The sequence below is a fragment of the Pristiophorus japonicus genome, chromosome 19, assembly GCF_044704955.1.
Source record: "Pristiophorus japonicus isolate sPriJap1 chromosome 19, sPriJap1.hap1, whole genome shotgun sequence".
Taxonomy (NCBI): Eukaryota; Metazoa; Chordata; class Chondrichthyes; family Pristiophoridae; genus Pristiophorus; species Pristiophorus japonicus.
Window position 1 is genome coordinate 18,045,932 of NC_091995.1, and position 144,179 is coordinate 18,190,110.

General features: G+C 49.0%; 2 protein-coding genes across 5 annotated transcripts; both read right to left on the reverse strand.

The window, feature by feature from the left end:
* Positions 1-15,937: 15,937 nt before the first annotated feature.
* LOC139229761 (flotillin-1-like) lies at positions 15,938-71,867 on the reverse strand. 4 transcript variants are annotated; one of them, XM_070861335.1, is made up of 13 exons: positions 71,726-71,867; positions 58,190-58,259; positions 47,322-47,397; positions 45,190-45,280; positions 40,610-40,753; positions 40,218-40,337; positions 36,736-36,831; positions 35,221-35,373; positions 29,439-29,620; positions 27,316-27,361; positions 22,898-23,035; positions 20,451-20,615; positions 15,938-17,774 (listed from the first exon to the last, which is right to left on the reverse strand). In XM_070861335.1, exons 2-13 carry the CDS (start codon positions 58,233-58,235, stop codon positions 17,745-17,747), a joined length of 1,287 nt encoding a protein of 428 aa, XP_070717436.1. In that variant the 5' UTR covers positions 58,236-58,259; positions 71,726-71,867; the 3' UTR covers positions 15,938-17,744. The 4 variants fall into 4 exon arrangements, with proteins under 4 accessions (XP_070717436.1, XP_070717433.1, XP_070717435.1 ...); XM_070861332.1 differs by lacking the exon at positions 71,726-71,867 and adding an exon at positions 70,484-70,626; XM_070861334.1 differs by lacking the exon at positions 71,726-71,867 and adding an exon at positions 70,266-70,476.
* A 30,253-nt stretch (positions 71,868-102,120) lies between these two features.
* On the reverse strand, positions 102,121-104,537 carry LOC139230379 (radiation-inducible immediate-early gene IEX-1-like). Its single transcript, XM_070862208.1, has 2 exons — positions 104,323-104,537; positions 102,121-103,609 (listed from the first exon to the last, which is right to left on the reverse strand). Exons 1-2 carry the CDS (start codon positions 104,530-104,532, stop codon positions 103,256-103,258), a joined length of 564 nt encoding a protein of 187 aa, XP_070718309.1. The 5' UTR covers positions 104,533-104,537; the 3' UTR covers positions 102,121-103,255.
* Positions 104,538-144,179: the final 39,642 nt, after the last annotated feature.

Consider the following 144,179-nt stretch of genomic DNA (forward strand, 5'->3'; position numbering starts at 1 on the left):
ATTCCAGGTGAGGCCTCACTAAGGTCCTGTACAACTGCAGTAAGATCTCCCTGCTCCTATACTCAAATCCCCTAGCTATGAAGGCAACATACCATTTGCCTTCTTCACCGCCTGCTGTACCTGCATGCCAACTTTCAATGACTGATGTACCATGACATCCAGATCTCGTTGCACCTCCCCTTTTCCTAATCTGTCGCCATTCAGATATATTCTGCCTTTGTGTTTTTGCCACCAAAGTGGATAACACATTTATCCACATTATACTGCATCTGCCACACGTTTGCCCACTCACCTAACCTGTCCAAGTCACCCTGCAGCCTTTTAGCATCCTCCTCACAGCTCACACCGCCACCCAGCTTAGTGTCATCTGCAAACTTGGAGATATTACACTCAATTCCCTCATCCAAATCATTAATGTATATTGTAAATAGCTGGGCTCCCAGCACTGAGCCCTGCGGCACCCCACTAGTTGTGGGAGAGAGAGAGAGAGAGAGCTTGGGGGCAGGCAGAAGAGAGAGCTGGGAGGGGAGGGTGGGGTTGGGGGGAGAGAGTGAAAGAGAGCCTGACGAGAGGGAGAAAGAGAGAGCGAGCTTGTGGAGGCGGTGGTGGGGGAGAAAAAGAGAAAGCTTGTGGGAGGGGGAGAAAGACAGAGAGCCTGGGGGTGGGGGGAGAGAGAGAGAGAGAGAGAGAAAGAGACCTTGGGGGGGTGAGAGAGAGAGAGATCTTGGGGGGTAGAGAGAGCTTGAGGGGGGGAGAGATTGCTTGCGGGGGGGGACATAGAAGCATAGAAAATAGGTGCAGGAGTAGGTCATTTGGCCCTTTGAGCCTGCACCACCATTCAATAAGATCATGGCTGATCATTCACCTCAGTACTCCTTTCCTGTTCTGGAAACTAGGAGAGGGAGCTTGGGTGGAGGGGAAGAGAGAGAGAGAGCTTGGGGGCGGGGAGAGAGAGATTGCAGTCGCGGGGTTAGGGGGAGAGAGCTTGGGGGTAGGGAGAGAGAAAGAGAGAGCTTTAGGGGGGGAGAAAGAGAGAGAAAGCTGGGGGGGGAGGAGAGCAAGAGAGAGAAAACTTGCAGGGGGGGGAGAGTGAGAGAGAGTGGTGGGGAGAGAGAGAGCTTGGCGGGGGGGTGAGAGCTTGGGGTGGGGGGAGAGAGAGAGAGCATGGGGGAGAGAGATTGCTTAGTGGGGGAGAGAGAGAGAGAGCTGGGGGGGAAGAGAGAGAGAGCTTGGGGGGGAGAGAGATTGCAGTCGTGGGGATAAGGGGAGAGAGCTTGAGGGTAGGGAGAGAGAAAGACAGAGCTTTAGGAGCGAAGAGAGAAAGAGAGAGCTGGGGGGAAGGACAGCGAGAGAGAGAAAGCTAGCAGGGGGGGAGAGAGAGAGAGAGCTTGGTGGCGATAGAGAGAGCTTGGCAGGGGGTGAGAGCTTTGGGGGGAGAGAGAGCGTGAAGGGAAGAGATTGCTTGGGGGGAGGGAGAGAGAGAGAGAGCATGGGGGTCAGAGAGAGAGAGAGAGAGCATGGGGGGCAGAGAGAGAGGTTGCGGGGCGAGAGAGAGAGAGAGCTTGGGGGGGAGAGAGAGAGCGAGAGCTTGGTGGGGGGGCAGGGAGCGAGCCTGGCGTGTGGGGAGAGAGAGAGAGAGAGAGAGAGAGAGAGCTTGTGGGAGGAGAGAGACAGAGAGCTTGTGGGGCGGGGGGAGAGAGAGAGAGAGAGAGAACTTGGTGGGGGGGGGAGAGAGAGAGCTTGGGTGGTGAGAGAGCTTGGGTGGTGAGAGAGCTTGGCGGGGGGAGAGATTGCTTGGAGGGGGGAGAGAGAGAGCTTCGGTGGGAAGAGAGAGAGCTTGGGGGTGAGAGAGTGAGCTTTGAGGGGGGGCGAGAGAGATTGGGGGCGGGAGGGAAAGAGAGAACGGTGGGGGGGGAAGAGGGAGCTTCAGTGGGGGGGAAGTGAGAGCTTGTGGGGGAGAGAGGGAGAGCTTGTGGGGGGAAAGAGAGAGAAGCAGAGAGCCTGAGGAGAGAGAAAGTGCTTGCGGGAGTGAGGGCGTAGAGAGAGAGCCTGCGAGGTACGGGGAGAAAGGGATAGAGCATGGGGCAGAGAGAGAAAGATATCTGGGGGGGAGAGAGAACTTGGGGTGGAGAGAGAGAGAGAGCTTATGGTGGGAATCAGGGAGAGCTTTGGCGGGGGGAGTGATAGAGCGCTTGGAGGGAGAGAGTGCTTGGGGGGGTTAGTGGACAGATCTTGCGGTGGGGGAGTAGCAAGATCGCTTCGGGGGTAGAGAGAGAGCGAGTGAGAGCTTGCGGGGGGGAGAGAGAGCTTGGGGAGGGGGAAGTGTTAGAGAGAGAGAGGGCTTGGCGGAGGCAGAACTTGAGGGGAGAGAGAGAGCTGGGGGCTGGGGAGAGAGAGAGAGAGAGGATGTTGTGGGGGAGAGAGAGAGAGAGAGAGAGAGAGAGAGCCTGTTTGGAGGGGCGGCATGGGGGGGGGGGGAGAGAGAGAGAGAGAGCCTGGTGGGGGTGCGGCATGGGGGGGAGAGAGAGAGAGAGCTTGGTGTGGGGTGGGGGAAAGAGTGAGAGCTTGGGGTTGGAGCGGTGGGGGAGAGAGAGAGGGAGAGAGCTTGGGTTGGAGAGAGATCGAGAGAGCTTGGGGCGGAGGGAGAGAGACACAGGCGGGGATGGGTGGATCGATAGGGAGAGAGGAAACTCAGAGAAGATGGATCATGTTCTTGGTGCGTGCAAACTCGGTGTGTTACAAGGGATATGATTGGGGTGGATGAAATCCAGAAATCACGACACTGTCACTATTCACTTCATACCGAATAAACATAAGAACATAAGAATTAGGAGCAGGAGTAGGCCATACATCCCCTCAAGCCTGCTCTGCCATTCAATAAGATCATGGCTGATCTGAACATGTTAACAATCTGCACACAGTGCCCCATCTATGGGTGGGTGGGGGTAAGATCTTGGGTAAGGGTCTTCAGTTGGCGGAACGATGCACTTATGCTGGAGTAATAGACTTTGGCTGGAACTTGCTGGTTTTTGGGGCGATCAATCCTCTGAAGTCAAAATGGATCGAATTACAAATCGGAAAGTCTCTCAGAAGGTTGGGCGGTTCCAGTTACACATTCCAGAGGAACTTCAAGGTGTGGCTTATGCTTCAAGTGGACCAATCAGCAATAGGTCTGGAGAGCCAATCAGAGATCAGTGAGTACAAATAGATGCATCCATAAATATTGGCCCAGGGCACCAGGGATAACTCCACTGCTCTTCTTCAAAATATTGCCATGGGATCTTTTATATTCATCTGATGGGGCAGGAAACAGCATCGACCTGAAAGACTTCCACGGGATTTGGATCAGCAAGCACCAGATCCAGGTTACCTTGAAAGCGTACGCCAGCGGAACCATCCTGCACCCCGCCTCCAGCTTCGCCATCGGAGGAAGTCGGGGCTACATGGTGTATGCCGGCCAACCCAACGTGTGCCAGACTTGCGGGAAGGCAGGATACGTGGCGGCAAGATGCAAAACAGTACTCTGCCGCAACTGCAAGAACGAAGGCCATCAGACAAAGGACTGTAAAGAGAACAAGTGCTGCAACCTTTGTGGTCATGCTGGGCATCTTTACAAAAACTGCCCCAAACGCAACTTCAGCTATGCGCAGGCGGCAAAGAGCATTGTACGAGAGGAGGAGGAAGCTGAGGAATGCAACGCTCCAGAGCAGACCTACACCCTCCCCCCCACCAACACGCTGTGCAAAGAAGCAACCGCCCTCGTGGACACTGAACAAGTCAGGGAGGAAGAGAAGCCTGTTACATCGAGCTGCGAGACACCAGCACCCAGCAGTGAAGCTCTCCCCCAGCACACCGAGTCCATGAACGAGGAGGCAGCAGATGATGGAGAGGGATGGCAGACCATCATAAAAAAGGCCCACAAGCCTAAGAAAAAGATGCAAGCAAGAGCCCCTGCTGAAACGAAGGGGAAGAGGCGGCTAACACCCACGAAGGACAGCAGCGACAGCAGCGACAGCAGCTTGTCTGATAACGGAAGGCGAGACAAAGCCCCTCACTACCGCCACCAGAACAAGAGGCACAATGCCAACCCACAGCCCCGGGCGACCGGGAGCAGTGAAGCGACCAGCGCAGCCCCGCTCCGGGAACCCGGGAGCAGCGAAGTGCCCAGCGCACATGAGCTCTGGAATACCGGGAGCGAAGAAACGACCAGCGCAGCCCAGCTCCGGGACAACGGGAGCAGCGAACTGCCCAGCACACCCCACCTCCGGAATACCGGGAGCGACGCAGCGACCGAAGCACCCCAGCTCGAGAACGTTGTGAGTAATGAAAAGAGGGAGCTACCAACACCAGGCGAGGACAGGGCAGAGGACATATCCGACTTTCTGTCAATACTGCAGCAGTCCCCTGGTCGAAGCAGCCCCATGGCAGAGGGCGACTCGTAACCCAGCCCATGTGAAGTAGACTTTTTTAGTGTTGAGTTATGTATGCAGGTCTGCGACATTAATGACTGTTCAATTGTAATGTAATGATTGAACTGTTACTACTAACTTTAAAATGGATTTATAAATTGCATCTATTAACGTGCATGGTGTAAAATCCACTACGCGATGTGTTTCCACCTTGGGGTACCTCGCCAAGGTCAAAGCGGACCTGCTGTTCTTGCAGGAGTGCGGTCTGCCGCACTTCAGCAGTTACCGGCAGTGGTCACGATGGTGGTCCCATGGACCATCCATCTAGTCAGGAGGCAATGACTGCCGGTCCTCCGGCCTGGGCATTCTTCTGCGGGGAGGCTGCTTTACCATCACCGAAGTTAAGGAGGTGGTGGGCGGCTGCCTCCTCGTAGCAGATGTAATGTACAAAAATTCCCCTCTCAGGCAAATTAATGTTTATGTCCCAGCTCTCAAGAACAAGCGGCTGGCCCTTAACAGCAGCTCCCACTGCTGCTGGCAACAACCAGGCCGGTCATTCTGGGCGGTGACTTATACTGCATCATCGATGCGCCTGGACGATCCAGCAGAGCCGACAGCAAACTGGACGCCACGTCCAGACTCCTGATGGATGCGGTAAAAGATGTCAAGCTGTGCGACATCTTCAGTAACCCTGCAGACGGAGCACAGCACAGATACACCTGGTCGAGACCAGACGGGTCCGTCCGTTCTAGAATAGACTTCCTGCTTGTGTCCCACACGCTCAAGGTCAGATCCACCGACGTCACGCCGGTGTTCTTCTCTGACCACTGCCTACTACTGGCCAACTGTCACCAGAAAGTTGGCAGAGAGATATGGAAGCTGAACGTGAAACGGTTGACTCCGGAAAACGTTGAGGAACTCAAGAGGGATTACAAAGGTTGGAGAACCATAAAACCCCTCTGTGATTCCCCGACGCACTGGTGGGAAACAATCAAGACGAACATCAAGAGGTTCTTCATCCTCAAAGGTATTCAGGAGGCGAGAGGGAGACAGAGGGAATTGTCCCAACTCCAGAAGAGTATGCAAAACCTGCTCCTGTTGCAGTCGATGGGGGTCGATGTCGCGGAGGAACTCTAAGAGGTGAAGGGCCAGCAAGCCTCGCTCTTTGTCTCAGAGTCCTCCAAAATCATCTTCCGCTCCAGAGTCCGCTCCATCAAGCAGGATGAGACGTGTTCAGGTTTCTTCTTCCAAAAGGAATACAGGGGGAGCTCTGTGATCAACAGCCTAAAGGAAGAAGACGGTTCTGTGACGTCTTCGCAGCTTGACATACTGAGGATCAGCAAATCCTTCTATGCCGGGCTGTACGACGTCAAGCCCACAGACCGCGCGGCCTCCCAGTCTTTCCGGTCGTCTATCTCAGAGGTCTTAGACGACAGCGTGCAGGGGAGTCTGGACCACCCGCTAACTCTGGACGAACTGATAAAGGCCGTCCAGTCCTTCGAGACGAGTAAAACTACCAGAAGGGATGGCTTACCAGTCGAGTTGTATTCGGTTCTGTGGGACTGGATAGGCCCAGACCTGCTGGAAGTGTACGGAAGTATGCTTCTGGCCGGCAGCATGTCAGAATCGATGAGGAAAGGCATCATCACCCTCATCTACAAGCAGAAGGGGGAGAGGGAAGAAATCAAAAACTGGCGGCCCATCTCGCTGCTCAATGTGGACTATAAGATCCTGTCAAAGGTCATCGCCAACAGGGTCAAGTCTGCCCTTGAGCTGGTGATTCACCCGGACCAGACCTGCGCTGTCCCCGGCAGGAAGATCTCTGATAGCCTGGCACTACTCAGGGATACGATCGCCTACGTGAAGGACAGGAGGGTGGACACCTGCTTAATCAGCTTAGACCAGGAGAAGGCCTTTGACAGGATATTGCACACGTACCTGATGGATGTGCTCTCCAAAATGGGGTTTGGGGAGGGTATCCGCAATTGGATCCAACTGCTCTACAGAGACATCAGTAGCACAGTTCTAATCAACGGGTGGGAAACTGAAAGCTTTCCGATCAGATCTGGAGTCAGGCAAGGCAGTCCCCTCGCCTCTGTCTTGTTTGTGTGCTGTATCAAGCCCTTTGCCGAGTCCATCAGGAAGGATGCGGGCATTAGGGCATTAGAGGGGTGATGATCCCAGGCAGCAGATGCGCTCAGGTCAAGACCTGCCTGTACATGGACGACGTCACCGTCTTTTGCTCGGATCCGCAGTCAGTCCGCAGATTGCTCACAATCTGCAACCAGTTTGAACTGGCCTCGGGAGCAAAGGTCAATCGCATCAAAAGCCAGGCCATGTTCTTTGGCAACTGGGCCGACCGATCCTTTATTCCCTTCACCGTTAAGCCAGATTACCTGAAGGTGTTGGGAATATGGTTCGGAGCGGACGGGACATGCGCTAAAAACTGGGAAAAGCGTATCGCCAAAGTCAAACATAAACTGGGATTGTGGGAGCAGCACTCCCTCTCCATTGCAGGAAAGAACCTGATCATCAGGAGTGAGGTGCTCTCGGGTTTGCTGCACGTGGCACAGGTCTGGCCCATCCCTCGCTCCTGTGCCGCGGCAGTCACCCGGGCCGTCTTCCACTTTGTCTGGAGGTCCAAAATGGATCGTGTCCGCAGAGATACTATGTACAAATCTCTGGACAGTGGAGGAAAGGATGTTCCGAACGTGGCCCTCATCCTGATGGCCACCTTTATGTGCGGCTGCATCAAGCTGTGCACCGACTCCCGGTACGCAAACACCAAGTGTCACTACGTGCTGAGGTTCTACCTGTCCCCGGTGTTGCGAAGGATGAGTCTGGCCACGCTGCCGCAAAACACCACCAGTTGCACCATGCCTGTCCACCTGTCCTTCGTGGAAAAGTTTTTCACAAAAAAAACCTTTGACCACAAGGCCATAAAACAGTGGTCAGCACGTAAGGTCCTGGACGCCCTATAAAAGAAGGAGAGGGTGGACCCTGTCGGGTGGTTCCCCGAGCAGACTGTCGAACTCGTTTGACAGAACGTCTCATCGCCAGAGCTTTCACACAAGCACCAAGACGTAGCTTGGTTGGCGGTGAGGAGGGCCCTACCCGTCAGAACCTTCATGCACAGCCGGGGTTTCAGAGACACGGCACGGTGCCCCCGAGTCGGCTGTGGTGCGGATGAGACTGTCACCCATCTCCTTCAGGATTGCCCCTTTGCAAGGCAGGTCTGGAAAGAGATGCAGTGGTTGCTGTTGAGGTTCATCCCAAGCAGCTCTGTAACACAGGACTCTGTGCTCTACGGGGTGTTCCCAGGGACACACACCGAGACAGACATCACCTGCTGCTGGAGGGCCATCAACTCAGTGAAAGACGCACTTTGATCTTGCCGAAACTTGCTGGTCTTCCAGAGCAAGGAGATATCCACGTCTGCGTGTTGCAGACTGGCGCAATCCAAGATCCAGGAGTACGTGCTGAGGGACGCACTTAAAATTGGTGCAGCCGCCGCAAAGGCACGGTGGGGAAGGGCCACAGTTTAAAGCCCTTCCGCCACGATAAACCCAGGGTCTGGTATCAGTATAAAACTCCCCTCGGGCTGTACTTGTAAACCTTTTGTATACATAGAGCACCATGATCTGCAAACACCTATGTAGTGTCATGTATAATGCAAGTTCTGCAACTGTTTAGTAATGTAGGTTGTAAAGAAATGTAACTGTATTCTCATCCATTCCGTGTACCATATAGTGCCACATGTAACATAATTTGATGACTGTGTTACAATGTATCCTGGATTGTACTGAATTTTACCTTGAAATGGAAAGCAAGCAAATGTATTGAACGTAACTGCCGTCAGCTTCCAAATGTATTGTATGGAATTGCTGACAGCATCCAATGTACTGAACTGCTTTCCAATGTATCGTGCAAATTTTTAGATGAATAAAGTATATATTTTGAAATAATTAAAAATAACATCCACCTAAGAGAGGGGGCTTCCGTTTAGCTTCTCATCCATTTCCAACAGTGCAACACTCCACTGGGAGTGTCAGTCTTGATTTTTGCGCTCTGGAGTGGGACTTGAACCCACAACCTTCTGACTCAGAGATGGGAGTGCTACCCCACTGAGCCACGATTGAAAACTTAAGGAAGTCTGTTCCTTAATTTTACTCCACACGCACATAATCAAAAGTTCCCTTTTCAGTTTACCTCAGAAGGCGTTGAGTTTTGCTTTTCCAAATGCCGCTTTCTTTGAAGAATTTCTCCTATTGCGTATACATACATATATAACTAACTGCAACAACGGTGCATCGGGTTGACTGGTTGTATAGGCGAGCGTACGTGCGTGAGATAAAGATCTGTGCAGAGTACGTGTGAATCAGGAGAGTTAAGGGATTTCTGCAGAGTATTTGACAGCGTGTCATGGTCTGCAGCGACCTGCGAGCTATTTTGTCAGCGCCGAGTGCTTCGCTGTCCAGCCGAACCCGTTAACCTCATTTTGAAAACTTGCAGCTGAAGTCCGATAAATATTCTGACGAGAGCGATGAATAACGGAAATGTGTTCAGTACTGAACGCAACAAGTGGGGAACTACAAGAACAGCTTGTGACGTCTGAACGGTGGATGGGTCATGGCAGCGAATCATCCAGCAAATACTGACCCTGGCCTAGTGTTGGGCCCATTTGGCTTTGAAGCACAACTAGAGGCCATCAATACAAGATATCAAATGGGGAATTCAGAAGCAACTTCTTGTAGAATCATAGAATGTTTGCAGCACAGAAGGAGGCCATTCGGCCCATCGAGCCCGTGCCGGCTCTCCTTGCAAGAGCACTTCAGCTAGTCCCACTCACCCGCCCTTACCGCGCAGCCCTTGCAATTTTTTTCCCTTCAAGTACTTATCTAATTCTCTTTTGAAAGCCACGATTGAATCTGCCTCCACCACCCTCTCAGGCAGTGCATTCCAGATCCTAATCACTCGCTGTGTAAAAACGTTTTTCTTCATGTCGCCTTTGCCAACCACCTTAAATCTGTGACCTCTGGTTCTCGATCCTTCCACCAATGAGAACAGTTTCTCTCTATCTACTCTGTCTCGACCCCGCATGATTTTGAACACCTCTGTCAAATTTCCTTTCAAACTTCTCTGCTCCAAGGAGAACAACTCCAGCTTCTCCAGTCCATCCACACAGCATAAGTCCCTCATTCCTGGAACAATTCTGATGACTATTTTCTGCACCTTCTCTAACGCCTTAACATCCTTCCTAAAGTGCAGTGCCCAGAATTGGACACAATATTCCAGTTGTGGCCGAACTAATGTTTTATGCAGGTTCATCATAACTTCCTTGCTTTTGTACACTATGCCTCTATAAAGCCCAGAATCCCGTAAGTTTTTTTAACTGCTTTCTCAACCTGCCCTGCCACCTTCAACGATTTGTGAACATATACTCCGAGGTCTTCTCTGTTCCTGCAACCCCTTTAGAATTATACATTTCAGTTTATAAAGGGTACAATTTGCCCAGAGAGTGTAAAATATGTTGATAGAGTTCGATGAGGAAGGATGAGAGGAGTCTCAAAGCGAGCATAAATGCCAGCATGGACTAGTTGGGCTGAATCGCCTGTGTCTGTGCTGTATATCCGATGTAATTCTATCTAATATATGGCTGGACCATATTAAGGCTCCAATGTTTAAGGATGAGTCTCAAATTACATTTGTTTTATATTAAACCATGTACTCTAGCAGGAAAATTCATTTATCACAAATTCCGTAAAATTTGGTGGGTTGGAATGGCACTGTGTGATTTCTAAGCTGTGCTTCCTTAGAAATTTTGATCAATGGTGGTACACAAATATTTTTTAATTAAGCACTTTTCAACCTTATGGACTCAGCATTGCATTCAACAATTTCAGATCATAATCACTGCTCCCATTTTCATGGACAGCAGCTCCTGTTACCATTTCATCATCATCATAGGCAGTCCCTCGAAACGAGGATGACTTGCTTCCATTCCAAAAAGGATAGGTTCACAGGTGTTTCAATGAAGGACCTAATAGTACAGATCCCGAACTACAACGTGAAGGGGGGAAGATGCCTGTGCTTGGATTTTTTTAACGTGTGGTGGCCGTTGCACACACGGGCTTGACAGAGCTAGATCTTGGTCCAGTGGCAAGGATTACACAAGGATGACTGGAGACCAGCTCTACTGCACAGACCGAGCGCGCACACATATCACAGTGTAGGCTGGTCCATGCTGCCCCTGGGCCCTCGCCTCTTCTGGGCCCCAGATTCACGCCTCTCCTGGGCCCCTGTCATTTCCCTCTATGGACTCTTGCTGCTCCTTCACCCCTCCTGCTGTGCCTGCTCGCACTGCAATCAGCGACCAGGCTTAGCAGCCGTCGCCCTCCTGCAGCAGCACGCACTGCTCCCTGCAGTGGTATGCCACAGCATGCTGCTCCCTCCAATGGCCCGGGCCTGCTGATGGTCTTGCAGGCCTGGACCGAGCCGATTTCCGGGCCGGGCCTCCGCACATTGCTCCCTCCAATGGCCCTGGCCTGCTGATCACTTCTGCCACCTCCCTTTTTGTTCTTTCCTTCTCACCCACCTTTCGCTGCCTAGATACTTGTTTAAAACCTGTGACACTTCTAACTTTTTCCAGCTCTAACAAAAGGTCATCGACCTGAAACGTTAACTCTCTTTCTCGCTCCACAGATACTGCCTGACCTGCTGAGTATTTCTGTTTTTATTACACATATATCGCCCCGAGGTGCGTGAGATTACCCCTCCCCTGCTGTTCCTTACCTCACACACTGCACTGTCCACACCTGTATATTCCCCAAATCCAAGCCCTCCCTGTAGCACCATGTGACAGAAGGACACTTGGAGACATGGACATGGATCGTGAAGACATGGATAGAGAGGGAGAGCGACATCAGGGAGACACAGGGAGGAGAGGGATCTGGGACAAAGCAACTCTGAATTTGAAGGAGAGTGAGTCAGAGGGAGTCCGAGATATGGAGGAGAGGGATCGAGGAGAGAAATCTGTAGGGCATGGACATGGATTGGGAAGACATTGAAGTAGATACGGAAGAGGTGGAAAAGGATTAAGAAGGCTCTAAGATTGGGAATAGCAGGGAGTAAATCTGCGAGATATAGGGCGGAAAAGAAAATTGGGAGAGGTGTATAGCAGGCGCTGATCCAATATTGGCTATTTTACCTCATGGGCCACCCTGACCTGCGAGAAGACACCACCGCAGGTCGGGAGCTTAAGGGTTGGAGCATGCCACTGCAGCTTCCAGTGCGAGTTGACACAATTCTGCGATGGCTTCGAGGTGGGCAACTGGGTGACATCATCAGGACCCAGGTCGCCGTTTGGAGTGTGGGCTGAAGCATCGGCGGGGCCCTGGTACAGCGGGGGAGCGGGAAGGTCGTGGTGGACTTGCGACGAGTGATCTGGGCGAGGAGTGACGAGGGATCATGGCTGAGATTTGGTGGATGATCGTGGCGGAGCGGCGGCGAAGTTTTGTGGCGGAGGGGCGATGGAGTTTTGTAGCAGAGGAGCAGTGAGAGTTCATGGCAGAGGTACAGCGAGAGTTCGTGGCGGAGGTGTGGTGAATGTTTGCGGTGGAGGAGCGTCGAGAGTTCGTGGCGGAGGTGCGGCGAGAGTTCGTGGCGGAGGTGCAGAAAATGTTTGCGGCGGAGGAGTGGTGAGAGATCGTGGCGGAGATGCAGCGAATGAGGGTACAGGGACTAGAAGAGCCGTGGGCCCAGGGGAGGCACGGACCAACTCACACTGCGATATTTGTGCGCACTAGGTCCATGCAGCACAGCAGGTCTCCAGTTTACCCTTGCCACTGGATAAAGGCTGAGCTCTGTCAAGCCCGTGTGGTGGCTAATGTGCAACGGTCACCACACGTTAAAAAATTCCACGCACAGGCATCTTCCACCCTTCAATTGGAGTTCAGGACTTGAGCATTAGGTCCTTCACTGAAACATCTGTAAACCCCTGTGGAAAGAAGTCATCCTCTTGTTCGAGGGACCGCCTATGATGATGATTTTACCTCAAAGGTTCACGTCCCCCAATCACCTTTCGCTGAAAATCTATCATTAAAATCTATTTAAATTGTTCGCACCAATATTAAAATATTTTCTTTATTTCCACAGCTATCATTCCATAACCCGCAAGATTTCTTTTCCTATTTCCCCGCCCTCAGTTTACTATTAATCCCGGTGACCAGGGCTGGGAAGTGGAGTTGACGTAAAAGATTAGCCATGATCTTAGTGAATGGCAGAGCATGCTTGAGGGGTGTTAAGGATTCCTCCTATTGCTTCTATTTCTTATGTTCTTATGACCAGGGAGCCAGTAAGCATTTAGTTCTCTGTCTGATGGATCTTGGGACAGTGACCCTTTTAAACCGATGAAATTCCACCTGTGTCTTTGCCAGCTCAAAGTTTTCCATCCATTAAGATGAATGGGACAGGATGCAGAGTGCAGAAGCGGAATTTTGCTCCCATTATCCGTAGATTATGTTTAGTACTAATGGAGTGTTCTCTTTAAGCTATCAATAGATGGGCTTTATCCTAGATGAAGAAAAAGCTCTTTGATGTTATTAGCGAAGGATTCCGCCAGACATAATTGTTTATAGTGCTCTGGCATGATTTGAAAAGAATCTACCACACACAAATGCCTCACAATAAGACCGCACCATTCACAAGAAAGGTTCTAACTGAAGCCTGCCCCCACTAGCAATGAAAAATAGCAGTTACAGTGACTCGCTGATTTATTTCCTATGTTTTAGTATAAGGGGTGTCACAGTTGTGGTGAGGTGGATTGGTTGGGCTGGGTGCTCTTTGCCTTTCCGTCATTGTTCATAGGTTTATATGTAACCTTTAGGGCTGCTGACCAAGGGCCGTGTGGCTTTGTCGGCCGCCACTGACACGATGGGCCAAAACAGGCCTCCTTCTGTGCTGTAGATTTCTCTGTTTCTATGTAACCTGAGCTTTTCCCCTGTCCATTCATGTGCGCACTTTGGTTGCTGCTCCAGACCCGAGCTATTCAATACTTTTCCTCCTCTTTATCTCTCCCTGACCATTCTCTCCTGTCATCATGCCTCCTTTCATCTCTTCTCCCTCGGATACTCTGCCCTCCCAAATCCCTACCCCAATCCTTCATTACTCTTCAACCTTCCTACTCTCCCGCTGCCCTCCGAGGCTTGACTCCCTTAGACAGCTTCACTCTGTGCCTCTCTTGGCATTCTACGAAGGGCCCATCGAGGCACTCGTCACTCTCTGTTTTGGTTATGCTGATTGAGAGATAAGAGAGTATCTGGTCATTATCACATTGTTGTTTGTGGGAGCTTGCTGTGCGCAAATTGGCTGCTGCGATTTCCGACATTACAACAGTGACTGCATTCCTAAAGTACTTAATTGGTTGCAAAGCGCTTTGAGATATCTGGTATTTGTGAAAGGCGCTGCAGAAATCCAAGCTTGCCTTTCTTCTATAACTCCAGTACTGTATCCAGGCTGGCGTTCAGGCAGAAAGCGAGCGAGTGGTGCACCGGCAAAGATGCACTCCTTTCATTGAGAAATTAAACCCAGTACCGCCCTTCTGACAGTCCAGCATGCAAAAGTGTAGAGACTCCCACCATGGTCAGTTGTGGAACTGAATTCAATTTGCCTCTCCACCTCTCTTTCAAGACGCTCCTTAAAACCTACCTCTTTGACCAAGCTTTTAGTCATCTGACTTAATTTCTTCTTTTGTGGCTCGGTGTCAAATTTAATCAGTTTTGTCTTATAACACTGCTGTGAAGCGCCTTGGGACATTTTACTAAGTTAAAGGCGCTATACAAATCAAAGTTGTTGCAGTAATCTGGTAATTTATCTGCCCACATCAGAAAAAGACCATAAAGTCTGCTGCATTGTTGTAGCAGCCCAGTTGGTTCACAAATGTTTCTTCAGGGAAGTGATTCGAGTCTGCCAACCCTGTGTACATGAGCTAATGAAATAATGAAACAGGTGGATAGGGGGAGTGTCTTAGGTTAGGGCAGTCGAGAGGAAGAGCGCCCACTGGAAATTCACTCCCAGTGTGCTCAAAGAGCAGTTTGAGATGTGATGCTGCGCTCAATTATTGCAAGTCTTGTGTCTTTGTGTGGCATTTAATCAGCAGAAAAATTAATGCCCCCCACCACCATTTGCAGAATTTACACTGTAGTTTACATGACTTCTAACTCATTAGGAAAAAAACCAAACATGATTAAGAAAGCAGGTCCAAGTAATTTCACATTTGTTTTTTTTTGTGAATGGAAACTGGAATCGGTGAGTTTCGCTTATTCGGTAAACAGCTGAGCCATTCATCCTAGGACAGCTCGGGTTCCAGTGCTGCTCTATGCCCGCCCCATTAAGTGATCACAGCCAGGTGAAATTGGTGAGGTTTCAACATCCCTGGGTAAATGACAGCGGAGGGGGGGGGGCGGAGAAACACCATCAAATTCATCAGAATCCCCGATCCCCTGGCCAGCTGGGAAGTGCACACGTGTGTGAATATCAGAGGAGCACTAAGAATCAGTAATTGGCTGTTATGGGAACATAACATAAGAATTAGGAGTGGGCCATTCGGCTCCTCGAGCCTGCTCCGCCATTCAATGAGATCACAGCTGATATTCTACCGCAGCTCCACTTTCCTGCCCTTTCCCCATAATCCCTTGATTCCCTTAATATCCATAAATCTGTCAGTCTGTCTTGAATATGCTCAAAGGCTCAGCCTCCACATCCCTCTGGGGTAGAGAATTCCAAAGATTCACTATCCTGAGTGAAGAAATTTTTCATCTCCGTTCTAAATGGCCGACTCCCTTATTCTGAGACTGTTGACCCCTGGTTCTAGACACCCCACAGCCAGAGGAAACATCCTCCCTGCATCTACCCTGTCAAGCCCTGTAAGAATGTTGTATGTTTCAATGAGATCACCTGTCCTGAAGATCCTGCCCAACACACACACGATAATGGAACATAGGAACAGGAGGCCATTCAGCCCCTCAAACCTGCTCTGCTATTCAATGAGATCATGGCTGATCTGTATCTTAATGTCATCCACCCACCTTGGTTCCATATCTCTCAATTTCCTTATCTAGCAAAAATAAATCCATCTCAGATTTAAAATTAACTGAGCTAGCATCGACTGCTTTTTTGAGAAAGTATTCCACCCTTTGCGTGAAGAGGTGTCCTAAACTTCTCTCCTGAAAGGCCTGGCTCTGATTTTAAGGTTATGTACCCTTGTCCTAGACTCCTCCCACCAGCAGAAAAAAAGTCTCTCTCTGTCTACCCTGTCAATTCCTTTCAAAAATCCTTAAAACCTCAATCAAATTGCTCCTCAACCTTCTATATATTCCAGGGAATGCAAGCCTAGTTTATGTAATCTCGCCTCATAATCTAACTACAAGCCAGTGTGATTTAAGAGAGGAAGGGGAAGATGTTGAGAACTCAAGGGAGAGCTATTATTCCACATGGCCACTGCCCCCAAGTAAATACACACCAGAAACAGACACGAGGCAGCCAAGTTATTTTATTTCATTTTGTAAGAGTAGCTGGACATTTTTCAAATTTTGTCAGTAACCTCCAGTGTCTCAAAATGCTCCATCAAAAAGGATTAGGCAACAAGGTGATTATATATAATATATACACACAACATATCTCAAAAGACAGCGGGGCTGAATGTCCTCCAATAGTGTAGTGAATGATGTGTTGACATAAATTCTTTATGAGCTGTTTAAACGCAGTCATTAATCAAGCCTTAAATATATATAATATATATAATATATATATCCATTTTAAAACTAGATTAATGACTGCGTTTAAACCAGCTCACAAAATAACTTTTCAGGACAGTGTTAACATGACGACAAACGGATATTAAATCCTAAAATGAATGACACAGCTGTAAAAAGTTTTGGTCTTGACTGATTCAAAATGTCCTTATTTTAGTTGTGGATTTAAATGTGGAGCTGCCCAGACGCTACAAAAAAATATAAACTGGCTAGTCAGAGAGACACTTAGGGAAAAAAAAGTCTTGGATTGTTTTAATCTCCGATAGAGATGTTTGTAGTTAGTCCACACTCTAGGCTTGGGTGTGTTGAAGAGAATGATGTGTGTGACACGGGAGGGGGAGCAGGAGGAGGAGGAACAGGAGCATGAGGAAAAGCGGAAGAGGAGGAGGAGGAGAAAGAAAAGGAGAAGAAGGAGCAAGGAGATGGAGGAAAATGTACATGGCCACTCGAGATCTACAAAGCAGAGATTCAAAAGGGCACATCCTGCAGTAACATCAAATTCCTTCTGTTCTTGTCATGCCGACATTACTCGCAACTGTCGGGACCTTTGGGACAATTCATCCGCCGCTTTTACCTTGTGGTGAAGCGGTTTCAAGTAACACACTGACACAAAGGTAGTGCCAGACCTGGGGGGAGGGGGAATTGAGGGCATCAGGGCTCTCCCACCTACAGTGATGCCAAGTGATGCAAGGTCACCTCCAGTCGGTAATCTCAGGCGACCTGCAGGAAAGCTTCCCGTGAATGCTTTCAGTGATGAGAAAGATGGTATTCCCGACACGGTCTCTCTCCCACCATTAACATTGAAGCAGTTCACAAGTGGACTTCCTTTTGTGGGTGCACAGTGGCAGCATCTCTCAGGTCTGGCAGATGCATTCTGTACAGGCTCTCTTACCCGAGCACTCTAACTGTGGCAATAACAACACCCCTTTCTTTTGTTGAAAAAAAAAACAACTGCTGAGAACAGAGTTTAACAAACATGTATTCAACAAGGCACTGCCCCTTTAAAAAAAAAATCTTAAAGCATAATTTTTTTTTGCCCCACCCGCAACGAGCATTCACCAGAATGAATCTACTTTGGCAGTGAGCTGTGATTCAAACCATGAACATGGATCGCTCCCTGACTTACTGTCAGATTCGATACGGATAGATTCCGGTTATAAAGTGTAGGAACGCGCGACTTCATTGCGGCTCAAACAGATTTAGAAAACAATAGAGTGCACGAATCAGCACAGCTTTGACTTTTAAAAATAGGTTCAAGGTTCAGGAAAATAACAACTGGATTATGATTACCTACAGGAGTACTGTCCAGATGTGTCTCTTTTCCGTCTATTGAGACTAACCAAAGCGACAACGGCGATCAGGCGTATTAAGGTTACGCGAGAAAGACATGCAGACTAAACAGTGGCACAAGGGCTAATACACATGCAAAGGCAGATATCCCACCCCTCCCAAAGCCTCGCTTGCTTCGGATGCTGTCCAGTCTCAGGGCGTGGAGCTTCCATCCAGCCTCGCGCTCTCCGCCAATTTACGACATGCGGCCAGGTTTCATGGATGTCTGCACACAGACGGGGGGAGGTGGAGGGGAGCGGTAGAAGGAAGGACAGAGAATTTGGAGTTTAAACAACACTTACTTGTTTCCGCAAAACTGGGCGATCCAAAGCAGTTCACATAGGACAGTTAATCCACCAGGCAAGACTCGGGCAGGAGAATGAATGACATTGGTGCGAGTGCTAAACTCGGCAGCCCGTGTCCTAACTCGCACCAAGTCCCGCTCACCCATCACCCCCGGTGCCCGCCACTGGCTCCCGGTTAAACATGCCTCAATTTCAAAATTCTCATCCTCGTTTACAAATCCCCTTCCATGGCCTCAGCTCTCCCTATCTCTGTAATCTCCTCCAGCCTAACAACCCTCCCACCCCCAGAGATGTCTGCACTCCTCTAATTCTGCCCTCTTGAGCTTCCCTGATTATAATCGCTCAGCCATCGGTGGCCATGCCTTCAGCTGCCTGGACCCTAAAAGCTCTGGAACTCCCTGCCTAAACCTCTCCGCCTCTCTATCCTCCTTCAAGACGCTCCTTAAAACCAACCTCTTTGATCAAGCTTTTGATTGTTTTAGAAGAAGGTTTTTCGCTTTCCGTGTCCTGGAGGCTGCTATCACGTGCATCAGAGAGGGACTGCAGTCTCGCATAATCGGTAGTCTTCTAGCTGACATTAGCTGACACGACCCCGATGAGCTAGCACGCACAGAGAGGCCATGTGTTGGTTGTTAGCGACTGGTATCGACCCACAATGCAGGCGGGCGGAATCCAGGCGGGACTTGTGTAGTATAAAGAACCGACACCACCTTGTTGCTGAACCAACAGCAGAGGTCTCCTGGCTTCGACCTCCCTCGAAGCGAATGCACAACATTCAGCCCAATCCGCACAGGGCAGCATGAGTGCAAGACGAGAGATGGCCGGAAAGGCGGAGTGGGGCCATGAATCCCACACCACTGAGCACGTCACGTCAACCATGCCCACTCAGATCTGCTGCGGGAGGCACCACATTTCTCCTCTCGGCGTCTCGGGAGGCCGTCGAATGGATATAGCCAAGATAGACATCCCCATTATCAGCTTCTCCCCGTCATCCCAAACAACAACAGGTGGATGCATGGTACTGAATCACACTGGCCCAGGAACGCCCGCGGATCGAGCCTGGCTCTGGGTCGAGTTGGTTCGTCTTGTCGGTGGCTGCAATTCGCTTCGACAGCCTTGAGGTAGGTGGCGGGGAGCAATTGTAAGCTCACTCGCCGGGCGGGTTACCCTCGGGATCGGGCAGAACAAAATGGACGGGGGTTTGAAACAAGCGTTGCAAGTGATCCTGTCCATTTCCCCGACAGGCTGGTTAGGTCAAAATTGCTCCCCGTGTGAGGGTGGGGGAGAAATGGAGGGGACGGCAATTGATTTATCCGGTAACCTACACTGGCCCTCTCTGCTGTCACCACGATCAGATCGATTGCCAACACTGGCCGTCTAAGCCCAGTGCCGAGGAGGTTGATTTGGCCTGTGTACCACAGGTTAGTCTGGAGACTGTGTAATCACACCCAAGAGTCAGTGCATCCAGCAAAGGCCATTAGAAAAGGGGGAGCAAAAATAAATCAGTGGGAAAATTGGGCAGAGGGCGGCAGGGGGAGAAGGTTTTAGTGTTTGGAATTGGTAATGGCTTGCACCATTATTACCAAAACACACCATCCAAACTTTAGCTTCTCAGACCCACATCGACATGTTGCTGTGAACTGATTCCTTAAGAGCAGAGACAGACTGAATCCACTCATTACAGGTCCGAGTGACTCTGTACCTGTTCCCTGCCATATACTGTCCGCTTAGAACATTACACTGGGCTGAGCACCGGCAACAGAGCAAATGCTATACTGGGCACATCTGCCCTCTGGTGTTGAAAGACATAAGATAAACGGAGAGTGCCTGACACACTGCACCACCCAGTCCCAGAGGGGGAAAGGACAGTGTCTGACCCATTGCACCACCCAGTCCCAGAGGGGGAAAGGACAGTGTGTGACCCACTGCACAACCCAGTCCCAGAGGGGGAAAGGGCAGTGTCTGACCCACTGCACCACCCAGTCCCAGAGGGGGAAAGGACAGTGTCTGACCCACTGCACCACCCAGTCCCAGAGGGGGAAAGGACAGTGTCTGACCCACTGTACCACCCAGTCCCAGAGGGGGAAAGGACAGTGTCTGACCCACTGCACAACCCAGTCCCAGAGGGGGAAAGGGCAGTGTCTGACCCACTGTACCACCCAGTCCCAGAGGGGGAAAGGACAGTGTGTGACCCACTGCACCACCCAGTCCCAGAGGGGGAAAGGACAGTGTGTGACCCACTGTACAACCCAGTCCCAGAGGGGGAAAGGGCAGTGTCTGACCCACTGTACCACCCAGTCCCAGAGGGGGAAAGGACAGTGTGTGACCCACTGCACCACCCAGTCCCAGAGGAGGAAAGGACAGTGTGTGACCCACTGCACCACCCAGTCCCAGAGGGGGAAAGGACAGTGTCTGACCCACTGCACCACCCAGTCCCAGAGGAAGAAAGGACAGTGTCTGACCCACTGTATCACCCAGTCCCAGAGGGGGAAAAGGAGTGTCTGACCCACTGCACCACACAGTCCCAGAGGGGGAAAAGGACAGGGTCTGACCCTGGGAATTTCCGATCACATTCCCAATCTTCCCACGCTGCTCACCTGGACAATGCTGACTCCGGTGAGTCTCTCCACAGTCTCGGGGAGCCTGGTCATGATGTCCAGCACCTCGCCGCTCAGTTTAGCCGCACCCACATCCCCATTGCCGCTGCTGACCATGGTGATCTTCTTGACCTTGGTGAAAGGCTCGCTGATCGAGGCCGCGACCTGATAAAACAACAGGCAAGTGAAGTAGACGCATTGGAAAATGTGCAACCTCATCCAAGTACAAAGGCTTCGCAAGATTCACTGCGCTGATCGCACCTGCCGCCCAAATATATTCTTCAATCGCTAATGTACCAGCCGTGGCTCAGTGGGTAAGCTCGCTGGCCTCAGAGTCCGACGGTTGTGGATTCAAGTCCCCACTCCAGAGACCGGAGCTCGAAACCCAGGCCGACACTCCCAGTGCAGTGCTGAGGGAGTGCTGCATTGTCTGAGGTGCCATCTTTTGGATGAGACGTTAAAACGCGGCTCCGCCTGCTTGCTAAGGTGGACGTTAAGGATGCCAAGATTACTATTTCGAAAAAGAGCAGGGGAGTTCTCCCTGGTGTCCTGGGCCAATATTTATCCCTCAACCAGTATCACTAAAGAAAAAAAAAAACAGAATATCGGGTCATCATCACATTTGCTGTTTGCGGGAGCTTGCCGAGTGCAAATTTGACTGCCGCATTTCCTACATTATACTTCAACAAAAAAACTTAATTGGCTGTAAAGCGCTTTGGGATGCCGAGGTTGTGAATGGTGCTATATAAATGCAAGTTCTTTTTCCCTTTTTTGATTCCTTGCTCCCTTGCTAATTATTGAACCCTTTATCTGCGTTAGCCGCTTGCTGGCAGAGGTACCGAAAATTGCTTCCAAATCTGCTCTTCCTTGCTGCTCGCCCTCTAATTACAATCATCACCTGCAATGCAGAAGATTTTCTTTTTGCAGATCATACCCAGTGGTATAATATTTTTTAAACGGCCAAAGTTCCCGACAATGGCCGGTTCACATTTGGTGGCAGGAGGCAACTTGTGTTCTCCCAGGACTGGATTATGAAGCCGTCCCAATGAGCTCGTTAATGCTGGGTCTGCGAAGCAGACACACGCTGTGGAAGGAAGCACAGCGCGAGGGAGCTTTGAGGTCACCAGGAAAGAAGGAGTTAGAGCAGAGAGCTGTAATGGGAATCTTGATCTTGGGCTGGTGATCACAGAATCATAGAAATTCACGGCACTGAAGGAGGCCATTTCGGCCCTTTGTATCCACACCGGCCGACAAAGAGCTATCCAGCCTAATCCCACTTTACAGCTCTTGGTCTGTAGCCCTGTCGGTTATGGCGCTTCAAGTGCGCATCCAAGTACGTTTCAAATGGGTTTCTGCATCTACCACCCTTTCAGGCAGTGAGTTCCAGACCCCCACCACCCCTCTGGGTGATGACGAAGGGGGGGGGGGGGGGGGGAAGAGGAGGGAGTGTATTGAGCAAGAGAGGGAGAGAGAGGGAGAGAGATGGTGTTAGATCTCTTAATTTCCAATGAAATACGAACTCCGATTGTAGTTTTAATGTAACTTTATTCTGGCAGCAGCAACAAGCTTCTGGCTTTAAGCCAGGCCTTTGTCCTTCTGAGACCACATTGCCAAAATGGCTGTACTTATATCTGGCTCAGTTTACAGAAAAGAACGCGCCTTCTTTGACCTTATTGGCTCAATTGATAGTCTGTTAACCTTTAATTGGCTCGCTACCAAAGGTCCTAAAATGTCAAGTTGATTGATGACTTAATGCAATGTGGTCTGTGTTTTCTCAGATAATTCAAACTCTGCAGCCTGGCTGCAGTTCTATCAGATGGATTATGTTGGGGAGAGAGATATCTTGCTGTGGGGTGCAACTCAGAACTCCTGCATGGTAGGCGACCCCCAGGTGCACAGAGGAAGCGTTTCAAAGACACCCTCTAAGCCTCCTTGATAAAGTGCAACATCCCCACCGACACCGGAGAGTCCCTGGCTCAAGACCGCCCTAAGTGGAGGACGAGCATCCCAGGAGGGCGTTGAGCACCTCGAGTCTCGTCGCCGAGAGCATGCAGAAATCAAGCGCAGACAGCGGAAGGAGCGTGCGGCAAACCAGACTCCCCCCACCCACCCTTTCCTTCAACAACTGTCTATCCCACCTGTGACAGCGACTGTAATTCCCGTATTGGACTGTACAGCCACCTGAGAACTCACTTTTAGGAGTGGAAGCAAGTCTTCCTCGATTTCGAGGGACTGCCTATGATGATGATGCTGGGGTGTAACTAAGGGGTCGCCAACCCTCCGGGATTGCCCTGGAGTCTCCGGGAATTGGAGATTGATCTCCTGGACACTGCTGCGAGCAACACCCGGGAGAATAACCATCTGATACATTCCAGACAAGTCCCCCCGGGACGTGAGTGTCAGGCTCGGAGCCGGTCCGAAGACAAGGTTGGTGTCGGGGCACTCACCTCAGGCAGCTTGTTCAGCAGCATGTCGACCATGGCCGCTTCCTTGTACTCATTGAAAGCCTCCGCCTTCTTGGTCATTTGCTCAGCCTCGGCCACGGCTTTGGCCTGAGTAGCAAAGGCCTCCGCCTCTCCCTTCACCTGCAGAGGAAACAAGAGCGCGGGACAGGGATTCAGGAACAAAACATCCGCCAACGCATCGCTAACAAACACAGCAGCTGCACCGCGAGCGGGCGTCCGAGAGGAGGTATCGCAGCGCCAGCACGCACGCACGGCTGCCCCTGAACTACCGCCGTGCCTCCGTCTCCGTGTTCTCACCGACCTGGCGGGGGCAAAGTTTCCTGTTCCTCCAGAGTTAAACCCCCCCCCCCCCCCCGTAAACCTCCTTCGGCCTACAAGCCCACCCCCCCACCCCTCCCCCCGAGATCTCTGCGCTCCTCCAATTCTGGCCACTTGTGCGTCCCCCGGTTCCCTTCGCCTCTCCAATGGCGGCCGTGCCTTCAGCTGCCTGGAATTTCCTCCGTCACTACTTACATACCTCTTCCGCTTCACCCCTCTCGCTCTCTCCTCTTTTAAGACGCTCCTTAATATCTACCTGATTCACTGCGCTTGCGGTCATCTGCCCTACATCTCCTTATACGGCTCGGTGTCAAATTTCGTTTGATGACAATCCTGTGAAGCGCTTTAACTACTTTGAAGGTTCTATGTCAATGAAAGTGGTGGTTGTTGCTATGACATTGCTCTCTGCATATTTTAAATCGGATTTTAATAAATTAACAAGCAGGGTAATGCCCGCTTTAGAAGTAGAGGACAGGAATGTGGGGACGATTGATCCTGAAGTAGCCAACAGTAATTTTGGGGCTGTTATGTTAAATAAAAGATCACATTCTTCAGGCTACTTGTCCCAATAGCTCCTTGTGTGGCTCGGTGTCAAATTTCTGTCCAGTTACGCTCCTGTGAAGCGCTTTGGGATGTTTTTACTGCATTAAAGGCGCTATATAAATGCACATTGCTGCTGTTCATGGCCTGGAGATACTGGGCACAGTGAATGCAGGAAATTCCACTGGGGGAAAGAATGCATATTCCCAGTTAGAGCCTGCCCGATCTTTCATTTCGATTGGGCAGGCTCCCTTGCACCCTCCTCACCACCGCCCCCTCCCACAACTCCCTTTAATTAATACAGCTTCATGGCTCTTGAACCACCAACCTCGCCCTCCCCAAGCACCCACCCCCCCTGCCCCCACCCCCCCCCCCCACCCTGCCCCCAGTATTTCTTACGTGTCTATTGTTCACGCTTTATACAAGTCTCCATTCTTCACGCGAGATGCTGCAAGCTATTGGACCATGGGGTACCTCATCGTTGAGCCCCAGCTGTCCTCAGCCAGCGCCCGTGGACATGTGGACTTTGGGGTCACAAGTTACCCACAAGCGAAGAGGAGCAGGGGACCCTGCTGGACTTCCCTTTACCCTAAGCCAAGGTGCCGAGAGCCATTGGAGGAGGCCACAGTGCCGACACCAGGGGAAGCTGCGAAACGATAATTCATCAATCATAGACAACTCGGAAGGAGACCATTCGGCCCATCGAGTCTGAGCCGGCTCTTTCGAAGAGCAATCCAGTTAGTCCCACTCGCCCGGGTCTTTTCCCATAGCCCTGCAAATGTTTTTTTTCCTCCTTCAATTATTTATGCAGTTCCCTTTTGAAAGCCAATATTAAATCTGTTTCCACCACCCTATCAAGCAGTGCATTGCAAATCCTAACTACTCGCTGCATAAAAAAAATTTCCTCCTGTCACCTCTGGTTCGTGCCCCAACCACCTTAAATCTGTGCCCTCTGGTTATCGACCCTTCAGCCTCTATCAAATCACCTCTTAGCCTTCTCTGCTCAATGGAGGACGACCCCAGTTTCTCCAGTCTCTCTTCGTTAACTGCACTCCCTCGTCCCTGGAACCATTCTAGCAATCTCTTCTGCACCCTCTCCAGAGTCTTCATTTCCTTTCTAAAGTGTGGCGCCCAGAATTGGGCACAGTGCTCCAGCTAAGTATTTGCTTACATCTCAACAAAATGAAACAACACGAATATCGGAAACCTGGCTGCTTAACCTGGTGGTGAAGCAATGCCTCGATTTCAAAATTCCCCATCCTTATTTTCAAATCCCTCCATGGCCTCGACCCTCCCCATCTCCGTAATCTCCTCCAGCCCCACAACCCCGAGATGCCTGCGCTCCACAAATTCTGCTGTCTTGAGCATCCCCGATTATAATCGCTCATGCATCGGTGGCCGTGCCTTCAGCTGCCCAGTCCCCAAGCTCCAGAACCACCCTCCCTAAACCTCTCCGCCTCTCTACCGCTCTTTCCTCCTTCAAGACGCTCCTTAAAACCCAACTCTTTGACCAAGCTTTTGGTCACCTGCCCTAATTTCTTATCTGGCTCGGTGTCCAATTTATTTTTTGTCTTATAACGTTCTTGTGAAGCGCCTTGGAACGCTTTGCTGCGGTAACGGCACTATATAAATACAAGTTGTTGTTGCTCTATAAGAGCAAATGCTGCAAATCCTCGAGGGAGTCAGTAATCTTTCTCCTCTTGTTGAGCTTGCTGTGGTGTGTGAACCGCACAAACAAAACCAATGGTAAGCTTCTGTGGCTCCTGCACAACATTAAAACCTGGGAATTTCTGGGAAGCTGAAATAACAGCTCTCCTCAATCTCTGCTCGTAACAAGACCAGAGACGATCTTAGCGTGCACTCTCCTTGTTCCGCAGTCTGTTGATCTGAAACATTGGAACAGGGAGTAGGCGGTTCAACCCCTCGGGCATGTTCCTCCCTCCCTCCCATTCAATTAGATCATGGCTTATCTGTATCTCAGAATGGTCGTGGGTTCAAGTCCCATTCCCGAGACTTGAGCACAAAAATCTAGGCTGACACGCCCAGTGCAGTGCTGAGAGAGTGCTGCACTGTCGGAGGTGCCGTCTTTCAGATGAGACATTAAACCGAGGCTCCGTCTGCTCTCTCAGGTGGATGTAAAAGATCCCACGCGCTATTTCGAAGAAAAGCAGGGGAGTTATCCCTGGTATCTTGGCCAATATTTATGCCCCAAACAACATAACAAAAACAGATTATCTGGCCATTATTACATTGCTGTTTGGGGGAACCTTGCTATGCGCAATTTGGCTGCCACATTACGATAGTGACTACACTCCAAAAAAAAGTACTTCATTGGCTGTAAAACGCATTGGGATGTCCGATGGCCGTGGAAGGCGCTATATAAATGCAAGCCTTTCTTTCTTCTTCAGCTCCATTTTCCAACCTTTGACCTTATTCCTTGATACTCTTACCTGACAAAAATCAGTCGATTTCAACCTTGAAAATTTCAATTGTCCCCCTGCATCCACAGCATTTTGGGGCAGAGTGTTTCAGGCTTCCACTACCCTTTGTGTGAAAAAACACTTCGATTCCCAAATGACCTGGCTCTAATTTTAAGACTGCGTCCCCTTAATCCCTTCTGGGTTCTCGCAACAGAGGAAGTAGGTTTTTTTGGTACCTACCTTATCAAATCCCAATTATTTTAAAGAGAGACTCAAACAGCACAGAAGGAGGCCATTCGGCCCATCGTGCCTGTGCCTGTGCCTCTTTGAAAGAGCATTCCAATTCGTCCCACTCCCCCCTGATCATTCCCCAGATTCTTCCCTAAAGTGAATGCAAGTCTAGTCTATGAAATTGATCCCCAATAATTCAACCCTTTCATTCACGCCTTTGTTACCTCTAGACTGGACTATTCCAACGCACTCCTGGCTGGCCTCCCACATTCTACCTTACGTAAACTAGAGGTGATCCAAATTTCGGCTGCCCATGTCCTAACTCGCACCAAGTCCCAATCACCCATCGCGCCCCTGTGCCCGCCGACCTACATTGGCTTCCGGTTAAGCAACGCCCCGATTTCAAAAATCTCATTCTTATTTTCAAATCCCTCCATGGCCTCGCCCCTCCCTATCTCTATAATCTCCTCCAGCCCCACAACCCCCCCGCCACCCCCGAGATGTCTGCGCTCCTGTGCATCCCTGATTATAATCGCTCAACCATTCATGGCCGTGCCTTCGGCTGCCTAGGTCCCAAGCTCTGGAACTCCCCTGCTGACACTTTACCTCTCTTTCATCCTTCAAGGCACTTCTTGAAACATATCTCTTTGACCAAGCTTTTGGTCAGCTGCGCTAATTTCTACTAATGCGGCTTGGTGTCAAATTTTTATCGCATAATACTCCTCTGAAACGCCTTGGGATGTTTCACTACCGTTAAAGGCGCTATATGTATACTTCTTGTTGTTGTTATTGATATACCCTCCCCGAGGACCATTGCCCAGAACTGAAGGCAGTGCTCTCGATGGGGATCTGACCAAGGCTCTGTATGATGTAAGGGTGGACGGTACTCACTCGTATGGACTCAGCCTCTGCCTCCGCCTCCATGATGAGCTTCAATCTAGAAAAAAAAATGAAAAAACAGAAGGATGGAAACTGGAGTTCCTTGAGAGAGAGACACACAGACAGGGCAGGTAAAACAGGACCAAGAACACGACTCTGCGCGAAAGCACCATTTCTTTCGATTAAGCTGGTGGGTTCAAGTCTCACTCCAGAAACACGAGCACGTAATCCTGGCTAACGCTCGGGTGTGCAGTGCTGAGGGAGTGCTGCGCTGTCGGAAGTGCCGTCTTCCAGGCGAGATATTAAACTGAGGCCCTGTCTACCTTCTCAGGTGGACGCAAGAGATCCCATGGCATTATTCTGAAGAAGTTGCAGGGGAGTTTGCCCTGGTGTCAATATTTAATCCCTCAATCAACATCATTACCTCTTTGTTGATTGTGGGATCTTGCTGTGCGCAAATTGGCTGCTGCATTTCCTATATTACCACAGTGACTACACTTTAGAAAGTCCTTCCCTGGCTGCCAAGTGCTTTGGGACGCCCCGAGGTCATTAAAGGCGCTGTAGAAATGCAATCATACTTTTCCTTGTGATTTTGTTCAAATATGCCACTCAAAAGACAAACATCACCTTTGACCCCTAGGGGAGAGTCCCCAACTCACTCGCTCTCTCCCTTATCCACTATCTGTGCCAGGCCTCCCTGCACTGTGCACCGTCTGTGGGCACGGGATTGCTGGGGCTGGGGGAGAGGGGGAAAATAGGAGAGGGAGACCTCTTGCTCCAAATATACACTCCGCTTTAGAATGTGTGGGGCCTGCGCTTGCCTTCCCCTCCCCCTAATGACACAGCTGGGCAGCGACAGCTGCACCACTTCATTCAGCTAGTCCAGTTCACCCACTCCATTGCGTACACCAGGTACCTGGCCACCCAGACCTTCCCGCTCCCACCGTCGCTGGATCTTCAGGCCCCGCTGCCAAGGGCACCCGGGTTTCTCGGCCTGTGCCAATCACCCGAGGCCCTGTCATGGTATTGGGGATAATGTATTGATATGGATAGAGAACTGGTTGGCAGACAGGAAACAAAGAGTAAGAATAAACGGGTCCTTTTCAGAATGGCAGGCAGTGACTAGTGGGGTACCCCAAGGTTCAGTGCTGGGACCCCAGCTATTTATAATAGACATTAATGATTTGGACGAAGGAATTGAATGTAATATCTCCAAGTTTGCAGATGACACTAAGCTGTGAGCTGTGAGGAGGAAGCTGAGAGGCTGCAGGGTGACTTGGATAGGTTAGGTGAGTGGGCAAATGCATGGCAAATGCATGGCAGATGCAGTATAATATGGATAAATGTGAGGTTATCCACTTTGGTGGCAAAAACAGGGAGGCAGAATATTATCTGAATGGTGACAGATTAGGAAAGGGGTAGGTGCAACGAGACCTGGGTGTCATGGTACATCAGTCATTGAAAGTTGGCATGCAGGTGGTGAAGGCGGCAAATGGTATGTTGGCCTTCAGAGCAAGAGGATTTGAGTATAGGAGCAGGGAGGTCTTGATGCAGTTGTACTGGGCCTTGGTGAGGCCACACCTTGAATATTGTGTTCAGTTTTGGTTTCCTAATCTGAGGAAGGACATTCTTGCTATTGACGGAGTGCAGCGAAGGTTCACCAGACTGATTCCCGGGATGGCAGGACTGACATATGAAGAAAGACTGGATTGACTAGGCTTATATTCACTGGAATTTAGAAGAATGAGAGGGGATCTCATAAAAACATAGAAAATTCTGACAGGATTGATGCAGGAAGAATGTTCCCAGTGTTGGGGAAGTCCAGAACCAGGGGTCACAGTCTCAGGATAAGCCATTTAGGACCGAGATGAGGAGAAACTTCTTCACTCAAGAGTTGTTAACCTGTTGAATTCTCTACCACAGAAAGTTGTTGATACCAGTTCATTGGATATATTCAAAAGGGAGTTAGATGTGGCCCTTACGGCTAAAGGGATCAAGGGATAGGGAGAGAAAGCAGGAAAGGGATACTGAGGGAATGATCATATTGAATAGTGGTGCAGACTCGAAGGGCCGAATGGCCTACTCCTGCACCTATTGTCTATGTTTCTATGTCCCCTCCGGCCGCCGGCATTTACCTCTCGGCTTCGGCCAGTTTCTCCAGCCGGTAGCGCTCGGCGTCGGCGGGCTTCTTGACCTTGGCCTCCAGCTCCTTCTCGCGACGGAGGATCTCCTGCTCCTGCAGCTGGATCTGCTGCGTGCGCTCCACCACCTGCACCTGCATCTTCTCCTCTTCAATCTGCTGCTTGGTCTTGGCAACCTGTGGCACACGGCGTTGGGGGTGGGGGGGGGGGGGGGTGGTGGGGGCGGAGGATAAACAGTGTTAAAGTCAGTCTGTGCTGGGAGGGATAAACAGTGTTAAAGTCGGTCTGTGCTGGGAGGGATAAACAGTGTTAAAGTCTGTCTGTGCTGGGAGGGATAAACAGTGTTAAAGTCAGTCTGTGCTGGGAGGGATAAACAGTGTTAAAGTCTGTCAGTGCTGGGAGGGATAAACAGTGTTAAAGTCTGTCTGTGCTGGGAGGGATAAACAGTGTTAAAGTCAGTCTGTGCTGGGAGGGATAAACAGTGTTAAAGTCTGTCAGTGCTGGGAGGGATAAACAGTGTTAAAGTCTGTCAGTGCTGGGAGGAATAAACAGTGTTAAAGTCAGTCTGTGCTGGGAGGGATAAACAGTGTTAAAGTCTGTCAGTGCTGGGAGGGATAAACAGTGTTAAAGTCAGTCTGTGCTGGGAGGGATAAACAGTGTTAAAGTCAGTCTGTGCTGGGAGGGATAAACAGTGTTAAAGTCTGTCAGTGCTGGGAGGGATAAACAGTGTTAAAGTCGGTCTGTGCTGGGAGGGATAAACAGTGTTAAAGTCTGTCAGTGCTGGGAGGAATAAACAGTGTTAAAGTCAGTCTGTGCTGGGAGGGATAAACAGTGTTAAAGTCTGTCTGTGCTGGGAGGGATAAACAGTGTTAAAGTCAGTCAGTGCTGGGAGGGATAAACAGTGTTAAAGTCAGTCAGTGCTGGGAGGGATAAACAGTGTTAAAGTCAGTCTGTGCTGGGAGGGATAAACAGTGTTAAAGTCAGTCTGTGCTGGGAGGGATAAACAGTGTTAAAGTCAGTCAGTGCTGGGAGGGATAAACAGTGTTAACGTGTGCCTCCTGCACCAGTGCTGCTGTCACCCATCTCCGCCCTTGCCTCAGCTCATCCGCTGCTGAAGCCCTCATCCATGCCTTTGTTAACTCTAGACTTGACTATTCCAACGCACTCCTGGCCAGCCTCCTACGTTCTATCCTACGTAAACTTGAAGTGATCCAAAACGCGTCTGCCCGCGTCCTAACTCGCACCAAGTCCTGCTCACCCAGCCCCTTGTGCTCGCTGACCTACATTGGCTTCCAACTCGGGGGCATAGTTTCAGAATAAGGGGTCGCACATTTAAAATGGAAATGAGGAATTTCTTCTCAGAGGGTCGTAAATCGTTGGAATTCTCTGCCCCAGAGAGCTGTGGAGGCTGGGTCATTGAATATATTTAAGGTGGAGATAGACAGATTTTTGAACGATGGGGGAAGTCAAGGGTTATGGGGAGCGGGCGGGGAAGTGGAGTTGAGGCCAAGATCAGATAAGCCATGATCTTATTGGATGGCAGAGCAGGCTCGAGGGCCAAATGTCCGACTCCTGCTCCTATTTCTTATGTTGATACCGCCAGACTTGGCTATTCCAACGCACTCCATCTGGTCTCCCACCTTCCACCCTCTGTAAACTTCAGCTAATTCAAAACTCTGCTACCCCCTTTACTAACTCACACAAAGTCCTATTCACTCACCACCCCGTGCTCGCTGACCTATATTGGCTCCCAGTCCTGCAACGCCTCAATTAAAAAATTTGCATTTGCATCTGGTTTTCAAATCTCTCCATGGCCTCACACCCTCCCTATCGCTGCAATCTCCTCCAGCCCCACAACCCTCCGAGATCTCTGCGCTCCTCTAATTCTGGCCTCGTGTCCATCCCCCACTTCTTTCGCTCCACCATGGACAGCCTTGCCTTCAACTTTCTGGGCCTCGAGCACTGGAATTCCCTCCGTAAACCTCGCTGCCTCTCGCTCCTCCTTTAAGATGCTCCTTAAAACCTACCTCCTGTCCCAATATCTCCTTATGCGGCTCGGCGTCAAATTTTGTTTGATAATCGCCCCTATGAAGCACCTTGGGATGTTTTACAATATTAAAGGTGCTTCACAAAAGCAAGTTAATGTTGTGTTCACACTCATTTTTGTTCCTGTAGTACCACGTTCCTGGCACATGATGGTGCTGTTGTTCCATGCGAGTCTAATCCATTTTTTTCATTGCTTTATACAGCATACGTTGAAGGTCTGGTAACAGGTTGGTTCATTCGGGTGGTATTACCAGGGCCATAGTTGTTTCTTCGTGGATGGAATTGCCTGGGTGGAGTATGACAAGGTAATGAACTGTGAGCAGTTCTGGGCACCATACTTTAGGAAGGATATATTGGCCTTGGAGGGAGTGCAGCGCAGATTGACCCGGTACCTGGGCTCCAAGGTTTAAATTACGAGGAGGGTTTACACAAACTAGGCTTGTATTTCCTGGATCTTCAATGGCGATTTGATCGCAGTTGACAAGATATTAAGGAGAATGGACAGGGTAGATAGACAGAAACTATTTCCGCTGGCTAGTGACTAGTGGGGTACTGCACGGTTCTGTGCTGGGGCCCCAGCTGTTTACACTGTACATTAATGATTTAGACGAGGGGATTAAATGTAGTATCTCCAAATTTGCAGATGACACTAAGTTGGGTGGCAATGTGAGCTGCGAGGAGGATGCTATGAGGCTGCAGAGTGACTTGGATAGGTTAGGTGAGTGGGCAAATGCATGGCAGATGAAGTATAATGTGGATAAATGTAAGGTTATCCACTTTGGTGGTAAAAAGAGAGAGACAGACTATTATCTGAATGGTGACAGATTAGGAAAAGGGGAGGTGCAACGAGACCTGGGTGTCATTGTACATCAGTCATTGAAGGTTGGCATGCACGTATAGCAGGCGGTTAAGAAAGCAAATGGCATGTTGGCCTTCATAGCGAGGGGATTTGAGTGCAGGGGCAGGGAGGTATTACTACAGTTGTACAGGGCCTTGGTGAGGCCACACCTGGAGTATTGTGTACAGTTTTGATCTCCTAACTTGAGGAAGGACATTCTTGCTGTTGAGGGAGTGCAGCGAAGGTTCACCAGACTGATTCCCGGGATGGCGGGACTGACATATCAAGAAAGACTGGATCAACTGGGCTTGTATTCACTGGAGTTCAGAAGAATGAGAGGGGATCTCAGAGAAACGTTTAAAATTCTGACGGGTTTAGACAGGTTAGATGCAGGAAGAATGTTCCCAATGTTGGGGAAGTCCAGAACCAGGGGTCACAGTCTGAGGATAAGGGGTAAGCCATTTAGGACCGAGATGAGGAGAAACTTCTTCACCCAGAGAGTGGTGAACCTGTGGAATTCCCTACCACAGAAAGTTGTTGAGGCCAATTCACTAAATATATTCAAAAAGGAGTTAGATGTAGTCCTTACTACTCGGGGGATCAAGGGGTATGGCGAGAAAGCAGGAATGGGGTACTGAAGTTGCATGTTCAGCCATGAACTCATTGAATGGCGGTGCAGGCTCAAAGGGCCGAATGGCCTACTCCTGCACCTATTTTCTATGTTTCTATGGTTGGGGAGTCCAGGACTAGGCGGCATAATCTGAAAATTAGAGCCAGACCTTTCAGTAGTGAAGTTAGGAAACACAGAGTGGTAGAAGTTTGGAACTCTCTTCCAAAAATGGCAATTGATGCTGGGTCAATTATTGATTTTAAATCCGAGATGGATAGCTTTTTGTTAACCAAAGGTATTAAGAGATATGGGCCAAAGGTGGGTATATGGAGTTAGGTCACAGATCAGCCATGGTCTCATTGCATGGTGGAACAGGCTCAAAGGGCTGAATGGCCTCCTCCTGCTCCTATGTACTAGCAGCCACCTAGCAGCTGTTACACTAGGGAGAAGGTGGCAGGGGTAGTAGAGGGGTGCGTTCAATGGAGTGTGGCCACGGGAAGGATAAATCTCGCGGCCATACAGGCCAAGAAAAGTCGTTGATTTGATCCGTGGTCTTTGCGTAGCTATGGGTTATCGCAGTCAGGGCGATAGCAGATGCACGGCAATAGGCCTCAGCACTTGAGAGAGAGGGAAGGTTTCTACTCGACTGCTACTGGAAAGTACGTGGGCAGGGGTGTTGCATGATTAACAGTTGGCTTCGACGATGCTTCCCGTAGTTGAATAACTATCTAAACTCGCCTGCGAAGAGTGAATATGATTCTTAACGGTGGTCTGGATCACTGGGTCTGGAAGGGCATACAGTTCTGTTAGCTGGTTTCACCTCCCCCAACAAGTGTCGACTCTGAACCCACACAGAGTTCGAAAGCAGTCAGCAATAGAGGGACAATGGTTACAGATTGGCATCCAGTTAGATAGTTAGCAATTACAAACCTGCCCTCGCGCTGTTTGTATTTCACATAGTTAGTTATTGGAAATATCAAAATACTAAACTCCAGCCTAGTAGAAGGGTTATCGTCAGCAGAAACAAACTCCAACTAACTGAATGAACCGGTTCAGTACGATGTGAACAACAGCAGAATGCAAACCCTGCAATCACTTGTGAACTCGCTGGTGTGTCAGCAGGTTGGGTGACCGAGTGAATCCCTTCCCACACATGGAGCAGGGGTTCGGGGCCCAGGAGAGGCGAGGGTTCGGGGCCCAGGAGAGGCGAGGGTTCGGGGCCCAGGAGAGGCGAGGGTTCGGGGCCCAGCCCACACTGCGATCTCTGGATAGTAGGAGCCTGTGTGCGCACTAGGTCTGTGCAGCAGAACTGGTCTCCAGTCACCTTGGTTACCCCTGCCACTGAATCAAGACCTAGCTCTGTCAAGCCCGTGTGGTGGCTGGTGTGCAACGGCTACTCCACGCTAAAAAAATCCACGCACAGGCATCTTCCACCCTTCAACATGTAGTTCGGGATCTGGAATATTAGGTCCCTCATTGACATACCAACAGCAAATTCACCCCGCCCATTTTTAACATGATTGATTATCTTCTCCTCCCTACTCGGAAAATGACTATTCATGCTGGAGTACAGTTCACCAAGCCCATCACTATCCCATTCCGTGCAAATCTAGAGAGTCAGCATCCGAGGGCTCAACTGCGGAGGGCATCACATCGGAGTCCAATTGTGTTCTGGCCTGACATTCGCCCGCATGTATTTCAGCAGGGATCACTGGATGGGGAACAGGAGCTGGGGAAGCCGAGCCGATGGTTCCTCATTCCGAGCCAGCAGGAGACAAAGCCAATTGTAGCACCTCTCCCCGATGGCCTGGCTTAGGTGCAGCTGACATAAACACAGAGACAGGAGGTCAAAACCTGGGACCTCGCTAGTCTGAGCGGTTCAGTGCTACGCCTGGCGGCCCCCTTTCGCTCACCTGGTGCACTCTGGCTGGAGAAGAGGGAAGAACCTGCATCTCACACCACGGCCGGCAGAAGGCCTGCGTTTCACGCTGCGCAGGAGACCGGCCAAGTCCGGCCACTCGATTTCAGACGTGGGTCAGGTCTGCCCCCCCACCCCCGCTCCAATGCCTGGCCTCTGACATGTAGCTGGTAGGCCAGGTGCAGCCCGACCCTCGACCCCGTTTCCTGACCCCACTAACCTGTAGTTGGGAGGTCAGGTCTGCCCCGACCCTCGACCCCTGATGTCACTAACCTGCAGCTGATATGCCAAGTCCGCCTCGACCCTCGACCCCACTAACCTGCAGCTGGTATGCCAATCCAGCCCGACCCCTGACCCCACTAACCTGTAGCTGGTAGGCCAGGTCCGACTGAGCCTTCTTCGTGTTCACCTCTGTGTCGTAGATGGCCTTCTTTAGCTCGTAATCGCGCTGTGCTTTGGCCACCTCAATCTCATTCACGTATTGCGCTGAGACCTTCATCTGCTGGGCACTGGCTTCCTGTTGGAGGAAAGAGAGGAGAGGAGGGATTCAAAGGAGTGAGGTCAGTGGTGATCAGCGAAATTTCAAGCAGCGACGACACACAGGGTTCAATACTGCGTTTTACATAATGCGTTATACCCCGCGGACGGCCTTGCAGGGTACCTGCCTGACGGAGCAGCTCCCTTTCCGCTGCACGCCATTCCCCAGCTGCCTCCCCATGTCCATTTGGCTGCTCCAGAAAAACTGCAATTGTGGGATCTTGCCGTGTAGAAATTGGCGGCTGCGCTTCCGTTCATTACAACCCGTGGCCACACTTCAACGTGCACTGCAGTGGCCGCAAAGTGCTTTGGAACTTCCGGAGGTCGCGGAAGGCATTATGTAAAATGTAAACCGTATCTTTATCGCAGCTCTAGATAGCGTCACCAAGCAGCAGGGTCATCCTCATCTGTCCTGCTCACTGGAACTGTTCTGTCACCAAAATTAGCACATGGCTGGGGCTGGGAATGGGAAATATCGCGTGGATGCAATAATGAATGACACTCTTGTGTTCGGGATGAAAGTGCAGTGTTAAAGAACAATGAAGGATGCTTCACTCTGTATCTAACCCATGCTGTACCTGCCCTGGGAATGTTTGATGGGACAGTGTCGAGGGAGCTTTACTCTGTATCTAACCCGTGCTATACCCGCCCTGGGAATGTTTGATGGGACAGTGTCAAGGGAGCTTTACTCTGTATCTAACCCGTGCTGTACCTGACCTGGGAGTGTTTGATGGGACATTGTAGAAGGAGTTTTACTCTGTATCTAACCTGTGCTATACCTGACCTGGGAATGTTTGATGGAACAGTGTAGAAGGAGCTTTACTCTGTATCTAACCCATGCTGTACCTGCCCTGGGAATGTTTGATGGGACAGTGTCGAGGGAGCTTTACTCTGTATCTAACCCGTGCTATACCTGCCCTGGGAATGTTTGATGGGACAGTGTCGAGGGAGCTTTACTCTGTATCTAACCTGTGCTATACCCGCCCTGGGAATGTTTGATGGGACAGTGTCAAGGGAGCTTTACCCTGTATCTAACCCGTGCTGTACCTGACCTGGGAATGTTTGATGGGACAGTGACGAGGGAGCTTTACTTTGTATCTAACCCGTGCTGTACCTGCCCTGGTAGCGCTCAGCTCGGACACGGAATACCCGCATAGTGCAAAGAAAAATATTTCATTCCCCAGCCTCAAAGGGCAGAACACGTCCCAAAATAGTTGAACAGAAATACCGCTGATAATGGGCATTCTTCAATCGTACCGGACCTGCATCTACCTCAACTGTAAAATTAAATCAGCAGTCGAGCCCCCGTCCCTCCCTTTCCAAAGCCACGCAAACCAGTTACCTTGATGCCAGAGTCCCGCTTGGCCTCGGCCTCTCCAATCCGGGCATCCCGCTGCACCTGCGCCGTGCGGGATTTCCCCAGCGAGTGCAGGTAACCCTGTGGAGATATGAAACGTCATCAGAACAGCAAGCCGTGAGAAGGTAAAGACAAGGGAGGCGCAGTACGCTGAAAGGTATAATACACAACATCCCACCACGGCAGCTGCTGGAATTTAAATTAAAAAAAGAGACTACTGGGTTGTCATAGAAACCCATCTGGTTCACTGGTGTCCCTTTGGGAAGGAAATCTGCCGTCCTTACCCGGTCTGGCCTATATGGGACTCCAGACCCACAACAGCAATGTGGGTGACCCTCGACCACGGCCGAGCGAGCCACTCAGTTGTAGCGAAACCGCTACGCACCACCGATTGCAGCGGTTCAAGGCGGCGGCTCACCACCACCTTCTCGAGGACCATTCGGGATGGGCAATAAATGCAGGCCTTGCCAGCGACACCCACATCCTGTGAATTAATGTTTTTTTTAAAAATCAGGTCGAGAGAGGGGCAATCCTGCCGCATACTCCTCAATCAAGTTACTGCAGCGTTGTTACCGGGCTTAAAATATTGGTCCCAGTCTGGCTGGGGGGGGTGGGAGAGAGAGGGGAAATCCCATTAGACCCAATACCGCACACACTGCTACGATACATTTCTGATGTGATAAATCCCCTTAATATATTCCCTCATATTAATCCCATCAGTGACCGACCTGTAAACCAACCATACTTCAACCTTCCTGCTGCACAGCTCCAAGAGCTCGCTCTCTCTCTCTGTCGACACCACTGTTGCCAACTCTGGTCAGACATATTCCTGGAGATGTCATCACATGATTGCCCGCCTCCAACCACTCCACCAATCAGTTAAACAGCCCTTTTCCCCCCCCCCCCCCTCCCCAATACCCCCATCGCCAATATTTTTATAATCAATAAATGGAAGAGTTTTTTTTTTTAAATGTCCTCTCGATTTTTCTCCCTGGGGTTTGCTCACGGCAAGAGTCAGTGAAATTAATCTGTAATTCCTGGAGACTCCAGGGCAATCCTGGAGGGTTGGCAAGTGTGGAAGGACAGAATCGATAACTTGTGCTATAGTGACAAGATGGTTCACACAAAGCTGTTAGCAAGGTCTTAGAAAGGGTTCTAGAATGGGAGCAGGGATGTGGGAATACAGTTATGTGGAGAAGCTGGGGTTGGTTTCCTTCGAGCAGAGAAAGGTAAGGGGACATTTATTAGAGATTTTCAAAATTATGAAGGGTTTTGATTGAGTAAATGAGGAGAATCTATTTCCAACAGCAGGAGGGTCAGTAACCAGAGGACACAGATTTAAGGAGATTGGCAAAAGAACCAGAGGGAAGAAACTTCTTCACTCAGAGGCTGGTGAATCTTTGGAATTCTCTACCCCAGAGAGCTGTGGAGGCTCAATCTTTGAGTATATTTCAAGACAGAGATCGATAGATTTTTGGAGACCAAGGAAATCAAAGGATATGGGGATAGGATGGGAAAGTGGAGTTGAGGTCGAAGATCAGCCATGAACTTAGTGAATGGCAGGAGCAGGCTCGAGGGGCCGAATGGCCTACTCCTGCTCCTAATTCTAGTGTTCTTATGAGACGGAGACAAATTATTTTAACTCAGCGAGTTGTTGTGATCTGGAATGCGCTGCCTGAAAGGGTGATAGAAGCAGATTAAATAGTAACTTTCAAAAGCGAATTGGATAAGTGCCTGAAGGGGAAAAATTTGCAGGGCTACAGGAGAAAGTGCAGAGGAATGGGACAGCACTTTGAAAGAGCCGACTCAAGCACGATGGGCCGAATGGCCTCCTTATGTGCTTTGCATCATTCTACGATTTGACGATTCTTCACCACAGGATGGCGCTGTGTGTCACATGTACCACAGCTTGGCTGCTGTCAAAGGTCAAGGCTCCCTCTGGGGAAAATGGATTACAAAAATAGATAGCCAGATTCTTCAGGGACTTGCGATTAATCGTAATAACTACGCTGACAACTTCAGTTGGGGTTGGTGGGGGTGGGTGCATGGCGGACATTAGAGTGTGTTGCCGAAAGGAGTGTGCCGTATCCTAGAGATGATGGACACAAGGGGTGCGTTGCGTTACCAGTAAGATGAATTAATGCAATGGTCATATTGCAAAGGGCAGCGCAGCACATCACTGGTTATGGATACTAAATTACGTTGCAGCACGGGTGACGTTATATTAGAGATTACACGGATTGGGGAAAATTAAAAGGGGTGCGTTGCGGTGAATATACAATGCAGAGTGTTGAGGGCGAGGGGTACATCATAGTGAACATACACTGGGATCTGAAAGGAGTAAAGTGCACGAGCACAGAATCCTCTGCTCAATCCTAGTGTTAGCTGTAGCTCAATGGGTAGCACTTTCGCCTGAGTCAGAAGGTTGTGGGTTCCAGTCCCACTCCAGAGACTTGAGCACAAAAAAAAATAGGCTGGCACTCCCACTGCAGTACTGAGGGAGCGCTGCACTGTCGAAGCCGCTTTTGGGTGGGACGGCTGCCCTCTCAGGTGGACGTAAAAGATCCCACGACACTATCTCAAGGAAGAGCAGAGGCGTTCTCCCCAGTGTCCTGGCCAATATTTATCCCCCAACATCACCAAAACAAGCGATCTGATCATTATCACGTTACTGTTGGTGAGATCTGGCTGTACCACAAATTGGCTGCCACGTTTCCTGCGTTACAACAGTCACCACACTTCAAAAGTACTTCATTGGCTGTAAAGCGCTTTGGTCGTGAAAGATGCTATAGAAATGCAAGTTCTTTGTTTTTTTTTCAACTTATTCATTCACGGGACGTGGGCGTCGCTGGCAAGGCCGGCATTTATTACCCATCCCTAATTGCCCTCGAGAAGATGCCGGCTTGAACCACTGCAGTCCGTGTGGTGAAGGTGCTCCCACAGTGCGGTTAGGGAGGGAGTTCCAGGATTGTGACTCAGCGACGACGGAGGAACGGCCGATATATTTCCCAGTCGGGATGGTGTGTGTGACTTGGACGTGGTGGTGTTCCCATGCGCCCGCTGCCTTTGTCCTTCTAGATGGTAGAGGTCATGAGCTTGGGAGGTGCTGCCGATCCTTTTAAAGAAGTGCAGCTACCCATCGCCTCTGGTGCCAACACCCACCTGGTGTACTATATCAATGCAATTTCTTTTAAATTGCATCGCAGCATGGCGACATTATATTGGAGATTAGGTGGTTTGGGGAAAATTTAAAAATGTACATCACAGTGAATATACACTAGAGTATGTTAATGACAAGGGGTGCATTACAGTGAATATACACTCGAGTGTGTGTTAATGGTGAGGGGGGGCATCACAGTGAAAATACACTGAAGTATGTTAATGAAAAGAGGAGCATCACAGTGAATGTACACAGCCCTGTACTAAAGGCAAAGGGGACTCACAAAGGCCCCTCCACTCCAGCCTACCTGGTCATCGTGGATGTCCTTCAGTGTGTAACTGACCACCCCGATGCCCATGTTGACCAGGTCAGAGGACGCTACTTTAAACACCTGCTCCGAGAACTTCTTCCGGTCTTTGTAGATCTCCTGGGAAGACAACGGAAACGAGTGGAAACTGGCGAGCCCAACAAATAAGGAGCCCCCTCCCCTCCTCCCTGAATTCATCGCCCTCCAGCAAATCCCACAAGCGTGGCTAGGCTGAGACCTGGGCATAGGCCGGTGTGCCCAATTCGTTGGCACTCGACATTTCCGCTGGACCCGAGAACCTTTTAACTAATCGAGAATCCCAGGTGAAAAGGCCAAGGGGCACGAGGTCAAGGTCGCACAAAGTAGGGCAAGAAGACGGGGTCAAATCCTACCTCCACGGTCATGTGAGCCATGATGGCCCTCTGGTGACCCTCCAGCGTCTCCAGGGAGATCTGGGCGATTTCAATCTCCGACTTCCCCAGGAACATCTGGCAGGCTGCCGCCAGCATCTCCTTATTCTGCCCCTGGATCTTCACCTGCAAAAGGAAGAGGTCACTCGGGAGGAGGCGCTCAACGGCACCCAACAGGGATGCGCTCCATAAATACAAAAAGACCCAAAGGAAATGTTCCCCACAGGGAAGCATTTCGGTGAAAATGGGAGGAGATGGGCAAAAGGATTAATCCCGATGGAGCAAGCTCACTCTACAGCATCCCAGTGGGCCCACCAAACAGTACCTCAAGGTAAAAGAAAAACTTGCATTTACATAACGCCTTTCACGACCACCGGACGTCTTAAAGCGCTTTACAGCCAATGAAGTACTTTTGCAGTGTAGTCACTGTTGAAAAATGGGAAATGCAGCAGCCAATTTGCGCACAGCAAGCTCCCACAAACAGCAATGAGATAAAGACCAGATAACCTGTTTTTGTTATGTTGATTGAGGGATTAACATTGGCCAAGACACCGGGGATAACTCCCCTGCTCTTCTTCAAAATAGTACCATGGGATCTTTTACGTCCACCTGAGAGCAGACGGGGCCTTGGTTTAACGTCTCATCCGAAAGACGGCACCTCCAACAGTGCAACGCTCCCTTGGTACTGCACTGGGAATGTCAGCCTAGATTTATGTTCTCAAGTCCCTGGAGTGGGACTTGAACCCACAACCTTCTGACTCGGAGGCGAGAGTGCTACCCACTGAGCCACGCTGAGCACGGTTCTCTTATCCTTATGCAGAATTTCACTCAATGAAACTCTTTTCTATTTGCTTTCAGGGAACAGATTCCAATGGATTAAACCCTTCCCATTCATTCCCACTGGACAGATCCCAGCAGATTGTACCAGCTCCCAATTGATCCCACTGCTACAAATCCCAATGGATGAAATTCTTTCCCAATTGTTTCCACTATACAGATCCCTGATCAAACTCTTCCCATTCATTTCCTCTGTACAGATCCCAGCAGATTGTTAATTCCCAGTCACTCCCACTATACAGATCCCTGCATCAAATTGCTTCCCAATCATTCCCACTGTACAGATCCCAATTGAGAAGGCATTTGATCCATTGGGATCTGTATAGTGGGAGCGACTGGGAGTTGGTACAATCTGCTGGGATCTGTACAGTGGGAATGAATGGGAAGGGATGTGACCCATTGTGACTTGTACAGTGGGATCAAATTCCTTCCCAATTGCTCCTGCTGGACAGATGTCAATGGATCAAATCTCTCCCCATGCACTCATACTATGCAGAATTCCTGATCCAAGCCTAATTTCTAGCACAATTTTCTGCCTTTTAATGGCCCTAAAATCCTCCCGCCATCGAAGACTAACCACCCCGGTATAAATAATGGATTCCATCCTGTGCCATGAATGATCCAAGTGTTTACAGCAATCCAAAGTAGGATGCATTTGTTGGAACTGCCTACACCACCAATTCGGTGACTGCTCAGCGAAGCTGGGACGGAGCCTCCGCTTTATGCAAGAGCAAACCGGGAGACTGAAAAGTGGGAGTTGTGGAAAGGGCTCTGATCCATTAGCATTCTGCCCTAATCACTTGTCAGCCGTGGGTCAGTGGGTAGCACTATCGCCTCAGAGACAGAAGGTCATGGGTTCAAGGCCCACTCCAGAGACTTGAGCACAAAAATCTAGGCTGACACTCCAGTGCAGTGTTATGGGAGCACTACATTGTCAAAGGTGCCGTCTTTCGGATGAGACGTTAAACCGAGGCCCCATCTGCTCGCTCAGGTGGATGTAAAAGACCCCATGGCCACTATTTTGAGGAAGAGCAGGGGAGTTATCCCCTGTGTCCTGGCCAATATTTATCCCTCAACCAACACCACTAAAACAGATAATCTGGTCGTTATCACATTGCCGTTTGTGGGAGCTTGTGGAGTGCAAATTGGCTGCCGCGTTTCCCACATTACAACAGTGACAAAAGTACTTCATTGACTGTACACTGCTTTGGAACGTCCTGAAGTAGTGAAAGGCACTATATAAATGCAAGTCTTTCTTTCGAAAGAGATGTGGTTGGAGAGAGGTTTAATCCATTGGAATTCCATGCAGTGGGAGTTAATGGGAAGGGCTTTGAACCAGCTTGACTAAAAACATTGAGATTTCGTTGCTGCACCTGAAAAGGCCTTATTTAGAACAGGATGTGGGCGCATTGAGCCCCCGCTGACTCGTGTAGGTGCAGATTCCAATGGAAATGGTTAATGGGCAGTGCACGAAGTACAGAAACACAGCCCTGGGCTATTTTAAATGGAGCCAAACAGTTATTAATGCACTGCCCAGGCTTCCTGCGCGCGGCTTAATTCAATCTTCGCAGCAGACCGGATAAGCCATTAGCAGAGAATGAAGGCCATTAATGCAGAGTGTATCCTCAGGAGTTTGTGGAAAATCAAATCTGTTCATGACCGACAGTCTTGGGCTGCAGTGCACACTCGGCTGGAGTCGGCAGGTTGTGGATTTGAGTCCCACTCCGGAGGCTTGAGCACAAAATCCAGGCCGACGCTCCCAGTGCAGTGCTCAAGGAGTGCTGCACTGTCGGAGGTGCCACCTTTCTGACGAGACGTTAAAACGAGGCCCCCGTCTGCCCTCAGGTGAACGGAAAAGATCCCACGGCCACTATTTCGGAGAGGAGCAGCAGAGTTATCCCTGGCGTCCTGGTCAATAATTATTCCTCAACCAACATCACAAAAAAAAGGGGGAGAGATTACCTGGTCATTCACAGCTACCAACTGAGACATGGCTGACATATTTGGGAACAGCTATTGGGCCATAAATTGCAGTCTCTCCGGGTGTGTACAAGTGTGCACCCGGATGCACATGCACAAAAAACCGGCATTTGCGTTTTGCCAGATAGCACGCATCCCCGGGAGAAGGACATTCGCAGACAGAGCCATTTACCCAACTCCTGCAAAGCGAATGTTCTTCAAGCTCTTACGCCTAGCTTACTTTTACCAGCATAAGAGTTTTAAAACATAGAAACATTTAATTTTATCACAAATTTTTATATTAAAAACCCTGTCCATTCAGGTAGGTTTATCTTTAACCATCTTAAAACATTTTAATAAATTTCAAAAAGTATTTCCCCCCCCCCCCCCCAAACATTTAATTCAATTTCAATTAATTTTAAATATGAGAGGTGTTTTTTTTTTTGTTATTTTGTTGTGTTTCTGTGTGTTGGGGAGGGGGGTGGTGGGGGGTATTCTCATTGATAGTAATGGGAGCTCGTAAAACAGAGCATAGAGTCTGGGCTGGCAGTAGAAGATTAGCTGCTGCATCGAAATATCAGAAGTTAATTGGTGACTGCGAATGCAAAGTGCAAGCGAGAGTTAGCACTCAGGAGAGAAAGTGTCAAAAGAATTTATATATATATGTTATCTATATACACACACCACATTTTTTTTTAAATGGGAAGAAACTATTAAATGCTGGTATTCGGAGATTTAGGTATCCTCGTACAGGAAACACAGAAGGTTAGCATGCAGTTACACAGCAAGCAATTAGGGAGGCAAATGGCATGTTGGCCTTTATTGCAAGGCGGTTGGAGTACAAGAGTAAGGAAGTTTTGCTACAATTCTGTAAGGTTTTGGTGAGACCACACCTAGAGTACTGTGTACAGTTTTGGTCTCCTTATCTGAGCAAGGATATACTTGCCTTAGAGGCGGTGCAACAAAGGTTCACAAGATTGATTCCTGGGATGAGGGTGTTGCCCAATGAGGAGATTGAGCCTATACTCTGGAGTTTAGAAGAATGAGAGGTGATCTCACTGAAACATAAGATTCTGAGGCGGATTGACAGGGTAGATGCTGAGAGGTTGTTTCCTCCTGGCTGGAGAGTCTAGAACTCGGGGGCAGTGTCTCAGGATAAGGAGTCGGCGATTTAAGACAGAGATGAGGAGGAATTTCTTCACTCAGAGGGCTTTGAGACTTTTTGAAATTCTCTACCTCAGAGGGCTGTGGATGCTGAGCCGTTGAGCATAATCAAAACGGAGATCGATAGAATTCTGGACTCGAGGCGAATCAAGGGAGATGGGGATGGGACGGGAAAGTGGAGTTGAGGGCAAAGATCAGCCGTGATCTTATTGCAAGGCAGAGCAGGCTCGAGGTGTCGTATGACCTGCTCCATTTTGTCTATCACGCACACACGACATTCCTAATCAAACAGCCACCGAGGCTAAACCATTTTAGTGCGTTCCGTCTCTCTCTACCTCTTTCCTCTTTTAAGACGCTCCTTAAAACTTACTTCTGAACAATCTTTTGCTCATCTGCACTAATTTCTTATGTGCCTTGGTGTCAATCTTTTGCCTTATAACACACCTGTGAAGCGCCTTGCAACGTTTCACTACATTAAAGGCGCTACATAAATGCAAGATGTTGTGGCTGTTGGTTGAGGCGGGAGTGGAACAGTTTGACACAGCCCCACTAACTCGCCCCAACTAATCCCAGGCTGAAAGGCGGCCCACCCAGTACAGTACCTGCGCAATCCCTGTGACGGAGATCGGGACACCATGGCGCGTGTACACCTTCTCGCTTTTCACATTCAGCGTCAGAGTGCTCAAGGAAATCCTACAAAGGAGCAGAGAGAAAGAGGTTAGGAGCCAGAACAGTCCCAGGAAGCGATTACACCGCCACAGGTGTCACTCTATGGGACAACTCGATATGTTGGAAACTTGGCTTCTCCCCGTCCCTGTACACTGCCCATTTTTATTTTTAAACCGTGTGAATTTTGCGCTTGCTGTAATGAGGGTTGTTAGTGGAACAGAACGCTTTCTATCGCAGGCACGTGCGGGTTAAATGTTCAGTAAAGCTCACTTTACACTTCTCACAATGCTACACCTTCAAGGGCAGAAGTGGAATTACCCCACCCCACCTGTGAGACCGTTCTCCTTTTCAGTCACAGGCCATCTTGGTGAGATTAATAAATTAGTGCCAATCGGAAGCAACGTTGACGCAGTGAACCAAACCCCACTGGGGCTGGCTCGAAACTATCCATGGGACACAATGGTCTTTTCCCTTCCTGTGCAACACATTCCTACCTCAACCGCATTTCAAATACGACCCTTATACCAGAACATCCCATCAGCCTCAGCTCAATTTGAACCCAGTCCCAGCCGGGGAAAGGACAGTGTGTGACCCACTGCACCACCCAGTCCCAGAGGGGGAAAGGACAGTGTGTGACCCACTGCACCACCCAGTCCCAGAGGGGGGAAAGGACAGTGTGACCCCCACTGTACCACCCAGTCCCAGAGGGGGAAAGGACAGTGTGTGACCCACTGCACCACCCAGTCCCAGAGGGGGAAAGGACAGTGTCTGACCCACTGCACCACCCAGTCCCAGAGGGGGAAAGGACAGTGTGTGACCCACTGCACCACCCAGTCCCAGAGGGGGAAAGGACAGTGTGTGACCCACTGCACCACCCAGTCCCAGAGGGGGGAAAGGACAGTGTGACCCCCACTGTACCACCCAGTCCCAGAGGGGGAAAGGACAGTGTGTGACCCACTGCACCATCCAGTCCCAGAGGGGGAAAGGACAGTGTGTGACCCACTGCACCACCCAATCCCAGAGGGGGAAAGGACAGTGTCTGACCCACTGCACCACCCAGTCCCAGAGGGGGAAAGGACAGTGTGTGACCCACTGCACCACCCAGTCCCAGAGGGGGAAAGGACAGTGTGTGACCCACTGCACCACCCAGTCCCAGAGGGGGAAAAGGAATGGATGGTGCAGTGGGTCAGACACTGTCCATTACCACCACATCCCACTCAAAATTGCCAAGTGGCGTGAACCAAGGCTGGACAAAGAGAGACCGACTGAGTTATGGCCACAACACTTAGCCTCAGAATCGGAAAAATAGCAGGCAAAACAGGAAGGCCTGGAAACATCTCGCCGTGGCCATGTTAGACGGTATAATCCAGTCTTTCCTCCTCCTCCTTCCCTAACCCTTCTGGCTCACTGCAGCCTCACAGGTGGTGGCTCCATCAAGTACCTTGTCAGTCTTCATGTGCTTTACTCTCAATGGAGGGTGTGGCCAAGAGAGGAGGGGGTGGGGAGGATTAAAATAACTCTTTAAAAAGAAAACACAAAGCCCGGGATCCCCCCCACTGGCCCATTCTCCAGTGAATCCCTGCTGGAAGGTACTCATGTGAATATCAGGAAAGGAGCTCGGGCTTGGTTGTGACGATTCCGGTGGCTTGCCGATACTGACACTTGCCGGAGCTGGCAAGTGAAGAACGGTCACTCGGGCCGTGTGGGCGGGTGGAAAGGAACCTGATTATTCCTGCAGTGAACCCCTGCTGGACGGCGCGCGCGTGGACGTCGGGTGAGGAGGAGATTGCGATGCCCTCCACTGTCGAATATCAAGGCACCACTCACACGCTGCCTGGGCTGACCAATGAAGAAGCGTCACTTGGGGCCAAGAAGCTGCACTTTGGATCGAGTCGGTGACATCAGGAAAAAAAAAACAAACAACAGAAGACCAAAGTCTCATTAGGAGAGAAAGAGAACTCGCCGGGAGATACCCCCGCCACCCCCCCACAAAAGGCGAGTGGAGGTCTGCTCCAGTTCCATTCCCTCCGGCCGCCACCAGTTGTCATCCTCCCTACGTCATTACCTCTCGATCTGCTGCACACACGGCAAAACGAACACTCGGCCTCCAGCAACCATCACCGGCGGGGATCGGCAGAACCCTGAAAGAGATCAGAGCACGAAAGAGGGCGTTCAGTGACCGTCTCTCCAAATTCACATCATTGAATGAACACTCCCACCTCCGTGACCGCCCTTGGATCCAGTTGAGAAAGCCCTAGGCAGAGCGTCGTCAGTGAAGGAGGAGGGGAAGGACATGATTGGACTCTGAATATTTTTCAAATGATTAGTTCACGAGATGTATTGCCCATCCCTAATTGCCCTCGAGAAGGTAGTGGTGAGCCGTCATTTCAGAGGGCAGTTAAGAGTCAACCAAAAAGTCAAGAGTTAAGAGTGGAATCACATTGACTAGACCAGGTAGGGCAGCAAATTTCCTTCCCTAAAGCACATTAGTGAACCAGATGGGTTTTTAATTAGATTCATTTAATTAACTGAATTTCAATTCCCCAGCTCTCGGTGAGATTTGAACTCACGAATCCAGATCATTAGTCTAGGTCTCTGGATTACTAGCACAGCGACATAACCACTATGCTACCATGCCCAGTACATAAAATTGCAGCATTTTATATGACTCATAGAATTATACAGCACGGAGGGAGGCTATAAGAACATAAGAAATAGGAGCAGGAGTAGACCATTTGGCCCCTCGAGCCTGCTCCGCCATTCAATAAGATCATGGCTGATCTGATCTTGGGCTCAGCTCCACATCCCTGCCCGCTCCCCATAACCCTTATCGCTCAAAAACCTGTTTCTCTCCCCCTTAAATATATTGAATGACCCAGCCTCCCACAGCTCTCTGGAAGCACAGATTTACAGCCCTCAGAGAAGAAATTCCTTATCTCAGTTTTAAATGGGCGACCCCTTAATCTGAGACTATGTCCCCTAGTTCTAGATTCCCCATGAGTGGAAACATCCTCTCTGCATCCACCTTGTTGAGCCCCCTTATTATCTTATATGTTTCAATATGATCACCTCTCATTCTACTGAACTCCACTGAGTACAGGCCCAACCTGCTCAACCTTTCTTCATAAGTCAACCCCTTCATCTCAGGAATCAACCGAGTGAACCTTCTCTGAACTGACTCCAATGCAAGTATATCCCTCCTTATATAAGCAGACCAAAACTGTACGCAGTACTCCAGGTGTGGCCTCACCAATACCCTGTACAGTTGTAGCAGGACTTCTGTTTTTATACTCCATCCCCCTTGTAGTAAAGGCCAACATTCCATTTACCTTCCTGATTCCTTGCTCTACCTGTATACTAACTGTTTGTGTTTCGTGCACAAGGACCCCCAGGTCCCTCTGTACTGCAGCATGTTGTAATTTTTCTCCATTTAAATAATAATTTGCTTTTTTATTTTTTCTGCCAAAGTGGATAACCTCACATTTTCCCACATTACACTCTCTCTGCCAAATGTTTGCCCACCCACTTAGCCTGTCTATATCCCTTTGCAGATTCTGTGTCCTCCTCACAACTTGCTTTCCCATCCATCTTTGTATCATTGGCAAACTTGGCTACATTACACTCGGTCCCTTCATCCAAGTTATTGATATAGATTGTAAATAGTTGAGGCCCCAGCACCGATCCCTGTGGCACCCCACTGGTTACTGTTTGCCAACCGGAAAATGACCCATTCGGGTAAAAGGTATCAATCCCTTGTCTGTGCCGATTCTCTGATGGTTTCTTGAGTAATGATGCCAATCTGTGGTCTGTACCGATTCCCTGATGGTTTACTGAAGTTGCAGTCAGTCACTCACTGTTCCGACACAGCTTACGCTGTGGCACTCCCCTGAGCCGGCACTCAGTTGAAATCACACTGAGGAATAAAACGTTCCCTTTTACGATGGAATATTGCTGTTAGAAACCCTCTAAAACTTCAAGCCTTGTTGAAAGAGATGTAACTGGGTTTTTAGCAGGGTTCTGACTGCGGGACAACCGTTCCGGCCCTGAAAAAATGATTGTGGATGTCTAATTTTTTTTTTTTTTTTTTAAAGTTCATGATATTTCAGCTGCTACCTTAATCATATGTGAATGTCCCAATCTTTATTTCGCCCTCCGTAAAATTTATAAAAAGTAAATTATAATTTGTGTATTTTACTTCCTGGTGTGCTGTCTGAGAATTCTTCAATGTGATTGGCTGCTTAATGACATCATTGTTTCAAACGTTGGCAATTCGCTCGATTTCGTGCCAGATACAAACGAAGGCCGGGGCAGCTGAAACCAATGTCACAGAGATCGCTACATCTTTGTGGGCAGCTTTCTTCGAGGTCAGCGGCGAGCCCTGTTGCTTCGCCGCTGACTGCAAATTCCGGACCATTCAGTAAGATTAGGAGGTCTCGTCAGACAGGCTGAACAATGTCATGAAACCTGAAGACATAAATGCAGCACAAACATTTGCAGAGCTTTGGGTGAAAAAGAGGGAAGTGAGACTAATGGATAGCTCTTTCGGAGAGCCAGCAGAGGCACGATGGGCCAAATGGCCTCCTAATCTGCTTATACGATCCTGTGTCTTACAAGGGTTGCACGAACAGAGACATCTGGTGGTATATGTGTTCAAATCATTGAAGGTGGCAGGGCAAGTTGAGAAAGCGGTTAAAAAAAGCTTACGGGATCGCGGGCTTTCTCGGCGAAAAAGGTAGCGATAGGTGAAAATTACCCTTTTCGCTGCACGACGGTTTTTAGGCCGAACTTTTGGCCTATGGGGTCTGGAGGCGTTCCACAATTATGCGCAGGGCAAATTGTGAGTTTCGGAAACTTTAGTCTGGGATCGTCTGCGCTGCGAGAGGCGCCTCGGGGGAAGGGGGTGGATAAAAATTCCCCAAAAATTACAAGACCCTATACTAACTAATCACTGCAAAAAAAGAAAACTTTAACTTACCTTTTTGGCAGGTTTTCGTACATACCGCTGCTGGGAGGGCAGCACTGACAGCTGTCACTGTCCTGGGCGCGGCGTACGGGTTTGAAGAGTAGCGAAACTCGCACAGTAACGCAATCCGTGTCGTTACACGTCCGCCGCAGCAAACAACGAGCCGAGGATCTCGCCTGGGCTTTGCGGCTGAGCTTTCCCCAAGGAGGGTCAAAATGCAGCGAAAACCCGGTCACAAACCCCTCGAACATCCTGCCCGTAGTGTACAAAAGCAAGGAAGTTATGAAGAACCTTTAAGAACCGGTTCGGCCTCAACTGGAGTATTGTATCCAATTCTGGGCAGCACACTTTAGGAAGGATGTGAAAGCCTTAGAGGGGGTGCAGAAAAGATTTACAAGAATGATCCCAGGACTGAGGGACTTCAGTTACGTGCATAGACTGGAGAAGCTGGGGTTGCTCAGAGCAGAGAAGGTTGAGAGCAGATGTGATAGGAGGTGTTCAAAATCATGATGGGTCTAGACAGAATCGATCGAGAAAAACTACTTCCACTGGCGGAAAGGTCGAGAACCAGAGGAGACAGATTTGAGGTGATTGGCAGAGGAACCAAAAACGACATGAGGAAAAAAAAAATGCCCGCAGCGAGTGGTTAGGACCTGGAATGCACTGCCTGAAAGGGTGGCGGAGGCAGACTCAAAAGGGAGTTGGATAAGTACCTGAAGGAAAAAAATTCACAGGGCTACGGGGAAAGGGCAAGGGAGTGGGACTCGCTGAGGTGCTCTTGTAGAGGACCACAGCATGGGCTTGATGGGCCGAATGGCCTCCTTCTGTGCTGTAATCATTCTATGATTATGTGAAGCTCAATTGGCAAGAGACGCAAGGTCACTAAAACTAGCATTTTCAAACTTTTCTGTATGGAATGAATTGCAAATACCGACGCCCTTCCAGCAACCTCTGCAAACATGGAGATACTCCTGACTAGCCCTGTCCTAAATACTGAAAAGCTTTTGTGTTGCCGACCCAAAGGACTCTCGTTCACTGAAGATTTTTTTTTATTATCACGCAGCGACAGAAAGGACACGCTGTACGTCAGAAACTAGAAAACCCTGTTATTCTTGAGGAGCCGACTTGGAGAGATAGGAGGGAGCTTGTGTTGCGGAGCAGGACAAAATGTTGAATCGTGTTTCACAACAGTGCTTACTAGTGGCATACAGAGAGAAACAGCAGAGGTGGGGGATAGATTACCAAGAGTAATTACACTGACGGCAGGTAAGACACCAGCTGCTGACACTGTACCCAGCGGCAGGTCATCGGAGTGCGGGCCCGCTTAAATATCTGCCAGAGCTCGCTGGGCTCGAATGCAACTTCTGAGGGGCTCGCGACGGCCATCTAATTATAGAACTGAAAATGTCGCACTACTTACATAAGAAGATAAGAAATAGGAACAGGAGTAGGCCATACGGCCCCTCGAGCCTGCTCCGCCATTCAATAAGATCATGGCTGATCTGATCATGGACTCAGCTCCACTTCCCCGTCCGCTCCCCATAGCCCCTTATCGTTTAAATAAATTTAAGACAGAAATAGACAGTTTCTTAATGTCCCAGCTTCCATAGCTCTGAGGCAGCGAATTCCAGAGATTTACAACCCTCAGAGAAGAAATTTCTCCTCATCTCAGTTTTAAATGGGCGGCCCCTTATTCTAAGATCATGCCCTCTAGTTCTAGTCTCCCCCATCAGTGGAAATATCCTCTCTGCATCCACCTTGTCAAGCTCCCTCATAATATTTTACGTTTCGATAAGATCACCTCTCATTCTTCTGATCTCCAATGAGTAGAGGCCCAACCTACCTCAACCTTACCTCATAAGTCAACCCCCTCATTCCCAGAATCAGCCGAGTGAACCTTCTCTGAACTGCCTCCAAAGCAAGTATATCCTTTCGTAAATATGGAAACCAAAACTGCACGCAGTATTCCAGGTGTGGCCTCACCAATACCTTATATGGCTGTAGTAAGACTTCCCTACTTTTATACGCCATCCCCTTTGCAATAAAGGCCAAGATACCATTGTGGGAAGATGTCTTATAACAATGCAGAGGGCTGTTTAGAAGCGATCACGTTGAGGGACATCAGTAGGGCCGCGGGAAGATTGCCAGCAAAACCTGCGGGAAACGTTCCCTCATTACTTGCAGGGGTGGCAGGCCACTGCAGATATGTATGGGTTCTGTGTGTGGATAAATACGATCAGTAACTTGTTTTATATCGCTGGTTAGGCTGACCACCCCTCCAGTTCAATAGGTGGGGGGGGGGGGGGGGGGGGAGACTGCGCTTCATAGAATAATACAGTATTAAGGAGGCCATTCAGCCCATCGAGTCTCCACTGGCTCTTTCGAAGAGCAATCTAGTTAGTTCCACTCCCCCCGCTCTTACCCCATATCCCTGCAATTTGTTCTCCTTCAAGTCTTTATCCAACTCCTTTTGGAAAACTACCATTGAATTTGTATCCACCACCCTATCAGGCAGTGCTTTCCAAACCCTAACCACTCGCTGCGTAAAAAGGTTTTTCCTCATGTCGCCTCTGGTTCTTTTGCCTATCATCTTGAATCTGTGTGCTCTGGCTGGAGGGTTGATAAAAAATAAGCTGTTTTCATGGTTATTTCCTCAATCCAAATCCTTCATGATTTTGAACCCCTCTATCAAATCTCCTCTAACCTTCTCTGCTCTAAGGAGAACAACCCCAGCTAAACATTGGATCGGCTGGGTACGTTTTCTTTGCAACAGAGGAGGCTGAGGGGAGACCTTATTGAGGTGTCTACAATTGTGAGGGGCCTGGATAGAGTGAATAGGAAGGATCTTTTCACCTTAGCAGAGGGGTCAACAACCAGGGAGCATAGATTTAAAGTAATTGGGAGGAGGTTTAGAGGGAATTTGAGTGGAATTTTTTTCACCCAGAGGGTGGTGGGGGTCTGGAACTCATTGCTTGAAAGGGTGGTAGAGACAGAAATCTTCAACACATTTAAAAAGTGCTTGGATGTGCACTTGAAGTGCCGTCGCCTGCAGGGTTACACACCTGGAGCTGGAAAGTGGGATTAGGCTAGATAGCTCTTTGAACATAAAAACATAAAAACATAAGAAATAAGAGCAGAAGTGGGCCATTTGGCCCCTCGAGCCTGCTCCGCCATTTAATAAGATCATGGCTGATCTGATCATGGACTCAACTCCACTTCCCTGCCCACTCCCCATAACCCTTTACTCCCTTATCGCTCAAAAATCTTTGCTGGCCAGTGCGGACACGATAGGCCGAAAAGGCCTCCTTCCGTGCTGTAAATTTCTATGATTCTATTATTCTCCAGTCTAACCTTGTAACTGTAACCCCTCATTCCCAGAACCAGTATCGTAAATTTCTCCAAAGCCTTCTTAAGATGCACTGCCCAGAACTGGATTGCTTCACCACCCACCCTGGACTTGGGATGATGACTGGGCACATTCTAAGTTCAGCATTTCCCAGGATTTCCGACACTGAGCTTTGATAGGCACAGCGAGCTGGAGACCAAAAACTCTGCACATTCAAGGCAAAGCTTTGCACGTGTGCCCTGTGATCGACTGTCTGAATCTTGAACGCTTCACGCTTGAATTGCAATTAGATATTTTTCCAAACTTGCAATTGGCATCAATCTGGGTCAAACCTCGTGTGACGCCGAGCCACAGTGACTAGGAAAGCCGCACATTCAAATGCTGGGTTACCTGACCTCACTGCAACACAGCAGCCGTTGCACTTCAAAGGACAGCATTGTACGTGAAGCACCTTTGGTAAGTTTCAGGCCACGATGAGGAAGTGTATAAAAGCAAGCCTCGTTTCTGGTCCGCGTCAACTCTGAAACGCACTTCATCAAGTCATGCCGTCTGCAACCTCTGAACTCCAGGGTCTGTCGGCGACCTGCCCCCCCCCCACCTCCCACCCCACTCTACGATGGTTCAGCACCGTTAATCCAGTGGCTAGTCGAGCCGCACATTCCCCGAAGATTCCAGCTGGGGTAGCAGCAGGGATGCTGCGGTTGACAATGTCCCCCAGGTTAAGCGAGGGACGAGAGAAACAGGCCTCTGCTCCCGATAGCTAGCCACTGACCCCATGGTGAGTGGGGACATCAGGTGAGGATAGGACTATGACGTCGAGCTGAACAGCTTGTACAACTTAGTTGACTGACCACGGTCATCTAACCTGCCAACACCCTTTCCCTCCTGTCCTGTCTAGACTCCTTGTTGGGGTATGGGGTCCAGTCGATACAGTGAGATCCTTCTTGGGGTTACCATTGGTACCGTGACCTTTCTGTTGGGATAAGGGCTCCATCAGTACCAGTGACCTTTCTGTTGGGATAGGGGCTCCATCAGTACCAGTGACCATTCTGTTGGGATAGGGGTCTCATCGGTATCGTGACCTTTCCTATGGGATAGGCGTCCCATTGATATTGTGACCTTTCCTATGGGATAGGGTTCCCATCGGTATCGTGACTTTTCCTATTGGATAGGCGTCCCATCAGTACCAGTGACCTTTCCTATTGGATAGGGTTCCCATCAGTATCGTGACCTTTCCTATTGGATAGGGTTCCCATCGGTATCGTGACCTTTCCTATGGGATAGGCGTACCATCAGTACCAGTGACCTTTCTGTGGGGATAGGAGGCCTCATCAGTTCTGATCTTTCTGTTGGATAGTGGGTCCCAGGGGTGCTCAACCAAGCGCCTGTTCTTTATATGTGAACCAGACAGTTGTCAGCGGATCCTTGGAAGTGGGGAGTACATGACAGCCAATGTTGTCCTCGACTGATGTCGACCCACACTTACTGGAGTCACTAGACTGGGGCCAATTGCATGACCCAGCAATCTTACCTCAGCACAATCTTGGTCTCAAACCGGGGACCTTGCTGAACTGCAAGGCTGAACTAACTGCTCACTGAATGAGCCTCGGGTATCATGGGAACTTGATGTTACGGACTTATCAAACCATGGTTTATGGAATGGGGTACGCACAACAGACAATACTTCTGGTGTGCACTGCATCAGCCTGTCCCTTCTGCATCATCGCATTGCTGTTTGCAAATTGGCTGCCGTGTTTCCTACATTATAACAGAGACTACATTGCAAAAGTACTTGGTTGTAAAGTGCTTTGGGAGGTCCTGAATGGCATAAAGGCAAGTTCTTTCATTCTTTCTTACATTAAAAGGCCCTGTAAAACCACAAGTCATTTTTTTTTTTATATAAAAGTCCATGCAAAAAGTCACCTGCCATTGCATTGGTGGGGACGCTATCATGGTTAATGAGGGTTTTCATGGTACGCTGTTCTGGGAAACTTTTGGACTACGTGACCCAGATTTCTGGCTTCAAGCAAAGGTTCTTGCTGTTCCAACTGCCCCACGTGCACATAGACACATAAAACAACTTGGATTTATATAGTGCCTTTATGAGACGTTAAACCGAGACCCCGGCTGCTCTCTCAGGTGGACGTAAAAGATCCCATGGCCACTATTTCGAAGAAGAGCAGGGGAGTTATCCCCGGGTGTCCTGGGCCAATATTTATCCCTCAAGCAACATTAACAAAAACAGACGATTTGATCATTATCACCTGGCTGTTTGTGAGATCTTGCTGTGCGCAAATTGACTGCCGCGTTTCCCACCTTACAACAGCCACTACACTCCAAAAGTATTTCATTGGCTGTAAAGCACTTTGAGACATCCGGTGGTCATGAAAGGCGCTATATAAATCCAAGTCTTTCTTTCTTTCACTTGGTAAAACGTCCCAAGCCGCTTCACAGGAGCGTCATCAGACAACATTTGAGCCACATAAGGAGAAATCAGAGCAGCGAAGAGGTAGGATTTAAGGAACATTATAAAAGGAGGAGAGGTGTTTAGGAAGGGAATTCCAGAGTTTTAGGGTCTTGACAGCTGAAGGCATGGCCTCTAATGGTGGAGCAATTCAAACCATGAATGTGCAGCAGGCTAGAATTGGAGGAGTGCAGAGATCTCGGAGGGATTTGGGGCTGGAGGAGGTTACAGAGATAGAGAAGGATGAAGCCATGGAGGGATTTGAACACAAGGACGAAAATTTTAAAATTGAGGAATTGCCAGAGCCGAAAGCCAATGTAGGTCAGCGAGCACGGGGAAAGACGATGGGCTTGGTGCGAGTTGGGACACGGGCAGTGAAGACGGGCGAGCGGGAAGCATGGGAAACACAAGGTGCACGACATCAATTAAAGAGAGTCAAACTGCGACTGTAACTCTGCCACTGTAAACAGGAAGTGGGGGTGGTCACTCCCACAGTGCCTCCTACCAATACAGAACCTTATGCACTGCCGCTGTGGCTCAGTGGGTAGCACCCTCACCTGAGTCAGAAGGTTGTGGGTTCAACTCCCACTCCAGGGACTGGAGCACAAAAATGTAGGCTGACACTCCAGTGCAGTGCTGAGGGAGTGTCTTTCAGTTTTCGGATGAGATGTTAAACCAACTCTGCTCTCTCAGGAGAACGTAAAAGAGCCCATGGCACCATTTCAAAGGCGACCAGGGGAGTTATCCCCGGCGCCCTGGGGCCAATATTTATCCCTCAATCAACATCACAAAAACAGTTTATCTGGCCATCATCACAGTGCTGCTTGTGGGATCTTGCTGTGCGCAAACTGGCTGCCGCGTTTCCCACATTACAACACTCCAAAAGTACCTTATTGGCTGTAAAGCAGTATGGGGCATCCGGTGGTCGTGAAAGGCGCTATATAAATCCAAGTCCTTCTTTTGTTTCTTTTTAAAGTGCTCAGTACAGAGACCAAGTCATAACAGGTGAGAATCTCCTCGCAAACTTGGGATAATTCAACAAATGTGTTTCCCTTTTTAAAATAAGCACATCCTGTACTTTCTCAACCTGCTAGCCTCGTTTGTATACCAGCGACTTCTACCTCTGCCCCCAACCCACTCCCCACACTGTCGGAGATGCCGTTTTTCAGAGGAGACGTTAAACCGAGGCCCCGTCTGCTCTCTCAGGTTGACGTAAAAGATCTCTGGACCAGTATTTGGAAGAGTGGGGGAGTTATTCCCAGTGTCCTGAGCCAATTTCTGCCGTTCAATCAACATCTCTTAAAAAAAAAACTGATTATCAGGTCATTATCTCATTGCTGTTTGTGAGACCTTACAACAATGACTACATTTCAAAATCATATCATAGGTGGTCCCTCGAACGAGGATGACTTGCTTCCACAAGAGTTTACAGATGTTTCAATGAAGGACCCGATGTTCCAGTCCTGAACTCCAGTTGAGGGGGTGGAAGATGCCTGTGTGTGGATTTTTTTTAACGTGTGGTGACTGTTGCACATCAGCCACCACACGGGCTAGACAGAGCTCGGCCTTTACCCAGTGGCAAGGGTTGAACCAGGACGACTGGAGACCTGCTCTGCTGCACGGATCTAGTGCGCACACATATAGCAGTGTGGGAAGGCCCGTGTGGCCCCGTACCCTCATTCGCCACACCTTCGCCCACGATGCTCCAGCTCGATCTATAGCCCCGACCTGCAGTGGTGTTCTCACACAGGTCAAGGTGGCCCATGCTGTTTAAAAAGTACTTAATTGGCTGTATCGTGCTCTGGGACATCCTGAGGTCGAGAAAAGGACTGTGTAAATGCAAGTTCTTTCTTATCCTTTTCCATTCACTCTGGCTCCTCCGACAGCTGAGCCCCTGGTCTCTGCTTCATTAGTTGATCTCTGCCGTTAGGGGTATTACAATGAGCCTCAGGATTGGGGAGGGGGGAGGAATAGGGGGGGGGTGGGGTGGGGCGAGAGACTTGAAGAATTAGCCAGGGCCCTTGATCGCAGACTAGTGCTAGCTGCACCCGTGAGGATTGCTGGGCGACAACAGCAGTGGGTCGGTCGCGATGCCCTATGCAGCCGAAAAGTCCGGACGATTATACAGAACACGACTGAACAGGAGCGGCGTGACCGTACCTGAAACTACCATGGCCTCGTTGGGACCACACGTGTGGAATGACATGTTGAAGCGTCGGTTAAGAGAATCCTGAAAAAAATAAAGGGGAAATGCATTAATTAGATCCATCAGCTCACAGCAAGCCCACATACACCAGCAAAATGCAGCAACAGCAAGCATTGACAAAGCTCCTTTAACCGAGTAAAACACCCCTAGGCGCTTCACAGGAGCGATTATCAAACAACATTTGACAACCAGCCAGGACAGGTAACCAAAAGCTTGGTTAAAGAGGTAGAATTTAAGGGGCGCCTTAAAGGAGGAGCGTGCCAAAGAGGTTTAGGGAGGGAGTTCCAGAGCTTAGGGCCCCAGGCAGCTGAAGGCACGTCTGCCAAAGCTGGAGCAAAAAAAATCGGGGATGCACAAGAGACCAGAATTGGAGGAGTGCAGAGATCTCAGTGGGTTCTGGGGCTGGAGGAAATTACAAAAGGTAGGGAGGGGGCGAGGCCATGGAGGGATTTGAAAAGAAGAATGGGAACGTTAAAAATCGAGGCGTTGCCGGACTGGGAGCCGACGTAGGTCAGCGAGCATGGGGGAAGGGGAGGGGGTGGGGGTGGGGGTGACAAATCCTGTAAGCCTCTGCACTGGTGGCATTGGAACAGGGAGTTTTGAAAAAAAGAGATGGGTGCAGAGTTGGGAGGCAATGGCACGTTCAAGGAACTTAAGAGAAGTAAGGACAGTAAGGTTTGCAGTTGGAGAGCACAGATAGAGGGTGGGCTATTATGGGGGGGGGGGGGGGGGGCGCTGATGACGGTGGTTTCAAAAGGGTGGACAGTGCCTGAGGAAATGACGTCATTAACAATGCCAGCTAGCGTGTTGCAGGGAGGGGGAGTTGAGTGGGGTGGGGTTCAAGGCAGTAAGAGATGGATGAGGATGAGCTTAGAGGGGATGAGGTGAAACTGCTGATGGAGTGGTGGGGGCAGGGGTTGGGGTCAGTCTGGAATGGATGGGGAGAAGACATGATGCAGTCATACGCATGGACTCAATCTTAAGAAGTGAGGGAATTCGTGAGCTCTTCACACTTCTTGGAGGCGATGGTGGGAAGGGAGGGGGCGGGTGCAGAGAAAGGGGCAGTCGGCCGTGGAGAAGGTCCTGCAGTTGTCCTTATCCTTCAGGTTGATGAAAGACAATACAGTTACCACTGCACGGTGTAGCTTGGAACCTCAGGAGGAATTCAGAACTAACCTGTCAGCGCCGAGCAAAGCTCGCATGCCTGACCGAACGATGGAAAATCCCAGACGGCAGCATTAGGCCACCCCGTTCATAGAATCATAGGAATTTACAGCACGGAAGGAGGCCATTTCAGCCCATCGTGTCTGTGCTGGCCGACCAAGAGCTATCCAGCCTAATCCCACTTTCCAGCTCTTGGTCCATAGCCCTGTGGGTGACAGCACTTTAAAGTGCACATCCAAGTACTTTTTAAATGCGTTGAGGTTTCTGCCTCTACCACCCTTTCAGGCAGTGAGTTCCAAACCCCCACCACCCTCTAGGTGGAAAAAAATGTCCCCTCAAACCCCCTACCAATTACTTTAAATCTATGCCCCCTGGTTTCGACCCCTCTGCTAAGGGAAATAGGTCCTTCCTATCCACTCAGTCTGGGCCCCTCATAATTTTATACACCTCAATAAGTTCCGTTTGCACTTTCCCAGAAGAACAGAAGGTTGCAAAGTTCTCTGTAAACGCCTGGCCCCAGCACTGCACAGAAGCAAATCCCACATCAAGTCTCGAAACGGAAGCCGGCTGCTGTACCAGCAAGAAACAATGGTCATTCACCCTTCAACAGAACCTTTACAGCACAGAAACTGGCCAATCGGCCCAGGAGGTCGATGCCGATGTTTATGCTCCTGACAAGCCAGATACTGACTCACTTCCAACCCTGTTGTTTGGAACCCAGCCCAGCTATTCTCCGGGCTGGCCCAACACTTGAAAGAACACTGATCCCTTTTGGCTGCAGTGCAGAACTTGAAGCACTCCCCTACAGATATCCGTCAAACTACAAAGACCCACTATAATCTGCAGGTGGAGACTTCTGACTGTCCATCGAAAACCGGGAGTCGCCCTCCTCCTCTGCTCCCAGCCCCATTGCCAATGTTGAGGACACCAAATGATGGGCATACCCAGCCATATAGGCCAGGTGAATCCCTGGGTTGTATGCTCGATCTGTACCGAGGGACGGACGGGGGTGTGATAAGAAGTGGGCTTGCCTCTCCTGGTCTCGAGTGTTCATTCGCTGGGTGTTGCGGAGGGACATGGTGATCGGCGTTGCCGTTCCCGCTACCTATCCTGCTAGACCGTGGGCGCTTCTCATGGTCATCAGCTTGCTGCCTTTCGAGGCTCATCGGGGGTTGGCTAACACATCCGTGCCCCGAGTGGAACTCCTCACCTTCCCCTTTCGTCTTCTTGCAACTCCAACAGTGTCAGCTGCGTATCTGTCCTCGGATACCCTCCTGCTAATGGTACTATCTATACCATCGCCCTGTCTCGGTGTCAGCTGTGGCTCAGTGGGTAGCACGATCACATCGGAGTCAGAAGGTTTTGGGTTCAAGGCCCACTCCAGGGACCTGAGCACATAAAATCTAGGCTGAGACTCCAGTGCAGTGCTGAGGGAACGCTGCACTGTCGGAGGTGCCGTCTTTCGGATGAGACGTTAAACTGAGGCGGCGTCTACTCTTTCAACTGGCTGTAAAAGATCCTGTGGCACTATTTCGAAAAAGAGCAGGGGAATTACCGCCGGTATCCTGGGGCCAATATTTATCCCTCAATCAACACAACAAAAACAGATTACCTGTGTCATTATCACATTGCTGCCTGTGGGAGCTTGCTGTGCGCAAATTGGCTGCCGCGTTTTGCACATTACAACAGCGACTGCACTCCAAAAGTACTTCATTGGCTGTAAAGCGCTTGGAAACGTCCGGTGGTCGTGAAAGGCGCTATATAAATGCAAGTCTTTCTTTCATTACTGTAGAAATGCAAGTCTTTCTCTCTTTCAACCTACAGGCTTTTATCATTCAAACTTGGCATCATCTGAACACTAAATGATCGAGTACAATCAGGGCGATAAGGCAATGAGCTGGACAGATGCCCGTTCCTGCTTTGCAGCAGCAATTAACTCACTGCACCACTGGACTCGTGCCAGTCGGGACTGTGCGGAGTCTGGGCCATAGCCCAAAACACAGGATTACAGACAAAAAGCTGGGGATGGGGGGGGGGGGGGGGGGGACTAAGCACGACAGCTCTTTCAAAGAGCCGGCACAGGCACGATGGGCCGAATGGCCTCCTTCTGCACAGTGAGATTCTACGATGCCAGGCTCCCTCCACTTGACAGTAAGGCTGGTCTCTTAAAAGTGCTAATCTGCCTCTTCCCGTTCTCGAGTTTCTCTCGAAACCTGGATACTCAGCACCCTCTCTGTCAAGGCCCGTGATCCAAGACTGGCACTCGCCTCCTCATAGACTCTCTGTAAAGCAATATCCGTGACCTTTCCCGCACCGCCTGCCTTGGCGCCCTCCACTTACCGCCCCACCTCGCCTGAAGGTGTGCACTCCTTGCTGTGCTGCACTTCCACAGATGCTGGGTCCTTCCAAGTGGGTCATACTTCGAGTGTAACCATTCAACCATGGGGTGCAACGCACCCATACCTGCTCCTGGCCCCACCTGATGCAGAAACGTAGAATCTTACAGGACCGAGGAAGGCCACTCGGCCCAACGAGCCTGTGCCGGCTCGGAGTATTTTTGGGACACAAGTCACTGGGCGGTGACTAGGAGGGGAAATCCGGGCTGATCTTCCTTCCCTCCAAGCCAAAGATTCTTTTTTTCGGCAAATAATCATCTTTTCTTTAACAACCAACATAAATGTATTCCCACATTACTACCTATGTGTTGGGTGGTAAATGGAGGCCCAGAGTCACACGGCTCAACATATCTGCCATGGGCTGAGAGCCAAGAGGCAGCAGGCTGCCCCTTCGCCCTCCCTGGCCATACAGTAACAGAGTCAGTACGGCACAGAAGGAGGCCATTCGGCCCAGCGAGTCCATGCCGGCTCTCTGTCGAGCAATCCAGTCAGTCCCAGTCCCCCGCTCTATCCCCATAACCCTGCAAGTTTATTTCCCTCAAGTGCCGATCCAATTTCCGTTTGAAATCATTGATCGTCTCCACTTCCACCACCCACGTCGGCAGCAAGTTCCAGGTCATTACCATTCGTTGCATAAAAGGTTCTTCCTCACAAACCCCCTGTATAATTCCCCCCCCCCCCCCGTATCTCTTGCCCAAAACCTTAAATCTGTGTCCGCTAGTCTTTGTACCATCAGCTACTGGGCCTTTGTCTACCTTATCCAAACCCGTCATAATCTTGTACACCTCCATCAAATCTCCCCTCAGCCTCCTTTGCTCCAAGGAGAACCATCAGGGCCTCGAACCACCTCTACTGCCTTCCTCCCCTCTTTCGCTCATGCACGACCTCTGTCCCCCGTGCGCGCTCTCTCGCTCTCCCTTCCTTTTTCACACCCGTCGTTCATTCTCAAAACGTCTGCAATTTCTTTCCAGGCCCCTCAGTCCTGCCCCCACCCACACAGACAAGTGACCATCTCACGTCTCCTGCTGCTGCCTCTACGACGGTATTCCCTTCACACAGATTTCAGACGCTGAAACATTTACGCTGGCACAGCATCTGATCGGGTCACTGAAAGTGCGGCCGCAGTACGTTACCTCTTCCATCAGCAACGTCCCACAAGATAAGCGACCAGTGAATCGGGCAGAGGGAGGGGATGGTTTTGCTGCACGTTGAGGGAGGAATGGTGACCAGGACTGCGGAAGAACTGCCTGCTTTTGTCACTCCCACCTTAACAGACACACGGTTTAATGCCTTATCGACACCTCCGGCAAGGCAGCATTCCCTTGGTGCTGCAAATGATTTCTGTACAGTCCCTGCTCCCAGTGTCATCACAGACTAGGACAGAGGAGTTTGAACAGTGTGTGATGTTATTGGAGTAGGGAGAGAAGGGGTGGGGGCGGCGTATTCTATGAAATACCTAATCCCAGACCAGCTTTGAATAACAGGTTTTATTCAGAAAGCACAGAAAGCAGATAGAACTGAGAGACACCAGCAAATTGCCCTGGGAATATCCCATCTAATAGCTCCACCTTTGTCGTGGTGTCCATTTTTGTTTGATTACGCTGTGATGCGCCTTGTGATCATAGAAATCATAGAAGTTTACCGCACGGAAGGAGGCCATTTCGGTCCATTGTGTCCAAGCCGGCCAACAACATGCTCCAGCCTAATCCCACTCACCAGCTCTAGGTCTGTAACCCTGCAGGTTACGCCATTTCACGTGCACATCCAAGTACCTTTTAAATGTGGTGAGGGTTTCTGCCTCAACCACCCTTTCAGGCAGTGAGTTCCAGACCCCCACCAACCTCTGGGTGAAGAAATTTCCCCTCAAATCCCCTCTAAACCACCCCCCAATTACTTTTAATTTATGCCTCCTGGTGGTTGACCCCTCTGCTAAAGGAAATAGACCCTTTCTATCCACTATATCTAGGCCCCTCATCATTTTATACCCCTCAATGTGGTCTCCCCTCAGCCTCCTCTATTCCAAGGAAAACAAACCCAGCCTATCCAATCTGCCCTCATAGCTAAGATTCTCCACTCCCGGCAACATCCTCGGAAATCTCCTCTTGTGCGCTCTCCATTGCTTCCTGTAACGTGGTGACCAGAACTGCACGCAGTACTCTAGCTGTGGCCTAACTAGTGTTTTATACAGTTCAAGCATAACCTCCCTGCTCTTATACTCTTTGCCTCGGCTAATAAAGGCAAGCATTGCGTATGCCTTCTTAACCATCTTATCTGCCTGGCCTGCTACCTTCAGGGATCTGTGGACTCCCAGGTCCCTTTTGTTCCTCCACACTGCTCAGTGTCCTACCATTTAATGTGTATCCCCTTTCCTTGTTAGCCCTCCCCAAATGCATTAACTCACACTTCTCCGGATTGAATTCCATTTGCCACCTTTCTGCGCACCTGACCAGTACACTGATATCTTCCTGCAGCCTACAGCTTTCTTCTTCATTATCAGCCACACAGCCTACTTTAGTGTCATCTGCAAACTTCTTAAATCATACCCCCTATATTCAAGTCTAGCTCATTGATGTATGCCACAAAAAGCAAGGGGCAGAGTACTGAGCCCTGCGGAACCCCACTGCGATGTTTTTCTGACACTAAAGGCGCCATATATAAATGCAAGTTGTTGTTGTTGTACAAATGAAATACAAGGAGAAACAAGCAGACTCGCACGAGTTCATTCACACATCAAGCCTAAATTTGGATATTAAGGTAATCAAGGGGACAGTGCAGGAAAGTGGAGCTGATCTTATTGAATGGCGGAGCAGGCTCAAGGGACTGCATGGCCGACTCCTGCTCCTAGTTCTTATGTTCTAAACTTTCAACTGTGGCTCCACTGCAATCTTACCCGTCACTAGTTTATCCGACTTAACTATTCCTGCACTCCGAAGTAACTCAATATATGTGAGAAGCTTCAAGATATTTCAGAGAGACGCAATAAGGTGTTACATAAATGCAATTCTCCTTCTCCCGTGTCCTAACTCGCACCAAGTCCCGCTCACCCATCACCCCTGTGCTCGCTGACCTTCAATGGCTTCAGGTTAAGCAACGCCTCGATTTTAAAATTCTCATCCTTGTTTTCAAATCCCTCCATGGCCTCGCCCCTCCCTATCGCTGTAATCTCCTCCAGTCCCACCAACCCCACGAAATATCTGCACTCCTCCAATTCTGGCCTCCTGCCTTCAGCCGCCTGGGCCCTAAACTCTGGAATTCTCTCCCTAAACTTCTTCAACTCTCTTCTCCTTTAAGACGTTCCTTAACTAAAGTTTTTGGTCATCTGCCCTAATATCTCCTTGTGGCTTGAAGTCAAATTTTGTCTGATAATTGATCCTGTGAAGCACCTTGGGATGTTTCATTATGTTAAAGGCACTATACAGATACAAATTTTGTTTTAAAACTCAATGACACAATGGTTATTGCAACTTTGAACTTGGCTTATTCCCGAGACAACCCTTCCTCCCTGCGCCCTCACTCACTGTCACACACACTTTCTGCACGCTCGCTCACTGTCCCTGCGTCCCGTCACGCGTCACACACACACTGCGTCCCACACACGCACGCACTGCGTCCCACGCACGCCCACACACACACAGCGTCCCACACACACACAGCGTCCCACACACACACAGCGTCCCACACATTCTTCTTGGGTGTCAACTGTGGGTCATTGGATGAAACATTAAACTAAGGTCGGCTGCTCTCTCAGGTGGACGTAAAAGATCCTATGGCACTATTTTGAAGAAGAGGTTATCCCCGGTGTCCTGGGCCAATATTTATCCCTCAATCAACATCACCAAAACAGATGATCTGGTCATTATCATAGCTGTTTGTGGGAGCTTGCTGTGCACAAATTGGCTGCTTCATTACAACAGTGACTGCACTCTCAAAAGTATTTCATTGGCTGTAAAGCACTTTGGGACGTCCAGTGGTCATGAAAGGCGCTATAGAAAAATGCAAGTCTTTCTTTTCCTCCTCTCGGCATTCTCAATCTGCCTACAAGCTACAATTTTTAACGCCCAAGTTGCCATCAGCTAATTTACCTCATCTTTCTTACTCTATTGCAGCTGACACGCTATGTCACATTGCATAGCTTTGGCCTGGACTTGGGTTTCTCAATATAATTGTTTTTTTTAAAAAAGGGAGTGATTAGAGCGGTTAATAAAATTTAAATATTGAGTAACTACATCAGGTAGCACTATCCGTTTATTCGGAATTAAAATGTCCGACACGGGGCTCCTGATTAGAGGGGAGGAGTAAAATTGGGGCACTTGAGGGGGCCCCCAGGCTGTAGCTAATAGAAGCATGATGCTAAGAAAGCTTTGCATTTCTATAGCGCCTTTCACAACCTCAGGACATCCCAAAGTGCTTTACGGCCAATGAAATACTTTTGGAACATAGTCACTGTTATAAATGTGAGAAACGCGGCAGCCAATTTTGCGCACAGCAAGCTCCCACAAACAGCAGTGTGATAATGACCACATGATGTGTTAGGTTTTTTTTAAAGGTGTTGGTTGAGGGATAAATATTGGTCAGGACACCCGTGCTCTTTTTCAAAACAATGCTGTGGGTTTTTTTTTTAATGTCCATCTGAGAGAGCAGATGACATCTCTGACAGTGCAGCGCTCCCTCAGTACTGCACTGGGAGTGTCGGTCTGGAATTTTGTGCTCAAATCGCCGGAGAGGGGCTTGACCCCACGTCCTCCTGACTCGGAGACAAGTGTGCTACCCACTGAGTCACGGCCGACACCCAAGGCAGATGCCACCCTCTGGTGTCCATCTGAACAGAAACTGACTGACGCTGACAGCTTTAGAAGATCTGACATACTCTTGGGTAATGGAGCGGAGGCCATTTTACTTCTCTCCCACTCTCCTGAAGGTGCTGACTGCTTATCGTGACACAGTTCCACAGGCACTGGTCCTTCCTCAATGAACCTGACCCCCACCCCCTCAACCTAGAAACATAGAAAATAGGAGCAGTAGTAGGCCATTCGGCCCTTCGAGTCTGCACCGCCATTCAATATGATCATGGCTGATCCTCTATCTCAACACCATATTCCCACTTTTCCCCCACTGGCAGGGAAGTGGTCCCGAGTCCATGATCGGATCAGCCATGATCGTATTGAATGGCGGAGCAGGCTCGAGGGGCCACATGGCCTAATCCTGCTCCAATTTCTTATGGACTGGGCACCGCACCTTAGAATGTATATATTGGGAGGGAGCGCAGTTTAACTTTACCAAAATGATATCTGGACTCCAATGGTTAAATTACGAGGAGAGATTACACAAACTAGGCTTGTATTCTTTGGAATTTAGAAGGTTAAGGGGTGATTTGATCAAAGTTTTCAGGAACTGATGGGGTGGAGAGAGAGAGAAACTATTTCTGCTGGTTGGGGATTCTAGGACTAGAGGGCACAGCCTAAAAATTAGAGCCAGATCTTTCAGGAGTGAAATTAGGAAACACTTCCACACACAAAGGGTGGTAGAGGTTTGGAACTCTCTTCAGCAAATGGCAATTGATGCTGGGTCAATTGTCCATTTTAAATCTGAGATTGATAGATTTTTGTTATCCAAAGGTATCACGGGATATAGGCCAAAGACGGTTATATGGAGTTAGGTCACAGATCAGCCATGATCTCATCGAATGGCTGGGCAGGCAAGAGGGGCTGAATGGCCTCCTCCTGCTCCTATTTCTTATGTTCCCATGTTCCTCAAAGTGTAATAAGTTGCCAGGGGAAGGCCACTTTTGGGATTTTTGGATATTAAGGGAATCAAGGGATATGGGGATAGTGCAGGAAAGTGGAGTTGAGGTAAACGATCAGCCATGATCTTATTGAATGGCAGAGCTGGCTGGAGGGTCCGAATGGCCGACTCCTGCTCCTATTTCTTATGTTCTCCTGTTCCTATGTTCCTAAAAGTGCAATACAACTTGTGGGATAAGTTACCAGGAGAAGGCCACTGAAGTGAAGAATCTGAATGGGATCAAGAGAGAAGGGATCAAGAGTGATGGTGGGACGGTGGAGTGGGGTTGAGAACAGTTTGGACAAAAAGTTGAATCTAAAACACTGACATTTTCCTTTTCAGATGTTGCCAGACTTGCTGAGTGTTTCCAACATTTACTCTGTGTTTCAACTGGATAGAACACTCGCTTTACTTAACAAAAACTTTTATTTTTTAAAAAAAGCAGCTTTACAATGTTAACTTCCACTGAATCAAAAGGTCGTTGTTACACAGTCAACCAGGGAGTGCAGCAATAATACAGGTTACGCATTACAAACGGGTTTGGATATTGAGTAACAAAAATAACGATTAAATTTTCCAGAACAGTCACCCAGTACTTTCACAATCCGTTCCCACTTCCTCAATGAATTAATCATGAAGATAAAAGAAGCACTGCCTGCATTCCTGGGGACGGAGAATTGCCCAACAGTACTTTTGACACAATGACCACACAGAACAGATGCAATGCCATTTCAGCAAAGACAGACAGACTTGGATTTATATAGCGGCTTTCATGACCACTGGACGTCCCAAATCGCTTTACAGCCAATGAAGTACTTTTGGAATGTAGTCACTGTTGTAATGTGGGAAACGCGGCAGCCATCTTGCGCATAGCAAGCTCCCACAAACAGCAATGTGATAATGACCAGATAATCAACATAACAAAAAACAGTTTGAGGGATAAATATTGGCCCAGGTCAACGGGGAGAACTCCCCTGCTCTTCTTCGAAATAGTGCCATGGGATCTTTTACATCCACCCGAGAGAGCAGACGTTGCATCTGAAAGAATGTACTTATATAGCGCCTTTAACTTAGCAAAACGTCCCCAAGGCATTTAACAGGAGCGTTATCAAGCATAATTTGACACCGAGCCACATAAGGAGATATTCGGTCAGGTGGCCCAAAGCTTGGTCAAAGAGGTTGGTTTTAAGAAGCGTCTTGGAGGAAAGAGAGGTAAAGAGGCGGAGAGGGTTAGGGAGGGAATTCCAGAGCTTGGGGACCAGGCAGCTGAAGGCACGGAGAGGATATTGGAGTCTGAAGCTCAGCTCAAGAGTCAAATTGGGTGCCACGGCACCAATACGGTGGCACACTTTGATGCAAACTGCACCTTGTGGTGAAAAAAAACTGTTCACCTCTAATTTTGGATGAACATCGGCATGCCTTTAAAAACTCAGCAACAAGACTGCACCTTCTTTATGCCGAGTTTCATCATCCTATGTACTGTCAGTTCAACAGAACAGCTCCTGCAAGTCTGCCTTTGCTAATTTGATTACCCAGGTACAAAATGACACTGTTAGTGGCACGATGCCCTGTGTGATCCCTTTTTAGATCCTCTTAAATCCAAGCAGTACAATCGCTTTCTGTAACTCTAGTTGCTTCCTCCCTTTTAGCCCATATCCTCATCCACAATCTCTCACATTTGCAAATGGTGAATGAAGGAGCAAATGGTTTGCTCCGAACTGGCCCACAAGCACCCGATGCTGCCTCCGTACGGCCGACATGGGAGAGCTTCGCATTCTCCTGCACTAACTCGGTCCTCATCTTCACATCCCTCGTTCCCCCTTCACTTAGCTGAACAACCTTCTGGAGCTGCATCTCCTCATCCACACCCACCGTTCCTCAGACTCTGAGTTCGTACTCACCCTCGATCGCCTTTTCACTCCACCATCCCTGGTCCATCTGTCAGTCAGTCCAGCCTGCTCTTTAACGCTCTCCGAAAGCCTGTTTGCCGTTCTATCTCTTCACTAGCCCCCACCCACGAGCTTTCCCCATCTCCTGCTTGATGTGCTCTCTCTTTAAACAACAACTTGTATTTATATAGCGCCTTTAACATAGTGAAACATCCCAAGGCACTTCAAAGGAGTATTGGAGGACTGAGGCAGCTTGTTCAAGTAACATCATTTAGTGTCAGCTGTGGCTCAGTGGGTAGCACCCTCGCTTGAGTCAGAAGGTTGAGAGTTCAAGTCCCACTCCAGGAACCTGAGCACAAAAATCCAGGCTGATACCCCAGTGAAGTGCCGAAGGAGCACTGCACTGTCGCGGTGCTGTCTTTCGGATGAGACTTTAAACCGAGGCACCGTCTGCTCTCTTGGGTGGACGTAAAAGTTCCCATGGAACGATTTTAAAGAGGAGCAGGGGAGTTAGCCCAGTGTCCTGGCCAACATTTATCCCTCAATCAACATAACAAAAACAGATTATCAGGTCATTATCACATTGCTGTTTTGTGAGAGCTTGCCGTGCACAAATTGGCTGCCGTGTTGCCCATATTATAGCAGTGACTACACTCCAAAAAGTACTTCATGGGCTGTAAAATGCTCCTGAGGTTGCAAAAGGCGCTATGCAAATGCAAATCTGTCTTTCTCCCTTCCATAAAGAATTCACAATAAAAAAGTGTGCAGAAAGGTTTTGAGAGACTGAAGATATCACTCACAATCCAATTTTCCACAGTGACACACTGCCTGGGTGGTGCTTGGTTCACTTTATTGCCCTCTCTCTCGCACAGGCCCTAATCTCCAGCTGACAGCACTTGGATGCTGGCTTGTTGTGTGAAGTGTGAGCCCAGGGACAGGCTGCTGTGGTGTGATAGGCCCAGGCTCAGGCTCCGGCTCCAGCTCCAGACCCAGGTTCAGTACAGTCCTCCCCACTCACCTGCTGCTGCTGCTTCTCAATCCCTGGCACACTCAAACCTCCGGCTCGCTCCCTGTTTTCTTCCAGTCAGAAACTGACACACCCAGCCGCAGCTCCAGCCCCGACAACAGGCAGCGCGGCCGATCCTCCAGGTACAGCGCCGCCTGTGGTCAGGAGGAGCACTGATACTCCAGGTACAGCGCCGCCTGTGTCCGGGAGGAGCACTGATACTCCAGGTACAGCGTCGCCTGTGGTCAGGAGGAGCACTGATCAGCGCCGCCTGTGGTCAGGAGGAGCACTGATACTCCGGGTACAGCGCCACCTGCAGGAGGGAGCACTGATACTCCAGGTACAGTGCCGCCTGTGGTCAGGAGGATGACTGATACTCCAGGTACAGCGCCACCTGTAGGAGGGAGCACTGATACGCCAGGTACAGCGCCGCCAGTGCTCAGGAGGAGCACTGATACTCCAGGTACAGCGCCGCCTGTGGCCGGGAGGAGCACTAATACTCCAGGTACAGCGCCGCCTGTGGTCGAGGCGCACTGATACTCCAGGTACAGCGCCGCCTATGGCCGGGAGGAGCACTGATACTCCAGGTACAGCGCCGCCTGTGGTCAGGAGGAGCACTGATACTCCAGGTACAGCGCCGCCTGTGGCCGGGAGGAGTACTGATACTCCAGGTACAGCGCCGCCTGTGGTCAGGAGGAGCACTGATACTAAAGGTACAGCCCCTTCAGTGGTCGGGAGGAGCACTGATACTGCAGGTACAGCGCCGCCTGTGGTCAGGAGGAGCACTGATACTCCAGGTACAGCGCCGCCTGTGGCCGGGTGGAGCACTGATCCTGCAGGTCATCATCATCATAGGCAGTCCCTCGAGTCGAGGATAACTTGCTTCCACGTCAAAAAGTTCACAGGTGTTTCAATGAAGGACCTAACATTCCAGATTCCGAACTAAATCTTGACGGGTGGAAGATGCCTGTGCGTGGATTTTTTTAATGTGTGGTGACCGTTGCACACCAGCCACCACACGGGCTGGACAGAGCCAGGTCTTGGCCCAGTGGCAAGGGTTGACCAGGACGACCAGAGACCAGCTCTGCTGCACGGACCTAGTGCGCACACACATATCGCAGTGTGGGCTGGCCCGTGCTGCCCCTGGGCCCTCGCCTCTCCTGGGCCCCGATCACATCCCTCTACAATCTCTCGCCGCTCCTTCGCCCCGGCCTCGCCGCTCCTGCAGTACCTGCCCACACTCCAATCACCGACCTGGACCTTGGTGATGTCCCTTTTCGCTGCCGTTGCTCTCCTGCTCCAGCACGTGCTGCTCCCTGGAGTGGTATGCCACCACACTGCTCCTTCCGCTCCCCGGCCTGCTCCGATGGTGCTCGCAGGCCGGCGGCTGCGCAGACTGCTGGGCCAGCACCAGGTATAGCGCCACCTGCAGGAGGGAGGAGGAGCATTGTAACTCCAGGCACGGCACTACCTGGAAATATAAACGGAAAACGCTGGAAATCTCAGCGGGTCAGGCAGCATCTGTGGAGAGAAACAGAGTTAACGTTTCAGGTCGATGACCCTTCGTCAGAACTGGCGAATGTTCGAAATGTAACAGATTCTTAAGCAGCACTGAAAGGGGGAGGAGACGAAAGAATATACGTGAAGGTGTGTGATGGGGTGGAAGGCAGGAGAGATTAGAGAGACAAAAGGGATGATGGTCCGCATTGAAATGGTAATGGCAGAAGTTAGAAAAAGCTGAGTCTAGATAGGGTGTGAATGGCGGAATAATTACCAGCTGACATGGGAAACAAAAAAATTACATAAGATCGGGGGGTGGGGGTCGGGGGGGGGGTGGCAGGGAGGGTTTAAAAAAGGAGGAAAGGGAGAAAAATATGGCCAGAGGTTATAGTCTGAAATTGTTGAACTCGATGTTGAGTCCAGAAGGCTGTAAAGTGCCTAAACGAAAGATGAGGTGCTGTTCCTCGAGCTTTCGTTGAGCTACATTGGAACAGTGGAGGAGTCCGAGGACGGAGAGGTCAGAGTGGGAGTGGAGCGGAGAATTAAAGTGACAGGTGACCGGAAGCTCGGAGTCACACTTATGGACTGAATGGAGGTCTTCCGCAAAGCAGTCACCCAATCTACTTTTGGTCTCCCCAATGTAGAGGAGACCACCTCATGAGCAGCGAATACAGTCATCATCATAGGCAGTCCCTCGGAATCGAGGAAGACTTGCTTCCACTCTTAGAATGAGTCCTTAGGTGGCCGAATAGTCCAATACGAAAGCCACAGTCCTTGTCACAGGTGGGACAGGCAGTCGTTGAAAGAAAGGGTGGCTGGGGCAGGTTTGCCGCACGTTCCTTCCGCTGCCTGCACTTGTATTCTGCATACACTCGGTGATGAGACTCGAGGCGCTCAGCGCCCTCCCGGATGCACTTCCTCCACTTAGGGCGGTCTTTGGCCAGGGACTCCCAGGTGTCGGTGGGGATGTTGCACTTTATCAGGGAGGCTTTGAGGGTGTCCTGTAACATTTTCTCTGTCCACCTTTGGCTCGTTTGCCATGAAGGAGTTCCGAGTAGTGCGCTTGCTTTGGTAGTCTCGTGTCTGGCATGCGGACAATATGGCCTGCCCAGCGGAGCTGATCAAGTGTGGTCAGTGCTTCAATGCTGAGGATGTTGGCCTGGTTGAGGACGCTAATGTTGCTGCGTCTGTCCTCCCAGGGGATTTGTAGGATCCGTTGATGGTATTTCTCCAGCGACTTGAGGTGTCTACTGTACATGATCCATGTCTCTGAGCCATACAGGAGGGCAGGTATGAACTCCAGGATATAGTCAACATATTTACTGAGGCGTACGAAAGCATGGGCCTTATGCTAAGCAAATACAGTATACTAAGTTGAAAGAAGTATAAGTAAATCAATGTTTCACCTGGAAGGAGTATCTGGGGCCCTGGAAAGTGGGAAGGGAGGATGTAAAAGGGCAGGAGTTGCATCTTCTGTGCTTGCACAGGAATATGCCTTGGGAAGGGGAGGGGTGCTGGATGTGACTGTGGAATGGACTAACACCACCCGCAGGAGGGAGGAAGAGCTCTGCAACTCAAGGCACAGTGTCCCCTGCAAGAGAAAAAAAATTGGATTTATATAACAATCTTTTGCAACCACCAGATGTCTCAAAGCGCTTAACAGTACGTTTGAAGTGTAGTCATTTGTAATGTAGGAAATGCAGCAGCCAATTTGTACACAAGCAAACTCCCACAAACAGCAATATGATAATGACCAGATAATCTTTTTTTTTTGTTATGTTGATTGAGGGATAAATATTGGCCCCAGGACACCAGGGATAACTCCCCTGCTCTTCCTCAAAATAGTGCCATGGGATCTTTTACATCCCCTTGAGAGAGCAGAAGAGGCCTCGGTTTAACATCGCATCAAAAAGATGGCACCGCGAACAGTACAGTGCTCCCTCAGCACGGCACTGGGGTGTCAGCTTAGATTTTTTGTACTACAGATTCCTAGAGTGGGGCTTGAGCTCACAACCTCCTTGACGCAGAGGTAAGTGCGCTATGCACTGAGCCACAGCTGACATCATGGAGGGGGCAGCACTGTGATGCCTCACTGAGGGGCCGTAGTCAGAAAGTCAGGCAGCATAGAAACATAGAAACATAGAAAATAGGTGCAGGAGTAGGCCATTCGGCTCTTTGAGCCTGCACCGCCATTCGATAAGATCATGGCTGATCATTCCTTCAGTACCCCTTTCCTGCTTTCTCTCCATACCCCTAGATCCCCTTAACCGTAAGAGCCATATCTAACTCCCTCTTGAATATATCCAGTGAACTGGCATCAACAACTCTCTGCGGCAGAGAATTCCACAGGTTAACAACTCTCTGAGTGAAGAAGTTTCTCCTCATCTCAGTCCCAAATGGCCTACCCCTTATCCTAAGACTATGTCCCCTGGTTCTGGACTTCCCCAACATCGGGAACATTCTTCCCGCATCTAACCTGTCCAGTCCCGTCAGAATCTTACATGTTTCTGAGATCCCCTCTCATCCTTCTAAACTCCAGTGAATAAAGGCCTAGTTGATCCAGTCTCTCCTCATATGACAGCCCAGCCATCCCTGGAATCAGTCTGGTGAACCTTCGCTGCACTCCCTCAATCGCAAGAATGTCCTTCCTCAGACTAGGAGACCAAAACTGAACAGCATCTGTGGAGAGAACAGATAGGTTACCATTTCAGGTGCAGACCCTTTGTGAAACTGAAAGTTTTTTGCATTTAAAAATGAACACAACAAAAGGGATGGGTAGGAAAACACGTAGGCATGCACACACACACAATGTGCAAACATATAACACAGAGGAAGGGAAATATAATGGCCCTGGACAGTGCTTACTTGGGAAACAGGAGATGGGTAAAAGCAGAATTGATCTCATATCATGCATTTTCTGTTTTTGTTTTAAATTTCTAGCATTTGCAGTATCTTGCTTTTTGCTGGTCTGCAGGGAGGAGCTCTGGCACTCGATCCACAGCGCCACCTGCAGTAAGTGAGGAGCACTGACACACAAGTTATCGTGTTACCTGCAAGATAAGAAAAAGAAAGATTTACATTTATATCGCACCTTTCATGACCACTGGACATTTCAAAGCATTTTACAGCCAATTAAGTACTTTTGGAGTGCAGTCACTGTTGTAATGTGGGAAACACGGCAGCCAAATTGCACACAGCAAGCTGATAATGACCAGATATTCTGGGTTTTTTTGTTACATTGATTGAGGGATAAATATTGGCCATGACAACAGGGATAACTCCCCTGCTCTTCTTCAAAATAGTACCATGGGATTTTTTACCACCTGAGAAAGCAGACGGGGCCTTGGGTTAACATCTCATCCAAGGGACTACACCTCTGACACTGCAACATTTGCTCAGCACTGCACTGGAGTGTCAGCCTAGATTTATGTGCTCAAATCCCTGGAGTGGGATTATGAACCCACACCCTTCTGATACAGAAGCAAGTGCGCTATCCACTGAGCCACAGCTAACACCAAGGGACAGTGAAATAGCAGGTAAAGATAGTACCATTAGCAGGAGGGTACCTGAGAAATGGACACCCAGCATCACTTGCAAAATTGGTGTCATATTTAATCCCGAGATGAGCTTCTGACCACATATTCACGCCATCACTAAGACCGCCTATTTCCAATTCCGGAACATCGTCCGACTCCGCCTTTGCCTCAGCTCAGCTGGTGTATTTGGATTTCCAGAAAGCATTTGATAAGGTGCCACATAAAAGGTTACTGCACAAGATAAAAGCTCACGGAATTGGGGGAAATATATTAGCATGGATAGAGGATTGGCCAACGAACAGAAAACAGAGAGACGGGATAAACAGGTCATTTTCCGGTTGACAAACGGTAGCTAGTGAGGTGCCGCAGGGATCGGCGATGGGGCCACAACTATTTACAATCTATAATGAAGGGACTGAGTATAATGTAGCCAACTTTGCTGATGATACAAAGATGGGTGGGAAAGCAAATTGTGAGGACACAACAAATCTGCAAAGGGATATAGACAGGCTAATTGAGTGGGCAAAAATTTGGCAGATGGAGTATAATGTGGGAAAATGTGAGGTTATCCACTTTGGCAGAAAAAAAAGCTAATTACAATGTGAATGGAGAAAAATTGCAAAGTGCTGCAGTACAGAGGGACCCGGGGGATCCTTGTGCATGAAACACAAAAAGTGAGTATGCAGGTACAGCAAGTAATCAGGAAGGCAAATGGAATGTTGGCCTTTATTGCAAGGGGGATAGAGTATAAAAGCAGAGAAGTCCTGCTACAACAGTACAGGGTATTGGTGAGGCCAGTTTTCATCTCCATATTTAAGGAAGGATATACTTGCATTGGAGGCAGCTCAGAGAAGGTTCAATAGGTTGATTCTGGAGTTGAAGGGGTTGACTTATGCAGATAGGTTGAGTAAGTTGGGCCGATACTCATTGGAGTTCAGAAGAATGAGAGGTGATCTTATTGAAACATATACGATAATGGGGGGGCTCGACAAGGTGGATGCAGAGAGGATATTTCTACTCATAGGGGAAGCTAAAACTAGGGGCCATATTCTCCAAATAAGGGGCTGCCCATTTAGAACTGAGATGGGGAGGAATTTCTTCTCTCAGAGGAGTGTAAATCTGTGGAATTTTCTACCCCAGAGAGCTGTGGAGGCTGGTCATTGAATATATTTAAGGTGGAGATGGACAGAATTTTGAATGATAAGGGAATAAAAGGTTATGGGGAGCGGGCAGGGAAGTGGAGCTGAGTCCATGAAAAGATCAGCCATGATCTTATTAAATAGTGGAGCAGGCTCGAGGGGCCAAATGGCCGGCTCCTGCTCCTATTTCTTATGTTCTTATGTCCATCCATTGCTGAAGCCCTCATCCATGCTTTTGTTACCTCCAAACTTGCCTATTCCAACGCACATCTGGCTGGCCTCCCATATTCTACCCTCCGTAAACTTGAGGTCATCAAAAACTCTGCTGCCCGAGTTCTAAGTTCCATTCACCCATTAGCCCTGTGCTCGCTGACCACTCAGTGGCTCCCGGTTGAGCTCACCTCGATTTTAAAATTCACAAAATTTACGATTTTCAAATCCCTCCATGGACTCACCCCTCCCTCCAGCACTAGAATCCCCCCAAGGTATCTGCGCACTTCCTCTAGCCTCTTGAGTATCAGAGATTTTAATTGTTCCATGTGGCCATGCCTTCAGCTGCTGAGCCCTAACCTCGGTAATTCCATCGCCAAACCTCTCCGCCTCACTACCTCTCTTTCCTCCTTTAAGACGCTCCTTAAAACCAATCTCTTTGACCAAGCTCTTGTTCATCTGCCCCAATATCTACTTATGTGGCTTGGTGTCAAATTTTCTTTGATAATCGCTCCTGGAAGGGCCTTGGGGCATTTTATTACATTAATGGCATTCTATAAATACAAGTTGCTGTTGTAGAGATGAGCACTGAGATTGCAAGTCTTGTGTTACACTTTGCCAATATCTTCTCATAAGAGCAGAAGAGCACAAGAAATAGGAGCAGGAATTAGTCATTTGGCCCTTCGAGCCTGCTCCGCCATTCAATAAGATCATGGCTGATCTGATCTTGGTCTCAGCTCCACTTCCCTGCAAACTGCTCATAATCGTTGACTCCCCCATCGTTTGAAAATCTGTCTATCTCCACCTTAAATACATTCAATGACCCAGCCTCCACAGCTCTCTGGGGCAGAGAATTCCAAAGATTCACGACCCTCCGGGAGAAGAAATTCCTCCTCATCTCCGTTTTAAATGGGCGTCCCCTTATTCTGAAACTATGCCCCCTAGTTCTAGATTCCCCCACGAGGGGAAACATAATCTCTGCATCTACCCTGTCAAGCCCGCTCAGAATCGCATGCATTTCAATAAGATCACCTCTCATTCTTCTAAAATCCAGTGAGTATAGACCCAACCTGCTCAACCTTTCCTCATAAGACAACCCCCTCATCTCAGGAATCAACAGGAACTCACATTTATTTTGCATTTTTGAATGTAATCAAACTTCCCCAGGTGCTTTTTAGGGGGAGCAGTCAGCACTGAGCAAACAGGAAGCAAAACATTATTTTAGGGGTGTATAGCTGAACAGTATGCAATTCATTCAACCCATTAACTTCCTCTCCATGACTGGAACATCTGTTGTCTATTTTTAACCTTCCTTGTTTTTCCTGCATTTGCGCATTCTTCTGCCCGATTTAGATCTCTCCGTCACCTCCACAGATGATTTTTTTTACATCACACAAAATTTCCTCTTACACAGTTTGCAAGTAATTCGCGCCATAGAATCATAGAATTATACAATGCCATTCTGCACATCTTGCCTGACCCGGTTCTCTGAAAGACCTATCCAATTCGTCCCAGTGACTACACTTCAAAAAAGTACTTTATTGGCTGTATAGTGCTTTGGGACACACTGAGGTCGTGAAAGGCGCGAGATAAGTGCAAGTCTTCCTTTTTTTTTCCACCTGGGATTTGTATTCCGTCCAAATAACACAGGAGTTGCTGGACTAAAAAAGACTCTGGTCCATCTAGTTCACCTTCTACCATCCTGGTAGTCGCACGATACGATGATAATGGAATGGCTAAGTAATCATAGCAATCAATCTCTACCAATTCATCTAAAACAGACCCAGACATGAGGGGAGGGAAACCCCCAGTGGTGGAGAGCTTAAGGCACCATGGGGCCGAAATTCAGCTCCCAAAAAGGCCTCTTACCGCCAGAAAACAGCGGCCAGGCGGCGGAGTCGAACGTCCGCCAGCCTCCGGTCCAATGGCTGCCGCCAGCCGGCGGAATTTAGCTCGGGCATTTTTCTAGTGGTCGCCACTTCCGCCTCGCTATTGCCGACTGCCCTAAGTGTGTCATCAAGCCGCCGATCTCCCGCACCTCCATCGCACCTCCCGCGGAAATTTAGCTCCAGAAATCTTTAATCTGCTGCGCGGTGCCCCCGTGTGGTGGCTGATGTGCGACGGTCACCACACGTTAAAAAAAATCCACACACAGGGCATCTTCCACCCCTTCAATTGCAGTTCAGGACTGGAATATCGGGGAGAGCTGTGGTGACGTACATGTGCCGTGACGTCATCTCCGCTCCGCTGCTGATTGACAGCGGCGGAGACTCTGTCCCGCCTCCACTTCCACCCCTCGAGAGTACTGACCACCTCACTTCTGCCCCAGTATGACTGACTTCCAGTCAGAAAAACTGACAAAGAGTTGAATTTATCGAAAGAGGCAACCTCATCCAAAACAGCAGAAAAAATACTTTCGGAGCGGAAGGTGCGACCCGTTTCGGGCGGAGGTAAATCTCAGCCCCCATAGGTCCAAAGTCACCTATTCCTGGGGGTCGGGGAGGGGTGGGGGTGGGGGGGTGATGCGGGGTGGGGTGGCAAAGGACTGGAAGAATTGCAAATGTTACATCCTTGTTCAAAAAAGGGTGTAAGGATAAATCCAGCAACTACAGGCCAGTAAGCTTAACCTCAGTAGTGGGGAAGCTTTTCGAAATGATAACCCGGGATCAAAGTAACAGTCACTTCTAGCCTGGGTAAATTGGAATTCAAGGATTGGCAAGCAAAACCGTAATGGAACAATGGGCTGCCTTTAAAGAGGAAATGGTTCGGGTACAGTCGAGGTACATTCCCACAAGGAGGATACATAAGGCAACCAAAGACTTATGTATCCTGGATGATGAAAGAGATCGAGAGTAAGATGAAGCAGAAAAAGATGTCAGGTCGAGAATACAAGTGAAAACTCGTAATTACCATTGGGAGTGGGAAGCTTTTAGAAACGATAATCCAGGGACAAAATTAAAAGACAAGTGTGGATTAATTAAGGAAAGCCCGCACAGATTTTTTAAAGCCAAATCGTGTTTAATTAAGTTGATCACATTTTTTGATAAGGTAGCAGAGACGGTTGATGAGTGCAATGCAGTTGATGTGGTGTACATGGATTTCCAAAAGACATTTGATAAAGTGCCACATAATAGGCTTGCCAGCAAAGTTGAAGCTCATGGAGTAAAAGGGAGAGTGGCAGCATGGATACGGAATTGGCTAAGTGACAGGAAGCAGAGAGTGGTGGTGAACGGTTGTTTTTTGGACTGGAGGAGGGTATACAGTGGTGTTCCCAGGGGCCGGTACTGGGACCACTGCTTTTCTTGATAAATATTAATGATGTGGACTTGAGTGAACAGAGAACTATTTCAAAATTTGTGGCTGACACAAAACTTGGAAGTAGAGTGAGGGGAATAGGAATAAACTTCAAGAGGACATAGACAAGCTGGTGGAATGGACGGACACGTGGCAGATGAAGTTTATCACAGAAAAGTACAAAGTGATCCATTTTGGTAGGAAGAACGCGGAGAGGCAACATAAACTAAAGGGTACAATCCTAAAGAGGATGCAGGAACAGTTTCTTGCAGGTCGGGAACTCTACGCTGCTGCCTGGCCCGCACGCCGCTGCTTGGAAACAATGTGAGCAGCGGCCATGTGGAGGCCCCAACCTGCGAGAAACCATCAGCGGCAGGTCGGGGCCATAAAAGGAGCGCCGTTCAGCCCAGGAGCAGCGTGGAGGTATGCCACTACAAGGTACAGCGCGAGCTGGTGCAGGAGGGCAACGGCAGCAAAGGTGCAGGTCGGTGATTGGAGCATGGGCAGATACAACAGGAGGGGTGAGGTCGGGGCGAAGGAGCTGTGAGAGAGTGTGGAGGGATATGATCGGGGCCCAGGGGAGGCGTGAGTTTTGGGGCAAGGGCCCAGAGGCAGCACAGGCCAGCCCACACTGCGATATGTGCGCGCACTAGGTCCGTGCAGCAGAGCAGGTCTCCAGTTGTCTTGGGTAATCCTTGCCAGTGGACCAAGACCTAGCTCTGTCAAGCCCGTGTGGAGGCTGGTGTGCAACGGCCACCCCACATTAAAAAAATCCACACACAGGCATCTTCCACCCTTGAGGATGTAGTTCGGGTTCTTCATTCAAAACATCTGTGAACTCATCCCTTTTTTTTGGCATGGAAACAAGTCATCCTCGTTTCGAGGGACTGCCTATGATGATGATGCAGGAATAGAGAGACCTGGGGATATATGTGCACAAATCGTTGAAGCAGATTAGGAAAAGGGGAGGTGCAACGAGATCTGGGTGTCATGGTTCATCAGTCATTGAAAGTTGGCATGCAGGTACAGCAGGCGGTGAAGAAAGCAAATGGTATGTTGGCCGTCATAGCAAGGGGATTTGAGTATAGGAGCAGGGAAGTCTTACAGGGCAGTTATACAGGGCCTTGGTGAGGTCTCACCTGGAATATTGTGTTCAGTTTTGGTCTCCTAATCTGAGGAAGGACATTCTTGCTATTGAGGGAGTGCAGCGAAGGTTCACCAGACTGATTCCCGGGATGGCAGGACTGACATATGAGGAGAGACTGGATCGACTGGACCTGTATTCACTGGAATTTAGATGAATGAGAGGGGATCTCATAGCAACATATAACATTCTGATGGGACTGGACAGGTTAGATGCAGGAAGAATGTTCCTGATGTTGGGGAAGTCCAGAACCAGGGAACACAGTCTAAGGATAAGGGGTAAGCCATTTAGGACTGAGATGAGGAATAACTTCTTCACTCAGAGAGTTGTTAACCTGTGGAATTCCCTGCCGCAGAGAGTTGTTGAGGCCAGTTCATTGGATATATTCAAGAGGGAGTTAGATATGGCCCTTGCGGCTAAAGGGATCAAGGGGTATGGAGAGAAAGCAGGAACGGGGTACTGAAGGAATGATCAGCCATGATCATATTGAATGGTGGTGCAGGCTCGAAGGGCCGGATGGCCTACTCCTGCACCTATTTTCTGTGTTTCTATGTTTCTAAGGAGGCAGGGCAGATTGAGAAAGCGGTTAAAAAAGGATACGGGATGCTGGGCTTCATAAATAGAAGCAGAGGGTACAGAAGCGAGGAAATTATGATGAACCTGTATAAAACACTGGTTCGGCCTCAACTGGAGTATTGTGTCCAATTCTGGGCACCGTACTGTAGGAAGGATGTGAAGGTCTCAGAGATGGTGCAGGAAAGATTTACAACAATGGCTCCAGGGATGAGGGCGACACTTGGATCGTTCTCCTTAGAGTCGAGAAGGTCAAGAGGAAATTTGATCGAAATGTTCAAAATCATGAGGGGTCTGGACAGAATAGATAGAGAGAAATTGTTCACATTGGCCGAAGGGTCAAGAACCAGAGGGCACAGATTTAAGGTGATTGGCAGAAGAATGAAAGGTGACATGAGTGAAAACCTTTTTACACAGCGAGTGGTTCGGATCTGGAATGCACGGCCTGAGAGGACGGTGGAGGCAGACTCAATCGGGGCTTTCAAAAAGGAATTGGATAAGTACCTGAAGGGGAAAAAACTGCAGGGCTGTGGGGAAAGGACGGGGGAGTGGGACTAGCTGAAGTGCTCCATGATTCTATGGTTTCTCCCAAGCATGCTGCACTCATCACACGTCACAGCTCAAATTACTCATTTGGTGTTGCCTCCACTATCAGTGGCTACTGAGAGCGTGACAGTTTCTTACTTCTGCAGAAAATGACTGCTCACGTTTGTAGAATGAAAGGGATAACTGCAACTGCAGGAAATGTGATTTAAAGGCTTGAGAAATTGGGGTTATTTTCTTCCATTAGCCCAGAGGAAATTATAGGTGACTTAATAGAGGTGCAAAAATCATGAAGGGATGGGACACAACGTAGATAGAAACAGAATGTTTCCAGTGGCTGAGGAGTCTAGAACAAGTGGCCATAGGTAAAACTTGCGCCTTTCATGACCTCAGGACGTCCCAAAATGCTTCTCGGCCAATAAAGTATTTTTGAAGTGTAGTCACTGTTGTAACGTAGGAAACGCGGCAGCCAATTTGCGCTCAGCAAGCTCCCAAAAACAGCAATGCGATAATGACTACATCATCTGTTTTTTTGGGTGTTGGTCGTCGGACAATAGGTGAGATAGGTGACTGAATGAATTCCATAGAATTTACAGCCCGACTGGTCTGTGCTGGTGTTTATGGACCACACGAGCCTCCTCCCACCCTACGTATTCTAACCTTTGTCCTTCATGTCCTGATCTAGCTTCCCCTTAAATTACGTTGGACTTGTTGACGAATCATGGCCTTAAACTACAACATGGACTGGTTGGGCTGAATGGCCTGCTTCCATGTGGTCATCTCTGTGTTATTCTATGTACGCACAGCAAGTCGGTAAAGCATCTGTACGGAAAAAAATAGAGTGTTGCTGAAAATTTACAAGGGTGCTCCTCGTCTCCCGCTGGTGGGAGGCCGAGGGATTCTCCATTGAAGTTATATAAACCCTTATGGAATTTCCGGGCCAGGTCAGTGACGCTTCAGGAGTGTATCCCCCTTTGTTCTTTACAATGCTGCACATTGTTCTGATTTTCATGCCTGCAACGCAGTCCGCGCTCATGAACCCAAGAAAAGCGGCTGTAGTCATTGACTGTTGGACTTTAGCATTTGCTGGCAGGTTACAGGGTTCTGCCTGTGGCTGTCGACGTTAGGGATGTCTAAAGTCAGCTTTTAATTCTGCCATTCCCTGCAGCAAAGACTGCACACAATCACCGTGTCTGCTCTTGGAAAACGTCACTAAATCACCAGGTATTAATTAAACTGCAACGTTGTGTTACACCCTTCCCCTGCGCCCTGCCCTGTGTTATTTGAATGCATATATACCATATGAGTTGCCTTTCAAAACAATGGGAGAGCATTGAACTGCCTTTTGACTTGTAGTCTGTCTGGAATTCTTCTTTTGTGTCTGCTGACAGCACAGTGACTGGCCTGTGTATTGCTTGTTGTGCCTGACCACATACTACATGACAGAAACTCAAAAGGTACTGCGTCCCACAGAACCCGATGGGAATTATGGTGCTGGGACATCACCAAGAGCAGGAGACGAGGTGAATCAGGAAGTAGTGGTGAGATGATGCTAAGTGAAGTGGGGCTTTCAAGCTCTGCTATAATTAAAGGGTTAAGTATTGATCTTGGAACGAAAGCGGAGCTGAAATAGGTTTTTCTAGTGCCGTGTAACCTGAGGACAATTACAAATAGCCAAATTGTTGAACCACAGAAGGCCCAGAGAGGCAGTTAAACAGGGCAAGGGGTCACAAGTGACACGTTGGAGGAACTCCATCTGGTATGAGACATAGACGAATGATCGTGTGACGTGAAAGAGAATTCGTCAAGCAGCAATTGTACACGCGGGCTTTGGGCCAATTAAGCATCATGGGGGGCCATACACAAAGCTGACATGCATCATTAAGTGTATAAAAGGTTACTTGGACCTTTGTACAATTGGAGAGGCCTGGCTACAGACAAACCAATGGGCAGTCTCCCCGCCGTTGCAAAATAAAGACTACTTGAATCTTCAAACCCTGATCTGGTGTTGAGTGTTTCTTTTAGATAGTCCACTACACTAAGCTTAGCTTTCTCCCCTGAGTTCACTTGCCTCCTCTCCGCCTTTAATCTCTCCCTCCATGTAACCTCCCCAATCCATATTCATGGCCACCCCCTCGACCTTGCCATCTCCCATGGCCTCTCTACTCCCATCGTGTCAATCACAGATAAGGTCATCTCTGACCACTTCCTCCTATCGCTCTCCACCTACATCCCCCTTCCACACCCCGACGCCCACCGCCCCCCCCCCACCCTGCCCCCCAAACCTACTTCCTTCTGTGTTCACCCTTTGAACAAAACTCTCTCCCAACTACTTCCAATTGCAATTTCAAAATCACAATTGTCCAGTCTTTGGCCCTCCATTCACTATGCCATTTCTGCAGTTACCCACCTGCTCAACCACACTCTCACCTCCACCTTTGATCCGCTAGTCCCTATTAAAACCGTTACTCTCTCGCACCCTGGCTATTCCCCCTGGTATAGCCTACATCTCCGCTCAGATGGGATACAGACTTGAATGAATATGGTGGAAAACTGGTTTAGCCATTCAGCGCCAGACCAGGCTGAACCACGTATAGCATTCTCAGGTCCTGCTCTCGACTTCCAAAATAGCTCACTATTCCAGAATCATTCTGGAATGCAAAGATAACCCGTGGCTTCTTTACACTACTGCACACCATCTTCTTAAACCCCTCACTCCTGTCTCCTCCACTCTTGTTTCCAACAACAAGTGTGAGGAGCTCATGGACTTTTGTCTCTAAGATTGAGACCATCTGTCCAGCTGCCTCTGCCACTTCCCTCCCTTCCCCTAGCTCAATGGGCCAAACTTCCTCTAAGCATCCCCCCTGCTCTAGCCCTGAATTTGCATCTTTCTCCAGTTTCTCGCCGATCTCCCCTCATGCCGTGTCTGAGCTCACCTTGTCCATAAGGCTCACCTCCTACTCCCTTGACCCTATTCCCACTAAACTGCTGACCACCTAACTTCCCTTCCTGGCTCTCAAGTTGACTGATGTTGTTAACAGTTCTCTCTCCTCATGTACTGTCTCTCTCTCTCCTTCAAATCTTCCCTTTCCTCAAAAAAAAACCCAACCCTTGACCCCTTCCTCCTTACAAACGACAACTCTGCCTTAGAAACAAAACGGCTCTTAGCAAAGTCATTAATGACATTCTTTGTTACTGTGACAAAGCTAAACTAGCCCTCCGCGTCCTTCTCGACCTGTCTGCACCCTTTGACACGGTTAACCACTCCATCCTCCTCCAATGCCTCTCCACCATCGTCCAGCTGGGTGGGACTGCACTCGCCTGATTCCATTCTTATCTATCTAATCGTAGCCAGAAAATCACCTGCAATGGCTTCTGTTCCCGCTCCAGCACCAATATCTCTGGTGTTCCCCAGGGACCTATCCTTGGCGTCCTCCTATTTCTCATACTGAAGTTGCATGTTCAGCCATGAACTCATTGAATGGCGGTGCAGGCTCGAAGGACCGAATGGCCTACTCCGTCACCTATTTTCTCTGTTTTCTATGTCTATGTTTTCTACCGACATGCTTCCCCTCAGCGACACCATCTGAAAGCACGGAGTCGGTTTCCACATGTACGCCGATGACACCCAGCTCTACCTCACTTCCACTTCTCTCAACCCTTCCACTGTTTCAAAATTGTCAGACTGCTTGTCCAACATTCAGTACAGGATGAACAGAAATTTCCTCTGACTAAATATTGGGAAGACCGAAACCATTGTTTTCGGTTCCCGCCATACATTCTGTTCCCGAGCCACCGATTCCATCCGTCTCCATGGCAACTGGCTGAGGCTGAACCAGAGCATAGGCAACCTTGGCATTATATTTGACCCTGAAATGAGCTTTGACCACATATCCTCGCCATCACTAAGACCGCCTATTTCCACCTCAGTAACATTGCTCGTCTCAGCTGCAGCCTCAGCTCACCTGCTGTTGAAACCCTTATCCATGCCTTTGTTACCGCCAGACGTGACTATTCCAACACACTCCTGGCTGGCCTCCTGTCACGTATCTTACATGGCTACTGTTGGTACTATCCTAAAGTGTGCCACCAGGGGGCACAGCAGTGGGAGACTCGTAGTTTACCTGTACAGGTGTGCCTGGCCTAGTATAAAAGGCAGGCCACCAGGTGTGATCCTCACTCTGGAGTTAACTAATAAAGGACTAAGGTCACTACAGTTCAAGTACAACACACAGCCTCATGGAGTCATTGTTAGAGCATCTAAGGACATAATAACTGGTGTCGAGTTTACGAACTTTCACGTGGAAATGGCTACCCTTAGTACATTGCAACAGCTCGCTGATGGTGCTGATCGGGATGTCTTTGTGGAGAGGCTAGAACACTTTTTTACAACAAACGACCTGGCAGGAGACGACTCGGCCACACTGGCTGATAAGCGCAGGGCTATCCTGCTAACCAGTTGTGGGCCCACCGTCTATGGCCTCGTCAGGGACTTGCTGGCACCAGCGAAGACAGCGACCAAGTCATACAAGGAGCTCGTAACCCTGATCCAGGAGCAATTCAAGCCCAAGGAGAGCATCCTCACAGCAAGACACCGGTTCTACACCCACCGACGGCCCGAAGGCCAGGAAGTCGCAAAGTACGCCACAGACCTCAGGAGGTTGGCGGCACCGTGCGAGTTCGGCGACCACCTCAACGAAGCGCTGCGGGACATTTTTGCCATTGGAATTGGCCATGAGGGCCTTCTTCATAAGCTACTGTTGGCGGATACCACAGTCACACTGTAGATGGCCATCTCCGTGAGCCAGTCATTCATGACCTCAACCTGTGGCTCTAGGCAGATGTCTTACCCTCAGGACTCAAACCCAGCAGGTCCTGTGCACCGAGTGGCACCATTCAGGGGCTGGACTGTAGAGTGTGAACCCTCTCAGGGAAGAGAGAACAGGCCTCCGAGTCCCATAACTCAGAGTCCGCCGAGGGGGGCTAATCGCGTAGCACCATGCAGGCATTGCGGAGGGAATCACAGGGCTCACCAGTGCCACTTTAAAGTCTGTGTTTGCAAAGGCTGCAGTACAAAAGGCCACCTCCAGTGAATGAGTAAGAGAAATAGGACTCACTGTGTCGATGAGGAGTCCGCAGATGGCCATGAATCCAGTGTGGATTATGAATCGATAGGCAGAGAGGCAGCCCAGACCCACGGGGAGGTGCATAGCATGTTTACCCGCACCACCGAGTGCTTCCCGCTGAAGATGGAAGTCAAGATAGAGGGTAGTCCAGTCTTCATGGAAGTGGACACGGGGGGCGAGCCAGTTAGTGATGAATCAAGGAGTCTTTGAGAGGTTATGGGACCATCCGGCTGAACGACCCGAGTTGGCCTTGGTTCAGGCAAAGCTGCGCACCTACATCAATGAAATCATCCCAGTCATTGGTAGTGCAAATGTAAAGGTACTCCATGATGGCACAGTACACAAGTTACCTCTGTGGATTGTTGCAGGTGATCGACCAACGCTGCTCGGCAGAAGGTGGATGGAGAAGATCCATTGGAAGTGGGAAGACTTCACCCCTCCAGCGATCGACGTCCTCTGCGCTCAGAGGCAAAGCAAGCCCTCACCTGAGAGTGGACCCAACACCGGAGAGCAGTCCAGTATGGCACCCAAGACACAGACCACTCAGCACGACTGCGTGGAGATGATCCAGCTGAGACGACCCGAATGCACCTTCCAGGCTCCAGTGGCAGGACTCCGGAGGAAGCAAATCGGATCCAGAGGCGACTCCCCAACTGCAGAGGCAGAACCCGGGGAGAAGAGAATCACCGCAGTCGACATCGTGGACGAAGGAAAGATGGCGCCCGAACCACGAGGTGAGGCGATGAAGACAAAGATGGCTGCGGCCAGACCACGAGGTGTAGCGCCTATGGAGCAACACGTGGCACCAAACGGAGAGGCAGATTGGGGTAAAGCAAGCAAGGCTCTCTTAAAGGAGGCCTGCAACCCACTACAATTAAAGGGACAGTTCCACACGTTTAAGCAATGTAACAGGAATTGTAATCTAGAGACAAAAGGTGCAACAGATTATGTAAAGTGTGTAACTGATCATGTAAAATTTATAACTGGTAATCGGAATTGTATATATGCAACCAGCAAGGAAAAGTCACGCGATTAAGTACAATGTGTAATTGATGATCTGAACTGTGCAGATGCAACCAGCGATTGTGATCGGACCCCTAGAGTGTCCCTCATAAGTAAGGATAAGCTGTGCAATGCAGGATTCCCCCTGCATGCAGTCAATGCAGCAGGCAGACATCCATCAGGTGCACACAGGTCCAGTGAGCTACCCAATGCTGTAGCCTGCATCCCGGGACCAGAGTCAGGCACCATGAGTTGTAGCCACAAGCAGCCAACACACACGACCTCAGCAGGGCAATGGCAACGGTAGTGATACCATGCCCTGGGTCGGCTCTCGGGTAACCGATCGACCCAACGGCCACAAGCCTGAAGGAGCAGACTGCACCAGGGCCATACCCCTAGATGTAGGGTCACCTGTCACTGTTCCCCAGAGGAAACAAGCACCAGCCGGGATTTCAAACCAAACTACGCTTAGGCCAGCGAGTCAGCAGTTCCCTGTGCACTGCGAGACGGCAGCTCCTTAGGGAGCAGCTGGGACCCAGGGCGTAAAGGAAGGACGGGAGGGGGAAGGATCACAGACATCTGTGAACCTGCATGACGCTAGGGACCACGGCAACAGCCCTGAGAGCAGGCTACGCGAGCCATCTGGCTTCCCACTGCCAGCACCAGGCACTGAGCTGCCACCAGACTGCAGGGATACCACCCAGCAGCTCCGGAACTAGCTCGTCCTCATTCACAGGTTAAACAAAAAAACGCAACACCCACTTACCTGAACTTGAACGTGCATGAATGTTAGGAACCCCCACCACACCAAGATGGGAAAGGGGGTGTTAGCATTAGTGTTTTCTCAGAAGAATCACTCAACACTCAGAGTCGGTTCCAATGCTGATGCGGCTTTTATTACGCTCAGCGGGGAGGAAAAACTCAGGACCGTATCCAGGTTTCTCTCCACCGAACAAAGGGTTACATGCACCTTTATATGTTTCACAACAGTTACAAAACAGTTTACTACAGCTACACAGCCCATCACGGCTGGATACAAGCCAATCACAACGATTATAGATTACATATAGGTTCTTTTAACCCAATAGAATTCCCCTAGTATCCAGGGAACCATATGTTCGGTTATTGTCAGCTTGGGCTGATCGATGACTTTATAGGTTCTCTCCCTAGTTCTTTCATCTGGGAGAAATAATTGGTTTATAACCTTGTTTACAGGAGATGGTTTCCCTCTTATCTTTCTTCCTGGGGAATTAATTGGTTTATGACCTTGTTCACAGGAGATGGTTTCCTTCTTATCTCTGTCTTCCCGCATCCCAGGCATTCCTACAGTGGGCCTCACAGGGTTATTGCTTGGTCATTGAACGTTCAACAGTTCACAGCTTGACTACCTGATTTCCCATCATGCCTGGGCAGCCATTTTATGTGTGTGTCCACTTTAAACTTATATGCGTTTAGATATATCTAGCAGGTGCCTAATGCCTAGTATTCTGGTATATTCTAAAGGTGCCTACCTCCTACAACAACTCCCCCTTTCGGTAAAGGGACTAGTCCTAGTCCCCTTTTAACTGACCATTCGACCTTTATTAGATTTTGTGCACGGCCCGGTACTCCCTGCCTCAACGTGCTGGCCAGTCACGCGGTTTCAGGAGTCCTGGTTGCTTAAATCGAATTGACAAAGGCCAAATCCTCCTGCCCCCTTATAAAACAGGCTTGTTTAGTATCCGGGGAACGGTGATTTGTCCGTCTTCGTTGTGCGTGGTGTCTGCATGCCTGGCAGGCCATTACGCCCCATGTTATTGCTAAGATCAATTGTATCCCGACCAGTATATGTGAAATTATTCGAATCCATGGGTGGATGTTCACATTTATTCCCCAGTCCCAGACCTTTCTCCACCAACTCTGACTTTGTAAGTCCACCTCGGTATCTTCTTCCAGTACTTTGATTTTAGTTTGTAGTTGGTGGTAGAGCTTTACGGATTGACCCACTCTGAGCCTCAACTCTCGTAATACTTCGGTTAGATGTGGGATAAGGACATGATCTGGTTCATCATAAGCCTGTAAATGATCATGGAGCTGATCGGTTACCTCAATAACTTCGGACTTCCAGCGCCTAACCTGGGTGATATGCGCTTGCCCGATCGCGACAGGTCGTAGTGGTGTAAAGCAAAAGTTTGGCTGTGGTATAGGGCACTGCAGGTCATTATACTGGAATGAACGCTCAGTAGTAGAGACGCAGTATCTTCCTTTCCCTCCGTAGCCTGCCCTCGCGAAGTGCATGTGTGCGGGCACTATTTCTAGTACACACCCGTCGGTTCGGTTAAACCCGCACTCGTCTCGCTCCCCTCTGCCCACCGGGTGAGGGCATACTGTGATTTCCCCCTTTTGCTTGCAATCTGCTAGGGAAATCCCGGTAAGTATGTTGTTTCGACGAACGGCAGAGGTGGTGGTCAGGTAGTAGCGTATGGAGACATTTTCCCGTATTATTCCGATATTCTCTCGTTGGTATAGGGGGAACGGCCCTGAGTCCGGCGTGGCTATAGGGATCATCAGGACTATCCCTATCCCGGTAGTCCTACCCATCTGGCAATCTGGAATTGCTGGGTATACTCTGGTCAGTCCCTTCAGAGTACAATTATCCAGTGTCCCCCTTTGGTTAGCCAACTGAGCTAAATGTGAACTGTCTATCCAATCGGGTACTTCCCCGCGTTGGATCTGGTCGAGATTGTGGCGGATCTGTCCCACCATCCACAGACCATAAGCGTGACAGAGTTGCCCCTGTCTTTGCTTTCCCTGTATCTTCCTGTTCTCTATCAATGAGGTGATTGATGGTTCTGGCGTGAGCTTCCAGGACTGAGATGCCATCCAGCTGGATTTTGGCACCCTCCTTTCCTAGGTTGGCTTGGTCTTCCTGGTTTTGCTCCACCCTCTCCAATAACCCCTTCATCACCCCTCTAAGCTGTTCCACCCTCTCATTTAATCCTTGTATGTCTATCGAGTTCACTACGGAGGTCCCTGTATTGAAAACGGTGGCAACATCATTAACTATTTCCCTCTTCATCCTGGGGGCTAACCCCTGTCCCCGGAACCTACTGGCACCCATTGCATCGGCAGCCTGCTGCATTACAACTTTACTTAATACATTGTACATCTTCCTTGACTGTTCTGTACAGTATTCCGGCATCTGGATGCCTGAAATATTGATCAGAACAGGCACAATTTCATGTTTAACATTATCATACAACAGTTCCCCCTCGTTGTACATTACAATCCCATTCTCTGGTCCCTTCGTAGTTATGGGGCAAGGCAGTTCCTCGGGCAATGTAGTGATTCTTATGGGGCGCGGTGTTGGAGGGGGTGAGAAACATACATACAATGATATTGCAGCCGCCCCCGCCTCCTCGTAATACCCACACAGCCCCATTCCCTTCTTGCGGATGACTGATTGCTGGGATTGTCCCGGAGGCGCGCAAATTATGCCGAAAGTACATTCATCAGGCCCTTTGACATCCCTCCGTTTAATGCATCTGCTCCTTATACCCGTGGAGCACTGTACACATACTCTTATTCTTATTAGGATTCTTATTAGGATTCACTTGTAACCATGCATTAAAATAAGTCCTGTCCTTGCTCCAGTCCTTGGCTGCTGGGATGCACATTCCGTCCGTTAAATTAAACAAGACTCCATAGTTCAGGTAGTTGTTTATTTCCAGCGTGCTCTGCTGTCCGTCGGTGTTGCCCAGGGTACGTGCATGTCGCAGGGCTATCCATATTACGAGTAGCGCCTTTCGTATTCCCATTCCGGTAAGTATTATCTGTAATTTTAAACAGACGGCCTGGTCGTCACCAGGGGTTAAGTTTTTTGCTCTACGAGTGTCCCTGTCACCCTGCAAAATCAGAAGCACAAGGTTATAATCGAACCATTTTGAGCTGAATCTGTAGGGCGTGCGCCCGTGTCTTTACCCACTTAAATATTACCCAAACTCCTATGACCAAGGCCAAAGCTATTCCTCCAAACATCGCTGTCTGCTTTACCGTTAGGTTGGGTTTGTGGACTACACCTACCCACCGTGGGGTACATTGGCTCTATTGCCAGAGGTGATGGTGCTATGGCTGCGCACTGCACTATCCGTCTAGTCCCGTTATCTCTTCCAGCCTGTTTATCTTAGCTTTTAACTCTTCAATTTGTTTTATTGAATATCTATTTCTTTATTGTATCAGGCAAGTATTATTACATAAGCTAGTTCTGTTTTTATTTTTGTTTCCTCTGTTAGGTGAGTCTTTTTTTTCCTATTAAGAAATCCAAATTAATAATGTTCAGTATAAAACGGCTGTCAATGGAAAGGGTTAACTCCTTTCCAGGTTTGTAAGAAGACCTGATGTCATTACGTGACTTCACGTAATCATCTGAAAAAAAAGTCTTTGTGCCTTCAAAACTGGCTTCGAAATTAGGAATCCGTTAAAAACAGCATAAATCATTAGAGTAAACTCCAATGTTTCCTTAACTTCTAATTCAAGTACTTGCCAAAGAATTTTTTTTTTTTAATTGTTTTAAAACAAGACTACACATACAATAGCAATTTTGTTTACTGAAATTCAATTCTGTTTTTTTTTTATTTCTCTCTTTCTCCTCGTTATCTTCAAAACCCTCCTGCTTGTTTAGACTGTTCGGGACATTTTTGATAAACACTGTCCATTTTGGAAATCTTTTCAAACTGCATTGAAACTTTTTCATAATTGAAAATTCGAATCCATGTAGAGTGTTTTTTACTTATTCCAATTTTTTTTTTCCTTCTAATTAAACCAATATCTTTTTCACAGCAAACATCAATTAGTATTTAGTAAGTTATGTCTTTTTCCATTTAGTCCGTTACATCTTTTTTTTCTTTCTTCAAATTAGGTTTTGTATTTTACACGGAGGGTTCGTAACTCCATAAAGTTGTTAATTTAAAATCATTTGTTTACTTTCAAAGTGGCGTCTTTATCTTTTTCTTTTTTTTCATAACTGGAATGGAGTCCAGCTTTGAGAGTTTGAGTGCTGCCTTTCGTTATCTCAAAATGCTCCAGTTTCAAAGTCGTTACTAAAGCTTGCTGTTTTTAACATTTTCCAAAAGTCCCTTTTACACCTTCGCAGATAGCTCGCCACTTGCCCAGGAGTTTGACCTGATCAGATTTAATTTAATCTTTTTCTTTTTTTTAAATCCACCTCAGTATTTCCTGTGCCTTCTCTGAATATCTCAAAATCCCAATTCAAACTTTGTAATTTCAATCTTTATTTAAAACTTTTTTTTTTTAGAAGCTCTTTTTTTTAAAAGCATTCTTTATCTCATTCCGAGACTAAATTTATGTCTTTCAACTCAATCAATCATTGCATGTTTTCTTTCGGCAAGTAAGTGAGCGTGTCAAATAAATATTTTGCTCAACAAACCTATCCTTTATTTGTTTATTTTCCGAGCTCCGTAACTTATCATCCGAATAAATCCACACCTGCGTTTCTAACTTAAATGTCTTAAAACTTCCCACATACAGGACAACATTACAAAGGGTTAAAAAAAGACTTTCACTCTGTTTCTAAAATAAACAGACACTTGCATTCCTCTTCCTAGTTTTATCTAAATAATTCCTCACATAACTAATTCCTGAGGATTCCACCCTGCTTTAATCATTTTTTCAATTAGCTTCTTTTGTTTTTCCGCCAGGTGGCGGGTAAGCGACCCTTCTGGTCCCCACTCGAGTTTACTTGTTTTCATGGCCATTCCTGGGTAGGACTAGTACCGTTAGGAATCTACTCTCAGAGGTCCGCTTTCTTTCTAGCGCGACTTGTAGTAAACTGTCTCTTGGCTACTGTCAGGTCACAAGTTCTGCTGTTACACAAACTTATACAATTCTTAAAAACGCGTTTAAGCAATTCCCGCAGTGCTCTACGTATCCTTAACGACTACCTACCACCGCTCAGCCCGTTGGTCCGACCCTGTTCACAGGTTTGGATTCCGTTAGCCTCTGTACACCGCTTGGTTCTACCCCGGGGTATTTCAAATTACACTACTGGGTCCGGAAGATGTCTCTCGGTATCACGATCCCACGGTCTAAATGTGTTCCCTACGCCTACTTGGTTCCTGGCCGTCACGTGGGACAAAAGTCCTCTTAATTCAGGCTCAGGCTAGGCGTTTGAGATATTAGACTGTCTCCTCATGTCGATCAACCAGCTTCCACCTTCCGCACCCTTTATACTTAAAAATTGTTTTTTATACTCACCCGGGTTTTTTCCAAGGGCGTCCAGCGACTCCGGGAAATCCTGCCGACTACGCCATTGTTAGCGTTAGTGTTTTCTCAGAAGAATCACTCAACACTCAGAGTCGGTTCCAATGCTGATGCGGCTTTTATTACGCTCAGCGGGGAGGAAAAACTCAGGACCGTATCCAGGTTTCTCTCCACCAAACAAAGGGTTACATGCACCTTTATATGTTTCACAACAGTTACAAAACATTTTACTACAGCTACACAGCCCATCACGGCTGGACACAAGCCAATCACAACGATTATAGATTACATATAGGTTCTTTTAACCCAATAGAATTCCCCTAGTATCCAGGGAACCATATGTTCGGTTATTGTCAGCTTGGGCTGATCGATGACTTTATAGGTTCTCTCCCTAGTTCTTTCATCTGGGAGAAATAATTGGTTTATAACCTTGTTTACAGGAGATGGTTTCCCTCTTATCTTTCTTCCTGGGGAATTAATTGGTTTATGACCTTGTTCACAGGAGATGGTTTCCTTCTTATCTCTGCCTTCCCGCATCCCAGGCATTCCTACAGTGGGCCTCACAGGGTTATTGCTTGGTCATTGAACGTTCAACAGTTCACAGCTTGACTACCTGATTTCCCATCATGCCTGGGCAGCCATTTTATGTGTGTGTCCACTTTAAACTTATATGCGTTTAGATATATCTAGCAGGTGCCTAATGCCTAGTATTCTGGTATATTCTAAAGGTGCCTACCTCCTACAACAGGGGGAGATCAGGAACACACACACACACACACAAACAGCAACCACCAGCACGCTATTGCTTCCACTACCCACCCAAGTTTGAGCTGGCCCGCCAGAGATCTACCAGACAAAACCCATATAGAGCTAAGCCCAGTGCACAGTTAATGCAGGGGCAATTTTCACTGAGGGTTCGGGGAGAATGATGTCATGTATCTTACATGGCTACTGTTGGTACTATCTTAAGGTGTGCCACCAGAGGGCACAGCAGTGGGTGACTCGTAGTTACCTGTACAGGTGTGCCTGGCCTAGTATAAAAGGCAGGCCACCAGGTGTGATCCTCACTCTGGAGTTAACTAATAAAGGACTAAGGTCACTACAGTTCAAGTACAACACACAGCCTCGTGGACTCATTGTTAGAGCATCTAAGGACACAATACCTCCCACATTCTACTCTATGTCACAACAGTGACTACACTCCAAAAATATTTAATTGGCTGTAAAGCGCTTTGAGAGGTCCGGCGGTTGTTAAAGGCACTATATAAATCCAAGTCTTTCTTTCATTCAATGTAAATTTGAGATCGTCTGTTGTCCGTGTCCTAACTCGCACCACGTCCCGCTCACCCATCACCCCTGTGCTTGCTGACCTACATTGGCTCCCGGTCTGGCAGCGCCTCGATTTTAAAAATTCTCATCCTTGTTTTCAAATCCCTCCATGGCCTCGCCCCTCCCTATCTCTGAAATCTCCTCCAGCCCCACAACCCTCCGAGATGTCTGCGCTCCTGAGCATCCCTCATTATAACTACTCAACCATCGGTGGCCGTGTCATCAGCTGCCTGGGCCCCAAGCTCTAGAACTCCCTCCCTAAACCTCTCCGCCTCGCTACCTCTCTGTCCTATTTTGAGACGCTCCTTAAAACCACTACGCTTTAACCATCACGCTTCAGCATATCTCCTGACTCATCAGGGGCAACATCAACATCTGCTGGTCTGTCAGCAATAGCCTCAAGACTTTGCAGCAATACAACTGTTTCATAGGCAAAGCAAGATGATTATTATATGCAGACCCGAACCTAAGAAGAAGCAATCAGGAAGAAACATTGAGGTTTGCAACACATAAGGAAACCATTTGACCCATTATGGGAGATTTTTACCCCAACCCGCCCATGAGGAATGTGCCAGGATCGGCTGTGAAGCTCGTTTTATACTTCGCCCAATGGAGAACAATATTAGGGTGGATGTAAAACCGGAGTTCCACCCGATCCTATGGGAGTCCTGCTCGGTGGGTTAGTATAGAATGACCTCAATTCAATTCCAGCCTGTAACTCGCTCCCAGGTATCCATTAATCTATATATAAACCACCTGAACCCCTCGATTAGATTCCAGGCTATAACTCACTCCCGCATATCCAATATTCTATATATAAAGCACCTAAACCCCTCAATTAGATTCCAGCCTATAACTCACTCCCAGACATCCATTATTCTATATATAAATGGTTGTGTATCTGTAAAGCATGCACTCCCATGTTCTGCCACCAGGGAGCGCATCCCCTGAAGTCCCAAGGGATCCCAGCATCCCTTAGGAGCACTGTATATAAGCCGGCCTCTAAGGCCTGTTCCTCACTCTGGAGTGTCTTAATAAAGACTGAGGTCACTGTTACTTTAACCTCCCTGTGTGCAGCCTTATCTGTGTTAGGAATATAATAACTGGCGACGAGTATACGAATCCAATGCAAAGATGCAGCAAACTGTAGGCATCCTGGAGAAGTTATCGGAGGGTGAGGACTGGGAAGCCTATGTCGAACGGCTAGACCAGTACTTGGTAGCCAACGAGCTGGACGGAGAAGGAAGCGCTGCAAAAAGGAGAGCGGTCCTCCTCACGGTCTGCGGGGCACCGACCTACAGCCTCATGAAGAATCTTCTGGCTCCAGTGAAACCCACAGATAAGTTGTATGAGGAGCTGTGTACACTGGTTCGGGAGCATCTTAACCCGAGGGAGAGCATGCTGATGGCGAGGTATCGGTTCTACACGTGCCAGCAATCTGAAGGTCAGGAAGTGGCGAGCTACATCGCCGAGCTAAGGCGACTTGCAGGACAATGTGAGTTTGATGGCTACCTGGAGTAGATGCTCAGAGACTTTTTTGTACTGGGCATTGGACACGAGACCATCCTATGAAAACCTTTGACTGTAGAGATACCGACCCTCAGTAAGGCCATTGCACAGGCTTTTATGTCCACCAGTGATAACATCAAACAAATCTCTCAGCACACAAGTGCTAGCAATGTTCATAAATTAACTGGAACTGTGTTTGCGAGCAGAAATATACAGGGCCGAAACCACGAGTCTGCAACTGCCAGCAGGCCTCATGTGACCCAGATGACTCAGAGTCCGCAACAAATGATGAATGCAAGGCAATGCGCACCTTGTTGGCATTGTGGAGGCTTCCATTCAGCCTATTCATGCCGCTTCAAAGGGTAAGTTTGCAAGAGCTGTGGAACAATGGGGCACCTCCAACGAACTTGCAGACGAGCTGCAAGCTCTGCAAAACCTGCTAACCACCACGTGGCAGAGGAAGATTGGTCCGTGGTAGAGCAAAGCAATTTCGAGCCTCAGAGGGAGGAGGCAGATGCTGAAGTACACGGGGTGCACACATTTTCGACGAAATGTCCACCTATAATGCTAAATGTAAAATTGAATGGCTTACCCGTAGCCATGGAACTGGACACTGACGCTAGCCAATCCATCATGAGTAAAAAGATGTTTGAGAGACTGTGGTGCAACAAGGCACTCAGACCAGCCCTGAGCACCATCCACACGAAACTGAGAACGTACACCAAAGAGCTTATCACTGTCCTGGGCAGCGCCATAGTCAAGGTCACCTACGAGGGCACGGTGCATGAACTGCCACTCTGGATTGTCCCGGGCGATGGCCCCACACTGCTTGGAAGGAGCTGGTTGGGCAAAATCCGCTGGAACTGGGATGACATCCGAGCGCTATCACATGTCGCTGAGGCCTCATGTACCCAGGTTCTTAACAAATTTCCTTCCCTTTTTGAGCCAGGCATTGGAAGCATTTCCGGGGCGAAGGTACGGATCCACTTGGTCCCAGAGGCACGACCCATTCACCACAAGGCGTGAGCGGTACCTCACATGATGAGGGAGAGAGTGGAAATCGAGCTGGACAGCTGCAACGCGAGGGCATCATCTCCCCAGTGGAATTCAGTGAGTGGGCCAGCCCGATTGTTCCAGTACTCAAAAGTGATGGCACGGTCAGGATTTGTGGCGATTATAAAGTAACTATTAAACGTTTCTTGCTACAGGACCTAAACCCGCTACTTAGCGCAGACGACCTATTTGCGACGCTGGCTGGAGGCAAGACGTTCACCAAGCTTGACCTGACTTTGGCCTACATGATGAAGGAGCTGGAGGAGTCTTCGAAGGGCCTCACCTGCATCAACATGCACAAAGGACTATTCATCTACAACAATGCCCATTTGGAATTCGGTCGGCTGCAGCGATCTTCCAGAGAAACATAGAGAACCTATTCAAGTCGGTACCACGCACGGTGGTTTTTTAGGACGACATATTGGTCATGGATCGGGACACTGTCGAGCACCTACAAAACCTGGAGGAGGTCCTCCAGCGACTGGATTGCGTAGGGCTGCGGCTGAAGAGGTCGAAATGCGTCTTCATGGCAACAGCAGTGGAGTTTTTGGGGAGAAAGATAGCGGCGCACTGCATTTGGCCCACAGACGCCAAGACAGAGGCTATCAGGAATGCGCCCAGGCCACAGAACATCACGGAGCTGCAGTCGTTCCTGGGACTCGTCAACTATTTTGGTAACTTCCACTGGGTTAGGCACCCTCTTAGAGCCCCTACATGTGTTATTACGTAAAGGTAAGAACTGGGTATGGGGACAAAACCAAGTAATTGCTTTTGAGAAAGCCAGAAACATTTTATGCTCCAACAACTGCTTGTATTGTATAACTCGTGTAAAAGACTTGTGTTAGAATGTGACGCGACATCGTACGGAGTCGGGTGTGTATTACAACAAGCGAACGTTGCGGGGAAGTTGCAACCTGTCGCCTATGCTTCCAGGAGCTTATCTAAGGCCGAGGGGGCCTACAGCATGATTGAGAAAGAGGCATTAGCGTGTGTGTTCGGGGTAAAGAAAATGCATCAGTACTTGTTTGGCCTCAAATTTGAGCTGGAAACCGATCACAAGCCCCTCATATCCCTGTTTGCTGAAAACAAGGGGATAAATACTAATGCCTCAGCCCGCATACAAAGGTGGGCACTCACGCTATCAGCGTATAATTATCCCATCCGCCACAGGCCAGGCACTGAGAACTGTGCGGATGCTCTCAGTCGGCTACCATTGCCCACCACGGAGGTGGAAATGGCGCAGCCTGCAAACTTGTTGATGGTGGCGCAGCCCGCAGACTTGTTGATGGTTATGGAACCGTTTGAAAATGATAAATCACCTGTCACGGCCCACCAGATTAGGACTTGGAGCAGCCAAGATCCTCTGCTGTCCCGAGTAAAAAACTGTGTACTGCATGGGAGCTGAGCCAGCATCCCCGTTGAAATGCAAGAGCTAATCAATCATTTCCAGTGGTGAAAGGACGAGCTGTCCATTCAGGCAGACTGCCTGTTGTGGGGTAACCGGGTAGTACTACCCAAAAAGGGCAGGGAGACGTTCATCTCGGATCTCCACAGCACACACCCGGGTATAGTAATGATGAAAGCGATAGCCAGATCCCACATGTGGTGGCCCGGTATCGACTCTGACTTAGAGTCCTGTGTACGGCAATGCAGCGTGTGTGCTCAGTTGAGCAACACGCCCAGAGAGGCACCACTAAATTTGTGGTCCTGGCCCTCCAGACCATGGTCGAGGATCCATGTTGACTATGCGGGCCCGTTTCTCGGTAAAATGTTCCTGGTGGTGGTGGATGCTTTTTCAAAATGGATTGAATGTGAAAAAATGTCGGGAAGCACCACCACCGCCACCATTGAAAGCCTGAGGACCATGTTTGCCACCCATGGCCTGCCTGACATACTGGTCAGTGACAACGGGCCATGTTTCACTAGTGCCAAATTTAAAGAATTCATGACCCGCAATGGGATCAAACATGTCACCTCGGCCCCATTTAAGCCAGCCTCCAATGGGCAGGCAGAGCGGGCAGTACAAACAATCAAACAGAGCCTTAAACGAATCACAGAAGACTCACTCCAAACCTGCCTGTCCCGAGTACTGCTCAGCTACCGCACGAGACCCCACTCGCTCACAGGGGTGCCCCGGGCTGAGCTACTCATGAAAAGGACACTTAAAACCAGACTCTCACTGGTTCACTCCTACCTGCATGATCAGGTAGAGAGCAGGTGGCAGCAACAAAATGTAAACGATGGTCGCGCCACTGTGTCACAGCACATTGGTCTGAATGACCCTGTGTATGTGCTAAATTATGGACATGGTCCCAAGTGGATCGCGGGCACGGTGATAGCTAAAGAAGGGAGTATGGTGTTTGGAGACAATGGACAAATTTGCAGAAAGCACCTGGACCAAACGAGGCTGCGCTTCACAGACTGCCCTGATCAACCCACAGCAGACACCACCTTTTTCGAGCCCACAACACACACACCCAAAGGATCAAAGACATCACCCCGGACCAGAAAATCGAACCCATCACGCCCAGCAGCCCTGCAGGGCCAACAACACGCCAGCCCAACGAGGGCACAGCCAACACACCAGAACAGACATTTGTACCGAGGCGGTCCACCAGGAAAAGAAAGGCTCCCGACCGCCTCACCTTGTAAATAGTTTTCACTTTGACTTTGGGGGGGGAGTGATGTTGTGTATCTGTAAAGCATGCACTCCCATGTTCCGCCACCGGAAAGCGCATCCCCTGAAGTCCCAACGGATCCCAGCATCCCTTGGGAGCACTGTATATAAGGCCCTAAGGCCTGTTCCTCACTCTGGAGTGTCTTAATAAAGACTGAGGTCACTGTTACTTTAACCTCCCTCTGTGCAGTCTCATCTGTGTTAGGAACACAATATAAACCATCTGAATCCCTCGATTAGATTCCAGCATGTAATTCATCCCAAGGTTGTCCATTACTCGAGATATCTATTATATTAATTATACATTTTTTTATATATATTCGTTCCTGGGATGTGGGCATCACTGGCAAGGCCAGCATTTATTGCCCATCCCTCACTGCCCTTGAGAAGGTGGTGGTGAGCCGCCTTCTTTAATCGCTCTAGTCCGTGTGGTGAGGGTAAATGGTGAGCGGGAAATGCCAAATTTTAAAACGGCTAACCTGTGGGAAGGAACGGGGCTTTCAGTGATCGACGTTCTCTGTGAAAGAATGTGTTGCAGCTGGAACCAGCGCACTGAGTATAAATTTCAACAGTGTGTGGATTCAGCGAGGGAGATAGAGTACGTGATGCCGTGTTTATGTTAGGAGGAAGAAGGAAATTTAAAGCAGCTTTGATCATTAAAAAAGATTGGGGAATATTTGAGCTTTCATTTGGTAATAGTCCATTAGCAGGAAACCACAGTGAGTGCATCACAATAACAATTTATTGATGGCTGTTTATGAAACATACTGAGTCACGACTGAGAATGGATCTCACAGTTTACACATTGTCTGTCAATACAATTACATACAAGTTCTCGGAGCATGCTCTAATCATTTTTTTTTGTTTTTTATGTTTGATTCTCACACAAAGAGCTGGCTCAATCAATCAACGTTGCTTAAACAGCAAACTCTTGAATAAAAAGATATACAAATATGTTAAGATATACCAACAAGCAAAGGCTTGATTGGCACCCCATCCACCACCTTCAACATTCACTCCCTCCACCACCACAGCGCACAGTGTACCATGTATCAGATGCACTGCAGCCGCTTGCCACGGCTTCTTTCGCAGAGCCTCCCAAACCTGCGACCTCTACTCCCCAGAAGGACAAGGGCAGCAGGTGCATGGGAACACCACCACCTCCATAATCCCCTCCCAGTCACACACACCATCCTGACTTGGAAATATAATCGTCCGTTCCTTTATCGTGGCTGGGTCAAAATCCTGGAACTCCCTCCCTAACAGCTGTGTGGGAGGAGGTTCATCACACGGACTGCAATGGTTCAAGAAGGCGGCTCACCACCACCTTCTCAAGGGGCAATTAGGGATGGACAATAAATGCCGGCCTGGCCAGTGATCCCCACATCCCCGAACGAATTAAAAAAAAAATGAACTTGTCCAACGAGAGGAGTGAGGATTGGCGGCTGATTAAATTGTAAGGTGGCCGTTATTTATGTTCATCGTCTCTGTCCTTAATGTCCATCAGAAAATGCTTTCTGATATAAAGGTACCAAGTCCTCAAGCACCCAAGTGAACCCCTTTAATGCCTCACAAACCACGGCTGGTGCTGAATGCATACAAGTGGATAACTGCAACCATGCAAAACTGGTTCAATGTACATAAATCTGATGAGACATTCTCTGGTCAACCCCAGGAGGGCTGTACATCTAGTCCAATAAGGAACATCTTGAGGAGAACTTGCGGTGTTCTTTTGATCTGATTCTCACTGCTGCATCCCTTGCGTCTCCTCCTTACTGGACACGTCAACTGGGTTTGCAGAGTGGCCCCGACCTCGCTTTTCGGAGTTCCGAGGTGACGCAGTGCCTTTTGGGAAGTGACCCGGCAGAGTCGTGGTACAAGGAAAGTTCGTTTACATGCCGCAGGCAATGGGACTGTTCATCGTTCTGTAGCACGCGACTGTCTCCCGTGGAATGGCGACGGCTGGGAGGGTGCCGTTGGTCCCCGCCGCAGGCAGGTTTGGCGGCTGGGGCACAAGGCCACCGTCGGGCACAAAGGACTCCTCAGACCGGGACCCGACCTCCAGCGCCCGCTCTCTGCTGGGCTCGGGCGCCAATCCGGCTACTACTCCCACCGTTACGACCACATGGACGGCGTCCTCGTTCACCTCGGTGGTGCCGTGCAGCTGGACAAAGACGATGGACAGGAAGAGGATAAGCAGCCTCTTGGCCCAGTCCTTCTTCTCAGCCGGAAGGTACTTTCTGACCTATACGTGGACAAAGGACATCAAAGGTTAGCAACAGAGGTCAAGAAAGAAAGAATTCCCATTGATCTGGCACCTTGCATAACCTCAGGACATCCCAATTTTCTGACGTGCAGTCACCGTTGTAATGTGGGAAAACGCGGCAGCCAATTTGCACACAGCAAGATCCCACAAACAGCGATGCGCTAATAACCAGACCATCTGTTTTTTTTTCTATTGACGTTGCTTGAGGAATACACACTGTCCCACGACACCGGGGAGAACTAGCCCTCCCCTTCCCCCACCCTGCTCTCTTCTTCGAAATTGTGGCCGTGGGGATATTTTACGTCCACCCGCGAGAGAAGACGGGGCCTCGGTTCAAAGACAAATTTGAATTTTTGATTCAAATATGTAACCACAATCTCTGGAAGAAATTAGCAATCTGACTTTTGAAATTATTCGGTTCTATCTTTTTGCACCCGGTTGCAAAACTTCTAAAGGTTTGCAAGTAGCAATTAGCAGCAAACCCCACCGTAAAAGGCAACGTGATAGAATTGTTGTTCGGCTTGTTTACAATATCGTTGACCCAATTTTTAAAGCCTGCAGCAGGCAGAAAAAAAGCATGGCCGCCTGCCTTAAAGGGTGGGTGACCCGTTTAGGTTCCTATTGGCCGTGGCTGCTGCATCCACCAGTTACCTAAGCGCGTTTTTTTTCCTGGGGGCGTGGAGGGTGCTCACCTGCGCTGGATAGAGGACTTTAACAGGCCGCCGCTTGGCTCGGAGTCGGGGATTGGCCACAGGGGTGCGTTTGACCTCTGGAATGGGGTCGAAGGTGAAGATCTCCGGCTCGGTACTCCTCTGCCTGCTTAGGACGCTGCCGCTCCAGCGCTTCAGCAGCGGGCCATGGTTCATCGTGACCCATTGAGGTTGATGGCAGCCCTTACACATGGTGCTCTGGGTTTCCCTGGGGATGAAACGTGCAAGAAACACAAAGTCAGGTCGTCTCTCAGAAGCTGCACCGAGGACGCTGCCTTATTAATACCCCAGCCGGTCCTGACCTTGTGCAACCACGGCGATGATTGGCTGGCATTGCCCTCGCCGCCTCATGTCCCGCCTCTGCAATGACAAAGTCAGGGGAGGGAATGGTTCTTTTTTTTCCATGTTTCAGAGAAAGGGGTGGGCTCCTGTGGGAGACAGGAAAGTGGTGACATTCTGCCAAGACACAAGCCAGGGCAGGATTGTTCCTTGTCTCAATTCATTTGGTTTTAACAATTAACAGCTCAAGTGAAACGTTTATTTCTCACTCTCGCTCGCTCTCAGATTACAGAGGCGGTAACTGAAGAATTGTGAAATGAAACCTAACTATAAACACACTCCTCAGCCCAACACCAGCTGTCAAATGTTTTCCCTGGCCCCACTTCCCTGTATTTTTCCATTTAAGAGCAATTAGGGAGCGTCACTAAATGCTGGTCTTGTGCCACATCCCGTGAATTAATTAAAAAAATTGTCCCCCAGGTTTGCCTGCGGGAAACTGTGGCCATGTGACAGCCTCCTTAGCAATCATATAGAATTAGATAGAATGAGTGAAACAGGTCATTCGGCTCAACTGATCCACATTTCATGTCGTTTATGCCCCACGCAAACCTCCACCCATCCTTATTCATCTCCCCCTATCAACATATCCTTCTATTCCCTGCCTCCCCTTAAAAGCATCTATGCTATTTGCCTCAACCTCTCCCTGTGGTAGGGAGTTCCGCATTCTCTGGGTAAAGAAGTTTCTCCTGAATTCACTGTTGGATTTATTAGTGACTCTCTTATATTCCTTTCTCCCTCGTGTGCTTTCCCCATGGCCCCCCTGTGCTCGCTGATCTACATAGGCTCTCACTTACGGTTTCAAAATTCTCATCCCTTGTTATCAAATCCCTCCATGGCCTCGGCCCTCCCTATCTCTGTAATCTCCTCCAGCCCCACAACACCACCCCCACCCCCGCACCTCCCCCCGAGATGTCTGCGCTCCTCTAATTCTGCCCTCTTGAGCATCCCTGATTATAATCGCTCAACCATTGGTGGCCGTGCCTTCTCTGGCCTAAGCCCCAAGCTCTGGCATTCCCTGCCTAAACCTTTCTACCTCTCAACCTCTCGTTCCTTCTTTAAGACCTACCTTGTTGGCCAAGCTTTTGGTCACCTGCCCTATTTTCTCCTTATTTAGCTCGGTGTCAAATTTTTAGTCTTATAATAATCCTGTGAAGCATCTTGGGACATTTTATTATGTTAAAGGCGCTATATAAATACAAGTTGCTATTCCTGCATTTGCATTTTCCCCTTAAATGTATCAATTACTATCCGCCTTAAATATACCCTGTGGTAGCGGGTTCCACATTCTAACCACTCTCTGGGTAAAGAAGTTTCTCCTGAATTCCCTATTGGATTTTTTTACATTGTAAATCTGTGGAATTCTCTGCCCCAGAGAGATGAGGAGGCTGGATCACTGAATATATTTAAGGTGGAGATAGACAGATTTTTGAGGGATAAGGGAGTGAAGTGTTATGGGGGAAGGGGCAGGGAAGTGGAGCTGAGCCCATGATCAGATCAGCCACGATCTTATTGAATGGCGGAGCAGGCTCGAGGGGCCATATGGCCTACTCCTGTTCCTATTTCTTATGTTCTTATGTTCTTATTTATAGCCCCTAATTTTAATGTCCCCCCACAAGTGGTAACGTCTTCTGTTGCCTTGGCTCGAAGGTCTGGAATTCCCTGCCTAAACCTCTCTGCCTCTCTACAAACAGTAACATCTTCCCTAACAGCACCTATCACGGCCACCGGAAGTCCCAAAGCGCTTTACAGCCAATGAAGTACTTTTTTGAAGTGTCATCTCTGTTGTAATGTTCGGAAATGCGTCAGCCTACATAAGAACATAAGAAATAGGAGCAGGAGCCGGCTATTCGGCCCCTCGAGCCTGCTGCACCATTCAATAAGATCATGGGTGATCTTCTACTTCAACTCCACTTGCCTGCACTATCTCCATATCCCTTGATTCCTTTATAATCAAAAAATCCATCGATCTCTATCTTGAATCTACTCAACGACTGAGCCTCCACAGCCCTCTGGGTTGAAACGGTCAAAGATTCACCACCCTCTGAGTGAAGAAATTCCACCTCATATCAGTCCTACATGGGCGACCCCTTATTCTGTGACCCCTGGTTCTAGACTCCCCAGCCAGAGGAAACATCCTCCCTGCATCTACCCTGTCAAGCCCTGTAAGAATTTTGAATGTTTCAATGAGATCACTCCTCATTCTTCTAAACTCTAGAGAGTAAAGACCTTTAAGCTCAGAAAGAGCGTCTAAAAAAAAACACGCAAAATTGGTCAAATGTTTTGTGACGATCGCTATAGCAGTAAAATTACGTCACTTTCAAAAACTTTTGTGCGGCGAAACTCAATTTTTATGTATGGTCGCTGACGATCTGTACGTTCAGCGAGTGGAATCCCTTTCAGTTTCGGTAAACCAAAGAATCCTCAAAAGGTGCTCGCAGGGCGATGTGCGTACAGTCAATGGCAGCCGGTGCCTTTGGACAGCCAGCAATTCGTGCAAAGCCTATAGCCCTCTCATTCTGTGCCTCCCTGGTCATTGGTAAGTTTATGAAGTCCTTCCTGCGTGCCTATAGTGCAGTAGTCACCTGGCGAATGCAGCGATGTGTAGCGAACTGCGAGATGGAGCATATATTCCCCGCTGATGCCTGAACGGAGCCGGGGGCATAGAAGGCAAGTGCCGCAGTCACCTTCACCTTGATGGCCAGTGCAGTCCCCCTCATGCTTGTAGGCTGTATGTCTACCTTTATGAGCTGGCATATCTCATGACCACCTCTTTTCGAAAGCGCAGCCTTCTAACGCACTGTGCCTCAGACAGGTGCAGGTATGAGAGGTGTTCCCTGAAAACTCGTGGGGGGTAAGACTTCCTCCCCATAAGTCTGCGAGCTCTTTGATTATGCTGATAGTGCTGCTGAATAAGCCTTCCTGCTCGCTAGAAAAAGCAGCCAGCAATAATGGCAGAGATAGCATAGGCCCCATTCTTTTTAAAGTCCTTAAAAGTCCTTAAATGTCCTTAAATATCCTTAAAAACGAAGTATAGACTCACAAAACATTCGAAGTGTAAAATGCAGCCTTCCCTCCAAATGCTTTCATTCACTGAACTGCAGCTCCGTTTATCAAGATGGCGCCGTTAGCACTGGTTTTGTCGTGAAACCGACTTGCATTTTTTCGACGTTTTTTTCCGCAGTATTTAAAAATGTTGGTATTGGTCAATGTTTCAAAAACAGCGGTATTGAGAGTGTTTGACGCCAAGTGACATCACAAAAATGTTCCAAAAAAAAGGAACAACCGTATTTTTTAACACCGGCGGTAAACCGTTGGCCAATATTTTAAAAATTACACACTTTTACCGCGAAAAACGGCGGTAAAACGGGCGCAATCCTGGTCAATTTCTAGCCTCTAGTCTACTCCATCTCTCCTCATAGACAATCGCCCCTGTCCCAGGAATCAGACTGGTGAACCTTCATTGCACTTCCTCTATGGGCAAGCCTGTTTGCGCACAGTAAGATCCCACAGACAGCAATTTGCTAATGACCAGGTAAACTCTTTTCAGTGATGTTGGTTGAGGGAATAAATGTTGGCCCAGGCAGAACTCTCCGCTGCATTTTCTTGAAAGAGTGGCCGTGGGACCTTTTACTTCCACCTGAGAGGCCTAATGTCTCACCTAAAACACAAGCGTTTCTTGGAATGTGTCCAGAGATGATTGGGCTGGCTCACAAACAAAGGTGGCAGTGTAAGTGTGAGGGCTTACGGTACCAATAAACCTGCCTGATGCATCTGCTTTGATCTTCTTCATACTTAATATCCATGTTAGGCCACAATGACACTGTTTCTCAGCCATACTCTATGATGCTTATAAAGCCAAGGGAAACCCAGCTCTAATTTCAGTGGTTTCATTAAATCAGGCAATCTGCCACAAACACATACATACATTCCAAAACTGCAGGCTGGAAAAACCCAGCTGAACCATCTAGGATATCCCATACCATTGTGATGCCTTATACATCAGGTCAAGATGGTCCCCACACCCTTGGTGCCATGTGGTCTCCTGTGAGAGGCAAAAAAAAGATCAAAAACCAAAGGCCAGTTAATAAGAACATAAGAATTAGGAACAGGAGTAGGCCATCTAGCCCCTCGAGCCTGCTCCGCCATTCAACAAGATCATGGCTGATCTGGCCGTGGACTCAGCTCCACTTACCCGCCCGCTCCCCGTAACCCTTAATTCCCTTATTGGTTAAAAATCTATCTATCTGTGACTTGAGTACATTCAATGAGCTAGCCTCAACTGCTTCCTTGGGCAGAGAATTCCACAGATTCACAACCCTCTGGGGGAAGAAATTCCTTCTCAACTCGGTTTTAAATTGGCTCCCCCGTATTTTGAGGCTGTGCCCCCTAGTTCTAGTCTCCCCGACCAGGGGTAACAACCTTTCTGCCTCTATCTTGTCTATCCCTTTCATTATTTTAAATGTTTCTATAAGATCACCCCTCATCCTTCTGAACTCCAACGAGTAAAGACCCAGTCTACTCAATCTGGGGGAACAAATCTGGACAATTCCTTTATGATCCATTTAGGACTGAGGTGGGCATTGAAAAAGCATTATAAAAAGGATAGAGTGGCACTGGAGAGGGTGCAGTGAAGATTTACAAGGATGATACCAGAAATGTGAGGGTATATCTATCAGGAAAGGATGAACAGGTTGGATCTCTTTCTCTGTAAAAGGCCAGGCTAACGGGTGACCTAATAGGGGTCTTTAAAATTATGAAAGGTTTTGATAGAGTGGACACAGAAAGAATGTTTCCACTTGTGGGGAAGAGCATAACTAGAGGCCATCAATATAAGATAGTCACCAAGAAATCCAATAGGGAATTCAGAAGATACTTCTTTACCCAGAGAGTGGTGAGAATGTGGAACTCGCTGCCACAGGGAGTGGTTGAAGCGAATAGTATAGATGCCTTTAAGGAGGGGCTGGACAAGCATTTGAGGGAGAAGGGAATAGCGGGTTACGCTGATAGTGTTAGATGAGGAAAGACGGGAGGAGGCTCGACTGGAGCATAAATGCCGGCATGGACTTGTTGGTACGAATGGCTGTTCCTTTGCTCTATATCCTGTGTAATCCTATGTAAAAATGGCCCAGATTTTGGTGCTGCTAGGGGATCTGACAGCGACTGCCATTGGTTAGGTTAGACCTGGCACAGCTTGGGTTTTGGACTGGGTTTTCGGGTCTTCTGCACTCCGTTTTTTGTCCCAGAGTGGCGGCAATGGCGGCGGTGAGGTGTTCTGGCCGGGCGGTCAGCCTCCAGCGCCGTGATTCTCCGGCAGGGTTTTAAGGCGGCACGGAGCAGCACCATGCGGAAGAGCTGCGCCGGCGTGCAACGCCCCTGGTTGCGACACCGGCCGAGTTTTGATTCTTGCCGGACCCTTGTGCCGGAAAGCGTGCGCCGCACTGACCACCTGGGAAATCAGGGTGGCCCAACCACCCCGTCGGCGAAGAGGTACGTAATGGACTCTGAAGGTAAGCGTGACTGGGCCCGAATTTGGTGAAGGCCCTCGCCCGCCCAAGTGCCGCCCGAAGGACCGCCGATGGCCGCCGAGGTACCTGACGGTACTGTGGGCGGGGTTTTCGTCAAAAAGGTCCTTCAAAGGGTGGCGGGCGGCAAATGAGGGACTTACGCTGCCAATCTGGGCGGCAGCCGGCGGGAACTCCCAATCTCGGCGGCAAAGGCGCTTGCCGCCCAAATGCTGCCGATGTTGGAGCCGGGCCCACGGGGGAGGGGTCGAAGAGCTGCAAAGAAAAAGCATTTAAAAAAAAACATCGGAACACCTTCAGAGGACCCCATACAGGTAAGTCCCTGTAAAGAAAAACATTTTAAAATGTTTACTCGCCTTTTTTTTTCAGCTCTTCATACCTACCGTCGGGGACAGACCAGCCTCCTCGCAGTGGTCCACCCCCGTTCTGGTGCTGACTCCCGCCCGCACCAATCTCGGCGGACGGGAGCTCACTTACGCCACTCGACCATCCGCGGACGTCAGTAGGCGGTTCCCGGCGGCTCTGCCCTCCTGCCCGCTCCAGACCAGATCGAAACTGGCACTGCGCCCAACCCGGGGAGGATTGTGGGTGGCAGTGGGCGGTGAGTGCATCAATTTCGGGCCCACGGTTCAATTCGTGATTTATCGTGGGCAATGTTTTGGGAATGTTTTTGTGGGTTTGTTTTAGGTTTCCCCCTTCCCCACCCCCATCCCAGGCGTCGGATCGCTCCTGACCCGGCTCTTTAGCTCGGGAGTTTCCCAGGTCGGTGCCCAACACGTCCCTTAGCGCTGCACCCCCTGACGCAGGCGCAGCTGCCCAAGCTTACTGACTGAGGCGCAAACTACTCCCGGCCGCCAACTTTCCCGGCCTGCCGCCATTATCGCCCCGAAAACATCAAAGCCGAAAAGCCAGCGCTGAATGTCTCGCGCGGCTGAAAATGCGCGAGCCGACAGCGGCACAGCGAGGGAACCAGGACGTCTGGGTCCAGACTAAACAGGCCAAGCCACTCTGCATCTCCTCAACCAATCAGCCTGAAGGATTGTGAAATAACCAGAGGAATGACGGAGAAGGAAGTGTAAATTAAGAGTGGGTGAATTCAGGTAAAGGGAGGGAAATGAAGAGAAGGAAAGAAAGATTGGATTGAGAGGGAAAAACAAGAGTGGAAATTCGGTCGCGCCTCTGTTGCAGGATAATCCAGGCGGGGCGGTAAATTTTGCGCCGGGAAATGGTTTGCGTCTCCAGCCGCAGAATTCACCAGCTGGGCCCTGAGTGTGGGGCAGAGGGCTAAGGGAGGCGTTCCGCACCTCTTTTAGGGCACTAGGCCGGCTGAGCAACTGAAAATCCCGACAGCCGGCCTCGGAGCGCCCTAAAAGAATTTTTTTTTTTTTTAAAAAACCCACTTTACAGACGCCACATCCACATGAATCGCAAAAATAAAAAAAAATAAGAAACAATCAGACTGACCTCAGGAAGACATTCCTCCCCTCACTGAGGCCCTTGCGGCTCGGACCGCCGGCTTTCCCTGGCGGTCTCACTAGGGCGCGCTGCGGGGCGCTACGGGTCTGGCGTGTTTCAAATTTCCAGCCGGTGTCACAACCGGGGGGCGTGGCACACCGGCTCACCTCTCCCTGGTGGTACGGCTCCGTGCCCCACCACCCCCCCCCGCCCCCCCCAAACCCAGCACCGAATGTCCCAGCGGGGCGCTGGAAGCTGGCCCAGAAATGCTTTCCGGGGCGAAAACAGAGACGGCAACGAACCAAAGATCCAGCCCCATGGAAAAGTACTTTTATTTTTAAAATGTAACTTTCCATTTTTTAAAATCTCCAACAATAATTAAAATCAGAACGAATGATACTCCGCACCTGTAAAGGCTAATTTAAGTGCAATCAAGACCCATTCACGCCATTAATAGGTTACTTACACTATTCTAACATGTACGTGGGAGAACATCTCAACAATTACTGGCTGCAAGTCGGTCCCTTTATGGTAACGGACCCGAGCAGTGGCTTCTCACACAGTGCCTGTTTCATAGGGGTGCTGAGTATCTGGAACATGGTTGAGGTCCACGCAACTAAACTATCGAGACCGACCTCCAGTTTAAATTAAATGACGCCTCTTCCCCCGCCCGCCTCCCTCCCGGACTCCCGGACAGCAGACTCAGCACAATGGGCTATGCTACCATGTGTCTTGCACATCGACAACAATTCATTACTTTTCAGCATTGTAACCCTGCAAATAGACGTTTGTTTCAGGAAGTCCACTGATTGTGTCACTGAGTGGCCAAGGACAAGGCAAATGAAACGCAATGTGGAGAAGTGTGAAATTCTCCACTTTGGTCGGAAAAATTTTTAAAAACAGATTGGCCTAGAAATCTCAGCCTCCCCGGGTCCGTACGGAGTGTGTGCAGACCCGGGAAGGCATCGCAAAAGCTGGTTTTCATCATACAATGCGCATGCGCTGAAAACCGACTTTTCCGATCAGTCAAGCTCCAGCTTGACAGATCCTCCGCATCTCGGGAGCGAGGTCATTTGCACGGGCAAGATTGCGGAATTTACCCATATCTTTCCCAGCAAATGTCCTGAAAACACTTGGGCCTGATAAAAGCAGGCACATAGCCTACTTATGGAGTTCCCATTATTATGAATGAGAAAATACTGTACCTGGATTGGCTGTCCAGAGCCATGTGACTCCAGCTCCAGCTTACGGACATCCTGACGTGCACGCGCTCTGATGCGCAGGGAGAGGAGGCCTCAGGATCGGGGCGCAGCAGGAACAGGTAGGTGCGCATCTTTTTAAACTTTTTCATTCGATCGCCCGCGGGAAGCAGCCGACCGGGATTTCTAGGCCAGTATGTTTTAAATGGTGAGAGATTGGGAAATGTTGGATGTTCAGAGGGACCTGGGTGTCCGTGTGCATGAAGCACAGAAAGTTAACATGGAAAGAAGGAAAGACAGAAAGAAGGAAAGACAGAAAGAAGGAAAGAAGGAAAGAAAGAAAGAAGGAAAGAAAGAAAGACTTGAATTTATAAAGCGCCTTTCATGACCACTGGACGTCTCAAAGCGTTTTACAGCCAATGAAGTACTTTTGGAATGTAGTCACTGTTGTAATGTGGGAAACGCGGTAGTCAATTGTGCACAGCAAGCTCCCACAAACAGCAATGTGATAATCTCTTGATTGAGGAATAAATATTGGCCAAGCCACTGGGGATAACTCCCCCTGCTCTTCTACAAAATAGTACTAAGGGATCTTTTACATCCACCTAAGAGAACATATGGGATCTCGGTTTAACATTTCATCCAATTAGGAAAGCAAATGGTATGTTAGCTTTTGTTACAAAGGGGTTAGAGCATAAAAGTAAAGATGTTGTACTACAATTATACAGGACATTGGTGAGTCCACACCTGGAGTACTGTGTACAGTTTTGGTCTCCTTACCTAAGGAAAGAGATACTTGCCTGAGAGGGAGTTATTAGACAGGAAAGATAACCATTAATTGGAGGTTTTCATTTATTTATTCCAGCGTTTATTGCCCATCCCTAATTGCCCTTGAGAAGGTGGTGGTGAGCCACCTTCCTGAACCGCTGCAGTCCGTGCAGTGAAGGTTTTCCCACAGTGCTGACTTTGTTGTAGCAGTTTCGTATAACTGAGCAGCTTGCTAGACCATTTCAGAGGGGCAGTTAAGAGTCTACCGCATTGCTGTGGGTCTGGAGTCACACGTAGGCCAGACCGGGTAAGGGCGGCAGATTTCCTTCCCCTAAAGCACATTAGCGAGCCAGGTGGGATTTTACGACAATCGGTGGTAGTTTCATGGTCACCATTGCTGATATTAGCTTTCTAATCCAGTTTTTTTTTAATGAATTAACGGAATTTAAATCCCCCAGCTGTCGTGATTTTGAGCTCACGTCTCCGGATTATTGCTCTAGGCCTCTGGATTACTGGACCAGCAACATAACCGCTACGCTGCCATACCCATATTGAGGATCAATACCCAGTGTCCATCAATGTGTATCTTGCTGGGCCTACCTTTTTCACCAATTTCCTTTCCTCCTCTCCCAAAGACCGAGGACTCTTTCCTGGGGTACAGTTCCATGGACACTGATTACCTTGCTGTGCCTCTTCCAAGTGACCATTCCTCATGTCAGCGCCTAAAGAGCGGCAGGTGATTGATTTAAGTGGGACATCGCAGGGAACCCAATCACGTCCCAGTGTCCACACACAGACACGCACGCACACACACAGGTACACGCACAAAATTTCGAGGGCCGACGGGCAGAAAAACAAGCCCGGAATGCTTGTGGACTTTTCTTCTTCCCAGCTGTTGCCCTAGTAATGATCACTGAGCTCTGCGTTAACTCTGCGATGTACAGAAGACACATCAAGTCACTGGGGATATCTCACCAGCGATGTCTCCGCAAGATCCTGCAAATCCCCCGGGAGGACAGACGCACCAACATCAGCGTCCTCGCTCAGGCCAACATCCCCCAGCGTTGAAGCACTGACCGCACTCGATCAGCTCCGCTGGGCAGGCCACTTAGTTCGCATGCCAGACAAGAGACTCCCCAAGCAAATTGCCCGACGCGGAACTCCTTCATAGCAAACGAGCCAAAGGTGGGCAGCGGAAACGTTACACGGACACCCTCAAAGCCTCCCTGGTGAAGTGCAACATCACCACTGGCACCTGAGAGACCCTAGCCGAAGACCGCCCTGGGTGGAGAAAGTGCATCCGGGAGGGCATCGAGCTCTTCGAATCTCAACGCTGAGAGCATGAAGAGGTCAGGCGCAAGCAGCGGAAGGAACGTGTGGTAAATCAGTGCCACCCCACCCCTCCTTCCTCCGACGAATATCTGTCCCACCTGTGACAGGGTCTGTGGCTCTCGTGTTGGACTGTTCAGCCACCAAAGAACTCATTTTAGGAGTGGAAGCAAGTCTTCCTCGACTCCGAGGGACTCCCTATGATGATAACTGCGAATCGAACATGACTCCCACGTGGTTCAGCTACCCATTCAATAACCTTGCTGAGACTTTGAGAGAGTCATCTCGTGTGGTGTAACCTGTGTGCGCTCTGTCAGTTGTGACTCAGTGGGTAGCAGACTCACCTCTGTGTCAGAAGGTTGTGAGTTCAAGTCCCGAACACATAAATCCAGGCTGACACTCCCAGTGCAAAACTGAGGGAATGCCGCACTGTCGGAGGTGCCGCCTTTTGGATGAGACATTGAACCGAGGCCCTGTCTGCTCTCTCAGGTGGACGTAAAAGATCCCATGGCTCTATTACCAAGAAGAGCAGTGGAGTTATCCCTGGTGTCCTGTCCAATATTTATCCCTCAATCAACATAACAAAAACAGATTATCTGGTCATTATCACATTGCTGTGTGTGGGAGCTTGCTGTGCGCAAATTGGCTGCCGCGTTTCCTACATTACAACAGTGACTACACTCCAAAAGCACGTCATTGGCTGCAAAGCGCTTTGCGACATCCGGTGGTCGTGAAAGGCGCTATATAAATGTAAGTCTTTCTTTTACAGTCTCAGGGGCCCTGTCCCACACAAAATCATTTTCGCCCCAGGACCTCAAAACAGTGGAATTCTTCATCATTCTCAGTCTTCCTCTTCCGCCTGAAATCTGCAAGCTGTTATAACCCTAGTTTGGCATCACCTATTTATTGATTCTTGTCTTCAACTGATCTTCTCTGCTTTTCTTTTCAGCCTTAATGGTGTCTTGCACTATGGCCCTTGACCTTTCACCTCAGACTCTTAAAAAAAAAAGCATGGCGAAAGAGAGCAGATCGTCATTTTACTGTGTAAATTCACCGCAGGCTAGCGGTTTGTCTTATTAAGAACATAAGAATTAGGTGCCGGAATCGGCCATTCGGCCCCTCGAGCCTGCTCCGCCATTCAATAAGATCATGGTTGATCTTTGACCTCAACTCCGCTTTTCGCCTGATCCCCATATCCCTTGATTCCCCTAGTGTCCAAAAATCTATCGATCTCAGTCTTGAATATACTCAATGACTGAGACTCCACAGCTCTCTGGGGTAGAGAATTTCAAAGATGTATCACCCTCTGAGTGAAGAAATTCCTCCTCACCTCATCCTAAATTGCCGACCTCTTAGCCTGAGACTGTGCCCCCTAGTTCTAGACTCTCCAGCCAAGGGAACACAGCCTGTCAGCACCTACGCTGTCAAGCCCTATTACAATTGTATACATTTCAATGAGATCACCTCTCATTCTTTAAAATTGCAGAGAATATTTGCCTATTGTGCTCACTTAAGGGCTCACTTAAGAGCTGTAAAGCTTTTCCAGCTAATTCCATTGAACCTTAAACTTGCTCGTGGCATGTTTGTCACCACGGTTTGCAGTTCACTCCCGCACTTTTCGTGAGCGGAAAATTCGCAAACGGTTGACAAGCTAAGTACCACGGCCTTTCACAGAAAACAGGAAGACTGTTCTGGTGGCATCAAGTTGCACAATCCGCCTGGGGTCGAAGGGAGGTGGACGGACCAGGCTAAGTTCTAAAACCTCGGAGAGTCGAGAAATTCGGGACGGTCCCGTTTGGGGCGCTAACTTCTGAAAGCCGGAAAAATTAGCACCAGGCCCTAATGATTTTCAGCTAAATTCAGTGTTAGCGTTCCAGGAAGGAGCTGGAGGGCTAAAGAACGCAGGCGGGACGGCAATAGTACAATGGGCCGGGCCCTTAAAGGGAAGAGCCATGGTTGCAGGCTCCGTATTGGGACCAGTGAGCTGGTCCCCGACAGCAGTCGCAATCCGGCCCGATCGGCCCCAAGCTCTCCAGCGGAGCGGCAGGTTGGTCGATCGCGGCCGAGGAGGAACGGAAATAATTGTAAATGTGCGCATTGCAACAATTTTTGTACTTTCCGCACCAACGTCCCCTTTTACTTGCACACCCGATGCGCTGGCCTCCCCCAGCGGCGCCTCTTGCATCTGTCCCTGTTGTCTCCCTGGCGACGCTGCGGGGTGGGGGGAGGGGGGCGGAACCGAAGTTCGAATCCAGCGGCCGGCACACCGAAAGATGCTGAGGACAATGGCATCGCAATGTCCGGACGCAGGAGATCGTGGCGCAAGGCGTTACCGCTGCCGCAAACCTCTCGGCCAATTTAGTGGGAGTCATTCGTTTCGCCGCGACCGGTCGGAACCTCGTTAGCGCCCCGCTATCGCCCCCCCCCCCACCCCCTCCACCAAAGGCGATGACGGGAAGCGCCAAGGAGGCCAATTTCTCCACCTTTGGAATCAGGACCATTCGGGCCATCGTGCCAGTACTGGCTCTTTGAAAGAGCTATCAAATTAGTTCATGCCCCCCTGCAGTTTTCCTCGTGGCCCTGCAGGTCTTTCCTTTTCAGTTGTGTATCCAAATCCCCTTTGAAAGTTACTACTTAATCGGCTTCCACCATCACCCTTCAGGCAGCATGTTCCAGATCATCTTGTGGTGGCTGCATGGAAGTTGAAGGAAAATATATGACTTTGACGAGAGGGTAATTGATTGATTCAGTATACATCGGGTTTACATAGGATATACGGCACAGAAACAGGCCATTCGGCCCAACCCAGTCCATGCCGGCGTTTATGCTCCACTCGAGCCTCCTCCCGTCTTTCCTCATCTAACTCTATCAGCATAACCCGCTATTCCCTTCTCCCTCATATGCTGTTCCAGCCTCCCCTTAAATACATCGATACTATTCGCCTCAACCACTCCCTGTGGTAGCGAGTCTCACATTCTCACCACTCTTTGGGTAAAGAAGTTTCTACTGAATTCCTGACTGAATTTCTTGGTAACTATCTTATATTGATGGCCTCTAGTTATGCTCTACCCCACAAGTGGAAACACTCTCTCTGTATCCACTCTATCAAAACCTTTCATCATTTCAAAGGCCTCTATTCGCTCACCCCTCAGCCTTCGCTTTTTTTCATGTGAAAAGAGACCCAGCCTGTTCATCCTTTCCTGATAGGTATACCCTCGCATTTCTGGTATCATCCTTGTAAAACTTCTCTGCACCCTCTCCAGTGCCTCTGTATCATTTTATAATATGGTGAACAGAACTGCACGCAGCACTCTCAGTGTGCTTCAACCAAGGGTCAATACAGGTTACGCACTGAGACTGATTTGAATTTCAACACGGGCGAGAGCCACCAGTGCATGCTGAGGCTTATCATGACTTGCTGCCTTTCCTGGGAAGAGGATGAGGATGGTAACTGAATCCACCACATTCAAAATCTTTTCAGCAGTAAGAAAGTAGCTTATTAACGTCTCCAGGGTAGGAGACGCTTAAAGCTAAAAGGATTGGATCTGTGCCAACTTGGGTGAGTGTGCTTTTGCAGATCTCGCTTGCATTAGCTTTTCAGAGAGTCCTGTGCTCCATCCATGGTAACACCATGTCCTGTGTTCACAATGGGGACCATCAACAGTGTATTGGCTGCCACCACCTTATAGAAGAAAGCAAGAACGTGCATGTGTACAACGCCTCTCACAACCTCAGGATGCCCCAAAGCGCTTTACAGCCAATCAAGCACTTCTGGAAGTTCAGTCACTGTTGTAATGTAGGAAACACGGCAGCTAATTTGCACACATCCAGCTCCAACAAAACCTTTAAATAGTGACCGTAACGCAATAAAATGCCCCTTCACGGGAACGTTTGCAGGCATAATGCGAGGGTATACATATCAGGAAAAGGTGAACAGGCTGGGTATCTTTCGTCTTGAAAAAAGAAGGCTGAGGGGGTGACCTAATAGAGGTCTCGAAAATTATGAAATGTTTTGATAGTGTGGACACAGAGAGAATGTTTCCACTTGTGGGGAGGAGCATAACTAGAGGCCATCAGTATAAGATAGTCACCAAGAAATCCAATAGTGAATTCAGAAGAAACTTCTTTACCCAAAGAGTGGTGAGAATGCGGAACTTGCTACCACAGGGAGTGGTTGAAGTGAATAGTATAAATGGAATTAAGGAGAGGGTAGAGGAAAGACGGGAGGAGGCTTGAGTGGAACATAAACGCCGGCATGAACTGGTTGGTCCGAATGGCTTGTCTCTGTGTCATATATTCTATGTAATCCTGTGTAATAATCTCATCAGCTGTGGCTCAGTGGGTAGCACATTTGCCTCTGAGTCAGAAGGTTGTGGGTTCAAGTCCTACTCCAGGGATTTGAGCAGGTACATTCAAGCTTGATGCTCCGGTGCAGAGCTGAGGGAGCGCTGCACTATCGGAGGTGCCGCCTTTCGGATGAGACATTAAACTGAGGCCCCATGTGTTCTCTCAGGAGGATGCAAAAGATCCCGGGGCACTGTTTTGAAGAAGAGCATGGTAGTTATCTCCGGTGTCCTGGCCAATATTTATCCCTCAATCCAACCTAACAAAAACAGATTATCTGGTCATTTTCACATTACTGTCTGTGGGAGCTTGCTATATGCAGATTGACTGCCGCATTTCCTACATTACAGCAGTGAATACACTCCAAATGTACTTAATTGGCTGTAAAGTGGTGTGAAATGTCCGGTGGTCGGGAAAGGCGCTATATAAATGCAAGTCTTTTATTCTTTCATAATTTGACGCCGAGGCACATAAAAAGATATTAGGACAGGTGATCAAAAGCTTGCCCAAAGTAGTAGGTCTTAAGGAGCATCTTAAAGGAGGAGAGGGAGATGTGGAGAAGCTGAGTGGTTTAGAGAGGGAATTCCAGAGCTCAGTGCACAGGCTGCTGAGGGCACGACCGCCAATGGTGGGGCGATGAAAACTGGGCAGGTGCGTGAAGCCAGAATTGGAGAAACGCTGAGATCTCAGAGGGTTATCAGGCTGGGGGAGTGAGGGATGGGGGGGGTGGGGGGGAGGAGCGAGGCTATGGAGGGATTTCAACGCAAGGAATGAGAATTGTAAAATCCAGGTGTTGCCTGACTGTGAGCCAATGTAGGTGAGCGAACACGGGGGCTGATGGATAAAGGGCGCCACTCTCAAGGATTCTGAGCAGATCTCTGTCAGAGTGCTTTCCTGAACTGTGTGTCAATGCCTCAATTCTTTACTTGATTCTCCCACCCCCTAAGGATTGTGGGCAGAGTCTGGGATTGCCCCATGCCCCGTCCCTTGGGCTATGGCCAGGGATAGACATATTAGACATACGACCGTGACAAACGGCTGGTATCGGTTCCGATCGGATAGACGGCTGACTTGCATGAACAGCTCTTCTCTTCACCCTCTATGTTAAAAGCTTTTTCGATATCTCTTTTGTTCTCTTTGTAGGGATAGGCCTGGGGTAGATGATGGACAGGACTATCTAACCTTGAATGGGGCTCCTCCCAAACCGAGGTGCCCAATGGTTGGTCGAGTTCTTCGTCTCAATTCTCAGATGGAGTCCCTGCTCCGTCCCATGAGATCACTCCTTTGCCTATTCTTGTTTGGACCTCTGGTTACCTTCTCTTGCACCATTTGTTTATCACAAGGTTCCTTGTTCCACCTTGTATGAAGGCCTTTTCATGCATTATGCCCTTGTAAATGAGCTTGTTGCGAAAGTCGTTACCTGATCATGATTTGAATTGTTCGGTGTCATCAACGTAGGCAAACTGCTGAGTTTGGGAAACCTTGATTTTATTATTGAAAAAGAAAAGAAAGACTTGCATTTATATAGTGCCTTTCACGACCACCGGACGTCTCAAAGTGCTTTACAACCAATTAAGTACTTTTTGGAGTTTTGTTTTGTGGGAAAGATAATAAGATTATTATTTCCTTGCAATTCACAATTTCTCCCAATTCACGATATCTTTAGACCACGCCCGATTTTACTTTGCAAATCAGGTAGAGTATATAACGGACGGGTAATTCGATGTTACTCCCTTTACACTATCACCTTTAGTTAAAATTCCACCTATTTGATCGAACTGGTTACTTTTATCGAATAGTTGCTGATTATAATGATCCATAGCCAGCAGCTTCTTTCAATATACTGGCCAACATTTATCCCTCAAACAACGTCACCAAAAAAAAACAGATTATCTGGTCATTATCACGTTGTTTGTAGGACCTTGTTGTACGCAAAATTACTGACCACATTTTACTGCAGTGACTGCACTTCAGAAGCACTTCATTGGCCTTAAAGCACTTTGGGATGTGCTGAGGTCATGAAAGGTGCTTTATAAATGCGAGTCTTTCTTTCGTTCTTTTCTTTGAGTGCTCCGTTAACATTTTTAAAATTCTCTTTCTTGTTTTCAAATCCCTCCATTGCATTGCCCCTCCCTATCTCTGTCACCTCCTCCAGCTCGACAACCATTGTTCCCTGTAATTTTTTGGGGCCGCTTATGGACCAGTCAAAGTGCCATGTATGCGCGATTTTTACACTGAAACGTCGACTGCGCAGATTCCCTGGAGCACTGCACGACCACAGCTAACAGGGAACATTTGCCCACAACCCTCTAAGATCTCCCCACTCCTCCAATTCTGGCCTCTTGCACATTCCCGATTTGAAGTGTCCCACCATTGGCAGCCGTGCCTTCAGCTGCCTGGGTCCCAAGCTCTGGAATTCCCTCCTTAAACCTCTCCATCTTTCCTCCTTTAAGACAATCCTTGAAACCTACCTCTTTGACCAAGCTTTTGGTCACCTGCCCCAATATCTCCTTATGTGGCTCGGTGTCACATTTTGTTTGATAATCGCTCCTGTGTAGCACTGTGGGTGGTTTTACTATATTAAAGGTGTTATATAAAAAAGCAAAGAAGTTATGCTCAACTTTTACTAATTACTAGTTCGGTTCCAGCTGGAGTACTGTGTCCAATTCTGAGCACCGCACTTTGGGAAAGATGAGAAGGCTTCGAAAGAGTGCAGAAGAGATTTACTAGAATGATTCCAGGGACGAAGGACTTCAGCTAAGTGGAGAGAATGGGATTGTTCTCCTTAGAGCTGAGAAGTTTAAGAGGAGATTAAATAGAGGCGTTCAAAATTATGAGCGGTTTTGATACAGTAAATAAGGAAAAACTGTTTCCACTGGTAGATACCACTGGTTGGTAACCAGAAGACACAGATTTAAGGTAATTGGCAAAACAACCAGAGGCGAGATGAGAATTTTTTTTTTTACACAATGAGTTGTTATGATCTGGAACGCACTGCCTGAAAGAGTGGTGGAAGCAGATTCAATAGTAACTTTCAACAAGGAATTGGATATGTTGTGTATCTGTAAAGCATGCACTCCCACATTCCGCCACCAGGGAGCGCATCCCCTGAAGTCCCAAGGGATCCCAGCATCCCTTGGGAGCACTGTATATAAACCGGCCCCTAAGGCCTGTTACTCACTCTGGAGTGTCTTAATAAAGACTGAGGTCACTGTTACTTTAACCTCCTTGTGTGCAGTCTCATCTGTGTTAGGAACACAATAACTGGCAACGAGTATACGAATCCAATGCAAAGATGCAGCAAACTGTGGGCATCCTGGAGAAGTTCTCAGAGGGTGAGGACTGGGAAGCCTATGTCGAACGGCTAGACCAATATTTTGTAGCCAACGAGCTGGACGGAGAAGGAAGCGTTGCATAAAGGAGAACGGTCCTCCTCACGGTCTGCAGGGCAACGACCTACAGCCTCATGAAGAATCTTCTGGCTCTGGTGAAACCCACAGATAAGTCGTATGAGGAGCTGTGTACACTGGTTCGGGAGCATCTTAACCCGAGGGAGAACGTGTTGATGGCGAGGTATCGGTTCTACACATGCCAGAGATCTGAAGGTCAGGAAGTGGTGAGCTACGTCGCCGAGCTAAGGTGACTTGCAGGACAATGTGAGTTTGATGGCTACCTGGAGCAGATGCTCAGAGACTTTTTTGTACTGGGCATTGGCCACGAGACCATCCTATGAAAACTTTTGACTGTAGAGACACCGACCCTCTGTAAGGCCATTGCGATAGAACAGGCGTTTATGTCCACCAGTGATAACACCAAACAAATCTCTCAGCACACAAGTGCTAGCAATATTCATAAATTAACTGGAACTGTGTTTGCGAGCAGAAATGTGCAGACAGAAACCACGAGTCTGCAACTGCCAGCAGGCCTCAGGTGACCCAGATGACTCAGAGTCCGCAACAAAGGATGAATGCAAGGCAATTCACACCTTGCTGGCGTTGTGGAGGCTTCCATTCAGGCTATTCATGCCGCTTCAAAGGATATGTTTGCAAGAGCTGTGGGACAATGGGGCACCTCCAATGAACTTGCAGACGAGTTGCAAGCTCTGCAAAACCTGCTAACCACCACGTGGCAGAGGAAGATCAGTCCATGGTGGATCAAAGCAATTTCAAGCCTCAGAGAGAGGAGGCAGATGCTGAAGTACACGGGATGCACACATTTTCAATGAAATGTCCACCTATAATGCTAAATGTAAAATTGAATGGCTTATCCGTAGCCATGGAACTGGACACTGGCGCTAGCCAATCCACCATGAGTAAAAAGATGTTTGAGAGACTGTGGTGCAACAAGGCACTCAGACCAGCCCTGAGCCCCATCCACACGAAACTGAGAATGTACACCAAAGAGCTCATCACTGTCCTGGGCAGCGCCATGGTCAAGGTCACCTACGAGGGCACGGTGCACGAACTGCCACTCTGCATTATCCCGGGCGATGGCCCCACATTGCTTGGAAGAAGCTGGCTGGGCAAAATCCGCTGGAACTGGGATGACATCCGAGCGCTATCACATGTCGATGAGGCCTCATGTACTCAGGTTCTTAACAATATCCTTCCCTTTTTGAGCCAGGCATTGGAAACTTTTCCGTGCCTCCAGGAGCTTGTCTCAGGCTGAGAAGGCATACAGCATGATTGAGAAAGAGGCATTAGCGTGTGTGTTCGGGGTAAAGAAAATGCATCAGTACCTGTTTGGCCTCAAATTTGAGCTGGAAACCGATCACAAGCCCCTTATATCCCTGTTCGCTGAAAACAAGGGGATAAATACTAATGCCTCAGCCCGCATACAAAGGCGGGCACTCGCGCTATCAGCGTATAACTATACCATCCGCCTCAGGCCAGGCACCAGGAACTGTGCGGATGCTCTCAGTCGGCTACCATTGCCCACCACGGGGGTGGAAATGGCGCAGCCTGCAAACTTGTTGATGGTGGCGCAGCCCGCAGGCTTGTTGACGGTCATGGAAGCGTTTGAAAATGATAAATCACCTGTCACGGCCTGCCAAATTAGGACTTGGACCAGCCAAGATCCTCTGCTGTCCCTAGTAAAAAACTGTGTACTGCATTGGAGCTGGGCCAGCATCCCCGTTGAAATGCAACAGCTAATCAATCCGTTCCAGCGGCGAAAGGACAAGCTGTCCATTCAAGCAGACTGCCTGTTGTGGGGTAACCTCATAGTGCTACCCAAAAAGGGCAGGAAGACGTTCATCTCGGATCTCCACAGCACACACCCGGGTATAGTAATGATGAAAGCGATAGCCAGATCCCACGTGTGGTGGCCCGGAATCAACTCCGACTTAAGAGTCCTGTGTACGGCAATGCAGCGTGTGTGCTCAGTTGAGCAACGCGCCCAGAGAGGCACCACTAAGTTTGTGGTCCTGGCCCTCCAGACCATGGTCGAGGATCCATGTCGACTATGCGGGCCCGTTTCTCGGTAAAATGTTCCTGGTGGTGGTGGAAACTTTTTCAAAATGGATTGAATGTGAAATAATGTCGGGAAGCACCGCCACCGCCACCATTGAAAGCCTGAGGGCCATGTTTGCCACCCACGGCCTGCCTGACATACTGGTCAGCGACAACAGGCCATGTTTCACCAGTGCAGAATTTAAAGAATTCATGACCTGCAATGGGATCAAACATGTCACCACGACCCCGTTCAAACCAGCCTCCAATGGGCAGGCAGAGCGGGCAGAACAAACAATCAAACAGAGCCTAAAATGAGTCACAGAAGGCTCACTCCAAACCGCCTGTCCCGAGTACTGCTCAGCTACCACACGAGACCCCACTCGCTCACAGGGGTGCCCCTGGCTGAGCTACTCATGAAAAGGACACTTAACACCAGACTCTCGCTGGTTCACCCCAACCTGCATGATCAGGCAGACAGCAGGCGGCAGCAACAAAATGTAAACGATGATCGCGCCACTGTGTCACGAGAAATTGATCTGAATGACCCTGTGTATGTTCTAAACTATGGACATGGTCCCAAGTGGATCATGGGCACAATGATAGCTAAAGAAGGGAGTAAGGTGTTTGTAGACAAACTAGACAATGGACAAATTTGCAGAAAGCACCTGGACCAAACGAGGCTGCGGTTCACAGACTGCCCTGAACAACCCACAGCAGACACCACCTTTTTCGAGCCCACAACACACACCCAAAGGATCAACGACACCACGCCGGACCAGGAAATTGAACCCATCACGCCCAACAGCCCAGCAAGGCCAGGATTACCTAGCAGCCCTGCAGGGCCAACAACACGCCAGCCCAGTGAGGGCACAGCCAACACACCAGAACAGACATTTGTACCGAGGCGGTCCACCAGGGAAAGAAAGGCTCCCGACCGCCTCACCTTGTAAATAGTTTTCACTTTGACTTTGGCGGGGGAGTGATGTTGTGTATCTGTAAAGCATGCACTCTCATGTTCCGCCACCAGGGAGCGCATCCCCTGAAGTCCCAAGGGATCCCAGCATCCCTTGGGAGCACTGTATATAAGCTGGCCCCTAAGGCCTGTTCCTCACTCTGGAGTGTCTTAATAAAGACTGAGCTCACTGTTACTTTAACCTCCCTGTGTGCAATCTTATCTGTGTTCGGAACGCAATAGGATAAATACTTGAAGAAAGAGAAATTTACAGGGCTATGGGGTAAAGAGCTGGGGGTGTGCGTCTGATTGGATCGATCTTTCAGAGAGCTGGCACAGGCACGATGGGCCAAATGGCCTCCTTCTGTGCTGTATGATTCTTCAAAAGAGAGTATTTTTGTACTCAAAGAGCCCTGCGATTGTCAACTCAAGAAAATTACCCATGCGAATGCTATGTGTTATTTTGTTTTTACAAGGTCAAAACGTTCCCATCAACAAGGCGCGATATGGCTGATTACCAAGCCTTGAGGCTGCTCCATTGATGTCACTGCAAGGGAGGAGGCCCTGATCATCTTTCAGTGGCTCTATTGAAGCTCTATTGACTGCCACGGGCAACGTCAACTTCTGAGCAGGCCAGTAAACAGCCTGTTCTGACCCAAGGTCGCGAGGGCATGCCCGGGTGCCCGCTGGGCTGATTCGGGTTCAAATCGGGTCCCTGGGGGTTGGAGGTGACCTCTTCAGGGTAGGTTAGTTTTGACATCTGGGTCAACAACAACAGCAACAACAACCAGCATTTAGATAACACCTTGAGAGAATCATAGAATGGGTACAGCCCAGTGGGAGGCCATTCGGCCCGTCGAGCCCGTGCCGGCTCTCTGCAAGATGCACTTCAGCTAGTCCCACTCCCCCACCCTTTCCCCGTAGCCCTGCAATTTTTTTTTTCTGTCGGGTATTTATCCAGTTCCCTTTTGAAAGCCACGATTGAGTCTGCCTCCAGCACCCTTTCAGGCCGTGCATTCCAGATCCGAACCACTCGCTGCGTTAAATAAGCTTTTTCTTACGTGGCCTTTGGTTCTTTTGCCAATCACCTGACATCTGTGTCCTCTGGTTCGCGACCCTTCTGCCAATGGGAAACAACTTCTACTCTGTCCAGACCCCTCAATGATTTTAAACAACCCTTGTCCAATCTCCTCTCAACCTTTCCTGTCGAAAAAAAGCATCAAACTGCTTCACAGCGGCGCAATCAGGAACGAATGGACACCGGCACAAAGGGTTGGATTTGAAGGGTGTTTTGCCACCGAGTTTTCGCTGCGTTTTGACCCTCCACTGCAAAAAACCCAGTCGCAAAGCCCGGGAGCGATCCTCCGCTCCTTGTTTGCGGCGGTGATGGGAGGTACCGCCGGGGAGAGGTGTGTCGGACGTGTAACGACGCGGATTGTGTTGCCGTCCGACTTTCGGCACTCTCCCGACCCGTACACCGCGCCAAGAACACCACCATGTAAAACCTGTTGGTGCAGCCCTGCCAGCACCGGTAAGTTAGAAAACCTGCTAAAAAGCTAAGTTAAAGTGTTTATTTTTTAATTTCTTTTCAGCGATTTGTTGGCTGAGGGTCTTGGTAATGTTGTTTGAATGTTTTTTTTTAATTTCTTTTTCACCTCCTAAGGCCTCTCTCGCAGCGCAAACAACCCTGCACTAAAGTTGGCGAAACTCGTGTTTTGCGTCGCGAGTGATTGTGCAACGCCTCCTTTTGCCATGTGCCCCGGCGCAAACCCCAAAGGCCGAAAGTTCAGCCTAAAATTGGTCACGCAGCAAAAATGGTAATTTTCACGTAGCGCTTACGTTTTCGCCCAAAAACCCCAAACCCCAAAATCCAGCCCCTTGGAACTATAAGGACAGGTTACCAAAAGCTTGAGCACAGAGGTGAATTTTAAAGACAGACCTAAAGGAGGAGAGAGAGGTGTAGGGAGGGAATTCCAAAGCTTAGGCCTAGGCAGCTGAAGGCACGGCCACCATTGATTATGATGGACATTCAAGCCATCATCTTCCACATTGTTTTAAAAGGGAGAAAGGGATAAACTGAGCAATTACAGGCCAGAGAGTTTAACCTCGGTGCTGGGCAAATTACCGGAATCAATTCTGAGGGACACTATAAACCTTCATTGAGAAAGACACAGAATTATCAAGGTCAGTCAGCAGGGATTTGTTAAGGGATGTCCGTGTCTGACTAACTTGATTGAGTTCTTTGAGGAAGAATCAAGGAGGGTCGATGAGGACAGTGCATTTGGTGTAGTTTATATGGATTTTGGCAAGGCTTTTGACAAGGTCCAACATGCTAGGTTGATCAAAAAAGTAAAGGCCCACGGAATGCAAGGGAGAGTGGCAAATTGGATCCAAAACTGGCGCAGTGGCAGCAACCAAAGGGTAACGGTTGAGGGGAGCTTTTGTGACTGGAAGGCTGTTTCCAGTGGGGTCCACAGGGCTCAGGACTCGGTCAACAAAAAGCAAAATACTGCGGATGCTGGAATCTTGAAATAAAAACGGAGAATGCTGGCAATCTCAGCGGGTCAGGCAGCACCTGTGGAGATAAAAACAGAGTTAACGTTTCGGGTCGACGACCCTTCATCAGAACCACCGAATGTTCGAAAAGAGCACATTCTTAAGCACTGAAAGGGGGAGGGGGGGGGGAAGAACAAAAGAGAAGGTGTGCGATAGGGTGGAAGGCAGGAGAGATTAAAGAGACAAAAGGGGATGATGGGCCGAATTGAAATGGTAATGATAGAGGTTAGAAAAAGATTAATCTGGACAGGGCGTGAATGGCGTAGTAATGACCAGCTGCCATTATAGACAAAGTGAAAAAAAGAGAAGAAAGAAGAAAAAAAAACATACGATGGGGCGGGGGAGGGAAAGGGAACTGAAGATGGCCAGAGATTATGCTCTGAAATTGTTGAACTCGATGTTGAGTCCAGAAGGCTGTAAAGTGCCTAAACAAAAGATGAGGCTTGCGTTGGAACAGTGTAAGAGGCCGAGGATGGAGATATCAGAGTGGGAATGGAACAGAGAATTAAAGTGACAGGCGACCGGAAGCTCAGGGTCACACTCACGGACTGAACGGTGGTGTTCAGCAAAGTTTGGTCTCCCCAATGTAGAGGAGACCACATCGTGAGCAGCGAATACAGTATACTAAATTGAAAGATGTCCAAGTAAATGGCTGTTTCACCTGGACGGAGTGTTTAGGGCCCTGGACAGTGGGAAGGGGAGGAGGTAAAAGGGCAGGTGTTGGATCCCCTGCGCTTGCACAGAAAGCTGCCGTGGGAAGGGAAGGGGCTGCTGGGAGTGAATGTGGAATGGACCAGGGTGTTGCGGAGGGGAGCGGTCCCTTTGGAACACTGAGAGGGGAGGGGAGGGGAAGATGTGATCGGTGGTGGGATCACGCTGGAGGTGGCGGAAATGGCGGAGGATGATCCGTTGAACGTGGAGGCTGGTGGGGTGAAAGGTGAGGACAAGGGAAACCCTTTCATGATTCTAAGAGGGATGGGGAAGGGGTGAGGGCAGAGGTGCGGGAAATAGAACGGACATGGTCGAGGGCCACGTTAACCACGGCGGAGCGGAATCCTTGTTTGAGGAAAAAGGAAGAAATGTCAGAGGCACTAGTGTGAAAGGTGGCATCGTCAGAGCAGATGCAACGGAGATGGAGAAACTGGGAGCATATAATGGAGCCCTTATAGGACTCGGGGTGGGAGGAAGTGTAGTCCAGGTAGCTGTGGGAGTCAGTGGGCTTCTAGTGGACACTGGTCGACAGGCTGTCCCCAGAATTGGAGACAGAGAAGTCGAGGAAAGGAAGGGAAGAGCCATAGATGGACCATGTGAAGATGAGGGAAGGGTGGAAATTGGATGCGAAGTGAATTAAATTTTCAAGTTCAGGGCGAGAGCAGGAAACGGCACCGATACAGTCATCAATGTACCGGAAAAAGAGGTGAGGGAGGGGACCCGAGTAGGACTGTAACAACGAATGGCCCACATAACCCACAAAAAGGCCGGCATAGCTAGGACCCATGCGGGTTCCCATAGCAACACTTTTAGCACTTCCATCCCCCACCAAGATGGCCTGAGGGCGCTCCGCTTCTTCCTCGAGCAGAGGCCCAACCAGTCCCCATCCCCCGCCGCCCTCCTCCGCCTGGCTGAACTTGTTCTCACATTGACCAACTTCTCGTTTAACTCCGCTCACTTCGTCCAAATTTCCCAATTTAATTCGCCCCACCATTGTCAGCCGTGCCTTCTGTTGCCTCGGCCCGGAGCTCTGGAATTCCCTCCCTAAATTTCTCCGCCTCTCTCTCCGCCTTTAAGACGCTATTGAGGCTTAGGTGCCAATTAAAAATGTCAAAACTGAGGTTCTTGTTAGGCAAGGGTATTAAGGGTTAGGTAACCAAGGCGGGTAGATGGAGTTAAGATCGAGATCAGCCATGATCCAATTGAATGGCGGAACAAACTCGAGGGGCTGAATGGCCTCCTCCTGTTTCTGTGTTCATTAAAGACTACGGGCTAGAAATTCGGTGCATATGTATCTGCTCTTTGCACCCGCCAGGGGCTGCTAATGGGGCGCAAATGCCTTACCGCCCGGTCACGGTGCTGACATCAACTCTCGCCATATTGGTCAGGAGCTTAGCAGCGGTGCTACGTCGTTGCGCCCTGCGATGACGTCCTGCGCCCGGAGACCGTGACGTCATCGGCGTGCGGCATCACCCTGTTAGTGGCCCCGGCCCCGAAATTGGCTTTCGCCGCTTGCAGCCGCATGGGGCGAAAACACCGGCAGCCGCATGGGACGCGAATCGGGCGGCCGGCTATTGCCGGGGCGAAGGTTAAAGGGGAGCTGGCCGACGGCCCGGAAAAAACCTACCTTTTTGTTGCCGCGCCGGCTGCGGTTTCTTCACGGGGTCGTGGCCGCGATCGCTCGGAGCTGCACTCTGCTTTGAGTGCCAGGCTGATCGGGCGGCACCCCCACTCACTCGTCGTGCCAGCCGGAGCCTTTTGCTTTTGCGGTGTCGGCAGCGCGGGCGGGCCCTCCCCTTTAAGTGTGGGAAGGGCGGCTCTGACACGGCAGCCCTGTGCGGCACCCGCCCCGTTACCGGCCCCCCCCGGAATGAAGTGGAGCGTTTAACTTCCGGGGGTCGGAAACCGGAAATTCTCGGGAGCGGCGGGACTTCCGCGCCTGGCGATAAGTCTCGCGCCGCCCAGGTGGTTGGCTGCCCCGTAACGGGGCGATAATGAATTTCACCTCCTTGACCAAGGGCTCGACTTTCCACTGATGATCGCCAGGCTGTCGTCCACCTATCGCCCAAATAGGCAGGCTAGCGCCCATTTTAGCTTAACAGTGTACATTTGGGCCGGAACATCACCCACCGATTGCCGGCCCAACTTTCAGCACAAATGAATCGGCTATCGCTGAGGTGATCGCCCACCGCAACTTTCGCCACACCGCCCACACATCGCCAAGCTGATCGCCCGCCGGGAAGATCGCTGGAGATCACTGGAGAAAAGCTGGTCCCCACTGGCACTACTCGGCAGAACTCGGCACTACCGACACCATTCTGAATATCGGAGGAACTGAAAAGGCTGTTTCAACGTGGAGCTTATGAGGAGATCATTTTTGAGTGATTTTAAGGGCCTTATTGACTCTTGGCAATCTTCCAATCACATTTAAGTGTTGAGGACAAATCTCAGGGCAGTTAGAGCAATGGGGTCTGTAATTTCTGATCACCTGACCTAATATCTCCTCGTGTGGCTCGTTGTCAAATGTTGTTAAATATATCTATTGTGAAATACCTTGGTACGTGTTACTACACTAAAGACTTTATATAATTACATGGTATTGTTAATTATAAGCATTAAATTACAGCCTAAGTAACACATTTAGGTACAGATTTTTTTTTAAAATTTGTTCCGGGATGTGGCCGTCGCTGGCAAGGCCAGCATTTATTGCTCGTTCCTTATTGCCTTTGAGAAGGTGGTGGTGAACCGCCTTCTTGAACCTCTGCAGTCCGTGTGGTGAAGGTGCTCCCACAGTGCTGTGTGGGAGGGAGTTCCAGGAGTGTGAGCCAGCGACGATGAGGGCACGTCCGATATATTCCCAAGTCAGGATAGTGTGTGACTTAGAAACATAGAAACATAGAAAATAGGTGCAGGAGTAGGCCATTCGGCCCTTCTAGCCTGCACCGCCATTCAATGAGTTCATGGCTGAACATTCAACTTCAGTACCCCATTCCTGCTTTCTCGCCATACCCCTTGATCCCCCTAGCAGTAAGGACCTCATCTAACTCCTTTTTGAATATATTTAGTGAATTGGCCTCAACAACTTTCTGTGGTAGAGAATTCCACAGGTTCACCACTCTCTGGGTGAAGAAGTTCCTCCGCATCTCGGTCCTAAATGGCTTACCCCTTATCCTTAGACTGTGACCCCTGGTTCTGGACTTCCCCAACATTGGGAACATTCTTCCTGCATCTAACCTGTCTAACCCCGTCAGAATTTTATATGTTTCTATGAGGTCCCCTCTCATTCTTCTGGGGAACGTGGAGGTGGTGGTGTTCCCATGCGCCTGCTGCCCTTGTCCTTCTAAGTGGTAGAGGTCGCGGGTTTGGGAGGTGCTGCCGAAGAAGCCTTGGCGAGTTGCTGCAGTGCATCTTGTAGATGGTACACACTGCAGCCACGGTGCGCCGGTGGTGGAGGAAGGGGATGGTGTTGAACTCCTTGAGTGTTGTTGGATAGGAGATTTATAAAAATGAGCCCAGCACCCTGAAACCTGGAATTCACATGACAACATGGTACAGTGCGACAGCAATGGAAATCCAAGCAGTCCAGAACATAACAGCTCACTGTGTTATAAAATAAATCACCTCATCTCCTTCCAGGTTCTCCAGCCAATTACCTGAAATCTGTGTCCTCTGGTTACCGACTCTCCCGCCGGTGGAGAGAGTTTCTCCTTATTTACTTTATCGAAACCCTTCATAATTTTGAGCACCTCTATTAAATCCTTGCTTCACCTTCTGCAAATCTCCTGGGAGGACAGGCGTACCAACATCAGTGTCCTCGACAAGGCTAACATCCCCAGTGTTGAAGCACTGACCACACTCGATCAGCTTCGCTGGGCAGGCCATATAGTTCGCATGCCAGACACGAGGCTCCCTAAGCAAATGCTTTATGCGGAGCTCCTTCGTGGTAAACGAGCCAAAGAAGGACAGCAGAAACGTTACAAGGACACCCTCAAAGCCTCCCTGGTAAAGTGCAACATTACCACTGACACCTGGGAGACCCTGGCCGAAGACCGCCCCAGGTGGAGAAAGTGCATCTGGGAGGGCGTTGAGCTCTTTGAGTCTCAACGCAAAGAGCGTGAAGAGGCCAGGCACAGGCAGCGGAAGGAGCGTGCGGCAAACCAGCCCCACCCACCCCGTCCCTCGACGAATGTCTGTCCCACCTGTGGCCGGGTCTGTGGCTCTCGTATCGGACTGTTCAGCCATCAAAGAACTCACTTTGGGCGTGGAAGCAAGTCTTCCTCGATTCATAGAGACTGCATCATCATATTCTCTCAGGAGAATAATCCCAATTGTCTTTCGCTGCACCACCTCCCCCACCACCCATTGGGTGGAATAGTCCTAAAGTTGCCGAGCAGCTGCTGTTGGTGTGGCCAATGGGCTTTGTCAGCTCCTGTGAGATATAGCTGATTGCTGAAGATGCTTGATCACTCACTGGCACAGTGGATAATGGAGCAACTGTGCTGGTGGGTTGGGGAAGGTGGCAGGGAGGGCGGGGCTTGCGGGTATTTCAGCAATCGACTGTTTCCCAGGTCTGCACGCAAACAGTGCAAACCTGGGCCGGAAATGGCCGGTACACAGGTCTCCATAGCATCACAATGACAGGGAAAAGCAACAACAACTTGCATTTTTATAGTGCCTCTAACACAGTAAAACGTCCCAAGCCGCTTCACAGGAATATTTTGAGACCAGCAATTTAACACCGAGCCCAATAGGGAGAAATTAGGGCAGATGAACAAAAGCTTGGTCAAAGATAGGTTTAAGGAGCTTCTTGAAGGAGGAAAGAGAGGTAGAGAGGTGGAGAGGTTTAGTCAGGGAGTTCCAGAGCTTGAGGCCCAGGCAACAGAAGGCACGGCCTTGAGCGATTATAATCAGGGATGCTCACGAGGGCAGAATTAGAGGAGCGCAGACATCTCGGGCGGTTGTAGGGCTGGAGGAGCTTACAGAGATAGGGAGGGGCGAGGCCACGGAGGGATTTGAAAATAAGGATGAGAATTTTGAAACCGAGGTGTTGCTTCACCGAGAAACAATGTAGGTCGGTGAGCACAGGAGTGATGGGCGAGCGGGACTTGGTGCAAGTTATGACACGGGCTGCTGAGTATTGGATCACCTCGAGTTTATGCAGGGCAGAATGTGGGAGGCCAGCCAGGAGTGTGTTGAAATAGTCAAGTCTAGAGGTAACAAAGGCTGCTGGAGCACACCATACTGTTTGTCGCACCGCTACAGAGCCAGAGACAGCTGAGTGAAAAATGGCCAATCCCCCTCCCGATCTCTGTAACCTCCTCCAGCCCTAAAAACCCTCTCCAAGATCTCTGCGCTCCTCCAATTCTGGCCTCTTGCTCATTCCCCCGAGTTTCCTTCACACCAATATTGCTGGCCGTGCCTTCAGCAGCCTAGGCCTGAAGTTCTGGAATTCCCTCCTAAATGACCTTCCCTCCATCATAAGGTCAGAAGTGGAGATGTTCACTGATGACTGCACAGGGTTCAGTTCTGTTCGCAACTCCTCAGAAAATGAAGCAGTCCATGCCCACATGCAGCAAGGCCTGGACAACATTCAGGCTTGGGCCGATAAGTGGGAAGTAACACTGGCATCACACAAGTGCCTGGCAATGACTATCTCCATTAAGAGAGACTCAATCACTGCCCCATGACATTCAACGGCATTACCATCGCCGAATCCCCTACCATCAACGTCCTGGGGGGGGTCACCATTGACCAGAAACCTAACTGGACCAGCCACATAAATACAAGAGCAGGTCAGAGGCTGGGAATTCTGCGGTGAGTGTCTCACCTCCTGACTCCCCAAAGCCTTTCCACCATCTACAAGGCACAAGTCAGGAGTGTGATGGAATACTCTCCGCTTGACTGGATGAGTGCAGCTCCAACAACACTCAAGAAGCTCGCTACCATCCAGGACAAAGCAGCTCGTTTGATTATCACCCTATTCATCATCATCATAGGCAGTCCCTCAAAATCGAGGAAGACTTGCTTCCACTCTGAAAGTGAGTTCTCAGGTGACTGAACAGTCCAATACAGGAATTACAGTCTCTGTCACAGGTGGGATAGACAGTGGTTGAATGAAAGGCTGGGTGGGGAGTCAGGTTTGCTGTATGCTCCTTCCGCTGTCTGCGACTGTTTTCTGCATGCTCTCAGCGATGAGACTCGAGGTGGTCAGCAGCCTCCCGGATGCTCTTCCTCCACTGAGGACGGCCTCTGGCCAGGGATTCCCAGGTGTCAGTGGGGATGTTGCATTTTATTAAGGAAGCTTTGAGGGTGTCCTTGAAACATTTCCTCTCCCCACCTGGGGCTCGCCTGCCGTGTAGGAGTTCCGAGTAGAGCGCTTGCTTTGGGAGCCTTGTGTCGGGCATGTGGATGATGTGGCCTGCCCAACAGAGTTAGTCGAGTGCGGTCAGTGCTTCGATGCTGGGGATGTTGGCCTGAGCGAGAACGCTAACGTTGGTGCGTCTGTCCTCCCAGGGGATTTGCAGGATCTTGCGGAGTTCACAACCTCAACTGCTTACTTTCCAGGGAAGGAGGGACAATGGATTATGATTAGGACCAGGAATTTCACCTCCCATGTCCCCTCACCCCCCTACCCCACCCCGACTCATTTTCTTTTCTTTTTCTAGTTTCAATGAATACTGTACAGACTCACGTGTGTCGGTTTTACCGCCTGGCTGTTAAACCGGCGACGTGGCTCAGTGGTCCATTGTACCAGTTAATCTCGCATTCCCCCTGTACTTAAAGGATTTGACTAATTTTACTGAATTTCTTTTGATTGAGCAACAGACGTTGCTGTCATTTCTGAAGTTACCACATAAGCAGTTGCAAAAGGGTTGGACTTCACCTGACACCAGATGATTGCACAACGAACTGGTCAGCGGCTAATTATAACCATGGTCTACTCCTGAATCCCCTGCTTCATCAATAATTGGCTGATTTAATTTCACTTCCGTGTTCTCGCTGTTCAATTCCCGACAGCACAAGCTACCAATTAATTTGCAGTGGAAAATAGGAACGGGAGGAGGCTGTTCTGCTCCTCGAGGCTGTTCCATCATTCACTTACATCACGGCTGATCTGTGACCTAACTCCCTATGCCTGCCTGGGTTCCGTAACCCTTAATACCCTTACCGAGCAAAAATCTATCAAGCTCAGTTTTGAATTTTTCAATTGACCCTCCCAGCCTTTTGCTGCGAGATTTCCAGATTTCCACTACCCTTTGGGTGAAGAAGTGCTCCCTGACATCACCTCTGAACGGCTGAGCTCTGATTTTAAGGTAATGCCCTCTTTCTTCTACCCCACCAGAGGAAATCGTTTCTTTCTGTCTACCCGATCAACTCCTTTAAAAAGAAAGAAAGACTTGCATTTCTATAGCATCTTTCACGACCACCGGGCGTTTCAAAGCGCTTCACAGCCAATGTACTTTTGGAGCGTAGTTTAACATCTCATCCGAACGACGGCATCTCCAACAGTGCAGCGCTCCCTCAGCACTGCAGTGGGAGTGTCAGCCTAGATTTATGTGCTCAAGTGAATCCACAACCTTCAGACTCAGAGGCAAGTGTGCTACCCACTGAGCTACCCACAGCTGACACCTGCCCTAATTTCTTCTTTTGTGGCACTGTGTCAAATATTTGACTTATTATCGTCATAGCCGGTCCCTCGAACGAGGATGATTTGCTTCCACGAGAGTTCACAGGTGTTTCAATGGAGGACTCCAATTGAGGGGGTGGAACATGCTCTGTGCGTGGATTTTTTTTTATATGTGGTGACTGTTTCACACCAGCCACCACACAGGCTTGACAGAGCTTGGCCTTTATCCAGTGGCAAGGATTAACCAGGACGACTGGAGACCTGCTCTGCTGCACGGACCTAGTGCGTACAGTTGTAGCACCTCAAAGACCATCCAAGCTGATCTCAGCTAGCACAGCACAGACTGGGGATCATAACACTCCTGTGAAGACCAGAAAGGCCCAGACACAATGAAGAACGGCCCACCTATGGTCTCCCATGGGACCATACACAAGAAAAAGTCAGTGCTCTCGGCGGGGGCGGGGGAGAGAAATTGACAAACCTTCCCCCAATCACCACTCCGCCATGTGTGCAGTTGTTATTCTTTACAATCTATAATCAAATTAAGAAGACAGTTTTGAATAGACTAAGTTAAGTTCCATCGGGCATAGAAGATTAAGGGGTGATCTGATAGCAGAGTTTAAGATGATTAAGATGTGGCTCAGTGGGTAGCTCACTTGCCACTGAGATAGAAGGTTGTGGGTTCAAGTCCCACTCCAAGGAGCACATAAAATCTAGACTGACACTCCAGTGCAGTGCTGAGGGAGTGCTGCACTGTTGGAGGTGTGCTTTCTTTTTGGATGAGATGTTAAACGTAAAAGATCGCATGGCATGAATTCGAAGAAGAGTAGGGGCATTATCCCCGGTGTCCTGCCCAATATTTATCCCTCAATCAACATAACAAAAAACAGATTATCTGGCCTTCATTGCGAGAGGGATGGAGTACAAAAGCAGGGAGGTCCTGCTGCAACTGTATAGAGTATTGGTGAGGCCGCACCTGGAGTACTGCGTGCAGTTTTGGTCACCTTACTTAAGGAAGGATATACTGGCATGGGAGGGGGTACAGAGACGATTCACTCGGCTGATTCCGGAGATGAGGGGGTTACCTTATGATGATAGATTGAGTAGACTGGGTCTTTACTCGTTGGAGTTCAGAAAGATGAGGGGTGATCTTATAGAAACATTTAAAATAATGAAAGGGATAGACAAGATAGAGGCAGAGAGGTTGTTTCCACTGGTAGGGGAGACTAGAACTAGGGGGCACAGCCTCAAAATACGGGGGAGCCAATTTAAAACCAAGTTGAGAAGGAATTTCTTCTCCCAGAGGGTTGTGAATCTGTGGAATTCTCTGCCCAAGGAAGCAGTTGAGGCACAGATAGATAGATTTTTAACCAATAAGGGAATTAAGGGTTACGGGGAGAGGGCGGGTAAGTGTAGCTGAGTCCACGGCCAGATCAGCCATGATTTTATTGAATGGCGGAGCAGGCTCGAGGGGCTAGATGGCCTACTCCTGTTCCTAATTCTTATGTTCTTATGTTCTTATCACATTGCTGTTTGTGGGAGCTTGCTGTGCACAAATTGGCTGCCGCGTTTCCCACATTACAGCAGTGGCTACACTCCAAAAGCACTTCATTGGCTGTAAAGCGTTTTGAGACGTCGGCTGGTCGCGAAAGGGGCTATATAAATACAAGTCTTTCTTTCTTTAGCTACGTGCTGTCCCCTTGGTAACATCATTCACCGACAAAGGGGTCACCTCCCATATCTTCGCTGATGACTCCCAGCTCTAGCTCTACTCCATCGATTCTGTGCTGTCAGACTGCTTGCCCAACATCCAGCCACAATTTCTCCAGTTAAGCGTCAGCCAACATGATACCCATGCCATTAATTGCATTGCCCTGCCTAACCACTATCTCAAGACTATTCACAAGCTAAAAATCCTATTCAATCCTGAGCTGAGCTTCTAACCCCATGTCCTCTCTGTTGCAAAGACTGCCTACTTCCACCTCCATAAAACTCATCCCTGCCTTTGTCACCACTATACTCGACTATCTCAATGCTCTCTTGGCCGGAGTTAAAACCTGCAGACATGGGCAGTCAGGGCACAACGGGGGATGGTTTGAAACACATTGCTGCAGGACAATCAATCAATAAAAATCAATCAATAAATGGGTATCAGAAGCTAGGAATGTAGGGGAGAATAGTCAGTAATGACCTTGTAAGACAACCCACTGAAGCATGGCTGGAGTGTCAGCTCAGCACATGGAACTTTATCGCCTCTGAGTCAGAAGGTTGTGGGTTTGAGTCCCACTCCAGGACACTTGAGCACAAAATCCAGACTGACACTCCAGCGCAGTACTGAGGGAGTGCTGCACTGTCTGAGCTGCCGTCTTTCAAATGAGGTGTTAAACTGAGGCCCTGTCTGCTCTCTCAGGTGGATGTAAAAGATCCCATGGCACTATTGTGAAGAAGAGCAGGGGGAGTTATCCCAGGTACCCTGGGCCAATATTTATCCCTCAATCAACATCACTGCAAACAGATTATCTGGTCATTATCACAATGCTGTTTGTGGGAGCTTGCTGTGCGCCAATTGGCTGCCACGTTTCCCACATTACAACAGTGGCTACACTTTTTTTTTTAAGTACTTAGTTGCTGTCAAGCGCTTTGGGACGTCCAGTGGTCATGTAATGCACTGTAGAAATGCAAATCTTTCTTTTATTTTACATCATTACAAAATGATATGGTGTACTGTTTGAATTAAGTGCCATTGTATGTGTTCACCTTGCTGTTTCAGACGGTGTCTCACCGAATATTTGCTTGTTCTGCCTTTGAAGAAACACATGTCGAAAAGATGCAAATATACGGTTCAGATCACAAGGGCGTACCATTCTTATACAAGCCCCCAGCTATTCTATGATACATGTAGATATAATTTTACTTTTAATGTTTTACCATGAAGCATATACGTCCGCTCCTTATTCAGCCTCCCAAAATCCATCACCTCAGATTTCTGCACATCGACCAGTGCAATCTGTTAACCTGTACAATGCTCCCTATTCATGTTAAATTCCACTTGTGAGTCATCTTCAGGTCTGCATTGAAGCTATATTTAGCTCAATCTGTCTCCACGTTTTCTGTGCCATGGGGGGGACTTGGGCGTGACATCTGTGCTATATCTACATGACAGAAGGTTGTCAGGTGAGAACAATATCACCGTTAGCGTGTCAGACAGTTTTTCCAGTGAGAGTGAAGGCTCCCTCTATTCAGCTCGAACACAACGCTTCAGCCCCAGTAAATGAGGAGGGCACCATTCTGAGCATGTGCCATTTCTCCATTCAGGAGGGTTTGCCCATTTAAAATGAGCTAGAAATTTGTTAGCTTAGTGTCACCCATTAGCACCCGAGAGGGGCGCTAACAGGCCGCTAAACACAGAAAGCTAGCATGCAGGTACAGCAAGCAATAAGTAGGCAAATGGCATGTTTTCCTTTATTGCAAGGGGGTTGGAGCATATAAGTAAGGAATTCTTGCTACAATTGTACAATTGGTGAGATCACACCTGGAGTACTGGGCACAGTTTTGGTCTTCTTATCTAAGGAAGGATATACTTGCCTTGGAGGCGCTACAATGGAAGTTCACTAGATCGATTCGTGGGATGAGAGGGCTGTCTTATGATGAGAGATTGTGTCGAATAGGCTGATACTTTCTGGAGCTTAGAAGAATGAGAGGTGATCTCATTGGAACATACAAGATTCTGAAGGGGATTGACTGGGTAGATGCTGAGAGGTTGTTTCCCCTGGCTGGAGAGTCTAGAACTAGGGGACACAGTCTCTGGACAAGGGGTCGGCCATTTAAGAAAAAGATGAGGAGGAGTTTCTTCACTCAGAGGGTTGTGAATCTTTGGAATTCTCTGCCCCACAGGGCTGTGGATGCTGAGTCTCTGAATATATTCAATGTTGAGATTGGTAGATTGGAGTCTAGGGGAATAAAGCAATATGGAGATCGGGCGAGGAAGTCCTCAGGTAATGCCCCCTCTCTTTAAAATCCGGCATCATTGGCTCTCCTCACAAGATTTGCCATCAACCCCGCTGCTCTTGCAAACCACTGCCCCATCTCCAAGCTCTCTTTCCAGTCTGAAGTCCTTGAACACGTTGCTGCCTCCCTGGTGCAAGGGTCAAGGATGTCTCGGAGCGAGTGCAGACATTCTAAAAAGGGAGGGTGAACAGTCAGTTGTCGTGGTGCACATTGGTACCAACGATATCGGTAAAAAAAGGGGATGAGGTCCTATGATACGAATTTAAGGAGCTAGGAGCTAAATTAAAAAGTAGGACCTCAAAAGTAGTAATCTCGGGATTGCTACCAATGCCACGTGCTAGTCAGAGTAGGAATCGCAGGATAGCTCAGATGAATACGTGGCTTGAGCAGTGGTGCAGCAGGGAGGGATTCAAATTCCTGGAGCATTGGAACCGGTTCTGGGGGAGGTGGGACCAGTACAAACTGGATGGTCTGCACCTGGGCAGGACCGGAACCAATGTCCTAGGAGGAGTGTTTGCCAGTGCTGTTGGGGAGGAGTTAAACTAATATGGCAGGGGGATGGGAACCAATGCAGGGAGACAGAGGGAAACAAAATGGAGACAGAAGCAAAAGACAGAAAGGAGAATAGTAAAAGTGGAGGGCAGAGAAACCCAAGGCAAAAAACTGTACAGCAAAATTCTAAAGGGTCAAAGTGTTTAAAAAGGCAAGCCTGAAAGCTCGGTGCCTCAATGCGAGGAGTATTCGGAACCCAGGAGAGGGCTCTGAGCTAGTTAGAGTGGGTGAGAGTTCAGATGAACAGGACCCCACGAAAGAATGCAAAAGGCAGGAGGCAACAGAGCAGAGTAGCACTGGGGTAAGTGTAAACCACAAGGTGAAAGGAAGGGACAAGATGTATGAATATAAAGGGGCTGCAGGAGGGGTCAAAACTAAAAATCATGGTTTAAAAACTAGTATTAAAATACTCTACCTAAATGCACGCAGCATTCGAAATAAAGTAAATGAGTTGATGGCACAAACCATTACAAATGGGTATGATTTGGTGGCCATTACAGAAACGTGGTTGCAGGGTGGCCAAGACTGGGAATTAAACATACAGGGGTATCTGACAATTCGGAAAGATAGACAAGAAGGGAAAGGAGGTGGGGTAGCTCTGTTAATAAAGGATGATATCAGGGCAGTTGTGAGAGATGATATTGGCTCTAATGAACAAAATGTTGAATCATTGTGGGTGGAGATTAGAGATAGTAAGGGTAAAAAGTCACTGGTGGGCGTAGTTTACGGGCACCCAAATAATAACTTCACGGTGGGGCGGACAATAATCAAGGGAATAATGGAGGCATGTGAAAAAGGAACGGCAGTAATCATGGGGGATTTTAACCTACAAATCGATTGGTCAAATCAAATCGCACGGGGTAGTCTTGAGGAGGAATTCATATAATGCATACGGGATTGTTTCTTAGAACAGTATGTTACAGAACCTAGAAGAGGGCAAGCTATCTTAGATCTGGTCCTGTGTAATGAGACAGGAATAATAAACGATCTCCTAGTAAAAGATCCTCTTGGAATGAGTGATCACAGTATGGTTGAATTTGTAATACAGATTGAGGGTGAGGAAGTAGTGTCAGAAACGAGCATACTATGCTTAAACAAAGGGGACTACAGTGGGATGAGGGCAGAGTTGGCTAAAGTAGACTGGCAACATAGACTAAATGGTGGCACAATTAAGGAACAGTGGAGGAATTTTAAGGAGCTCTTTCATAGTGCTCAACAAAAATATATTCCAGTGAAAAAGAAGGGCGGTAAGAGAAGGGACAACCCGCCGTGGATAATCAAGGAAATAAAGGAGAGTATCAAATTAAAAACCAATGCGTATAAGGTGGCCAAGGTTAGTGGGAAACTAGAAGATTGGGAAAATTTTAAACGACAGCAAAGAATAACTAAGAAAGCAGTAAAGAAAGGAAAGATAGATCACAAAAGTAAATTTGCGCAAAACATAAAAACAGATAGTAAAAGCTTTTACCGATATATAAAACGGAAAAGAGTGGCTAAAGTAAATGTTGGTCCCTTAGAAGATGAGAAAGGGGATTTAATAATGGGAAATGTGGAAATGGCTGAGACCGTAAACAATTATTTTGCTTTGGACTTCACAGTGGAAGACACAAAAACCATGCCAAAAATTGCTGGTCACGGGAATGTGGGAAGGGAGGACCTTGAGACAATCACTATCACTAGGGGGGTAATGCTGGACAGGCTAATGGGACTCAAGGTAGACAAGTCCCCTGGTCCCGATGAAATGCATCCCAGGGTATTAAAAGAGATGGCGGAAGTTATAGCAGATGCATTCGTAATAATCTACCAAAATTCTTTGGACTCTGGGGAGGTACCATCGGATTGGAAAGCAGCTAATGTAACACCTCTGTTTAAAAAAGGGGGCAGACAAAAGGCAGGTAACTATAGGCCGATTAGTTTAACATCTGTAGTGGGGAAAATGCTTGAAGCTATCATTAAGGAAGAAATAGCGGGACATCTAGATAGGAATAGTGCAATCAAGCAGACGCAACATGGATTCATGAAGGGGAAATCATGTTTAACTAATTTACAGGAATTCTTTGAGGATATAACGAGCATGGTGGATAGAGGTGTACCGATGGATGTGGTGTATTTAGATTTCCAAAAGGCATTCGAAAAGGTGCCACACAAAAGGTTACTGCAGAAGATAAAGGTACGCGGATTCAGAGGAAATGTATTGTCATGAATCGAGAATTGGCTGGCTAACAGAAAGCAGAGAGTCGGGATAAATGGGTCCTTTTCAGGTTGGAAATCGGTGGTTAGTGGTGTGCCACAGGGATCGGAGCTGGGACCACAACTGTTTACAATATACATAGATGACCTGGAAGAGGGGACAGAGTGTATTGTAACTAAATTTGCAGGTGACACAAAGATTAGTGGGAAAGCAGGTTGTGTAGAGGATACAGAGAGGCTGCAAAGAGATTTAGATAGGCTAAGCGAATGGGCTAAGGTTTGGCAGATGGAATACAATGTCAGAAAATGTGAGGTCATCCACCTTGGGAAAAAAAACAGTAAAAGGGAATATTATTTGCATGGGGAGAAATTACAACATGCTGCGGTGCAGAGGGACCTGGGGGTCCTTGTGCATGAATCCCAAAAAGTTAGTTTGCAGGTGCAGCAGGTAATCAGGAAGGCAAATGGAATGTTGGCCTTCATTGCGAGAGGGATGAAGTACAAAAGCAGGGAGGTCCTGCTGCAACTGTACAGGGTATTGGTGAGGCCGCACCTGGAGTACTGCATGCAGTTTTGGTCATCTTACTTAAGGAAGGATATACTAGCTTTGGAGGGGGTACAGAGACGATTCACTCGGCTGATTCCAGAGATGAGGGGGTTACCTTATGATGATAGATTGAGTAGATTGGGTCTTTACTCGTTGGAGTTAAGAAGAATGAGGGGTGATCTAATAGAAACATTTAAAATAATGAAAGGGATAGACAAGTTAGAGGCAGAGAGGTTGTTTCCACTGGTCGGGGAGACTAGAACTAGGGGGCACAGACTCAAAATATG

What these genes read in the sequence shown, in the direction of transcription:
- LOC139229761 (XM_070861335.1), bottom strand. Translation starts at nt 58,235, where the DNA reads ATGTCATTCCACACGTGTGGTCCCAACGAGGCCATGGTAGTTTCAG. An exon ending in TGGCTCACATGACCGTGGAG is followed by an intron (nt 40,338 to 40,609) that starts GTAGGATTTGAC and finishes TTGTCTTCCCAG; the next exon opens with GAGATCTACAAAGACCGGAA. An exon ending in AAACTGGCCGAAGCCGAGAG is followed by an intron (nt 27,362 to 29,438) that starts GTAAATGCCGGC and finishes TTTTTTTTCTAG; the next exon opens with ATTGAAGCTCATCATGGAGG.
- LOC139230379 (XM_070862208.1), bottom strand. Translation starts at nt 104,532, where the DNA reads ATGTGTAAGGGCTGCCATCAACCTCAATGGGTCACGATGAACCATGGC. An exon ending in AAGTCCTCTATCCAGCGCAG is followed by an intron (nt 103,610 to 104,322) that starts GTGAGCACCCTC and finishes GTCCACGTATAG; the next exon opens with GTCAGAAAGTACCTTCCGGC.